Consider the following 130,850-nt stretch of genomic DNA (forward strand, 5'->3'; position numbering starts at 1 on the left):
TTATTATTATTTATAATCTTCATATTTTTGTGAAGTGTAGCCGCGGGGATCATTCAGAACCGCACTTGAATAAAAAGGTCAAGTGTGAATCTGTTTTAAAGTAAGTATATTTCTTTTGAGAGCTCTGTTTAGTATATTACTGTGAGAAATACTTATTGAATAAAGAATTTTATTATTCGGAGAAATGGAAAAGAATGGAAAATCTATACTTCTTCTTATATATAAAAATGAATCGCAAAATGTGTTGGTAAGCGCATAACTCGAGAACGGCTGAACCGATTTCGATAATTCTTTTTTTATTATATTCCTTGAAGTACGAGGATGGTTCTTATGTAGAGAAAACGTAAATATGTACCACGGGCGAAGCCGGGGCGGACCGCTAGTAATATTATAAAGCTGAAGTTTGTTTGTTTGTTTGAACGCGCTAATCTCAAGAACGAAAAATGTGAAAAATTCTTTCATTTTTAAATAAACCATTTATCGAGGAGCTATATTTCATCATTCTAAGACTAACAGGAGCGGAGCAATGCGAGTAAAACCGCAGGTCACAGCTAGTGTAAGCTTTTGGTTTTCAGTTCAAAATTCAAGAGTTACCTATTCCATCTGGTTTTACTTGTGTGTGTAACTTGTAGAGTATTTTTTTTTAACTGCATCTACTTGATTTTCATAAGCACTACGTAACTACGTGTTTTCAACACAATTTTCATTAAAATTTATATCTTAACCACACCCCGGACACTCCATACAAAATTATCGTTTTGACAGTCACACTCCTGTCACACTGTAGAGACTGCAAATGTGTGTGTTAACTGTTAACGCTTTATGGTTGGCACATTTTTGACTAGCGTAAAAAAAAAATTCGCGTTTTTCTGATGAAATACATCCGTAAACAGCACAATATCTAACCATTTTCTATACGAAAAACGATAATCACAAATCCAAAATAATAAAATTACTTTAAGTCAATTTGATTAATGTTGTCAATCTTAGTTGCGTATCGTCCCTGTAGAAAAATATGGACCATTTTTAGACTGATCGTGCGGGATGAGGTAAGTGTTTAATTTTGGCGGGAGGTGGAGAGTGTCTATTCTGTAGCGTTTAGCTACTATTATGTATTCTGTGTCTTAACTACTCACACAGTTTTGAAGCTCCAACCCCTTTCTAAACATGTTTGTAACCACTCCAGAGAAATCATCAATTATAACACTAAATACAGCGCTAATAATTTATATTATGCTGCAGTTAAATAGATAATATTATTTTATAAAATAATATTCATTTTCACTTTTGTTATTTTAATCCTGCTATAAACTTTATACGTCGTTAAACCGTTCCAACGTCAAAGGAAATTACGGGACAAACAGACGGAAATTTAAACGGTTCTATTTTACTTTTATGTGAAATAAACATGTGTTTATTTATTACGTCGAATGGTTGTGAAATGTCAGCCATTTTTCTTTGACTGAATGTTTGAAAGGTCGATAAATGAAACAGTTTGGCTTAGTGATACCATTTTTATTAATAACTAGCGGTCCGCCCCGGCTTCACCCGTGGTACATGTTTACGTTTTCTCTACATAAGAACCATCCTTGTACTTCAAGGAATATAATAAAAAAAGAATTATCGAAATCGGTTCAGCCGTTCTCGAGTTATGCGCTTACCAACACATTTTGCGATTCATTTTTATATATAAGAATAAGACTAGAGTCCGCCCCAACTTCGTCCGTGGTGTATATAATAGGCTTATACAGGGATCACGTTCCTTTCAAAAGGTGAACGATTATCGATATCGATCCAGTAGATTCTAAGATTAGCGTGTTCAAAGAAACAAACAAATTATTATAGAAACAAATAAACTCTTTGTCATGTAAGATTTCACAAAAAGATAATTTACCTACAAATACTCTACCAAAAAATAGTATTCTCTTTTTAAAATTTATTAATAATACCTACGGAACTCTAAAGCAATAATCCGAACTGCGCAATATGCATTGTTTCCCATTGTCTGCCGGAAGCTTGTCGACTGATTAACTATCAACTCGCTGCATTGTCTCGCTTATTGTTCAGCAGTTCGAGGGCTGTTACAATCTGTTCATTGATTTTTATTATGTTATTATTGTTTCTATAGCATTGGCTATTTGTTATGTGTATTTAATTGATAGTACTGATGTAATAAAGTCGAAAATTATTGTTTGTTTTAAAGCGTTCAGAACTTTGTATGAATTTGGCAATGCAATTCGATAGTTGCAATACTAAAAAGGGTATTTTGTTATTATGAATACATTAAAAATTGCTATAAAATGTTGATTAGGTAATTCAAAGCGTCTATATTATTATATACTATCTATATCTATACTAATATTATAAAGCTGAAGAGTTTGTTTGTTTGTTTGAACGCGCTAATCTCAAGAACTACTAGTCCGATTTGAAAACTTCTTTCGATGTTGGATAGCCTATTTATCGAGGAAGGCTATAGGCTAAGTATATAATATCATCACGCTAAGACCAACAGGAGCGGAGCACTGCGGGTGAAACCACGGAGCGCAGCTAGTTCTATAATAAACATGCAACGTCTCTACATAATGGATAAAAGCTATATAGCCTCGTTTTCTGATCCATTTATCTATTCCATAAAGCGTATACTATAGCTATAGCATATTCTAACATAACTTAACCTAAGCTAAACGAAGAGACGCACCAACCTTACTTTTCATATCATTTCCTTGTACCCCTGTAAATCCTTTGTAGCAAACAAAATATGTCTCAATTAATGTCACGAAAACGCGCTGTTACTCGCTATAAAAGGACTCGTAACTTTAAAACGACCGGTTAGGGAAACGACGGGAATAAAAATATATTTCATTCAAAAGCACATGGTATTTCATTTAGACCCGACGACGTGTGTTTGAAGCGTCTTGTTATGGTTGTAAAAGGTCAATTTTTTCTACCTATATAATAATATATGTAGTTGTATATGTTAGTTATAGGCAAAAAATATTATATAATACTGAGGTGCCAATAAATAATAGGACGAATGTTATTATTGCTCTATTGTTCGCAAGCGTTGGCCTAACATACTCATACAATTTTTTATTTTATATTACCTATTTCGTCCCCTAACATAGTAATATATTTACAAATACTATGACCATCTTCAATCTACGATAAAATACTTTAAAATCAACACATACTTATAGCCGTTTTTATAAAACTGTAACATATACCTCTATTACGCTCTATACCTTTGGCATTATAAGTACCTATTAGCAAGGATATTGTTCACGTATTATACTATATTATAAACAGACAAACAGACGTGATATAATATTAGTTAATCTAACAGTAATTCATTGTAACTAACATGACATATCTAGTTCAGGTGCGCTACAGATGTGGGGAACTTAAAGGTCTTATAAATTATCTAACGTCGACCCTAATATAGTTTTAGTATTATAATGTCTACCTGTGATTTGTTATCAACTACTTCGTTAAGCTTTTGTGTAGAAGCATGGTACATTGCTATATCTTTAATGACGAAGATAACGTCATGTAAATGAAAAGTAAAAAAATTATAAAACACGCTCAAACTCTTGAAATTATTGTAATGTCACCGATCCTTGAAAAGTATACAATTTTTGAATTAAATCTGTCTTTAAAGTGGGTCAAAATCAATCTATGTACACAGTTAACACACGTGTACAGGTAAAACAAGGGTAAAACGAATAAAAATAACTGTTACTTAATATGTATGAAGTTGGTATGAAGCAACGTCTTAATGATGTGTTGAAGCAATTAATAATATATTTATGAATGAATGAATAAATATAAACTATTTTTCTTATATGTTCATGTACTAGGTATATTATAATATGGTGTCGCTGAAAATCAACTCTACAGTGAAAGGCTATGCTTTTAGTGTAAAATACTGAGCGGCAATCCTTTTAGCATGTAGGTTGTTAAGTAGATTAGTTAGTACATAAATTGTTAATGTATAATATTGCCTATTTGCTGATAGAGTTTTATTATTATACAAACATATCAAAAAGGGTCCATCACCTGATGCAATATTTACGGAACATTACAAACGAGGTCACTTACAGAAAGGTCGATAGGGTCGAAATTTCCTTGTTTCCATTATTATTAATAACTCAGTTCCCTTTTTCATATAATTCCACACTTCCGTATAGTGTAGGAACTGATATATATTTACAATGATCAAATAATTATAAAAATAGTATTTTCCTGTAAGGTTGGCTGGCTGGACGCCAAAGTCTTCATTATTTTGTCATACATTACTTTGGCAAAATAAGTTAAACAATTAATCTTCTTCTTCTTCTTATATATAAAAATGAATCGCAAAATGTTTTGGTAAGCGCATAACTCGAGAACGGCTGAACCGATTTCGATAATTCTTTTTTTATTATATTCCTTGAAGTACGAGGATGGTTCTTATGTAGAGAAAACGTAAATGTGTACCACGGGCGAAGCCGGGGCGGACCGCTAGTTTTAAATAAATACAAGCTGTATACTCAAATAAGCATTAAAGTAAGTATGTTTCTTGACAAAGGAAGATATAGCACAAAACTGTTGATGTGTCCATTTTTTTTCAGCTCTAGGTGTCGTAAATATTCTTATCACATATCGTGAAATAAAAACATCTGACATGCACTGTTGTTACAAAATCGAACTAATGAAGTATATAAGTACATTCTGGTACACCTATGTAATATCTTACTCGTACCTTCTGCGGACGTAGCATAGCTTTTGGAAAAGAACTCCTTTCTGGTAGGAAACTGAAAATTGTACATGGATGAATTAATAAACTACCACATCCACAAGCAGATATATTACAGCTTTCCTTCAATAAAGTCTTGACAAATAAATAACTACCATTAAAAAAATAACCCAAAGGTAAAAAAAATTCGTAAGCATCTACGAAATTATTTATTTCAATGATTCATGATTCGTATGTAAAATAACAAATGGGAGTCGTAAATTAAATGAATGGCTCTTGGACCAATAATCATACTGAGTTGAGATATTCGCTTAATGTAATTATTATTGATTTCGTATAAGGGTGCTTACACACTACACTGAATAGTAGCTTGGTTTGGAAATAAATTAATCTATTTTTAATTTTTTATGATAAAAGCGTTTCACACGCGTATGGAACGTGGTTGGGAGTAATAAAAGAAAGAAAAACTATTGGTATCGCCATTTGTAAAGTATGGAGAAATATCGCTACTAATATGATTGTTTTTCGATTGGCGAGATGAACTTCACCAATTTGAAAATGACTGGTTCTCATTAGGACAAGACCGCGATTCGTGGAAGCGACTTGGAGAGGCCTTTGCTCAGCATTGGGACACGACAGACTGATATATTAATAATAATAATAATTGCATTAATATCTTAATGGAAAAGATATATACAGGGTGTCCCACTGTTGGTATACTAAGCTCAAAGGAGGTCATAGTTTTGCATACGCTGAGTACGTAAAAAATACTTAAAAAATTCCAGACGCATTTTTTTTTCAAATAGATGAATTCTTAAAACTCTATGTGTACACCCATAACAAGCAACCCGCCCATTTTTGCCACTAGCACGTGAGCTATCGTTTAAGATTATGTTTTCATAGACAAAATGCTCACATTAGAGAAGCGGTATATGACGGCTGCGCGAAGCTAGAGAAGAAAACATGGATTTTCAGGAAAAAATTATCAAAAAAATTTTAACGTCATTTTGTTGTTTATGTATTTTTTACGTGATCAGTGTATGCAAAACTACAAGTTACTTCGCGCTTAGTATACCAATAGCGGGACACCCTGTATATAAAGATATCTATATCCATACTAATATTATAAATGCGAAAGTAACTCTGTCTGTCTGTCTGTTACTCAATCACGCCATAACTACTGAACCAATTTGCATGAAATTTGTTAAAGAGATATTTTGATATCCGAGAAAGGACATAGGCCACTTTTTATTGCGAAATATGTACAATAATATTATGTAGTAGTTAATAATATCAAATCTTTTTTATTTCTTACTTTTCCGTTTTTGAAGTCGGTTGTTTTTAACGCAGTTATTTATATTTAATACTTTTTAGTGTATTTTTCAACACGAATCAAACGAGCCCAAACTCGATAAAGTTGAGTCAATATATTACTGAATTCCTATGGCCACCTTCCGATTCCATCATCAAATCAGCTTCATGTCATGATAATATTTCATCGCTATCAAATTTACATACGTATACAAAATTTCAGCTCAATCGGTTACCGGGAAGTGAATCAAAGTTACTCGCTACATATCCACTAAGTCATCGAGTACAGACAAAAATGCTCATAAAATAAAAACTACTGGGCCTATCCGAAAAAACATACGGTGTACGGTGCACATACATAAAAAAAAAAAATATACCGGCCGAATTGATAACCGCATAAAATCGCATGGAGACCTTAATTTTCATTAAAGGCTCTAATCGCACGGAAAGCTAAATTTTCACAAAAAAGCTCTAATCGCACGGAGAGCTTAATTTTCACAAAAAACTCTCATCGCACGGAGAGCTTAATTTTCACAAAAAGCTTTAATCGCACGGAAAGCTTAATTATCACAAAAAGCTCTAATCGCACGGAGAGCTTAATTTTCGCAAAAAGCTCTAATCGCACGGAAAGCTTAATTTTCACAAAAAGCTCTAATCGCACGGAAAGCTTTATATTCACAAAAAGCTCTATTCACACGGAAAGCTTAATTTTCACAAAAAAGCTCTAATCGCATGGAGAGCTTAATTTTCACAAAAAGCTCTAATCACACGGATAGCTTAATTTTCACAAGAAGCTCTAATCGCACAGAAAGCTTAATATTCACTAAAAACTAATCGCATGGAGAGCTTAATTTTCATTCAAGGCTCTAATCGCACGTCGGAGCTTAATTTTCACAAAAAGCTCTAATCGCACGGAGAGCTTAATTTTCACAAAAAGCTCTAATCGCATGGAGAGCTTAATTTTCACAAAAAGCTCATATCGCACGGAAAGCTTAATTTTCACAAAAAGCTCTAATCGCATTTCACAAAAAACTCATCGCACGGAGAGCTTAATTTTCACAAAAAGCTCTAATCGCACGGAGAGCTTAATTTTCACAAAAAACTCATCGCATGGAGAGCTTTATTTTCACAAAAAACTCTCATCGCACGGAGAGCTTAATTTTTCTCATTAAGCTCTAATCGCACGGAAAGCTTAATTTTCACAAAAAGCTCTAATCGCACGGAGAGCTTAATTTTCACAAAAAGCTCTAATCGCACGGTGAGCTTAATTTTCACAAAAAGCTCTTATCGCACGGAGAGCTTAATTTTCACAAAAAGCTCTAATCGCATGGAGAGCTTAATTTTCACAAAAAGCTCTAATCGCACGGAGAGCTTAATTTTCACAAAAAGCTCTAATCGCACGGAGAGCTTAATTTTCAAAAAAAACTCATAGCACGGAGAGCTTAATTTTCACAAAAAGCTCTCATCGCACGGAGAGCTTAATTTTCACAAAAAACTTATCACACGGAAAGCTTAATTTTCACAAAAGCTCTAATCGCACGGAGAGCTTAATTTTCTCAAAAAGCTCTAATCGAATGGAGAGCTTAATTTTCACAAAAAGCTCTAATCGCACGGAGGCTTAATTTTCAAAAAAGCTATAATCGCACGGAGAGCTTAATTTTCATTAAAAGCTCTAATCGAAGGGAAAGCTTAATTTTCACAAAAAGCTTATCGCACGGAGAGCTTAATATTCACAAAAATCTCTAATCGCACGCAGAGCTTAATTTTCATTAAAGGCTCTAATCGCACGGAGAGCTTAATTTTTATAAAAAGCTCTTATCGCACGGAAAGCTTAATATTCACTCATAAAAATAACTGCGTTAAAAACAACCGACTTCAAAAACGGAAAAGTAAGAAATAAAAAAGATTCGACATTATTATTTACTACATATTATTTATATGTGCTATTTATTAAAAAGGTTTGATGTCGGTGCACGGGCTTAATACTAAGTGCTTAATGTTCGGCACCAACTTCAAACCTATTTAATAAATAGCACATCCATACTAATATTATAAATGCGAAAGTATCTCTGTCTGTCTGTTACTCAATCACGCCTTAACTACTGAACCAATTTGCATGAAATTTGGTAGGTATAGAGATATTTTGATACCCGAGAAAGGACATAGGCCACTTTTTATTGCGAAATATGTACCACGGGCGAAGCCGGGGCGGACCGCTAGTATTATATAAAACTCAAAGGTGACTGATATAGTGATCTATCAACGCACAGTCCAAACCACTGGACGTATCAGGCTGAAATTTGGCATGCAGGTAGATGTTACGACGTAGGCATCCGCTAAGAAAGGATTTCCCGAAATTCTTGCGGGAACGGGGAAAAATGGGGATGCACGTACAAAGTCGTAGGCGGAAGCTAGTATTTCATATAATATAATATAATAAAACTAACGTTAATATAAAATAATATAACCAAAAAAAAACTAAATTTACATTACAATTTGATCTATTTAACAGTTACAATCTAACAAACAAACATACATAGTTGTATTCATTTATTAGTTTTCATTTAGATCCACCATTTAAACACAAAACACAACTATCAGAAAATCTTACAGCTACTTCAGTAATTTGGCTCACAGCCTTGTTAGTTAGCGGTTTACCACGAGGTCCTTAGTTAAATCGTCAGTGGACAGTTATTATAGAAGCCTGCATTTGGCAGAACAGCCTTTACTGATCCTCTTGTTACTAGAGAAATAATAATAATATACAATCCTTTATTTTATACTTAGTTCACAATTTGTATTGCTACGTAAATATTTACAAAGAAAGAACAAAACTTATACAATACAATACTTGTTACTGTAAACTGTATAGAACAAAACGAAAAATGATACAAGGTAAATAAACAAGTATAGGAGGCGGTCTTGTCGCTCGAAAGCGATCTCTTCCAGACAAAGCGAAGGAAAGCTGCAAAGAAAGAAAGTAAGTGGTGCACAAAATAAAATAATTTTAGGAATTATAAATAGATTTTAAATGCAATTTATTCATTATATTATTTACGACGTTTCGAACACTTTACAACGTGATCACGGGAACACTAAGACGAAGACTAATACGTACAAAGTATTACATATAAACTCTATACAACAAATAAACAAAAATAAACGTGACTTCACTTTCAATGTATATAACAATAAATTCGGTGTGTAAGTCAGCCATCAATTATGATGTAGGTTGTTATCTACCCGCGTCGTAAGCATTTAAACCTCAGTGCACATTAGTTCGCGATATTACATTACCGACCGGTCTAACGAGGGTCCGGCCGACTGTTACACCGTTGCGTAACGTTTGCAAATTCAAACGTTACAGGTTCCTTTGTTGCGAAGGTTTAAAATATAGGACGATATAAATATATAGCTCTATAATCCATCTTAATCTCGTTAATCTTTTAACTTTCAAGTACATATTTAAATATGTATGGCTTAAACTAGTGCAAACCTATGTAATCAACTTTTCTTCTTTTCAAAGTGTTTAACAATCGTCGCACATCATCACTGCTTCATGGTTTGAAAGACAGTTGCTACAGAGAATGACAAATACCTGTAGTTACGGTGTGACTGGTAGCCTAATTACATGTCCGAACAACATTTCCATAATTCTAGCTTAGAGCCTCCCTAAATGATAACACGTGGCACGTGACGCTGACTCCGTGACTTTGAAACTCGAGTCCTATAGGACTGTCCACATGATACACCTTACTTACATTATTAATGCGAAACTTTGCTTAAATGAGTTATATTATACTAGCGTTGCTGCTGACAAAAACCACTGAACTGATTTTGATGATTCTTGGTAGCACTGTAGCTTATGTATGTGTTAAGCTCTAGAGATATTTTCGTTTTAGTTAGAAGTTTTTCCGCGGGCTTTACCGCGCGGTACAGTTAGTAAAACTATAATTTTGTATTTTTACAATTACTTGAACTTTTCCCATTTCATTTTTTTCTAAAAGTAAGTTAATTGTGATTAGGTATATAAAAAAAGATTAATCATATATTTTGACGATCTACGTGAAAAAAGATTTCCCTAAACATCTTTGAACCTACGTGTAGAAGGAAAGGTAGGAGAAAGGTAGGCTCTGCAATATTACCTGCTTCCACAACAGTTCTCTCATTATCTGCATCATCTTCACTATCATCATCAGTATAAATCCGAGATTTTATCGAAATCGTTTCATCCGTTTCTAAACACATTTTCTTATTAAAAGGAAAATATTCTAAAAATAGAGCTTTACATAATATATGCTAATATGAAACACCACAGGTACTACAGTTATCAAAAATATAAAGGTTTTATGTAAAAAAATGTTCCGCGCATTAAGTTAATTCAGATGATTAAAATCTTGCGACTTCCGAGCCGAGACTCGTTGGAAACTGGGTCATTCCATGTGTATTAGAGCTGCTACGTTATCGCAAATCACTGTGAAATAACAGTTATTTCGCTGGCTATTTAAATGTGATAGAAATGTTATATACAAGTTATCTGAAGGAAGAAAGACTCAAAAATCCAACCAATCAAAAACGTGTGTCTCTTTCTCTTACTCTCATTCCAGTAAGTATTGTAAAGTAGCGTCAAAAGAGAAACATTTATATTCAATTTATGGACGTTTTCGTTAACAAATTTCACACCAAGCCTTTGAAAAATTCTGTTCACTTATCACAAATAATATTTGCATATTAAAAGTAACAGTGATATTTCACAGCGTTATTCCCCCCATCACTAGCTGCTACACATGTTAGAATATTTCTATTACGAAATTCAGCACGTAGTTTTCTTTTGACTTTGCGTTGTTTCATTTTAACTGGGATTCTAAAGGATTTAATCAAAACTACTTTTTTATTTCTATGTTCTGTGATATCCCGTATGAAAGGTGTTTTTTAAATATACGAATACGTAATATATTGCGATGGACTTTCACAGTAACAGTATTAAAGATGGTTGTCGATGTTAGTAAAGTAACGAAGACTTAGATAATAAAACTAATTGATATAGACGATTTTATATTATAAATTTATTTATAGTTATTATACACTAGATTTCCGCCCGCGGTTTAGAGCGCGTTTTCAAAGAAAAACCCGCATAGTTCCCGTTCCCGTGGGATTTCCAGGATAAAACCTATCCTGTGTGTTAATCTAAATTACCCTTTATATGTGTGCTAATTTCATTTTAATCGGTTCAGTAGTATTTGCGTGAAAGAGTAACAAACTCACACATACACATCCGTACAAATTTTCGCATTTATAATATTAGTAGTATAAGTAGGAAAGGATAGGATGTATATTGTATTAAGATACTAAAAATAAAATTATCATTTAAACATACTGATACCTTATAATGGCTTTAGGATGCTTTTCCACCAATAATGTGCGAGGAATGTGTTGTAAAGAACCAATCATATTGCTTCACTAGCTCTGCCGCGTGGTTTCACCCGCATTGCTCCGCTCCTGTTGGTCTTAGCGTGATGATATATAGCCTATAACCTTCCTCGATAAATGGGCTATCTAACACCGAAAGAATTTTTCAAATCGGACCAGTAGTTCCTGAGATTAGCGCGTTCAGACAAAAAACAAACTCTTCAGCTTTATAATATTAGTATAGATTTACTTTGAAGCGGTTAGGGTTTCAAGCGATATGATTGGTTATTTACAAACACATCCCTCGCAACACATCCTCGCACATTATTGATAGAAAAGCACACTTATGGTGGCTTTGATGTCAAAAATTATACATAATATGATGAATATGTACACTAAAAAAACCTTGCGCAACCGGATAAAAACATCCGTGATTCAAGGACTGAAACCCCATTAAATCTGTTATCCTTAATATTCATTGTTACGCCATTATTTATTTATTATTCATAAATTCTCTTTCAGGATTCAAAGCTATCAATTTTTTATATAAAAGCCCAAAAAGGAGTGTAATGGTTTCAGGGATTAAGAATTGTTGAGTTCTCAATATTCTTTATGTACAATTATTCTAAACTAGCTTTCCACCCGCGGCTTCGCTCGCGTTTTAAAAAAGCCTGTGGGCTTTCCGGAATAAAAATTATGTGTTATTCTGGGTTTTCAGCTACCTACATACCAAATTTCATTATAATCGGTTCAGTAACATTTGCCTGAAAGAGTAACAAACATCCATACATACTTACAAACTTTCGAGTTTATAATTGTATTTCTAAAAGATACATTTCTATAGGAAATAAAATAAATAATTATCTATAGGGAACAATAAAACGACCAAAAATTTATTAATATCTCATTTATTTCACATCTGTTTACAAAATAAATTGAAACACGATCTATTCTAATCAAGAAAATATTTACATGTCCCTATATTACATTCTCTTGCTAAAACTATCCCTGGCTAATAATTCTGAGGTATTTTATTTTGAGTATATAATTTATATATTTTTCCTGCGCTATTTACATTTCCACACATATTTATTTATTTATATACAATACACAATAATATGGGATTATAATTTCTTTAATTATAAAATGAGTAATTAAATGTAATATTTTATTAGCAAATACATTCATAAAAATCTTAAATACTACTGTTTATACAAAATTTCTACACTACTCTATATAATTAACTCAAATAATTGTACTAAGAAATAAAAAACCGATGTATGTACGAATAATGCCTCTTTTCAAACTGCAATAATCTTATGTAATAATAGACTTGTGCGTGTGATAGCTTGGTTTTTGTTTTGCCTGTCTTTACGTGTGCATGAGTATGTTTGCGTGTGTGTGTATGTGTCTGCGTGTGCGTTTTATATCAATATGTGTGTGTGTGATGAAATATGGAGGTAGCCTTCTTTAGAAACTCCCCAATTTGTAGACAGAAAAAATATTCAGAAATGCATTAAATTAATCACAAGCTTTTTAATCAACCAAAATATTATGTTATATGTTTTATATTCACCAACTCTGTCAATTTTTTTGTGTTGTGTTTGTGTTATTGTGTCGACGATCTAGGGTTAAGATGAGAAGAAATTGTTTCAACAGGCACCTCTGAATTCAAGAGAACATAGGAAGTTTTTTATGTACCTAATGATATATACTAATAGAACAACATTTTCTACTGAACGAAAAAAACTGTAAAATACAAATTAAAATCTATTTACTAAACTACTCGTTTCATAAGAAGTAGCGTATACACATCCGTATGTACATAGTATTTAGAAATATTATCTTTTTAATTACATTTATTATATTTTCTATATTAATCTTGATAATTACACAAGGCAATCTAATCCTAAAGTTTTGGATTCACGAAAAACATTTATACACATTTTTATAAATAGAAAGATATGATTTTCTTCTAAGACTAGTATCCTAAAGCTAAATATTAAGTTTCTTATTGGTAGGAAAAATCTCTGTAACAAATATAAGAAATATCGTGTGAATATTTTATACATAAAATATATACGTATTGTAAAACTTTTCACATTATATCATTCATAGTAAACTACAATAGACTAATATAAAGGTTACACAAACAAGATAATAACTCAAATTCTTTTGCAATACAATAACAAATAATACGAACAATCACGACCGCTTTTTAATTCTACAGACAGTATATAAAGAAAAAACACATTAATTTGCGTTTTGTCTCTACACTTCCGTTTTCATTATAACAATTATTAAAAAGTAACAAACTGTAACAATCATACAATCTTAAAAGTCATGTCCTCCGATATCTTTTAGAAAGAAAATTATCAACATCATGAGTGAGAATTTTTACTCCTATAATACTAAAGGTAGTTCATAATACTTATAATATTATGATGTAAATAAGTATATTATATACTTACATCGCTATGTTTTTTAAAATTATAGGGCTATTAACCACTTTATTAAGCGGATTAAGCTTTTAAATGCTTCCCCACAATACTAGTTATTATTCTGTGCCACAAGTAACATTTAAATATATAATATAACTAGCGGTCCGCCCCGGCTTCGCCCGTGGTACATATGAAAAATAGATGTTGGCCGATTCTCAGACTTACCCGATATGCACAGAAAATTTCATGAGAATCGGTCCACCCGTTTCGGAGGAGTATGCAGACTAACATTGTGACACGAGAATTTTATATATAAGCTAGTAATTTAATACTGATACTTATCTTAAAACTATAACATTTAATTTAATTATATTCTTTCTATACTTGACTATAATTATTAACTAGGTACACAATTTTAATATAATACACACTAAAATCGATTATTTTATGATACTTAACCCATTTATACTTAAATATACATAATGATTTGATTGTCCTTTATATTGACATAGTGATGAATTGATTTTGATATTACCTTTCTAGATGATAGGTTCTGATTCATTATAATTGATTAACCCTATATGAAAGGTCGAAAAATATTAGATATCTACAAAATACACACAAATACCCAGTTCAATAATTATACATTATATACTCGGAATAATATATTAATTTTTATAAATATATTTTCATGATATTTTAGTTAATAAATCTTTCAATTGACTAACACTTATTTGCATAATATACGATTTGGAATGAAGCACTATAATCAGATATATTATATCTAATACTTTAGTACATTTTAAATATATGATTAAAAATACGAAAGATCAGAAGACATAACATAATATGTTTTACCTTCTTAAAAAAAACTTACTTTCCTCGATCTCTCACATTTTTAACTATAAATTCATTTGAAAACGTCTATTCAAGGTAAAATGTCATACACACAATGTATTTTTCCCTCAAAATCTATTCTGTATTTTTCAAACAATTCACAATACTTTATACTTGACAAATTAATATACTCATACACGCTCCAACCATTTCAAGTGAATAGAACTATACATATAAAACAGAAATCGCATTGTTTGTCCGTTAAAAACCTTTCATATGCATACAACGCAAATAGACAATGGTTTTTGAAATGGAATATTAATATAGAGCAAATGTATTTTAACAAGCCGCTACACCTGGAATCGTTCCCCTTTTTATTATTTACTTCATTAGGTTACTAATCTTAACAAAATTAAACTATGTATTTTGTAAGCGATATCTATATATATTCTGATAGATACATTGACAAAATATTTTTTCAATTATTTCAGAAAAATATACAAACTTCTTAGCAACTGTCTTTACTAATATTTGTTAAATATATGTTTTTTTCATTTTAATAAGCAAAATATTCATGCAAAAAACTATTGGACAGATAAGCTTCAAGCGTTAACTTCAACTTGCGAAGTATAAGCCTATAAAGGCTTGAATCATAATACTTTAATGCCTTATCATAATAGATTAAAAAATATTCTCCACGCATGAGTAGAATATGAGGAAGTGTATGTCATAATTAATAATAATAATTAAGCTCTGGATAAATATATATTTCACATTTCAAACAACTAGGTAAGCCAAGCTTGTACTACAGAAGACTATCTAATATTATAAGCTGAAGAGTTTGTTTGTTTGTTTGAACGCACTAATCTCAGGAACTACTTGGTCCGATTTGAAAAATTATTTCTGTGTTAGATAGCCCATTTATCGAGGAAGCTTATAGGAAGCTTATATCATCACGCCAAGACCAACAGAAGCCACGCGGGTGAAACCGTCGAGCGCAGGTACTTAGTAACTTATAAACATACTAATAGATAAAATTTTCACAATTGCAGTATTATGGTCTAACATCTAGCATTGTATAATCCGAGTCAATTTTAAAGAAATATTATTTTGTAGAACATTCACTTATTTTAATTAAAATATCAGGCCATAGTTACCCTTTGTAAAAGAACTATATACATACATGTTTCATATAGCTTTTTACGAAAATCTTTGGTTTCAGTTTGGTCTGTAATCTTTGGTCTAGATTTATAAGCAATATATAATAAAATAAATACTTTCTGTGCGCTGCAGCCAAGTCTTAAGTAATTGGAATGAAGCAGGAATGATATTACATACAATTTATTATAATTAGCAGTTCTATAGATAAAGATATATAATATGAATATATAATAAATTTGCCTTTAAATCTTGCTTGTTCTTTCTTCTCCATTTACCTGCAACAGAAAATATAAATGATTAAACATTGAAATAAAATTTAAATTCAAATCTTAATTTATGATTAAGATTAAACGAAATTATTTATTTAAGCTCCCTTTTGTTTAAGAAACAAAGAAGTATAATAAGTTTATACTATTTCATCTAGCCTTGCAAATTCGTATAAACATAAAGCCCTATTTTGCTATCTAATTAAATGTACTTATCTAATCTAATCTACTTTATTACAAACTCAAACATTTATTTATTCAATTATATTTCTTCTAGAAGCACTTTTGAATCGTCATTACATATTTTTAACATTTACCACCGATTCGGAAAGTATCTATGAAGAAGAACCGGCAACAATTATACAATCTCATAAATCTCAAAATATAACGAATAATATCATCAATATCAAACATCATTCCATCATACCAAACTACCAATTCATCAAAATCCCTTTATTATATGAAAGATAATTAAATACGGCAAGTCACATTCCATAGCGCCGCGAAGGCTCGTACGGAATCCCTCATAAAGCCTCCGTGGCTGTCAAATGTGCCTCCAACTGCCTGCCTTGGCGTGAATGGGACCGACGTTGTTCAGATTTTATAGTTGTGGTAGCCTTTAATTAAGTTGTATTATATGAACTTATGTTTGGTTTCAAGCACGTTTCAAGTTAAAGTTAATTAGATATTTCAAGCAATGATATATGGATATAATATTTATAACTTTGCGTTTGAGACATCGTGCCTTTATTTTCCGATGTACTATTTTAGTTTTATGTATTTTGGTTATTTAATTAGGCTGTATATTGATCTTTATAGATAAGTTAAGTTATAACTGTACTTTTGGTAAAAGTATTTGTTTTACAGACGAACTATTTTTATATCTTAACGAAGTTTTATAAAAGTCAAGGTAATCATAAAGTAGGCTTCAGGTATTCCACTAAAAACGCTAAAAGAATATATAAATATAATACCAGTCATTACTCATTATATATAAGTGCTTCATAAATTTTCTTAATTCTACTTGTAAAAGCTTTTAATATTGATGAAATTATAACAACAAAAAAGATGATAATGCTATAATATATAAAACTCGATAATGTTTTTTATTATAATTGTATTAGAAGATAAGTAATTGAACCGAAAATTCACTTAAAATTACTGTTGTAATTAATAAAAAGTAAAGTTTCTTTTTTTTTCGTATACCTAAGAAAAAAATTCACGTCACATCTCACTACAAAATCCATCAAGACCTTTTATATAGCTTATGTAAGCTATATATAGAGGAAACATACATTGATTCAGACATACATAAAAACATAGTGAATGTGACATTCAAGAAAACATAGGCCTCCTTGGGGTAAAAACGTTCTTAGAAATAAAAGCCATAATAATTAATACACCACAAAAACCATGAATACAGTCTACGCGAGACGTAGGCACTGTAGCACCGCAGCACTCTACGAAAATGTCAAACGTAGGCGCGTAGCAATCTCGTAGCGTGAATACTACAAAAATAGCTTTCACTGAGAGAAATATAATATGCTTTGAATACTATGTATTAAAAGAAGTCTTATTACTTTTGTGTAATGTACGTATTGAAATGTTTAAAGATTTTTTTTCGTAATATTTCAGTATATGAAAATTCAAGAATGTTTTAATTTTGAATATTTTTTTTTAAATATAATATGGCAGACCCAAGTAATAGACAAGGTCAGTAACCAATACACCATTATCCAAAAACTAATCACATTTTCATTTATCAGACAATAGTCATATTTCACGTCACACCAAAGTTACTTTAATCAAAAAAACAATTACCCGAGACATTATCGTCATTAAAAAATAATCTGACACACGAAATGGTCTCTTATTACTAAGTGATAAAGTTGAATATCGTATAGTATAAGTGAATAAAATCGGGTAAGCTTAGCGACTTGACGGTCTCTTTTTGTCAGCTATACGTATAATGGGAATTCGATTTATTCAGATATTGGGAATGCTATTATAATTGTTACTGAGTCGAGAAGTTGATACAAACGTCTATGATGAATACTTTTATTAGAACATGGTATTTGTGGTATTCTTTTGAAAAGAAGATTGTCGACAAAATATAGTAGTTTTTTTATTGATATTTATTAATACATGTGAAATATATGTTTATGGCACTTTTAGCATATTTCATGAAGATTGACTCAAAAAATTCATGATTCATTTATTCATTTGATTGGTAATATTACAGAGACGTGGTAAAATACGTTTCATTGAGTGCAAAAATATCAATAACACAGTTACAATCTGTACTTATCAAATTTTAACCTATACAATACTAATACTATAAACGCGATAGTTTTTGAATGTATGTTTGTTACTCTTTCACGCGAAAACGATTGAACTGTCGCTTTATTATTCGTCTGTAGGTATAACTGCGCGACACAGTTAAGGTAAAGTACATACAATACAGTGAAAGTAAAACAATTTCACGACCGAAGTTGTGAATAATTTATATCTAGTAAAAATATATTGCTAAAATAAGATAAAACTTTTTCATAGTACATTAATGTAAATTTGGCATAAAGGGAGAGGTTGACGGACATTTTTCAACCTTTTTACGCTTGTAAAAAGAAGTGCAAATAATATAACAAGCCATGTTTTATTTGCATAAAGGAATATGTTTTTTTCAATTAATTTAAATAATGAGTCAATTGAAATTTAAATGTAAAACCTTTAAAGAGAAATATTAATGAATTACGAAGGTACCCTTTTATAATAGTAATTTATAATGACTGCGATTATGAGAGATACAATTTACTAATGAATATAACATTATACAAATATAACTCTTCTTCCTAAATATGTTTTTATTCTCCAACACTGAGAGGCTAAAAAACTGCAATAAAAAGAAAGAAAGAAACCATTTATTCCAACACACACAACACACAAAAAATGAACAGAAATTCTTTATATTGTATCCTGTCTTATAAGAATACATTTTTTTGAAGTTAAACTTCTTTGGGACGTTGTGAGTAAAATTTCAAGGTCGCGTCATGGCAAAACCGTCACGTCATGGCGATGATATCTTTGAATCTCGCTAAAGAAGTTTCACAAACCGACACGTCATGGCAATGATATCTTTGAATCTGGCTAAAGAAGTTTCACTTCTGATACGTGTGCTCGGCACATACGCTCTTTTTTCATATTAAGGTAGATATTTGAAAATTTAATAAACTTGCATTTACAATTGTTTTTTTACTTAACACAAAACAGTGTCAAACACAGTAACTTAATCCCAAAAGAAACAACTTGGTTCTTTCCTTCATATATTCGTCCCTTGCCTAAAATCGTGAATATTCCCCGACTCAGCTTTATAAAGCTTTGTTTATTGAGTTTTTCCATTTCCCTTCACTGAATAATACATTCTTTATGAAGTATTCGAGACTGGATACAATGATCGATTGTTTTGTTTCGCATTTTATTAAAAGATGGCGTTTAACGTCTTGTTAAATTATATTGATAACGAGCGGTCCGTCCCGGCTTCGCTCGTGGTACATATTTCGCAATAAAAGATAGCCTATGTTCTTTCTCAGGGTCTAAAGATTGTCTGTGGCAAATTACATCAAAATCGGTCCAGTAGTTCATGCGTGAAAACCATACATACATACATAATTACAAACCTTTCCTCTTTATAATATTAGTATAGATAGATAATTAATGTACTAACATAGGTATTAAGAAATTACTAACAAGTGGACCTATGATGTTCTGATAATAAATGAATTTAAATTTTGAAAGTCAGTTAAGAGAGGGTAGATATCAAGCAAAATTACCAATCTACTATTAGATGATACGTGTAATATTCAAGACCAAATCTAGAAATCATTAAAGGTTAAAAAAAGTTAGACTGAAATATTAAGGATACTCATTTAGCTTTTTTAAACTATGCATAGATATAATATGCAATAACTCAGGCCCCGGAATCACAGACACAATAGAAATTATCTATTGTGTCGTGGACCGATCGGGCCGTTCGGGGCTCAATGGGTTAAAAACTTAATTTTATTCATGTTAGCAATTATTACAAAAATCCGTATTAAATCTGTATCCTATCGAACTTTACTTTAAATAGCTTAACTTTCAAAGACAATTTCGTCCACAAACACGGGTTTACCAAAGCAAATAATCTCAATATTAATAGCTTGGAAAATATCAATTAATTATTATTCATTTATCTTGACATCGCGAAACAATTTGAATTCCATTACCTAGAGGGGTCGGTATAACATTTTATTAGATGCGAATCGAGTTACGTGATATCCCAACAATGAAAGAGATTTTCAGGTGAAATATATATTTTATACAAAACATTACTTAAAAAAAGTTTACTTATGTTAAAGTTGTGAATAATTTTATAACCTGAAGTGATTCGGTTCACTCAAAAATTACTCCAATTATTTAGAAAGAAACCATTTATTCCAACACACACAAAACACATATAAAATAGCATTGTAAATTTTAAATAATATGTAATAGAAGACATAAATATATATTGTGTGGTTGCATGCGCTAAAAAAGGAAGCCACTCAGGATGTCTGAATTTAGTAACGTAAGATAACATTTGCCGGGTCACCTAGTTATTTAAAAAATCATGACTTATATTAATAAAAAGTTTACATTCAAAGCAGATAGAAATTAGTTGAAAGTTGAAGTTTTACAATTAAATGGCTCAAGGGACATCGTTAATAAAAATAATTGTCGCTTGCGGCTTTAAATATGAATTCTAATAAATATTTCGAGCGTAGGTACTTGACTGCGGTAATATTTAATATCGTGAAGTATTTTATTTTTATTCTGGATTTTTTTAATATACCGGTAGTGAAGACCTGTGTCCGTTTTGAGGTATAGGGCAGATATTATACTTCGCATCTGTTTTATGAGCCAAATAATATTAGTCAATATTCTTTACCGTCATACTGCTACTTTTTATTATAGTCCAGTAATATTTTAGGCCTCTGTAGTTTATTTGATTGGTTTCATCTCAGACCACATCTCTTACCAGCAGGTGAGATCATAGCTAAGCGCTTCCTTATTTTTCATAAAAAAGGCGCTAAAAGAAACTAACTGCTACGAATTAAAAAAAGACGTGTGGCACTCGGGGACTGCCGCGGTAAAGCTATTGCATGCTATGCCTTCAAGCCACACCTCCGCGCCCGTCGGAGTGGGGAGCGTGAGGTTTTTCGTTACGCAATTTCTGGATTCGGTCCCCGCGCTCAAGTCCCGCGATAGAAGCTATGCAATAGCTTAAAAATCTTTCATGCTTTAAAGCTTCCTGAGTGACATAGGCTATATTTTTTGTTTTCATTTTAGGCTCTAGTTCCATCCGATCAAATTTATAATTTACAATTTCAACAGTAAGGTTTTCACGAAAAAATACCAGTGAAATCATGAAAAAAGGTCGCGTTGAAAATACGTCCAGTTCGGTCCGCCGGGACAGCTCATCCATTGTGTATGAATTTTTAAAACGAATAAAAATATGTGGAGTTAATTAAACAATATGTGAACAAAAATAAAAACATGTGAACTAAGTTTTAAATGCTTTTGTTTTATTTTTGAAGTGGAACTTCTTTATCGGTGTTGGAAAAAAATTTAGTGTAACATTTTTTCGTTACGCGTGACATTTTTCCGTTACGCGCCATCTTTTTCATATCCCTAGCACGCGTGATTCGACGTATTTCTGTAAAGTTGCATATGGTAAATTATTTTTTGAAAAATAAGGTCATAAAGAAGTTTTACTTCTTACGTGTGTACACTAGTACAAACACACATTTTTTGATTGATTTATGGGACCCTATTAAAATAAAAATATATTTAGAAGTAAACATTTTAATGTTGAAGGATCAATAAAAATATTATTTCCTAAGATCGAGTAGTTATAAAAATAATGGTTAAATAATAATAATCTTTATTGACAGAATAATACAGGTAGATAGAAAAAAAGGTTAAGAATTAACCCATGTCGACAGTATAAACTAATGAATAAAATTGATTTTATAGGCTTATGAATTTGTATTATAAATCCAGTCGCGAAGCACATATGAGGCTAAACGATTTATTCAACTAATTTATATGGCTTAATTTTCATAGAAACTTGAATAATTAATCTAATATTCGTAGTTAGAAATTAGAATAAATGAAAAAGCTAGGTTTGAAATTTAAACGTAGTTAAAATGCGAGCGTAGGTTTTAAATTTTTTTAACAGTCATCAAAAAAACTAAGAATCATAAAAATCTGTTCATCAGTTTAAGAAAAAGTGGTGGAATTCCTTTTATAAATAATTAAGATACCTACTTTTATAATAAATAAATACCTATTTTTACTTACTAGATTGTTAATTAGCAAAGGATCAAAACAAACATAATTTATTTAATTTTTTCATCCGCATATTCATATTTCATGCCTTTTACACAGCGATGTGTATAGAGTTTTCTGTCCTTTGTAAATAATTGAAACTTTTTGTTATCATGCGTAGAAGCTAAATCCCTTGCTAAAACCTTTCGGTACAGTGGATGACATTTCGGACTTTAATTGAGAGATAAGGGGTTAAATATTCAGTAGGTGCTAGTAGTTCCCACAATGGATTATTTTTAACAAACTATCAATTAATTGCTTGTTCACGAGAAGTCACATTTAATTTTAATTCATTTATGTTTTGTGTTTCATCAAGAATAATTGTATTTTTTGTTAAAGTAAAAGAAAACAATTATTGCACCCTTGTAGTTTGCCGTTTTTTGTCACACAATTTTACTATTATCGGTGTGCCTTGTAATTGGCGTTTTTACATGTAATTAGTATAATTTATCTTATCAACAGCTGTAAGGTACCTTTTATGAATAAAATAAATAAATAAATAAATAAATAATTATACAGTTTATTAATTTTATTAATGACACATTCTCTTACATCTATTTTGTTCAAAACAATTTCATTTCTTACATGAAAATCAGATTGAGATGATGCATATTACATTAATTAGTTTATCCTAAATGATGAACAGCCACGACAAACAATTCCAAACGCTTTCATATAACATACATTTTCACAAATTAAAACGATAAACGATTTTAAAATTAAAATTATTAAAATTTTAAACGATACCAAACACTCAACTACCAAACAACTAACTACCGTAACTACAGAACTCACTAAGTATCAAACACGATATCCTCAGGTCTGGAGAAGGTCGCCTGCCGCAGCACGTCAGCAGATGTCGACTTGATGCAGTGGTTGTGCAGGTCAGACGTGTTGGAGTGGTGCTGTTCCCGGCGTTGCATGTGCGCACAGTACCGCCGGCCTATGTTGCCGCACATTGATCTGGGAAAGGAACATTATTAGCACCTTAATTATTAAAAGGGACATTAACTTCACCTGGAATTTTATTGTTGGGTTGCCTGGAAGAGATGGTTTGTATTTTATTTCATTTTATTTCTTTCATTTGGTTATTTAGTTCATATTTAAATGATATTTGTCCGGGTTTTTGTTCATTCAATTCATTCTAAATACGAACGCACATTACTTACTTACTGGAGTGGCGCAGGGACCCAAAGTGAGTCTTGGCCTCCGACAATAAGAGCCTCCATTTTACTCTATCCTGCGGCATCTCTTGCCAGTTCTCGATTTGGAGGGTGCGCAGGTCTTTGGCGATTTCGTCTTTCCAGCGGTACCACATTATTATTTTAAATTCCAACCATACCAATTCACAGCACACATACCATCTTAAAACTATTAACTCAATCCACCTGCAGCATGAATCCAAAGTCTTGCGAAACGCAGCTCTGAAGTCCCTGTTAAAGTACGCATAGATGAGCGGATTCAGGGCCGAGTTGAAGTATCCCACCCAGAACACGGCCGCGACCACTGGAGGGGGGGAGTGGCACGCTTCCCCACAGAGAGCTGTTATTATGTACCTGTACAAGAAAAAATAAGATGAAAGTTATGTTTTAGATATAGGTAATAACGTTAACATTTTGTTAAATTTTTCTTTCACAAAAGGTTGTACATAACGTTAAATTATTATAATTTTTTAACCTCAACTTCTCATTAATAAAGGTTGCGTGAAATTGGCAATTTTAAAGTTCGTTTCGAGATTTTCTTGAATTAGTTACTTAATATTTAAATATAATATAATTTTTAAAAACGGTTTTAAAATTATATTTCTACGATTTCAAACTGTATATTGTACTATATTATTTTTGTCGACCTGAAAGTTTAATTACGCCTGGAAAACCAGAGCAGGCGGCTGCTAATTAATATTACACTGCTGCTATTATTATTGATCTTCAAAAATAAATATTATCTAAATACCCTTAAAATGACATTTATCACGATCAGACGATGACTAGATAGACTTACAAGAGATATTCAAGAGCTAGACTTTATAAAACCTAGATTTAAAGATACTGCAAATGTGTCAAGCGATAACCTTCATGCTTGACCTTATAGCACTCGATAGATGATCGTCACGAAATATCTCGACATAGATTTACATAGATTAATCTAGTTTTAATATATTATTTCATTACTTCACAGTTAAAAACTAATTTATAAACGAAGGTTTCATCAAATTGCTATGTTTAAAAAAATACGTATTGAAAGGTGTTGAATAAATAAATTATGTTTGTACACACAATTATTCAATACTAGCTATGCCCCGCGGTTTTACCCGCATTGCTCCACTCCTATTGGTCTTAGCATGATGTTATATAGCCTTCCTCTATAAATGGGCTATCTAACACCGAATATAATTTTTCAAATCGAACCAGTAGTTCCTGAGATTAGCGCGTTCAAACAAACAAATAAATAATCTCTTCAGTTTTATAATATTAGTATAGATAGATTTAAAAAGAAACTAAAGATAAATAACACAGAAGAATTATAGGAAGAAAACCGACATATAATACTTAAAATTTTAACAGTGACGGCCCAAACATCGAAAGCCCAAAAACCAAAAATCAAAAATAAGAAACTGTATTTCTTATCAATATCCTCCGAAACTTGACCGATTTTAATGAAATGTGCATCTTCAGCTGGATTAGGATTATTAATTTTTCTCATTACGCCATTTAAATAAATAAGGGAGATATAATTGGAGACAATTTTGTGTAAGATATGAATATTTACAATTTGTGTCCACCTAATTTAAATTCATTTATTTTTGCTACATAATATTATAAAACAAAGCCGCATCTGTATGTCTGTTTTTTCGCATAGCAGCAATGATATTATATATATTTTATGGTCAAAACCCTTTACCAGTCAGACCTTATTGACCTGTAAAATTAGTCATATTGACTGATTTTATCTGACAAAATGTTAAAAGCAATGTTAAATAGTTGTAACATATACATTGCAAACTATAATCCAACCACAAGAATAAAGCCGTGGTTAATTTCAATTTAGTAACTTACCACAAGAAAAACGGTAACCAACACGCCAGAAACGCCGACATGATGATGCCCAGGGTCCTAGCCGCCTTCCTCTCTCGCTTCATCTTGTTGGCCATCGGCTGCATCTGGATACTCTGGCGTTCCCTCATCACCTCCCCCACGGATATCCCGTTGATCTGCAGGTGCTTGTCCAGGAGGAGAGCTGCTACTTTACTCCTGGAAATAATTTTCGAGTCAAAACTGTTTTTTTTGAAGTGAAATCACTGAAAATTTAGTGTAACATTTTTTCGTTACGCGTGACATTTTTCCGTTACGCGCCATCTTTTTCTTATCCTTACCACGCGTGATTCGACGTATTTCTGTAAAGTTGCATATAGTAAATTATTTTTTTTTAAATAAGGTCATAAAGAAGTTTCACGTCTTTCGTGTGTACACTAATACACGCACAAATTTTTTTCTGTAACTTTTACAAGTGTTTATGAATATTCAGAATTCGTATGAATCTTATTATGCTCATTCGATGAGTATGGGAGAGACTTTTTTTGTGAGATATGAATATTTGTCATTTTAGAATTGTTATTTATAGATGTAATTACATTTCTATGTTTAGAATCTACCTTTTTAATATCATTTTCATTTGATTCTACAAAAATTTAATTCAACCTTGTCATACAATCTGGGTATCACATATTACAATGAAACAAACAGTTGAAAAATCTTTAACATAGCTGTAAATTGGGGTTTCGAAACATCTTGACTGATTTATAAATAAAAAAAAAATGTATGCGTGTACTAGAGTACACACGTAAGAAGTGAAACTTCTTTATGACCTTAAAAATGTCACGAGTATGGCGTAACGCAAAAATATCACGCGTACGGCGTAACGCAAAAATGTCACGCGTACGGCGTAACGTAACGCAAAAATGTTACACTAAATTTTTGTCCAACCCCGATAAAGAAGTTTCACTTCAAAAAATTAGAAGTATTCGGTAGTTCTGAGAATATGTTATTTTTTTTAAACCCAATTGATAACGTTGTATTAAAAAAACGTTTGCTGAGTCAGTTAGTATCTAATAATATAACATTTACACTAATCTTGTCTTGATAAACTAAATAAAAGCGTAAACTAAGCATAGAAAATGTATCAAATGATGCGATGTTGAAATTTTAATATACCTTATTCGAGTATACACGCGTAAATCGTTTCATAAGAAATATGTATATTGTATATAAGGAAGTTCCTTTTCCTTTTTCCTCATTCTTACAAACGTTATAACGTATTTATATTGATTTTATATCGCTTTATTATGTACTCAAATACCTGGGAAATGATTCAGATTTGTTTGGAAAACCGTAGAGAAAAAATAAGAGCTATTCATTTATAAATTTATAAAAAACAAGTTATTCATTTTCTGAGTTCTGGTAGCTCTATTGTTCTTAAATAAAATTTATACATTCTATCCTATCTTGTCCTATCCTTCCTATCGTATCCTATCCTATACTAGATCCTATCCTATAATAATATTATAAATGCGAAAGTTTGTGAGGATGGATGTATGTGTATGTGTATGTATGTTTGTTACTCTTTCACGCAAATACTATTGAACCGATTACAATGAAATTTATCACACATATAGAGGGTAACAAAAACCGGGAAATCCCATGGTAACGGGAACTGTGCGGGTTTTTCTTTGAAAACGCGGGCGAAGCCGCGGACGGAAAGCTAGTTCTCATAATAAATTTAAGAGAATATGATGACAAAAATATTGCCTATTCAATTGAAATATCGTTATTAAGTTTTAAAGAACCTTCGTATAAACGAATTAGTCAATGAAGCGTGATATAAAAATTTGATAGATTATTTTTCCGACCCAAATATCGACCAATAGAATTGCACCATTCGACGTCACGTGGTACAACCTACATGGTATTATACTGATAATTTTTTGATAATTTTCTCTGGTCGTTGACGTCAAACTGACAGGTTCAATTCAATTGTGAAATTATTGGCCGACATTTGGGACGGAAAAATAATCTCCCGAATACCACACGAGCTTCAAAATTATCTGGCATTTCCCTCAAGGTTCCCTGCAAACAAATAAAGTCGTCAAGTTTTTCAGGAAAAATCACTCGCGCTTCGCGCTCGTGATTTTTTACCCTTAACTAAAAACTTGACTCCTTCATTTGTTTTCAACGAACCTATCGGAAAATACCCGATAATTTTGAAGCTCTTGTGGTATTATAAGTGATTAATAGTAAATTCTTTCACAAAATGACCGTAAATACCCAATTAAGTGCGAATTATTTACGCACGGTTAAGTTTGTAAATTTGCCAATAAAGAACCCTTGTAAAGAAGTCTAGACATTTTAGTAGTGTGAGTATATTGCATTATTTATAAAAAAATGTGTGCGTGTACCTACTAGTGTGCACACGTAAGAAGTGAAACTTACTATATTATGACCTTATTTTTCAAAAAATAATTTACTATAAGCAACTTTAAAGAAATACGTCAAACGCGTGGTAGGGATAAGAAAAAGATGGCGCGTAACGGAAAAAATGTCACGCGTAACGAAAAAAAGTTACACTAAATTTTTTTCCAACCCCGATAAAGAAGTTTCACTTCAAATACCATCGTGCATGATGTTTAACATAACATTAAGTTTTAATATATACTACCTACCTGATATCTAATTACGCAATGTAACTACCATCACCTCAGCCCCCCTATGCAAGTGGCTTTCTGTTAGCGTAGCGTTCAATAGAATAGACAACGAATGTATGAGATTGACGTAAGCTGTAGAAACGTTTATCTACAGCTTACGTCAATCTCATACATTCGTAGTCTATTCTATTGAACGCTACGCTAACAGAAAGCCACTTGCATAGGGGGGCAGATAATAGCAGAAATACGATATTATGTGTACCACTGCGTTAAAATCTATTCTGTTATTTAAAAAGTCTTACATCAAAACATATGGATTTATATTTATTAATTTAAATAGTCTACAAAGTCTCTTTAAAACATTTCATATCAAATAATAATAGCATAAAAGGTCAAAACAAAATTAACCTAACACACGTGTAAACTAACAAACAACTGCTTTAACAGTTATATATACAAGACTCCCAAAAGACTTAACATTAAGACGTTAACTCAAAAGTTCGAATCCTGTAGTTACGTGAATCGAAAACATGGAAATTGGGAGGAAAATCTGAATGTGAATAGTCAATCGGGTCGTATTGAATTAAATTGATGCGACAACCTTGTTCCAATATACAGGGTGTCCCACCGTTGGTATTCTAAGCTCAATGGAGGTTATAGTTTTGCATACGCTGAGTACGTAAAAATACTAATAAAATTCCAGATGCATTATTTCAAATAGATGAATTCTGAAAACTCTTTGTGTACTCTTCTAACAAGCAAAGCTAGAGAAGAAAACATGAATTTTATGGAAAAATTAAAAAAAAATTGGCGTACTTTTTCTGTTTAAGCATTTTTTACGTGATCAGTGTACGCAAGTCTCGAAGTCCCTTCGCGCTTAGTATACCGATAGTGGGACACCCTGTAGATACCTTGTTCCAGAATGGATACCTTTTATTTGATCGTAATTGAGCATGCTTTCTTGGAAATGCATGCATCTCACCGATTTAGTTGTAAATTGTACTGTTCGATATAAAACGGTAATTTTATAGTAGCTTTTCGCCCGAAGCTTTGCCCGCGTATTCAAAATTAAACGCGTTTAGTTCCCGTTCCTTTGTGTTAATCTAAGTTACCCTCTATATGTGTGTCAAATTTCAAGAAAATCGATTCAGTAGTTTTCGCGTGAAGGAGTAACAAACAATCATACAAAAATTCGCATTTATAATATGAGTATAATTTATGTACGATTAATTGAAATACTTGATCCACAATTTTTTTCGATTTGAGAGCGTTTCTTAACAAAGGTTAGTTCATAATTAATCTTTAGTCCTACTGTTATAGTGACGGTAGTTAATTTGGGTAGTTGGAAATTGGTAAAAAAGTTTTATAATATTACTAGCGGTCAGAGGCGGCTCGCCCTAAGGAGCGCTGGTGCAGTGAACTCCCATAAATAATTATAATAAAATCATACTCCTTAATTTAATTATTAACATTAATTATTACTATTTAAAATCAATCGTAATCTTTAAAACTACTGTTAATACTGTGGTTAATACCAATGAATATATCCATCATTCCATCATCCCATACACCTGTATAATACCTACTGTATTATGTAACGCGCGAAGCGGTGCGCTCACGATTGCGCTCCAATGAAAAAAGATTTAGTACATTTCCTAATACGAAATCCAATAGGAGTGAAAGAGAGGGTTTTGCCAGAGCCCTGCGCGTGAAACAAAAGATTTTCTATGGAAAAGTAGCAAAATTCGGTGCGCCGCACCCGCAAACGTTGCCGGTTCGTTTTTACCGCCCGGCAGGACAGCGATTGCGACGTTGCCAGTTGCTACGTCTATAATATAAACAAACACTCGACTCTCGAGTCAACTTCAATGCACGCGCGCGATTCATGCAATTTTCTAATTAAAATTATAAAATACGTGTTGAAATAGCCTGTACTTATCAGTATTACTTGTGAGTGTTAAAATGAACAATAATTATAATGTGGCGTTCATTAAAAAGTGTGATAAAACGTTACAAATTCGGCTTGAATGTAAAGCTAAGGGACCGCCACGGCCTGAACTTGATCTTACGCAAAAATGTACGACAAAAACGAAAACATATACGCGTGTGTTTAAATCTGAACAATATGTAAAAAAAACCGTGGTTGTGTGGTTGTGATGAAAGCAACAACAGATATTTACGAATGTCTTGTCGCTTTAAGTTATAGATATTTTTGCACACCAAAAAGAAAGACGTATGTAGGTATTTCCTTTATAAGTAATTTTTTTGATAAATGTACTGCTTTACACCATGTATTTTCAGTGTTTTATTTCAAGTGAACACCCATAAAATTTTGTCACGAGCCGCCTCTGCTAGCGGTCCGCCCCGGCTTCGCCCGTGGTACATATGAAAAATAGATGTTGGCCGATTCTCAGACTTACCCGATATGCACAGAAAATTTCATGAGAATCGGTCCACCCGTTTCGGAGGAGTATGCAGACTAACATTGTGACACGAGAATTTTATATATAAAGAAGAAGATATAGTAATATATTTTCTGCAGACATACTAATTAAGCTTTACAAATGTTTTCAATGGTTTCTTAATAGTGAAAGCTTCTGCTTCCGAAGTAAGCCGTAGTAATTAGTGTCTTTGATGAAGTAGTGTGTATGTGTGTGTACTTTGTTCGAACGAGATAGTCAGGTGGGAAAATCGAATCGAATTTATGTATTAGATAGTATGTTTTCAAAATATCGTTACTATTTATATGAATAGGCGAAAGTAACTCGTCTCTTAGTATGTCTGTCTCCGACGTGAAAACGCCTAAAACGATGAACCGATTTGGATGAAATTTGGCATAAAGATAGTGTGAGACATGACAAAGGATATATGAAAGGTCGCGTAAATGCTATTGGGAACGGTAACTATGCGGGTTCTCCTTTGACTACACAGATGGAAAGCTAGTTATAGGCTATTTAGCATCACACTACTTATATGAATTTTATTTATTTACTATATGTAGGTACTGAACCTAATATTAGAGCTAAGCTACAATTAAGTAAATCTATATTTGTAAGTATACAGCAATTTACAGAAACAGCTAGGTTACTAACTAACCTACATTAATTCATCCATATTTTACAATATCAGCTCTCAAGCCTCGTTATAAACTCGAATCGAGCATTTAAAACGAAACTGCTAGAAGTCACGAGAACTATTTCCACGAACAGAAGCGACATTTTCCCGGTAAAGCTGAAAGCGGGGTAATTCACTTAAATGCATGTTTCACTTTGATCCAAGATTCGCTGGTACTTGTTAACGTCCTGTTTAATGTTTGTAATTAAATGTAACTAACTATGTATTGAGGTCATTTTATTTGTGTTAATTACAAATAAAGTACATAAAACAAGTGATTTAAAGAAGGAAGCCAAGGGAACTTTGAATTATGTTGTTATTTAACAATTAAAAGCAATTCTAAATTATTTTTTGTTGAATAAATAAATGCTTTTGGGTTTTATATTTGAGTTCACACTAATAAAATTGTAACGCGGCCTCCAAATGCTATGCCCAAGCAACATAATAAGTTATTCTTCATATTTTATCAACCTACAAGAAAAAGTTTAGTTACGTAATACCTCGAATATTAAATTGAAATATCAATTTTAAATTATACGTCTAACTTTTATGAATATTTAAACTAATAAACCATTGTACAGCAAAATGAAATATGAATAAAGTTTGGACACGATGTAATTTGTTATATTATGTATGACAGTAAGCTTTAATAAGTCCAAAAAGAAAACATTATTAAAGAGCCTTTATATTCTGAAAAATCGATAAAAAGCATAAAAACCGTGCTTTAAACATTTTGTCACTCATTGTTTTGGCATTTAAATTCAATTATAACTATTTTTTAAATACTTAAGAAATTTAGAATTCATTAAATCGATTGTGAGATTAGATTTGAAATTAAAAAAAACATTTATATTTTATCCTACTACAATCTAAGATTGAATCGAATTCAATTTTTCAATAAGATAAATGTGTAACGGGATTGATAGATTAGACTTCGAAAATGTCTTCTCTCTAGTAATATTCGTCGCCTTTTTTATTTAATTTGATCTTACAGTCATGTAGGGTATCAACTTTCATCCCTGTAATTGACCGTCGGTTTTTATTAGTCTCCAAAGGTCAGGTTTAGGACCTTTTAGTCTAGAAGGATCGAATATAATGATACATTTATTTGGAACATTAAGAAATGTTAAATGCTGATGATATACATATAGATGATACACTATTTAATTAAATATTGTATTAAAAACCTAAATTTAGACGCCACAAGGTTTTATTTATCTTGGCGCGAATAACGCAAGAATTTTTAAACAGTCGTTAAGTTTTCTCAATTTTTCTTTGCTCGTTATAACAAACACGAACCTGCAAAAATATTGGCAAAATCGGTCCAGCAGTTCATGCCTGATGGTGTGAGCAAGGAAAATAGGAATTAATTTGATAAAATAATATATTTAAATGTATTACTAACCTGTACAACATCCTCTCTTGCCTATCCGCCTCCACATATATCCTATAGTACATGAACAGCATGATCACTCCAGGGATCCAGAAGCTGACACTGCTCGATATCACAGCGTATATCCTGTTCACGGTAAAGCTGCACACCTTCGGGTGTTTTTTCCTAAAGTCCAAATGCTCCACTGTTGTGTACCAGCCCATGAATATTGGCAGAAAGGAAACTAAAGCTGGACTACACCAGACCACTGCTAACATCACTCCCAATCGGCCAGTCGTCATAATCAATGGATAGTCTAGTGGCTGAACAATCGCGTAATATCTATCCACGCTTATACAGCACAAGTGTAAGATGGACGCAGAAGAAAAATACACGTCCAACGAGTTCCAGACATCACACATGAAGTACCCAAAGAGCCATTCCCCGTTTGTAATTTCGACGCTAAAGTTGAAGCACATGGCCCAGATCGCCACAAGCATATCAGCCAGAGCCAAAGAGACAACGAAGTAATTTGTGATCACTCGTAACTTCCTGTGTCTCATCACTGAAACTATGACCAGGAGGTTGCCGAATATCGCAGCTGTTATGATAAAGAGCATGATGATACATTTCAAGACGGCGAGGAAGACGAAGAACGCTTCGTCTTCAAATTGGTTGCTGTAGATGATGTCATTGGTTGTCTCGTTTATCTCCAGGGAGTGGTTCACGTAGCTGTCCGTGAGATACATCGAAGTGGATAGCTCTCTGAAGTCCAACGTGAAATTCTGGTTGTTCAGCACGATGTCGACGTCCAATCTCATGGTTTCACATTTTGTCGCGGGTTTAAGTTATATTGAGCTCTTTTGTTCGCGAGAAGGGTTCGGTCGAACATTGATTTTGCTCCAAACGACGGCCCATTGTAACCCTCTTGTTACCTGCGAAAGAAAACTTTATTTAGAGATTTCTTTTGTACGTGCTTACTTACACGGGACTCGTGTTTTTTACGCACGAAGTGTTCGCCGTTTAGCGAATGTTTTTTCAAGCTCAATTGGCGAGTTATAAGATCTTATTTACCGGCGTTTAGTGAGGTGTTTTCTTTCAATAACAATGTTTTAACTGAAATTGTAAGGGCAGTAATCTTGACACTATAAATAAAAGAGTTTGAGAATACGTTTTATTTAGAATTAGATGCGTATGGCTAAATGATTATTATTTAAGCAGGATTAAATTATTTTGAAGGTTCTTCAAATAATACGCATACCTAATACTTGAAGAATGTACTTGTTTGTTTTAAAACTCCAAATATTTGTTGAAAAAGAAACGCCAAGTAAATGAAAAGTTTGGATCGTAAAAAGTTTGAAAACCTCGGATCCTTAAGTGCTAACATCTGTGTCTGAGTTTTATTAATCATTATTATTTATTACGACCCATTATAATAGCATGTCATCCACCCCCGCCCTTAAAGTACATTCTTATATTATAAGTTGTTCATATAAGTTATGCAAAAATATGTCTAGATATTATAATAAATTCAATAGATTGTAGATATAAAACACAAAAACCAAAATTTTATTTATTTCTTAATATTCGCATGTGCCTTCTCGCATATTGAGTAATCAAATAACAACAACATTTTAAATACATGCGTAGAAAGAAATTTAATTTATAAATGATAAACATGATTTATCCATAACAGAAAAAATATTACACCACAAAATAAAAATACTACACCGTTATCGCTTCATTTCTTTAGATCACATTGCAATTCAATAAATATACAAAACTGAATAAAAATATATGATTAAAATTATTCATTCATTCGTAAAACCTCGAAATAAAACCCAACTCGCTGACAAGATATTCAAAACACTTGAAAGTTTTGTTCAGAAACTTCATAACGATGTGGAAAGAACTTCAAGAGGAAAATATTATTTCAATGATATTTCTAAAAAAATTGTTGATAAAGAGTCTAGGGTTCGATTTCCATGTGAAACGGGTTTCTTTTCATAATTTGATTTTTATTCCTCATGGAATATGGCGACGATTTTGAAGTTTCACTTCTGACATGTATGCTCGGCACACACGCAATTTTTTTTTTCATTTTAAGTTACTTGTTTTTATTACTCGTCAACATGCATAATATATGTAAAAAAATATTTCTTGACTGAGCGAGCATAATATATTGCAATACGACCAGAACTAATTTAACTATTTTATTGTCACTGTGAAATAATAATATGTATCTACTGTTACTAATGGATGTTATCTATTACCCTTGCAAACATACACATATTATTATATTCTCTTTACAATATGAGAGTACACGTGTAAGAAGATATTATTTACCCTTACTTCTGTTTCCTTTACTCTTTATCAAATAACTTGAAAATAAAACAGAACACTGATTAATCAAGATTTTATATTTATAGATTTAATGAGTGTAATAATTAATCTTTTAATAGATTTTAATGAAGCAAGGGCGAAACAACATTGTATCAATTTGACATTAATTCCACCTACACAAAATACATTGTTATAAATTTAGCTACAAAAATAAGAACCCACTCTATTTATAAATACATACATTCAACAAAATACTATCTAAAATGACAAAGCATTCTGTGCGTTCATGATAATATAATAAACTCAAAAAGTAGGTACTGATCCGATTTTGAATTTGTTTCTATCACCATCTCATATCTGGATTATTCTTCTTTGGCATAGAACTATTTACATATATTTTTGAAAATTTTAGGCTAGGTTTTCACCTACAGCTTGGGTGTTACATTTTTACTCTATTTACGTGTAAATAGATTAATCTAAGATTTGTGTTATCTTATAAAGTGTTGTTATTTGTTACCTATTCATAACTAGACATTTGAAAATTTAAGCATGATTTTTTTTTCAAAAATTTTGGTAGAGATTTGCTAGAGCTCAAATATGAAGATAAACTTAAATAATATAATCTGGAATACGAGTAAAGCCAATGAAAATACTAATGTATCAAACTATTCGTTTAACAATAATAAATAATTTAATTAGCGCCTAATGTGCGACCCATCTCTGTCAGAATTAAATTGGTAGTGAGTCTCTAGAGAGCTAACGTGGTGGTTATATCAGGCTATTGCCCTGAGGTACGCCTTAACCGACATTAAAAAAGGAGGGGTGATAAATGGTAGTAACATTTTTTGTAGGTGAATGGATGTATAAATTAATGTATGAATATAATATTTTTTACTTTTTCACGTAAAAACAACTGGTCTGTTGACAAACCTCCTTTTTAATAAAGTAAGATTACAAAAAAAAAACAACTGGATGGATTTTAATGAAACTTTACAGGGATATAGTTTATAGAATACGCAGAAATACTTAATTTTTTATTTTTACCTACAATATTTATTGAAATACTCTATCCAACATAATTTTTATAAATAACTCTATTCATCTTAATTTATTTACTTAATTTCACTGCAAGTTACAAAAAAAAATTGCACAGAATTCACTTAACAAAGTTTTTACATAGAATTTACACTATTATCTCTTTAATTTTTCAATTTAATTTTAGATTCAATATCATATTCATTAACAGAGCTAGGTCAAGTACAATATTTTACATTTTCAGCGAAAAACATTATAATAAAAATCGTTTAACATCATTCTCAAGATATTTCGACAACGCCGTATTTTTCGGGTTATAATATGTAAATTTCGTAAATTTGCATTTTATACGGCAGAATGCATTTTTTAATATTTCATCTTTTCCTTAATAACGGCTTCAAGCTTGTTAGAATATTTTAAAACTGATATAAGTACTAGTTTAAGCACTACCAAATAGGTACTGATAGTATTTCTTAAAAAAAATAGAATGTTTTTTTAACTAATCCAAAAACCTTCAGACGTTGCGATCAACAAATATAATACTTGAAAACAAACTTTAAAGCTACCTTAAAACTTTAATAAACGTATAGAAATATAATAAAACTAGTGGTCCGACCCGGCTTCGCCCGTGGTACATATTTCGCAATAAAAGGTAGCCTATGTCCTTTCTCGGGTATCAAAATATCTCAATACCAAATTTCATGCAAATTGGTTCAGTAGTTTAGGCGTGATTGAGTAACAGACAGACAGAGTTACTTTCGCATTTATAATATTAGTATGGATTTTGATATCACGTAATACATTAATTATCCGCTTCGCTATTTTAATATCAATTAATTATGAAAATACACAAAGCACTCCAAAAATAACTTTTCAATGGCGGTTTCACAAAATGTTTGAGGGGAAGCAAATTTGCACAATGTTTTGATTTCATCGACCCTATCGAGGTTGACGATAATATTATGTTAATTTTAGTGTTTTCCCAAGTTTACGGGATGAGGAGGTTTTAAGCACGGTATATAATATTAAATAATTCATGTATGTTGAATATATTATCTAAATATAAGGAAAACTGACTGAAAGAATGACTACAAATTAGATAATATCGTTCAAAACCAAAGTTCGAAATAAATGCAATAGTAACTAACTGTAATATTTAAATTGTATTCATGCTTGTTATTTCTATATTTATTTGTATCCTCAAGTAGACTGTTTGTGACTGAATGTGTATTTTTTTATAAGAATTTAAATTTTTAGTGGAAACTTTGCTGATATATACGTATGGTTTTTATCTCTTGTTTATATGATATATTGTATTGTTTGTTTCCCAAATATAAATAAATAAATAAAAATAAAATATATTATGTCGTTTAAAACACACTGTAGAGCGGCCGTGCACGGGCTGCTGCAGAGCAGTCAACGACCGACCGCTCGAGCAGTCCGTGTACGTTGATCAGCCGTTAACTGCTCGAGCTGCCCGTGTACGGCCGCTCTAACTCGTAAAATTATTGTATTGTCACCGATCTTTGATAAGTGTAAAAAGTTTGCGAAAATCGAAATTGAGTCTAAAGGAGACCATGTGTGAAGTTAATAATATAAGCGTGTATTTTTAACAATGCATGATTCACATTTACCATTTTGGAAAATTCATCATCTGAAAGTGAAAAAGGATGGCCAAGTAAGTGTATTTTTCTTTGATGCCATGTAGGTATACATAATTCTTCACTTATTCTTTATTTAATCAATATTAAATCGAACACGAGAAGATTAAATTTAATTTACGCGAACGAAATTGGTCTTAAAGCTAGTACACAATAATGTAAAGTTATTTGATTGACATAAAATTAACGAACCAAACTCCGTGGCTATGTACTTAATGAGAATATTATATATCTATCACGGTTAATATGGATCTCAAACAATGAAGAGGTCGCAGTCAAATGTAAGTAATTACTCGATCAATATAACTTCAGGTGAACTGGAATACCACACGTTTAGACAATTTGGGATAAACGAATTGAATTTAACGCTCAAAAGTACCATTTATTTTAATACTAGCTGCTCCTCGCGGTTCACCCGCGTGGCTCCGCTCCTGTTGGTCTTAGCGTAATAATATATAGCCTGTGGCCTTCCTCGATAAATGGGCTATCTAATACCGTAAGAAATTTTCAAATCGGACCAGAGATTAGCGCGGTTAAACAAACACACAAACTCTTCAGCTTTATAATATTAGTATAGATAAGCACATGTTCCTAAATGGTTAGTGTTAAATATGATTTTATTCACATAGGTCGAATTTTGCTTGATTGAGGGATAAACTCTTGCACTCGCACCAGATTTTAGTAATGGTTTTATTGAGAATCAAGTAATTAGTAAGTTCACACAGTGTTTTAGTTTTAGTTTTTTTGTATATTAGATTAGAATGTCTGTGAATAGAATGAAATCAATCAATCAACAGACAAAAAGGTCATGCTATATTTAGACTTAGACGTGTAATTATTCCCACGTGGGAAACTAGCACTCTGATAATACAAAGTACTAGAACTATAATGTTAATGGTTTGGCAGTTGATATTAAATCATTGAGAGGGATAATAGCTATTTATTCACTTGAACTGAATACATAAAATAACAGAACGTGACGAAATATTGCTCTTTATATTGGAAAAAAATGTGTGCGTGTACTAGTGTACACACATAAGAAGTGAAACTTCTTTATGACCTTCTTTTTCAAAAAATAATTTACTATATGCAACTTTACAGAAATACGTCGAATCACGCGTGGAAGGGATAAGAAAATGATGGCGCGTAACGGAAAAATGTCACGTGTAACGAAAAAATGTTACACTAAATTTTTTTCCAACCCCGATAAAGAAGTTTCGCTTCAAAAACTAAAATTTTTATTACATACCTTCTTACATATTATCATAAACACTACAACTAAAAAATGTAACAATCAAACACCTAACAAAATATTATGTAAGATTTTATTACAATTCTTTAAAAATAAGAAATCACGGTCACTGTAGCACCCTCGTTCCAATTTGAACATCTGTGGTACGGATTACTCCCAAACTTCGGCTGACGGTTAAGCGTATATTTGTGTATAAACCAGATGGGTTAAACAACTAGCTGCCCGCGGAATCGTCTGTAAGTTAAGGGTAAATGTAAGATGATTTTGAGATTTTTTTTTCAATAAAAATCTACTCGATTCATTTGATATTTAGTTTTATACCATTCATATGCTTTATAAATGAGAATTTTAAAGAATAGGAGGTCAAGCGTCGCGGTCGCCCCGGCAAGGCCGTGGGTTCGAATCCGGCCTCCGTGATCGATTTTTTTCATTTTTTCAATTTAAAAATTCTGTTAGTCAGCTAAATTTTTTCGAGTATCATAGTCTGTTTTTTTATTATTTATAACTACTACTACCCGCTCCTGTTGGTCTTACCGTGATGATATTATATAGCCTATAGCTTTGCTCAATATCTAACACTGAAAGAATTTTTCAAATCGGACCAGTAGTTCCTGAGATTAGCTCGTTTAAACAAACAAACTCTTCAGCTTTATAATATTAGTATAGATAAGTTCTATAATTACCAGCGGCTAGTGTAATAGAAGTATGAATGAATGAATGAATGAATGAAAATTCTTTATTGCTTATAAATAAATACAAATGCAGAAGTAGAGCGATTTATAGTTTTCCTTTCTCCACTGAGCTATATTTATGAGCACTGTAAATATATTTGTATATGTAAAGCTCCCTCATGTTTTTGAATCAACCTGTTGATGAGTTGCCTTCAACATTGCGTAAACGGCTATGAAAAATAACGTATATTATTATATTATCTGTGTCTATACTAATATCACACTAATATTATAAAGCTGAAGAGTATGTTTGTTTCCTTGAACACGCTAATCTCAGGAACCACGGATCTGATTTGAAAAAATATTTCACTGTTAAACAGTCCATTTATCGAGGAAGGCTTATATATCGTTTCTCTAAGACCAATAGGAGTGGACTGTGGAGCAATACGAGTAAAACCGCGGGGAACAGCTAGTAATATATTGAATATAGATAACGCATGTTGGAATTTTCTCGCTCGAGAAGCGTCAACATTTAAATAAAGTTTCCAGCAACATTGCTGATCAACTGTTGCTCATCAATGTTTGCCACAAGGAAAGAGAAAATAATTTTCTAGTGCATGAGGTATGGTCTCCAAGTGATCTAAGAGCCGGTGGGAATCGACCTTCACCAATCTTATAACCAGATGAGACATAGATATTATTTATCAAATATTATTTATGAACAAATTAATATGCCTATGATAGGCAAGTGTAACAGAAAGTGCTATGTTCGCAGTTATAATATTATATCTTTGGTACACTCTATAACGTAAATGCCTTGATGGATTTTATATTTTTTTGAAATTGTTTCTATAACATGGCGAATATCAAATGCGTACTTTAATTATGTATCCTATTAAAGATAAAAAAGTTACTATATAGTCTATAATAAACCAGAAAAAGTAACAAATTACGACATTAAAAAGCTTTTCACGAGATCTCCAAGTACCACTTCAATTAATAAGAAATACTCGTATTTATCAATGTCACTTGACTTAATGTACCTACGCGTTATTTTCAAAGGTTATTTCTGAAATAGAACATCCTTAGTGCAATGGTTAATTCTTACAAATAAAAACGCTAAGATTCGAGACTGGGTTAGGGCCGGCGCCCACTGCCGGCACGGCACGGCATGGCACGGCAGAGCATCCCGCGGCGTGCAATGGCATCCCGCGGCATGCCGTGGCATCCTGCTAAAAGCCCCACTAATGCTGCATAAGTTTCAACCTTATTTCAACTAGCTAGCAATCATAATTCCTCGACCCCAAAGCAAGACACGTCATGCCGCCGCATCCTGCGGCGTGCCGCGTCATGCTGCAGCATCCTGCGATACGTCGCGGCATCGTGGCATCGAAATAAAGTAACTTGAATTCTAAACTGATTGAAATAAGATTCAAGATAACTTCATTAGTAATAAAATCCTCTGCCCTGCCATGCCACGCCGTGCCGGCAGTGGGCGCCGGCCCAAGGTTCTAAAACGCAATAAATTTGCAATTTTGATAACCTATCTGTAGACTAAATACTTACTACTCAATGACTATTTACGCCCTTTGAGAGTAACATTTCAAGGTCGCGTCATGGCAATACCGTCACGTCTTGGAGTAAGGCGACGATTTTGGTATCTAAGTTTTACTTCTGACACGTGTGATCGGCATACACGTTCTTTTTATACTTGTAAAAATATGTTACACGAAAAAAGTTTCCTAAGTTTGAATATCAATCGTGGTCTGTTTCTGCGTATTCACGAATGGAATATCCAAATATTATTGTGAAATATTAAAAACTTTTCCCCATATCATCTTCTAATGGAACCATATCAGACACCACATTACGGTAATCAAAACAAAGTCAGGAATACATTTTGAAAGTTGCGAGTATAAATCATTGTGGAGCGAAATAATATTACCTGAAGAAATACGAAAGTAAATGGGTTTTCCATCACGGCACATCACAACTTGTGAGATTATTTGATTTGTTAAAGTGGAAAGGTCAGACGATATTTATATTTGAGGCGTTACGGTGAGACCGTAGGTAATTTATGGTATGTATTACAGAACATAATAATGCTCTACATTGTATTTTCTTGTTTAATTTTAATGAAATCTATACTAATATTATAAAGCTGAAGAGTTTGTTTGTTTGTTTGAACGCGCTAATCTCGAGAACTACTGGTCCGATTTGAAAAATTCTTTCGGCGTTAGATAGCTCATTTATCGAGGAAGGCTATAGGCTATATATCATCACCGTACGACCAACAGGAGTGGAGCCACGGGGGTGAAACCGCGCGGAGCAGCTATACAAGATAAACATACTCTTACAATGGACTTTCAGAAAATTCTTTATTGTACACCATATAGGACAATTTAAAACACATAATAACTTATTTAACAATGTACCTACAGAGCATTCTGTAAATCTTTTTAATTTGAGCTTTCTAAAATTTTAATTATCTAGATTGAATTAGATATGAAACTAGACATTCATTAAAACAGTACAGTAAACAATAAACATACTCAAAGCATAAATACTTGTTGATCGTTCACTCTAAAGTAATATATTGATTTTCCTGAAATTTCGGTAGATTATATTATGGAGAATAACATGTACGTGGCCTTGTTTAGTAGATTTTACATGTGTTGTGGCTTACATAATATGAGATGTGTACGACGTACATGGTGCGTACAATTTTGTGAAATAAATAGAGCAATGTATTTTTTATTGAATTTGTTTGACCGATTTTTATGTGATGTGAAGTTGAACTATTATACGTTGTAGGTATTGTTTTTGTTAATATCGTGGCTACTATATTGATAACCTAGTATATTACATTACCTATGTTGATTACAAACTAGAATGTAAGTTTAATAAGTAATTTTATGTTTAAATCTCTAATTATATTCTATAGAGCGTCCATTGTCCTTGCTTAGTGTCTGTTAAGGGAAAAAGTTTGTTACTATGTTCATGTGCTTTGTCCAATCATTTATTATGGTAAATCAAATAATTTATTATGGATTCTTTTGGTACATTTTATACGTTCATCGATTACTAAATACTATCCCGACCTCCTTCCGGGTTGACCCGGAATCAATACAAGAAGCTTTCCATTGAAAATAATTTTAGCGGAGAGACGGAACAAGCTTGTGTTTAAACAAATTAATGAGGATCAAAACTAGATAATGATTTCAAACTTCCACAAGGACATTTTGTCTCGAACAACACAAAATGTCACACCAATGAGATAAAAACGAGTTCCGAAGTTATAACGAAGCAGATAAGGCTGTTTACGTTTAAGAAAATAACTTTGGGACGGGAATTATTTACTCCCAGAATACGACAAAGGCCTGAATTATTGCGAACCATTTATTTGTTTGATATAACTTTCGTGCCTTTGTCCATAGAGGTAAATGATTAACGAAAATATAAAATTATGATCTTTTTTCATGTTAGGTAACGTATGATTACATACCTACATGGTATCATGGAAAAATCAAGGAAAAATTGTACCGAGTTCGTATTCTAGAGCTTTCACATAATAATATTATAATTACTTTCATATAAAATATACTTAGGTAAGTATTTTCGTAGAAAATTTGTCGTATGTCTCAACGAAATACAAACTGTAAGACTCGCTGTGCTTCATGGTTTTATCCGCGTGGCTCCACTCCTGTTGGTCTTAGCGTGATCATATATAGCTTATAGTTTTCCTCGATAAATGGGCTATCTAACACCGAAAGAATTTTTGAAATCGGACCAGTAGTTCTTGAGATTAGCGCGTTCAAACAAACAAACTATTCAGCTTTATAATATTAGTATAGATTAAAACCCGTTTGGTTCCAATAAATTCATAATATTTCCACCGTTTCTACTATTTATTTTTATTCAAGGTATTCCTTTGAACAACAATAGCAAATAGCTGCTATTAAAAATTCTCTTAACTACAACTTTAATTATCTTCAAGCAAAATTATTTTTTCAGCCAACAAGAAGGTTTATAGAAAGTGAATTTTAAAAAGAAAAAGAACCATAATTGCTCGTCTCAAAGTAGAAAATCGTTTAAAAATGCATTTCCCAACCATCTTAGTATAAAAAGTATCCTTGCCACTGTGTTATAAAAGATTCAGCAGTTTGTAAAAACTGAAATTGTATTATTTATTTTATAGATAAATAAGACTTGAACACGAAATAATGACCTTCTTTCTACATTTACATAATGTGTTACTTTAGAGATGTGCAATTTCAGTATTCCTTGTTTTCTTTCTTCTATTGAGTCATTTTAAACATTATATTTATTTTTTTCATGAAGATACGAAACATGTGCTGATAATTGATATTAAAATAATCTAAACTCAAAGCTTTGCAAAAGCAAAGATTGACTGACTGACAAAGTGATCTATCAACGCACAGCCCAAACCACTGGACGGATCGGGCTGTTTAGAATGTAGATGTTAGACGTAGGCATACGCAAAGTGATCAGTTCTACCCCCATGGGGATAAAATCAGGGGTGAAGGTTTTTACCATGAAAATTTGTCTTTTCCACGCAAGCCAAGCTGCGGGATACAGCTAGTATAGTTTATAATCCGAAAGAAATAACACAGTATACATAAGCAAAAACAGATATTAAAAAACTCATTGAAGAGATACCTTCAAATAGAAAGCAAAGAAAACATTTTAACCAAATGCATAAACAACAGAAGCACTATAAACTGACTAAATTGAATTGCCTTTAAAACGGGAAGTGTCTTATCCACTAGGAGACATCTTAAAGCTGACATCATTTCTCTTAGAATAAATACGGGCAGTTAACAGTCCATTATATGAAGACTAATGGTTAGTATTTTAAAGTCACTGTGATCTGTGACAATTATTGTTGGAGACAGACTTTTCAAGTTTTAAACGCGATTTATAAGAATTAATGGTACGGAAAATGTCGGAAAACAGACGTTATAAGTATTCCGTAGTTGATGATAATTCATGTTTTACATTTAAAAGTAAAGCATTGCTAATTGTTTATATTTTGTGTAATGACAAGTATCTTTATTATATTTTGTGTATCCAAGTTAATTATCATATTATATATAGTAAACTTTTCTTTAAGTTTTTAGCTTAATAATTTAAAAAGGCAATATATACCTACACCATTTCTTCATCAGTAGTTAAGTATTCTAGAATACACCTACATTTAGACATATACTTATTAGAATAAGACAAAGATAAAAACATGTTGCTGTTTTCACTGAAAAATTGATGAATATTTTGCCTGATTGCGATACAAGCAGTAATCGTTCGTTAAAATAAAAAGTTCAAATTTTAATTACGGCACTATCCTAGTACATAGACATAAAATATTATTTTTTTAACTGCACAAACTCTCTACTTAACTGTATGAATTTATTAATTACGAGTTCTTTATTCTATATTCATTCACACTGAATTATAACTAGCTAACTAAAGTTATAATCGTCAGTAATCAATTTTAATAATCGTCAAAGGCAAATAATACCATTTTATGCGCGCGCTGCTGCGCTTCGCAGTTTCACCCGCATGGCTCCGCTCCTCTTGGTCTTAGCGTAATGATATAATATAACCTATGGCCTTCCTCGATAAATGGGCTATCTAACACCGAAAGAATTTTTCAAATCGGACCAGTAGTTCTTGAGATTAGCGCGTTCAAACAAAGAAAAAACTCTTCAGCTTTATAATATTACTAGTGGTCCGCCCCGGCTTCGCCCGTGGTACCTACATATTTAAACTATCCTATCTCTCAAGTTGGATCGAACTGCACATGGTGTGCGAATTTTATTATAATCGGTTAAGTGGTTTAGGAGTCTATTGAGGACAAACATTGTGACACGAGATTTATATATATTAAGATAGTATAGATAGAACATCAAATATGTACATCCCACATATAATTATATCAAAAGCAACAGAAATACGTTATTTGATAGTTTATGAATGTATAATTAAGTGCTTGACACATTTCAATCGGAATTAACATTAAATATATGGTAATAGGTAAACCAACTAAATAATAATGTATGGATGGTAAATGGATTTGAAGTGTGACGATGTCTGTTTCTATTTCGTGGTATAATCTTCTTTATATATAAAAATGAATCGCAAAATGTGTTGGTAAGCGCATAACTCGAGAACGGCTGAACCGATTTCGATAATTATTTTTTTATTATATTCCTTGAAGTACGAGGATGGTTCTTATGTAGAGAAAACGTAAACATGTACCACGGGCGAAGCCGGGGCGGACCGCTAGTCTTATATATAAAAATGAATCGCAAAATGTGTTGGTAAGCGCATAACTCGAGAACGGCTGAACCGATTTCGATAATTCTTTTTTTATTATATTCCTTGAAGAACGAGGCTGGTTCTTATGTAGAGAAAACGTAAACATGTACCACGGGCGAAGCCGGGGCGGACCGCTAGTAGTAAATAATTTTAATTGGAGGTATTCAAGAGCTTGGAATAATGTTTATTTTAGATTTAATCTTATTAATTGTGATTGTATCATAAGATAGAGTACTGATTCGTTGCAATTAATCAAATCAAATGCAGTCATTTGATTAATAACATATCAGCTGTATTCATTCAGAGAATCCGTATTATAGGATCGGGAAATAGGTACCTAGAATTATAATAAGAAAGGTCATTTTTTATTCGTAATTAGTAATAAACACAGTAAAAAGTACGAAAAGTATTTTGTCTATGTCTTTCTGCTACAGTTCTAGAATCAATCACCAATATTCAAACAACTTTATTAATAATTCGTTTAAAAAAAATCACTTTCATAAATAATACTTTCTTCACGCCTCTTCTCTGTAGTATCTGCCTTCTTAAACCTTAAATTATAATTTCTTTGCATTGTTACATCTCTAAAATAAATCTAGTTGTATATTTGAGTTTCACCCACAAACAATAGTGTCCTTTTAATATAGAAGTAGCTCTTTTGTATAATAACTCGTAAAAGTACTCCTCTATTTACAAAGCTGTATTTCGACACCCACATAAGTTGACACATAAATAAATGATTGTAGAGTTATAGAGTCACCTTCTTAGCGAGTTATAAATGGATTGTTTCTGAGCTCGGAAATTGAATGTTTGGTTTTAATATAAGGATCTGGCTTATTGTATAAGATTGCGAAAGAAATCATAAGACATAATCTGTATTTTTGTGTGTTATGCGGCCAAGTAGCTACATGTTTTTTATTTTTTTTATTTAGACATAGTTTCTTAATGGAATATTCGACGTTCCTTTTAATTCAGAACTTTTTTGATCAGATGCTTTCTCATATTATAAAATTAGCTTGTTAATATTATTAATGCATATATTCTTAGAGTACACAACAATTATTTTCAATATCGCTCTGTAATGAAAGCTGAAACAAAATCTGCAGTCATATATCTTAAATTTATTTTATTCAATATACCTACTCAACTGATAATATTTTTTCAACTATTAAAACAGTTATAAATAGGTGCAGTAATTACGAAGGTCCAAACAACAACAATAAACCCACACTCTATTAAATTTGCAATATTTATTAAAACATTTTAATATATAAATAACTTTAATTCTGCCGAAAATAAAGCCTTCACAAACAACGCACCTGACTGCACTCGCCCGCCACTTCAAGGGTTAACTAGGTCGATTATAAATATCTACCTTCATATATATTGCTGAAAATATTAGACATCTTTATTTTAGAAGAGATTATTTAAACATTATGCCTGAGAAAATAGATTCACGAGTATTTAAGCATGTTATTACTTATCACTACATAAGTGGTATGTTATAACAAAGTCACTGTAGCTGTCTATGCGTCTCTATGTATGCTTAAATGTTTAAAACGACGCAACGGATTTTGATGTGGTTTTTCTGTAATAGAGTGTTTCTTAAAGATTTTTGTATATGATTTGTTTCAACAAAGCGGTTGTAATATCGCGTGGAAATCTACATATTAATTGATATCTACTTGAAAAATGTTTTCTTATATTCTAAGTAATATAAATTTTTGGAAAAATTAAAATACTACTTAGGTACAATTTTAATTCTTGCACAAAATTATACATGAGTTTTTAAAAAAATTGTGCAAATTGAGAAGAAAACATTTTTGCATACTTATAGATTATACAGAGATGGATCATTTTTTTTAATCTTCTTATATATAAAAATGAATCGCAAAATGTGTTGGTAAGCGCATAACTCGAGAACGGGTGGACCGATTTCAATAATTCTTTTTTTATTATATTCCTTGAAGTACCAGGATGGTTCTTATGTAGAGAAAACATAAATATGTACCACGGGCGAAGCCGGGGCGGACCGCTAGTAATACATAAAAAATATTACGAACTGCCAAGTATTTGTCACACTGCACACACACACTGCTTATTGCTTATGGTCAATATCGACCCTTGACATTATAAATAACAAGATCTATACCATATCTATACACATCAACAAGCCATCAGATAAACCGCGTAAAACCTCATGAAATTTGATTGTCCCGACTTAAAACGACCCTCCTTCATCCAGTTCATTGAATAAGATCTCCAATCGGATAGAAATCCGTCTTAATGAGTTTTAGATTATTTTATATATTATTCCCGTTTTCAGTTGATCGCGAAATATCGAAGCTTTGATCGTTTAGGTTCAAAGTTTTCATGGTATTGATTTTAGTAAGCATTTTTGATTAAATGCTTCTTGAATCAAATCAAATATATTTTTTTTGTTATCAGATCGTAATTATTGTAAGACTATTTTTGTTTTAATGTAGCAAAATAAGCCTTGAGAACTATTTTTAGGAACAATGCTCTATATTGTCTACTAGCTATGCTCCGCGGTTTTACCCGCAATGCTCCGCTCCTGTTGGTCTTAGCGAGATGATATACAGCATTCCTCGATAAATAGGCCACCATAATAGTTTCCGAGATTAGCGCGCTCAAATAAACAAACAAACAAACTCTTCAGCTTTATAATATTAGTATAGATGTGTGTCGGCAGATGTAGGTGTCTGTTACAAACAAAACTAATGAGCATTTTTGGTCATGCACATGCCAATTTTATCAATACATTGATTTACCTACTTTATACATCAACCAAAATGTAATAAAAGTCGGTTAAGTGATTTTAGAGGTGTTTGTTAAAAAAAAACTGTTAGACGACAGTTTTGCTACAGACATAATTATACGTATTTAGATTAAATTACTTTTTAAGTGATTCAAATATGAATAGGCATCATCTAAAGATATTTCTTTAAAATTTTACTTCAAAACACTGATAAATTGGCTTTAATTAAAACAAGAAGAATCTTCGTAACTCAATTATGGAACCGTTTCAAAAATTTATTCGCTTCGGTCATCATGAAAACTTTCTCTTATAATCTGCAAAAGAAATGGTTAATTTACATTGTTCTTTTGTTTATAAATGCCACGTTTTATGTCTATGAATTATTATATTTTTTTAATATCTATGAATTATTTTACTTTTTTAAGTTTTTTGGGAGTTCCTTCCACGATGATATTATAACATATAGGTACACATATATACATCTATATACAGTTAGAGGTATCAAACTCCAAGAAACAGTTAGAGGTATCAAACTCTAATCTCTCTCTCAACATATAGGTACATGTATATACAGTTAGAGGTATCGAACTCTACTCTCTCTCTCAACATATAGGTACATGTATATACAGCTAGAGCCTAGAGGTATCAAACTCTACTCTCTCTCTCTCAACATATAGGTACATGTATATACAGTTAGAGGTATCGAACTCTACTCTCTCTCTCAACATATAGGTACATGTATATACAGCTAGAGCCTAGAGGTATCAAACTCTACTCTCTCTCTCAGCATAATATAGGTACATGTATATACAGTTAGAGGTATCGAACTCTACTCTCTCTCTCAACATATAGGTACATGTATATACAGCTAGAGCCTAGAGGTATCAAACTCTACTCTCTCTCTCAACATAATATAGGTACATGTATATACAGTTAGAGGTATCGAACTCTACTCTCTCTCTCAACATATAGGTACATGTATATACAGCTAGAGCCTAGAGGTATCAAACTCTACTCTCTCTCTCTCAACATAATATAGGTACATGTATATACAGTTAGAGGTATCGAACTCTACTCTCTCTCTCAACATATAGGTACATGTATATACAGCTAGAGCCTAGAGGTATCAAACTCTACTCTCTCTCTCAACATAATATAGGTACATGTATATACAGTTAGAGGTATCAAACTCTAAGCCAGGTTTTATGTTAATGCGTCCTACATCAGCCAAAAAGATTACATAAAAGGTGAATGAACAACAGGGAATTAACATAATATTTTTAACAAACAAGCTCATTGTTCTTTTGTTCACAAGGCTATTGGCTATTACAATAAAAGAAGTGAGGAATCGTCGTGATCGATAGATGGAAAAATTTGACATAATGTGACATCTACCAATATTATGTACTTGGTCAAGGGTGGAAGATTATAACATTTACCCATATAGCAAACAAAATAACCTCATTATGATAATGGATGGAACATTACCGCTCTATACCGCTTTTAACACAAAATAACATATTTCATAACAAGTAACTAAAACATTGTAACCTAAATTTACTTGCATGTCGAACTCACGTAAAGTTTAAACTCAACAGTCTATTATTTGTGCGGTTCCAACTTATAGGTGTCGTGTTTAAAACTTTTCTCGTATAAACGCATACACTGCTAATAGCTTAGTTTGAGGATGTTAGAATATTTTATATTTTAGTTAAAAACTATTTTATTTGGACGATATTCCAAGAATTTTCATTCCAGGTGACAATTTTCTGGTAATAGTTAGTATTCAAGAGCAGAGGCGGCTCGTGACAAAATTGTATGGGTGTTCACTTGAAATAAAACAACGAAAATACAATAGCGTTAGCAGGATAATTTATTACAAAAAAATGAGCACCACATTATAAATCCATACTAATATTATAAATGCGAAAGTAACTCTGTCTGTCTGTTACTCAATCACGCCTAAACTACCTGCACCAATTTGCATGAAATTTGGTATGGAGATATTTTGATACCCGAGAAAGGACATAGGCTACCTTTTCTTGCGAAATATGTATCACGGGCGAAGCCGGGGCGGACCTCTAGTAATATCTGAATATTGTCTTCAATAAAAATGATGATGATGATATTGTTCATGAAATTAATAATAATTCCATAATTCCAGGGCCCTGGTGAAAGCGCCCAACGACCGGGTGAGTTTATACGTTCGTTAGCTATGCAGATACTGAGCCATTCTGCGCACGCGCGGCCTGTGGATAGAGACTAGAGAGCATAGCGTACGGGATGTGGGTGGGAATAGGTGGGTGGTTGGTAGTACTTTAATCAGTCGTAAAAATTTCCAATTTTAGGAAGATTAGAAAAATGATTTTAACAATAGTTTCGGAAATTTTGATTGACAGAAAAATTACGATAAGTCATGAAAAATTTTTATAAGTCAGGAAAATTTCCATGTCAGGAAAATTTCAATAAGCTGGAAATTTTCCATAAGAAAGGAAAATTTCTATACGCCAGGAAAATTTCTATAAACAAGGAAAATTTCTATACGTCCGGAAAAATTATAAAGATAAGGAAAATTTGTATAAGTCAGGAAAATGTTTATAAAGCAGGAAAATTTCCATATGTCGGGAAAATTTCTATAAGCTGGTAAATTCCCATAAGAAAGGAAAATTTCTATACGCCAGGAAAATTTCTATAAACAAGGAAAATTTCTATATGTCAGGAAAATTTATATAGATAAGGAAAATTTGTGTAAGTCAGGAAAATGTTTATAAGGCAGGAAAATTTCCATATGTCGGGAAAATTTCTATAAGCTGGTAAATTCCCATAAGAAAGGAAAATTTCTATACGCCAGGAAAATTTCTATAAACAAGGAAAATTTCTATACGTCAGGAAAATTTATATAGATAAGGAAAATTTGTTTAAGTCAGGAAAATTTATATAGATAAGGAAAATTTATATAAATCAGGAAAATGTTCATAAGGCAGGAAAATTTCTATACGTCAGGAAAATTTCTATACGCCAGGAAAATTTCGATAAGACAGGAAAAAATTTTTACGCCAGGAAAAATCCATAAGTCGGGAAAATTACGATAAATCAGGAAAAATTTTAGAAGTCAGGAAAATTTCCATATGTCGGGAAAATTTCTATAAGCTGGTAAATTTAGATAAGAAAGGAAAATTTCTATTAACAAGGAAAATTTCTATACGTCAGGAAAATTTATATAGATAAGGAAAATTTGTATAAGTCAGGAAAATGTTTATTAGCCAGGAAAATTTATATACGTGAGGAAAATTTCTATACGCCAGGAAAATTTATATACGTCTGGAAAATTTCTATACGCCAGGAAAAATTCCATAAGTTGGGAAAATTTCTATAAGAATGGAAAATTTCCATAAGAAAGGAAAATTTCTATACGCCAGGAAAATTTCTATAAACAAGGAAAATTTCTATACGTCAGGAAAATTTCTATACGGCGGGAAAATTTATATAAGCCAGCAAAATTTCTATAAGTCCGGAAATTTTCTATACGTCAGGAAAATTTCTATACGCCAGGAAAAATTCCATAAGTTGAGAAAATTTCTATAAGAAAGGAAAATTTCCATAAGAAAGGAAAGTTTCTATACGCCAGGAAAATTTCTATAAACAAGGAAAATTTCTATACGTCAGGAAAATTTATATAGATAAGAAAAATTTGTATAAGTCAGGAAAATGTTTATTAGCCAGGAAAATTTCTATACGTGAGGAAAATTTCTATACGCCAGGAAAAATCCATAAGCCAGCAAAATTTCTATAAGCCAGAAAAATGTCAATACGTTAGGAAAATTTGTATAAGTCAGGAAAAATTATATACGCCAGGAAAATTTCTTTACGTCAGGAAAAATTCTATAAGCCAGGAAAATTTCTATACGTGAGGAAAATTTCGCTTTGCAACAAAAATTTCTATAAGTCTTTTATCGATATTAGTATTGGAGTTTTTTACGATAGATTTTAAATAATGAGCAGGTATAACTTTATTATAATTTTTTATGGGAGTTCACTGCACCAGAGCTCCTGAGGACGAGCCGCCTCTGTTCAAGAGATAATAAATTGTTTGTTAATAGAATAACTTTTATGTAAGAGTTATACAAATGTTCTATTATTATGTAAATTCTGCAGCAAATATTTTTATTCTTAATTTTTATGCTGATCTTGATTCTAGCTGTAGATATATTGTAACGAATGAATATTATAAAAAATGTAATTATTAAAAATAAGAAGCCACATGGACGCCACAGATCTACACAAAAGTACAAGGATATTATGAAGTCATTTGAATAACCACAGATACAAAATTAACAACACAATTAAGTACCATTCCATTTCATTTAAAAATAAATATAACGTTGATAAATTGCTCGCAAATTAAAACAATAAATGACTTCTATGATTGCCCATCTTTAGCGGCCCTTAATTTCAAAATGGCGGACATTAATCAGCTGACTTATTTCTGACGTTAGTAATTTTTGTTTCGAAGTTTATAACTCAATCTATTTGAGCATTTCCCAGGGGATTGTTTTTTGTTTCTCCATTGGGTTTTTGCGACTTCATTATGATAAAATTTCTTGACCATTTCGAAGACTGTTTTAAGGGTTCGATGGACAAATGTTATTTGATTATAGCTCTTATTTCCTAATGTAGAGGGTCTTGATTCTGTATTTTCGTAAAGCACTTACCACGATGAAACATACATACATTCAACATTATTATATTATGTATTGTAATAAGGAAACAAAAATATGTGTAATCGCAGTTTGTGGAGGGAAAACTATAAACAATTGATATTATAGTAAAAAACGACTCTATTCTCAATATATTAATTAAACCATTGTTTTAAAAGTGTGGTTTTGGATAACTTGTTTGTTACTTCTAATAATTCAATAATTTAATAAAAAACAAACAATTTACATTTACAGATAAAATATTGTGTTTCGCTCCACATTAAACATGTCCAAATCGTAATTTTCTAAAGAAACGCGTCAAGAGAGTTACCTGCTGTCAAAAGTTTTTGTAAATCACATTTGCACGTGACTTGCTTCCTTATTTTGATTGTTGAATTTTGGCACATGGTTTATTGATTATTTCCGAACGAAAACTTACTTAGTTTATTGAATAAAAAAATACGTTTTCTCCTATTTTGCCTATGAATTGCTCCCGCTCTACAATGTAAAATATGTATTAGTCTATGTCACTTCACAACATGAAAATTATATAGTTTTTAATGTTGAAAATACATACGTACATTATTTCTAACAAACAAATAGATTATATCTTTTTGAGCTAGAAATTCAATCATTACACAGTAGTATCTATAAAACAAAGTCACTTTATCTGTCTCTATATAGCTATATTTAATGTGTACATGCTTAAAGTATTAAAACAATGCAATGGATTTTGATGCGGTTTTTTAAATCGATAGAGTGATTAAAGAGGAAGGTTTTAGTATATAAATTATTGGGTTATAGACAAAGCGGGCGAAGCCGTAGGCGGAAAGCTAGTCAGATATAAATTAGGCAATATTCTTAAAAAGGACAGAAATTATACGTTTTCTTGGCTAATATTTATACAGAGTATAAAGGCTATAGACAGAGGCGTGTAATCCTTTCAGCAAATTGTAACATCTGCGCCTAAATTAGTATTTGTAGACGGGTGACGCATTCTGTACTAAGTTGTTTATTTTATAAATTATAAGGTTTTATCCTAATGAAAAAAACGAAATAAAGGATAGAGTACACATTTAATTGTAGAAGTGTAAACTAGGATTATACAATCTATTTTTATCTAATCTATGGTGGTGTACCTAAATTAAAAAAAAACCTCAAAGATATAGGTACCTATTACTTAAATCTCAATCATTCTTCCAAAGGTTCGATTCCCACCCAGTGCTCACATTTGTGTGATGAACATAGATGTTTGCTCTGTATCTGGGTGTTAATTATCTATATAAGTATTTATTTAAAATTATAATATATGTATGTTTATCCATCTGGTTTCCATAACACAAGCGAAAGCTTAATATATGAAATATTTTTTCTATTGGTCCTGAAATTCTCAATTTAATCAAAATCAGTCCAGCGGTTTATAGTTAACGTTCAGCAAGCAGTTCTACGTATGTAAAATATTAGTAGGGATTGCAATACGATATTTCATTCGATAATTCATTAAAATCCACTCGACTCCACTTGATTGGATTAACTTCATCGACTATTAGTTTATCCGTGTTATTTAAATTGACCCATATTCGAATATATTCAATTAGTACATTAATATTATAATTATGCAACATAGAGCAGTGGTGGCTCAGTGGTGAGACCTCGGACTTCGAATCGTTAAGTCCGGGGTTCGAGACCGGGCGAGCGCGCAGGAAATAAATTGATTTTTCAATTTATCTGCGCATGTTGTAACATCACCACTGCTCGAACGGTGAAGGAAAACATCGTGAGGAAACCGACATGTCGAAGAATCAAAAGTTCGACGATATGTGCCATCCGCCAACCCGCACTTGGCCAGCGTGGTGGATTATGTCCTGTACCCTCATAGGAGGCCCGTGTCCCAGCAGTGGGAACATATATGGGCTGATGATGATGATGATGATGATATGCAACATAAAATAAAATACAACTAGACTCTACATTACCGTATTCCATTGCTTAAATGAATGAAAACTTCGTAAATAAATTCTTAGTAAATTAAAAAGTACATAATGTTATATTATGTGTATGTTATCACTTCTTATTAGGCGAATATAACACAGAAACCTAAATGACCAAGAACCAAACAAAAAACGTCATATGAATCTTGTGGAATCTTGGTCAGTGCAGTAGAAGATTCCAGTTTTTGCAGTGGAACAAAATTTGAGATATTCAATGCAAATCATAATTTGAATTTATATTTAAGAAAGTTTTATGTTTAAGTTTTATGCATATAATATTATACTAGCTGTGCTTTGCGGCTTTACCTGCATTTCTCCGTTCCTACTGGTGATGATATACCGATAGCGTGATGAATGATGATATAGCTTATAGCCTTACAATAAATGGGCTATCTAACATTGAAAGTTTTTCAAATCGGACCAGTAGATATACCTTAAAGTACGAGGATGGTTCTTATGGATATAAAACGTAAACATGTACCACAGGCGAAGTCGGGGTGGACCGCTAGTACATAGTTTATATAATATGTATTCCTAACATTGATTTGACCATAAATGCGGAAGCGAAGCATTAGTTTGATTGGCAAACCTCAGCCCAGTGTGATGCAATTGCACTCGTTTAATCATTTTACTGGCTTTTATTATTAAAGCAATCTACTAATATCATTAATGTGCCTGTATGTTTGTTTCGTACATAAAACGGTTGGTCGAAAAGAAGTATAGTAAGAAGTTACATTATATAAATAACTAGCTATCCTTAAAACTTCATGTATACTATCTATACTAATATTATAAAGAGGAAAGGTTTGTATGTATGTATGTATGTGTGGTTTTCACGCATAAACTACTGGACCGATTTTGATGAAATTTGGCACAGATAATCTTTGGACCCTGAGAAAGAACATAGGCTACCTTTTATTGCGAAATATGTACCACGGGCGAAGCCGGGGCGGACCGCTAGTTTACAATAAACCAAGTTTAGTAATAAACTGCAAGTTAGCTCGTAAAACAATAATAAACACGTGGCCAGCCCCCGTATAATATATCTTACGCTATGCGTACTCAAAACCGTTTTCCTGAACATCTTAAGCAACGTTTTGCCGGTATACGTGTTGTGAAACTCATTATTATTTTAATCAGCGGTTGCCCAGCTCCCGAGTCCCGTTTTATTAAGGATTTGCAGGGAAATTGAAATAAACCCTGCGCGTACACAAAAGGGTCTGAAATTGATGATTAGAGTAAAAAATTGGGTAAGATAGCGCTGTTTTTGTGGAGTTATGTGGTAACATTTTTGTAATGGTAGAGGAGAAATATTCATGTGGCGGATTTGAATGGAATATTTAGTTTTATAGAATAGTAAAGACGACATCATCACTACATAGTATAAAACAAAGTCGCTTTCTCTGTCCCTATGTCCCTATTTCCCTATGTCCCTTTGTATGCTTAAATCTTTAAAACTACGCAACGGATTTTGATGGGGTATATAATTTATTAGGTTTTAGACAAAGCGGGTGAAGCCGCGGGCGGTAAGCTAGTATTCAATAAATCATGATGTTTGTGTAAATACAAAGAGATAAAGCAGTTTGATGTATAAATAGCATGAGCATAAATGAAATTATTATATTTTTAATTAGGAATACTTTACATACTGCTTCTGAAAGCAGCTTTGAAATCAAATAGAGGTTTTTCGTTTCCAAAATTAAAAAAATACAAATTAAACCTCATTTTAATTTACTGAAAAAACTACGATAGAAGGAGTTGCTCATAATTATAATTTATTTAGAATTTCCTAAATTACTTATAAAATAATATTCCCTCGTTCCAGTTACTAAAATTATTTTTAGGTAACGTTAATTCCTTGTTAACAACATAATAAATGAACTCACTTACGTAATAAATAGCACAGTTTGAACCGCACTGCTCACAAACATAATAACATTAGAGCAAGCTGGTCTAGACTCCAGACTTGATCATTTAATGCTAACACTAAGTGTTAGACAGGCTTTAAATTGTACAGAAGAATTGCTAGTGGATTAAGTGTAGGTAGTTTGTTAGAAACAGAAGAATAAGTTGATGGGGTTCGTTTATTAGAAAGTTTTCTGTATAAATAAAATTGTTAGTAGATTGTATTTAGTTTAGTGGTAGATACCACAGATAGCAAAATACTTTGGGATCACTTGATAAATACCAATCAAACCATGTACAAAGCAGCTGGTTTGTGCATGATTTGATTAAATTTTCAAAAATGTGAAGTGTGAAGGAGATTTCTAAATAGGTTTAGAGACAATTTATAGCAAGAATTTTGCAATTAATTTCTAAAATTCTAAAATAATGTATTAAATTTATATACCTAAACCAAAAATCCTTGCCTATAATTTATATAATATATATATCATCACATGGATATTGAGTATTTCTTATGGGTCCTTCTTTAATTTCGTATAATATGTATATGTGTAGTTATATATATGAATGTATATATGTATGTATATATATGTATTTATGTAATAAGTTATTATATTATGTATATAAGTTATTATGTATTTATTTATATATTTATTATTTACGTAATAATTATTTATAGATTTTGTTTAATTTTAAGCAAAATGTACCCAATTGTAATTGCACCTTCACCATAAAATTATGTTATCCTTATGGTTTTGCGGGTTGTCTGGCAGAAATCGCTTACAGCGATAAGACCGCCCTCTGTACATGTTTTTAACTTTTATCGCTCTTCTGTTGTAATCCTGTATGTGTGTGCAATAAAGAATTTTTCATTCATTCATTCATTCATTCATTCATTCATTCATTCATTCATTCATTCATTCATTCATTCATTCATTCATTCATTCATTCATTCATTCATTCAAAAAAGGGGAGTAATTTACCATTGTAATAATACATATTATCTATCTGAATGGCTGAACTAAATATTGGATTTTTTATTTTAGATAGGATGGCAAAGGTTTGTTGTCGCTTGCGTATTTTAATGTTCCCGCCATTTATCACTATGATACATATTAATAGATTTTGTTGTCTTTCTATCATGATGCATTATAATAAAAATGTCGAATATCTATTTAAATGTAGGATAATCCTATTATTTATACCAATTCATCGAAATATTATGGAATGCCCTTTGATCTTTAAAGATATTAAATTAAAGAATCAATCAAAAGCGTATGTAATATTAATTCTCAGTCCAATATCGATAAAAACGGTTCAAAATCCGATCTAATACTTTTAGCACACACTCATACATGAAGATTGTAATAAAGTTTATTAGAATATAATCCTTGTTACAAATAATCTTTTCTATGTGAAATGGAGCCTGTATCAATCCTATCCTACTAATATTATACATGCGAAAGTTTGTGAGGATGTGTGTGTGTTTGTTACTCTTTCACGCAAATACAACTCAACCGATTACAATGAAATTTAGCACACACATAGAGGGTAACTTGACTAGGATAGGTTTTATCCCGGAAACCCCACGGGAACGGGAACTATGCGGGTTTTTCTTACAAAACGCGGGCGCAGCCACGGGTGGAAAGCTAGTAGGTATATCATATTTATAAAATTGTTCTGTGATAAACTTTCGTTTTTTAGAGAGAGCTTGGTATTTGAAATTAAACTTTTAATATTGATATTGGAAGATAATTGTTTTATACACTTATGAAAAGGGAGGTTATTGGTATTTTAATGAATTTTATATTGCTACTAGCGGTCCGCCCCGGCTTCGCCCGTGGTACATATGAAAAATAGATGTTGGCCGATTCTCAGACTTACCCGATATGCACAGAAAATTTCATGAGAATCGGTACACCCGTTTCGGAGGAGTATGCAGACTAACATTGTGACACGAGAATTTTATATATAAGATATTGTTTTTTTGTTTAATTTTGTTGCTGGGTGATCTTGTTTGGAGGGCTAGACGGAGGTTTTTGGTATTCTAAATTCAGTTTAAATCAATATTAATATATTGTATTATCATGGTTGATTTGTGTATATATCATTAGTTCATTAACCCCTAACAAAGCTGTTTAGAGAGGGGAAGGGGGTTCGATATTTGAAATCTGTGTTTGAAATGAAGATAAAATCAATATTATTGCTTATATGACAAGACGTCAAACAAATTCTTTTGTTTCTTTAAGGGCTTATTTGACAATACTTGGTTAAAAATTATTCGTCAAATAAACTACAATTTCAAAAATGTACTCTAATTGCCCGTATTTGATAGTTTACAGGTGACATTTAATATTATTGTGTAATACTTTATTGGACATTTAAGTTTTAACCAAGGATTGAAAAATCGACCCTAAATTAACTAAATTAATTTTTATCTATTAACGTAAATGGGTGTAATGTGAATAAAAAAGTTATAAATGTTTTATCGGCTCTACAAAATGCATTAACTATTATTAAGTCCAATTACAGGTCCAACAAGTCAAATGGAGTCGATAAATAAGGTCCCAGCTTGACCCGGAGCGTTGGAAGAAGGGTTGACCCCGGGCAGGTGTCCTGGTGATTGATAAATACTCTAAGAGTCTACGGTAAGGAAATTTCAAATAATAAATCTGAAAGTTTTTTTATCTGTCCACTATACAGGTAGAAACAATTCTATGAAATGAAATGGAAAGAATAAAACTCGCGGAGGCTTTGGAATATATCAGGTAGGTAGTGACGGTAATATAAAATATTATGTAGGTAAAAATAAGATTATGCTTCAAAGTTCAAACTATGGTATAAAGCGTAGTTTTCATATACTTAAATATATGAAAACTAGGTACGTTTATATATTAGTTTGACTTGTGTGTTTGAATTTATATAACTGACTCTTTAAATTCAATGATTGTACCTACACTTATCAAGGATAAGGTGATAATACAATAATTTCATGAGTTTATCTTACTATAGGTACCTGATCAACAAAAAAATATACCGGCCGAATTGATAACCTCCTCATTTTTTTGAAGTCGGTTAAAAAAGTCCTCTATTAAGTAGTTTATTTTTCATTCGTTATTTTTAACTGATTTATTGATTACCCATTTATTAGTAATGATGTTAGGAACCACTTTGTGAACAGGCTGGCTGGTTTCAACGCCGTCGGCCATGGCCAACCATACTCCATAGCCGTCACGGGCTCTTACTCTAAAATGTTTATTTTTTTTGCAATTTAATCCGAACGTGGGATGCCTTTGAATCCCTACTATCCCTACTTATATTATAAATGCGAAAGTAACTCTGTCTGTCTGTCTGTCTGTTACGATTTCCCGCTTAAACCTCTCAACCGATTTTGATGAAATTTGAAACAGACAATCTTTAGACCCTGAGAAAGAACATAGGCTACTTTTTATTGCGAAATACGTACCACGGGCGAAGCCGGGGCGGACCGCTAGTTATATATAAATGCTAAGTTATACGATAAAGCTATTCTTGTATTTGTTTTGCATATTGATTGTCTAGAAATAAACACAGTATAAAGTTCGGTGCAGTGCTGAATTAAATTGAAGAATTCCAATAAATTTCTTTAATATTACTTCAACTATTTTAGCGTGAAAATTATAAGATACTAAATGTTATCTTCGTTTATAGGTTACTAAATACACTTTACTCTACTGCTAAATACACTTTAGTAAACATATTACTAAATATTTTATATGTTTAAAAAAACTTTTATTTCTCCACCGAACCCGTATTTTACGTAAAACAGCACTCAAGTTTCATTCATTTTCAAACCAAAATATCACAGATAATAAATATCAATTAACAACATAAAACAATTGAATCAGTCAAATTATCGCATATATAAAACCTGATGACCGTAACTTTTCGGACCACGGTTGAATTGAATTGTCATTTCATTTAATTAGTATCACTTTGACCGCAAACGATATTGGTTGTTTAATTAGCGGTTATATTGTATTAAAAGTATTCTTTATGAGGTCTCGTTTGCTACTTTGATTGAAAAAACTTTAATACACAATCGTTTCTAAACTTAATATTTGTATCTTGAGTGTAAACGATTTAGTTTTAAGCTATTGCATAGCTTCTATCGCGGGCCTTGAGCGCGGGGACCGAATCGAGAAATTCCGTAACAAAAAACCTCACGCTCCCCCACTCCGACGGGCTCGGAGGTGTGGCTTGAAGGCATACCATGCAATAGCTTTACCGCGGCAGTCCTCGAGTGCCACACGTCTTTTTTTTTGTTTGTCAATACCTGTTGAAATAAAAGCAAAAATATTTTTGCAACATATCTTGTTAATCTCTATCTAGTCTATGATACTGGCTGAATAGATAATGCAATAATTATTTATTAACTATAGAGTTCATTTAGAAGCTCTATGGAATGGACAAAAAATGTACCACCGATTCAGAAAGGACTTCTTACCGAGAACAGCCGGCTAGAAACTCGATAATAATGCTCTTGAAATTATATCATTTTACAAAATTTGCTTTAAACCCAATGAATAGTTGGAAAAATTCCCTTGCAATCAGCCACTCTATAATATTATATGTATTGATTTCATGGGAAAAAGAAGTACAACTTTCATAGTTTATTTGTTTAAATTGGTTTCACGTATCAAAGGAAATATTTTACTGCACTGCGCTCGAAACGTTGGGAAACAAAAGTTTACCTTTACAAAAATAGTTTTAGAATTGAATTTATAAAATATTCACGGGAATAACAATAACGAAAATCTAGTCTATATTTTTTTCTAAAACCTATCACATGTGTGTATGTGTGTGTATATGGAACAAGGTTCACATACACACACGTAAATTAATAACACAATTAAAAATTAATTAATGTAAAAAAAAAATATTTGAAGTGACAGGTAAATTGGTTTCACAAATGAGCGCGCCAAAAAAATAAAACGTTCTAATTTTGAATTTGCGCGGGAGAAGAAATAATATATAATGTTTAATTAAAAACAATGTTGTCTTTATCTAACCCGGGAATTTTCATAAAACGAATTAAAATGACTAGAACTTGTATTTCTTATTTAATGTGTTAATATTATGTTTTAATTATCTTCAATTATTAAAACACAATCTCACAGATAAAATGTATGTAAGTGTTAAAACTAATCTCTTTTTTTTATAAAAGGAAACGTAAATATCTAACACAACTTCTTATACGTAATTAAGGTATTATTTAAGTAAATAAAGATTATTCCTTATCTCTGTTATCAGTATTGTAATTCATATAATTATCTTTGTTAGCAGGAAAACCGGAAAATGTGACTGTGAATGCGTAATGTAAGATAAATCATAATTTATAATTGTTGGAAGATTTTCTGCGTCGGAAAGTATAGAAAATACTTTTTATATTATTACGGCCTTATTAATAAAAAGTTAAACAATTAATAAATTTCTACTATTTTCTACCATAGCTGTGTCCTGCTCTTGCTCACATAAAAGATGCATTATGCGTTCATCTGTTTCACTGATCGATTTTCTTTAGGGACAAGTAGGTGATCAGCCTTATCTTATGTGTCCTGCCAGACCGAGACATTATTTTTCTTCGTCTCCACCGGGAATCGAACCCAGGATCTCTCGGTTTTACGGTGACGCGTCAACTACTGTACCAAGGAGGCGGTCTATACAGGCGGTTTTATATTAGGAAACTAACTTAGAGCGTTGGTTTAATGCTCTAAGTTAGGAAAGGATAAAATCTGACTTCAAAAAGATGTGAACAAATAGAATGTGTTAGTTGTGCATTTGCAGTTATGAATCAACCTCGATTTTTTATGTTTGGTTATTTTTCATGTCTTCTTGAATATTCAAAATTAAAATAGATTTAGCGCGTTTAAAGTAAGTACCTACATAATTATTTAATTTCTAATCTATACTTATTATTATAAAGCTGAAGAGTTTGTTTGTTTGTTTGAACGCGTCAATTTCCGGAACTACTGTTCCAATTTGAAAAATTCTTTCGGTGTTAGATAGCCCATTTATCGAGTAAGGCTATAGCCCTATAGGCTATATGTATATCGCCACGCTAAGACCAACAGGAGTAGAGCACTGCGAGTAAAACCGCAGAGCACATATCTATATATATAATATATATATATTATAAAAATGTAACCCGTTTTCCTTGGTCACGGCATGACGCGTGAACGGCTGGACCGATTTCGATAATTATTTTTTTATCATATTCCTTGAAGTACGAGGATGGTTCTTATGGAGAGAAAACGTAAACATGTACCACGGGTGAAGCCGGGGCAGACCGCTAGTATATATAATAATTTGTTAACTAAAGCAATATGTATGTAATATAGACTATAGTGTACGATGTTCGTAAACATTTTGACAGCAGAACGCGTTGACTCCGACCAAGAAAATGTGTTTAGTGTAAGGCCGGTTATACGTGAGTGAATGCTACTACTTTAATACTAGGCGCTCTACCTCGGCTTCACCCGTGATATATAGTATACCTATAGTACTCAGAAATAACGTATATATTCTATGGTTAAGGAATTTTTTAAACCGGTCAAGTAATTTCTTAGATTAGCGCAAAAAAGCTTATACTTATTTTGTATTTCATTTTTATCGGAAAACAATTTGATAAACTAGGCCAGTCTCGATAATTGTTCTGACCTAATTTAAGGTTCTAACAAAAAATGAACAACTATTTTAGAACAACAAGTTCGGTTAATGGATCTAAAATATTTTTAAAGCTTGTTACTTTGTAGTTTTTACCATTGTATGTGTGATAAATCAAACGCAAAACAATCAAAGTTAATTTATATAATCATTGTGCCGAAAATATATATTGTTGAATTAAAAATATCAAATACATTATCCGTTCATTGTTATCAATGGATTTATATCCAACTAGCTGTGCCGCGCGGTTTCTCCCGCATTGCTCCGTTCCTGTTAGTCTTAGCGTGATGATAATATAATAGTCTATAGCCTTCTTCGATAAATGGGCTATTAAACACCGAAATAATTTTTCAAATCGGACCAGTAGTTCCTGAGATTAGCGCGTTCAAACAAACAAACAAACTCTTCAGCTTTATAATATTAGTTTAACAGAATTATTATTAAAACAAAAGATCAAATATCTCAAATAACATATGTACCTACTATGCGCTCTTTGACGGCTGCGGTTCGTTAAATGTGGTTACATAATACATGTATCAACCATTATTTTATAGCAATTTAAAATATTTCACAGTAAGTAATATGGATAAAACATTAATTTTAAATTGTACTATTTTATGGATTTTATTTGTATGCTGTTGTTACTTAAATGAGAGACTACTTAAATTAAAAACCAAGTAAAACAGAAATTATTTTAAGTTGTACAGTTTTTAATTTATGAACATTTTATATTAAAGAGAATAAGTAAGTCAGTTGTTTTTTACATAGAGATTGATCCATTTGACTTAATGTTAATTTTCGTGATAGAGGGTGCTATTTAAGTTTTTTACGTGGTCCAAGTTTAAAAACAAACTCGTAAAAGTTTGCATAATTTTAATAGTGATGCATCTATCACTTCGTGTGTACTCACCCTAAACAGCACAGCAGTTAAACGGTAATGGGTTTCCCGTGTATCCAATCAGCTGAACTGCCGCCGTGGAAATTACAGCTTTTTAGGTACATGCTGTATGTAGCTTGTAATTATACGATTAGGAACGGTTGATTTATCATAGCAGGGTAGTGACCTAGGTTAATAATTTTGAAATAGTATTTTCTTTTGATGAAGTTAAAAACTTTAACGGATATTAAACGCGATTTATTCGTGAGTCGGGGAGACTGTCTCTCCGTGACCACAATGAACGCAAAAATTATTACACGTTAATATGAGTAATTCAATTATTGTAAAAAAAAATGTTTTTGTATTTATCAGTGTTTAAAAGAACTTTTAGGTTTTAAAAAAGGTTTGTATGAAGGAAAACTTTACATGTCGGTACTTTGTTATTTATTTGAAACGAAAGCTTTTAGAAGCTTTTACCGGAACATAGCCTTCATTTTAAGAATTGACGTTTGTTTGTGTGTATGTTTATACATTTGTTTTGAGTTTACCTCATGGTAAACTCACTGGTTTATATTGAAAATTAACATTAAACATAACCGATTTTTTTTTTCAAAAATGGGATTAATTAGCAGGCGAAGTTGCATAGGTCAGCTAGTATTAATTATTATTTTAGGTGTTCAATAAAACTATGGGACTAAAAATAAATTCTTCATTGTATTTTTAAACTTTTATTTATAATGAAAACAATATTGAAAAAGCATTACCTATTTTTATTTCACTAAAAGCTAAAACCCACCCCATTTATATTCCTTTTAAAAGACGTGTGATTATACTAAGAACTATAGTGCCAGAGCGTGTAATATTAGAATAATATATTCTCCTATACTAAAGATATAATATGTAAGAGTAAGGATGCTTTTCCAGCAATAATGTGAGAGGATGTGTAGCCTATGATATATTATAATAAATTGTTTGAACCTTTAGACTTAGCATATTATTTATCGACGACGTTATTTTTTAGTCCATACCCAAGCTTTGCCTAATAAAGAACAATGTTTGGAATTTATTAATTTAAATGAAACATGGACATATTTATGAAAGTGGCATAAAAAGACATCAGAAAACTCATTTAATATAATGAGGAAAATTCATGATGCGCTTCAAAATTCACCAGCTCAGCGAATACATAATAAAGAACAGATAAAAAATGACCTATTATTATATAGAACAAGCTCTTTCTTACAGACAAAATGAACAGAATGACATTAAAATATCGAATTATCTTATAAATGCGAAAGAAAGAATGCGTGTGGCTCAGCTTCTGTTGGTCTTAGCGTGATGATATATAGCCTATAGCCTTCCTCGAAAAATAGGCTATCCAACACGAAAGAATTGTTCAAATCGGACCAGCCCCCCTAGTCAAGTGGCTTTCTGTTACCGTAGCGTTCAAAAGAATAGACTACGAATGTATGAGATTGACGTAACCTGTAGATACGTTTATCTACAGCCTACGTCAATCTCATACATTCGTAGTCTATTCTATTGAACGCTACGCTAACAGAAAGCCACTTGACAAGGGGGGCTGTAGTTCTTGAGATTAGCGCGTTCAAACAATCAAACAAACAAACTCTTCAGCTTTATAATATAGTATAGATGTAAACTACTGTACACTGCTACTCATAGAAATCTAAATAACAATGCTGCTACTATATAATTATAGAGTTGAAATAGAATCGAATGAATATTTTAGACAGGTATCGTTCGATTGAAAAATTCATGTCATAAGGAACACTCTAGGTACAATGATAAATGACCTTAGTATAGTTACATATAGATAATATGTATGTTTGCACTAGCGCCATGATGGATGACCATCCACTAGCCTTGTTGAATACTGTAAGTGAGAGAAATAGTCGGATTATGCAAGGAAACTCGAGTGCTTTCCGAAGTCATTTGAAATCGATTGTAGAGATTTTTTACTTAAGATTGAAAAGATACTGTATTTGAGAATAGGAAGTACTTATATAAGTGCTTCTAAAAGAAGTCTAATAAAATAAATAAATGTTTGAGTTTGAGTAAGACCCAGTATAAATCGCTTTGAAGAGGCCTACATTTTAAAGTAATTTATTACTTAGATTTGTTTAAAGTTCGTTGCTAGAATTTTAATGCATCACGTGGGTAGAAGGGTTATAAATCGAGGGATAAACATGGATGCTGTTTTAACAACCCTCTTCTACATGTATTATGTAGACGATTATATAATTCGCGGTTAAAGGAAAAGCCCGATAAAAATCTATGTCCTTTCTCAGGTCTCAAACTATCGTTGTACGAAGTTTTATTAAAATCGGTTAAACAGTTAGAGCGTGAAGAAGAGACATACAGATACATTTACTTCCGGATTTATATTATTAAAAATTTATGTATTGCCGGCTTTATTCGGATTGACCCAAAATAAAAAATAGTTTATGTAAATCGATAAATAAAGATATACATTGCTTTCCGCGGGGCACAGCTAGTATTATATAAAACTATCTATAGAGTAGGTACGTAAGTAAAGCAAATATCTCGATATGTATAAGATTAAAATCTATATTTAACATACCAAAAATGTTACCTGTCTCAAAAAATAGCCTATAAATAAAATACAAAAGAGACCAGACGAGAAAAACTTTACTCACATGATCTCGGATTAACATCTCAACAAGACATAAAGAGTATTGTAACAAAAAGGTACATCTTAATCTTTTTCTTACAAAATATATAATATATATCTTCGTCTTTATATGACACAATCCCATCCTATTTCTATTTAATATTATATGCGAAAGTTTGTGAGGATGGATGTATGTGTATGAATGTTTGTTACTCTTTCACGCAAATACTACTGAACCGATTACAATGAAATTTAGCACATACATAGAGAGTAACATGGATTAACATATAAGATTTATCCCGGAAATCCCACGGGAACGGGAACTATGCGGGTCTTTCTTTGAAAACGCGAGCGAAGCCGCGGGTGAAAAGCTAGTGACACAATATTTCATACAGATAAAATTATGACGAATATCTGGGTTAAAAAATTATCTTGTGTAATTACCAAATCTCTTCGGAAAAAGAATTTTTACGAGCGGAAAATTTACAAGGGTAATTTAATTTAGGCACAGGATTAACAATGTACAATACTGATATTTCATGAGCGCACGTACTAAAAAACTTTGCATACAAACTCGAAAAAATTTCCAGTACTTGAATCGTAAAATTTTAATGGATCGTTACATTAGAAGTGCTGGTAAGACACTTGTTTGCTTTTAAAAATATGCTATAAAACAAAAAAAACAACATTAACGTGTGTGTTATGTTCATATAATTCAAAATAACAATTCTTATTACCTAGTACTAGGTTACTAATCTATGTAATTCTAGAATGCAATGAATATGAATAAAATAAAACTTAAGACGTGAAAGTCGACACAGCTGTTTTCCCACGAAGAAAATCTTCAGATTTATAAATTGCATATAAATTTGAAACGAGCGATGTACCTATATTAAAAGTCCTACCTACAGGTGAATTAAGAATCTCTTGTGAAAGCGTAATTAAATTCGATATTAATTATAATTTCTTACCTATTAAAATACCACAAACAAACAAGTATTGGATTTTAGAGATGAGACTTCATAGACGTTTTTATAACATGGCTAAACTTAACAATATACAGGGTGTCCCGCTATTGGTATACTAAGCGCGAAGGGACTTGTAGTTTTGCATACACTGATCACGAAAAAAATACAAAAAAAATTACATCAAAAATTGTTTGCTTAATTTTTCCTGAAAATCCATGTTTTCTTCTCTAGCTTCGCGCAGCCTGTTATTGGTGTACACATAAGAGTTTTAAGAATTCATCTATTTGAAAAAAAACTGCGTTCGGAATTTAATAAGTATTTTTTACGTACTCAGCGTATGCAAAACTATAACCTTCTTTGAGCTTAGTATACCAAAAGTGGGACAGCCTGTATATCAAAACATATAATAATTATGTTTTATGTTTAAAAACATCGGGTTAATACAAGTAAAAACTTATTAGAACTTAATAAAAACAATTCATTAAACCCTCAAGTAAATATAATAAAACCGAAATAATGTATAAATTTAATTAATTATTAACCGACCGTTAACTAAACAAAAAGGCCTCTTAATTAAGGCGGGTTGCGATTTATCGTGAGGTACAGGGAAATAAATAACTAACATATTATGTGTTGTGAATAAACAAGCAATTTACGGGAATTATACTGTTTTATCTGCTATTATAAATCTTGAAACCGTTTAAGCATGCTTACATTGTGATGGTTCCGTATGCGATATCTCGTTAACATTTTTATTAAAATATGTCTAAAATGTGCAATAACTCGGTGTATCTCATTATTTTATTATAAACTAGCGACCCGCCCCGGCTTCGCACGGGTGCAATGCTGATACTAAATACCTACTATACAGAAAAATTGTGAACGTTGTATAGGTATAAAAATATAGCGGCCCGCTCCGGCCTCCAGCATCGCACGGGTATAAAATACATAGCCGAGCGGCCGCAAACGCTACGTCCTGCAATTTTTAAATCTGTAATATCTTCGAAAATATTCACTTAAATCATACGGTGTAAAGGGCCATATAGATCTATATTAAATGAACAATGTATCCATGGTATTTAATTGGTTAAGGATTAATGCTGTATTGGTTAAAATCGCTTCGAAAATTAGCCATTATTTGTCGTAAAAAGTAAATGACAAAAAAAAAGTTATTGTGGGTTATCCATAAGAGATAGACATATACCATCGCGGACTTTTCTGTAGACCTTTTCAATGTGTATAATACTTAGTACATTATTTTGATAAAACTCGTAGGGTTCAGCCTGCGTTTGCAATGTAAGCGGAATAAATGTAATTTTTTACGACATCACATTAGAAACCTCAAAAATAACAGTACTTCTCCACTACTTAATGGATCTTATTATACATATAAACCTTCCTCTTGAATCACTCTATCTATTAAAAAAAACCGCATCAAAATCCGTTGCGTAGTTTCAAAGATTTAAGCGTACAAAGGGACATAGGGACATAGGGACATAGGGACAGGGAAAGCGACTTTGTTTTATACTATGTAGTGACTAGCAGTCTGCCCTGGCTTCGCCCGAGGTACATGCGTTTTCTCTCCATAAGAACCAACCTCGTACTTCAAGAAATATTATAAAAAAAGAATTAACGAAATCGGTTCAGCCGTTCTCGAGTTTTGTGCTCTACACATTTAGCGATTCATTTTTTTTATATACATACTGTAACACAATGTATGCAAGTTGACCGCACTCACAACTAGATGGCGCCAGCTGTCGTATCACGATATTTAGATCTCGCTATCGTTTATCTCACTAAGAATAGTGACCTTCGGCCGCATACAAATATTTGTCGTTCCGTCCCGTTCGGTTCCGTTCCGGTTAGGGCCTGGATACACGCACGCTATACGCTTTCACCTTTGTTGAGACGTTTTAGTGTCAAGTACCCAGATATTCCCGTTGCTATTACAGTGAACTTCCACCCCTGTTGGGATTCACCTTGATAGCACGGCGCGCATCACAATTGTCAATAGTCTGTAGTTACGTTTACTCAATAAATACTGTAGTATCAATCTGCATTCTCTGTCACCCTTCACCCCCTCCCCTTACAACTGGCGCCCTGACGTGAGGCCTGTCGACGTGACGTCACCGTGCTACGACGTGCTACGAGATCTGTAGAGCATCTACGAGACAACGTTCGCCTGCGCTACGACGCCTACGAAAGACGACCTACATTATTAATTAATGAGTGGAAGAGGGTTTGAGATAACAAAATCATCCAAACTTAACCAACCTACTTACGTCACACGCTCCGGACGGCTTACAACGGTTAAAGTACAGAAAAAATCTGTGAAGATGTTATCTCCAGAACAATTTCAGCAGCTTTTGGAAAGGATTCCCGGCGCGCAGCCTGGTAGAAAAGGGTCTTTTACAAATTGCAATTACCATTATGATGGCGTAAAGGATGCCGAAGTAGTTGAAGCCTTCCTGTCTGCTATAAATATTTTTAAGCGTTCCGCTGATATGGGTGACAAGACTGCTCTGGACGAACTCCCCTTGCTGCTTAAGGGTGAAGCAGGAGTCTGGTGGTTAGGAGTAAAGGAGGATGTGACTTCGTGGTCAGACTTTGAAACCCGCCTGCGCGAAAACTTCGCGCCAACTCGTGAGCCTTATCTGCTGTACTCCGACATAATGCAAGAGAAACAGCTCTCAGGAGTACTGACTGAGGATTTTGTACGACGCAAGCGACTGCTCTTTTCTCAATTACCTAGTCCAGGCCATCCAGAAACTCAGCAGTTAGATATGATTTATCATTTGCTACGCCTTGATATTCGTGAAAAGATTCCTCGAGCTGACGTCAGGAACTTCAACCAGCTTTTAAAGGCGGCTCAAGCGGTTGAACATGTCCTTGAGGAGAAAGTCGGTGTTTCTCGTTCAAATGAAGTTAAGCCTACTGAACACAAGTTAGATGCCCGACTAGTCCCCACACGTAAAATGAAATGCAGATTCTGCAAGAATTTTGGCCATTCTACAGAGAACTGTAAGAAGTTAAGTGCCCGAAGGGACAGGGATAATGTACCGCAAAAAGGTACGAAAACTGAAGCTAAAGAAGCAGTTACCCAGTTCCCTTCACCATCGACACCCAAATTCAGTTGTTACGGCTGTGGTGCTCCTGGAGTAGTGCGAAGCAACTGTCCGACGTGCCACGCCAGTAAAACTCAGCGCCCCGACCTGAATGTTGGTTTCTGCGCCATATCTACTTCCGCTGACACCAGGGATCGGCCAGTAGTATATGTCGACATTGATGGAATTACCGGTGCTGTCTTTCTTGATAGCTGTGCCAAATCCAGTATAGCGTCCTACGCGTTGTATTGCGAGCTCAGAAGGAAAGGATATGTGTTCAAGGAGTTAGGAGTCGGAATAACGTTGGCTGATGGTGTCCATAAACGACAAAACGTTTTAGTAACACAGGCTCCAATAAAAATTAACGATCGCACAATCCTCACAACCCTGTTGGTTTTACCTGAGTCGCGTAGGAATAAAACCCTACTTGGAGTTGGATTTATACAAGATGCTCACATTGTGATGAACTTGCCGCAGTGCACATGGCACTTTCTTGAAGATCCATCACAAGAATTTGAACTCTACCCAGAGAGTTTTGTCAAGTTTGGGAACGTCGAGCTTGCAACAGTCACATCTGACGACATCTCCTTGTCGCCCTCGTTACCTGAAGAAAGTAACACCGAAGACTGTATGCCACGCCCTTATGGTCCTTTGATAAAGGTAGCCATTCCGACGCCTCCTCCCAGGAAGAGACGCTTTGATGAGTCCCCTGGCGGATCTTCCGCATTTTTAGATGCACTCTACGAAGATGCAATGACTAGTCTCAAGAGTTATGATGAGGACTGCGAGTTAAGTGAATTTGAGAGTAATCTCTTCCCTAACACCTCATCTATAATCGATCGAAGTCAGAGATATTAATCAGTCATCTATAATCAATCGATGTCAAAGACATTAAAATTTACCTTAACAAGCTTCTTGACATATTTACGCCTAATAGTAGGCCCGTCAAAAACTTGAAGCACTTATTAAGTTTTGTACGAATGTGTTCATGGTACAGAAGGTTCATTCCTGCTTTCGCTAAGATTGCCGAACCACTTACTCGTCTGACCAAGAAAATGCCTGTTGGCAATGGAAACCGAATCGTACCGTATACAATTAAAACTGACGCTAGTAGCTACGCTTTGGGTGCAGTTTTGGTGCAGGGGGAGAGTGAAACTGAACACTCCTTTGGATTAGCAAGCACCGATTCCAATACACCTGTTGGTGTGTATCATGCCTCGGCTTTAACGAGATATCGTTCTGAAGATGCCGTAGTGCCAGAACCCACTAAGAAGCAAACCACAGACGCTAAAGTTATAACGACCAAGGCTTCTAGAATCGTCAATAAAAGCTACATTCCTGTTCCTGTCCTACTCGTCGGGTCGACTTCATGGACAGAGGGGGAGAATCTGTAACACAATGTACGCAAGTTAACCGAACTCACAACTAGATGGCACCAGCTGTCGTATCACGATATTTAGATCTCGCTATCGTTTATCTCACTAAGAATAGTAACCTTCGGCCGCATACAAATATTTGTCGTTCCGTTCCGTCCGGTTAGGGCCTGGATACACGCACGCTATACGCTTTCACCTTTGTTGAGACGTCTTAGTGTCAAGTACCCAGATATTCCCGTTGCTATTACAGTGAACTTCCACCCCTGTTGGGATTCACCTTGATAGCACGGCGCGCATCACAGTCACAATTGTCAGTACTCTGTAGTATAATACGTTCACTCAATAAATACTGTAGTATCAATCTGCATTCTCTGTCACCCTTCACCCCTTCCCCCTTACAATACATTATTAATAGGTGGTTATATTTATAAAGATAACTTAATAATATATCAACCCTACCTCTAACTCGATAATTCTAATATTAGTGAATATATTATGAAGAAAAACCGATGTAACTAAGGACGTATGTAATGACAGTTATAAAAAATCGTTATTATCTTATATATAAAATTCTCGTGTCACAATGTTAGTCTGCATACTCCTCCGAAACGGGTGGACCGATTCTCATGAAATTTTCTGTGCATATCGGGTAAGTCTGAGAATAGGCCAACATCTATTTTTCATATGTACCGCGGGCGAATCCGGGGCGGACCGCTAGTTTCGTTATAAAAATAGTCACCGATAGAAAACCCCTAAATGGTGAATTGACAATTCAAAAGCGCTTTGAAAAGAAATCTATTTGAATTTACAAATATTTGATTTGAGTTTATTCATTCTTGTTTGTCCCCAAACCGTTCGGTTTCAATTCTGAAGGCTCGGGATTTTACGTGACTAGAAAATTGATATTATATGCAATCATATTTTCATTGTAGTAAAACGTTATATATATGTCATATTCTTTACAAATAGGACTCGTAGTATGGTAATTGTTTAAAACTATTCACATACGTTTTTCAACTCAGACATTTATCACTGTTAGAATCTATACTTATCTAGGTATACTAATATATTACAAAGCTGAAGTGTTTGTTTGAACGCGCTAATCTCAAGAACTACTTGTCCGATTTGAAAAATTCTTTCGGTCTTAGATAGCCCATTTATCAAGGAAGGCTATAGGTTATATATTATCACGTTAAGAGAAACAGGAGCGGAGCAATTCGGATAAAACTGCGGGGCGTAGCTAGTATATTATAAAAAGCTATAAATGATTGTATAAATAGGTTGTTCTATTAAAATGTAACCGTTAGCAAATTTGTAGAAAGCTTAGTGCGTTTCTTATAAATAGAGTATTCTGTGAAAATGAGCCTTTTAAAACGTAGTATAAAGATAATAAGAGATATTTGTATGCTCTACCAGATAGAGTTATTATTGACTCTTTAAACTATCGAACCCAGGATCTATTAATTATTTATTCTCACCACTGAACCAGATAATATTTGTAACTGATTATCTATAAAGTCAAATAAGAGATCTGTCTGTGCTCTACCATATAGAGATATTATTGACTCTATCAACAATCGAACCCATCATGTATTAATTATTTATTCTCACCACTGAACCAGATAATATTTGTAACTGATAATCTATAAAGTCAAATAAGAGATTGTCATATACTCTACCAGATAGAGTCTATCAACGATCGAACCCAGGATCTATCAATTATTTATTCCTACCGCTCTACCAGATAGGACTTTTATAATTAATAAAAAAAACTGTGGCTTCGTTCGACACCCACGCGTGATGCGTCTGTCTTGATTACTTTCCTAACTAGTGGAACGGTATTTTTATATATTCTTTTCTAGAACAGGCTTTTTATAGAATAGCAAACAAAGGAGCAGGTGAGCCATATTAAGTGATAATATATCTCGGATAAGCACTAGTAACACTGGTGGTACGGACATAAAATGTATTTCCTTGAAAGCTCTTTTGTCTAAGGTTTCACCGTATATAGAAATAAGTTACGTGTGTATCGTCAACACACATACGAAATGGCTTACAATACAGTTGCTAATGTAACCTATAATTAATAATTAAATCAAAAAGCTTTTGTCATGTGTAGGCGTATGCGCGCTATGTTTTTACTACCGGTATGGGTTACCTCAATGATTTTCAAAAGTTGATCGTGGTATGTATCTCATGTAATGTGGTAAAACCTTGTTAAGTATAAATGGATTTTTAATTAGATAAGGTTTCAAGTACATTTTCATGTAAAATGCTATAGCTGTAGTCGATGAGAATAATTGACTTTGAATTGACAGAAACACAGATAGTAATAATATGAATAGAAGCTGAAAAATAAATATTTTTAATGAAATACCCGATATACTTCTGAATATAAGTAATTACTATCCTCTTGGAGGGTTTTTTTCGTCAAATAGCTTGGAAACCTATCAAATATAAAAATAAAAACAGAACATTATACAGTATACACATATTAAATATCGCATCCAACTGTTGAAATAAGTCGTTTCATTAAAAGTCTAGGCTTTTGATTCAATTGCGCTATATACAATAGGTTTATATAATTTCGAAGTAGACTATTAATAAAAAAAAAACTATTCAGTTTTAAAATTGATATATTTAGCTCCAGTAAAAGTCCCACTAGTAAGCAACAAGTAAGCATTTGATATCTATATACCTATATATAAAAATGAAACCCGTTTTCCTTGGTCACGGCATCACGCGTGAACGGGTGTACCGATTTCGGTAATTCTTTTTTTATTATATTCCTTGAAGTACGAGGTTCTTATGGAGAGAATATAAGAAATAATATACCACGGGCGAAGCCGGGCGGAACGCTAGTAATATATAAAGCCTGATCTATTGCCCTCTGTCGAACTTGAATGGATACGATTACAATAGACGAGATCTTATTTATAGTCAATCTATTATTAAGTTTGAGAGATTTTGAGTATTAATAAATTTTAGCCACGATAACTGTAAACTTTGTATTTTTGATTTCATATTATCAATGAAAATATTTTTACTTTCTATTACTATTACTTATTATTACTAATAATAATATTATAAAAACTCTATAATAATATATTATAGGTAGAATTTTTAATATTTAAATAGGTAAATACATTTTTTATTGCCTATCTGTTGAATGGTAACGGATTTTTGCACATGACTTATTTATGTATTAAATATTGGACTAGGTTTAATTCAATCAAAATTAAATGTATATTATATACTATCTAAGAATTAGAATTAATCTAATTTTAATCTTTAAAAAATATAATTTATAATTATTAAAATAAATACAACCTGTGAATACAACTTACCACATTTTTAAACTAGCAATAAAAAAAATACGTAAAAATCCAAAGAGTTCGCACACAAAAAAAAATAAAGCACTCAAACTTCGCACTGTCAAAGCACAGATTATTCGCGTAACTGACAGGTATTTTGCCGCCAACACACGTGCGACAGCGATCAGCGCTCGGCGGGACTGCGCCATCTTGAGCGCAGGTTCGCGAGCTTCCATCGTGCAAGGGATTTTGATGTTTTTTAGTTAGCATGCTAATTGCATGGGCGCCTGAAAGCTGTACTTTTTTGTATTTTGGTATAGGGCATGCAATACTATTGAAGGCCTTTTTTTTGTAAAATATAGTCTGTTGAATTGAATACATAGATGCGATGTATCTAGTTAGAGAGATTTTAGCTACTAAATGCTTTTTAAAACATGACATGCAAATTGCATCAATTGTAATGATATGTTTTTTTTTATAAATGAATTTCAAATAAATATATTTGAAACAGGTAGATAGTTTAATGTAGATAGATTGAATTGTTGGGATATACCTATGTTAGTTGAATTTTGAGATTTACTCATGTAAATTGCGCTCTACATTACAAAATGTATTGAGTATTAATGGTTTTTCTATTGATGAATTTTAAATTTATTATAACATGGATTGAATTGATTGCAATGCAGTTGAATTTTGGCGCGCTTAAGTACTTTTTTAGTTAGAGGGCAGGCTAATTAGTGTGCGAAAGGCCGAACTTTATTTGACTGGATTTATTTCAAATTTTTGTTAGATTTTTGAGAATTTAAATTTTTCTAGCCTGGAAGGTAGAGCTTTAGTCGATTAAGTAAATGTATTAGAATTAAATTTATTTTTATAATCAATTGCTTGTTTTAAATAATTGCACTGTAGTCGAATTTTAAGATTAATTATAAATGTTTTTAAATTACAATACAAAATGCAGCTATACAGACTGCTGGAGTCTTTAATGTAATGTACATAGAGCATCCAATTTGGAATATTTACGCTGTAGAGTAAAATTTAATTAGTCTCTGTTAAATTGACTCTACCTATTTATCCGGGTGGGTTGAAGTTGAACTTAAAATTATTTAGATTACTCTTTCTTATTTATTAGTTTCATATGGATTTTAAACATTTAGTTGTATTTTTTATATAAATCCAATGTTCAATTTATTTTCGATTTCTTTATATATATGCGCCATTTCGAATCGGTGGTAGTTTAAAAAAAATGACCATCGATAAATTCTTGTAACAGTCAAGTGAATGAAACATGATTTTGCGTTAATTTTCTACTATACAACACGAATTTTCTGAAGGCTGAGTTGCTCTACTGATTTTACTGTTACGACGCTACGATTTGCTACGACGTAGACATGTTCTTGTTTGTGCTACGGAACCAAAACACAAGAGATTATGTTTTATGTGCCTATATACTTGATTAATTGTTCTACATATGTATATTAGAAATGATCTATAAATTAAATTCTACACTATGCGTCTAAAATACGAAATTATTTACAATATTAATTGGGTTTATATCTTCGTATACGTCAAGATTAGCGGGTAATGAGATGTAGAATGTAGATACCTATTTCCCATATATACGTATATCCTTCATAGATATTATAAGCGTCACTACTTTTTAATTATGAAGAATTGAAATATTTATCAACTGGACAGAAAATAGAAAACACTACACTCACTATAAGATGAATTTACATTCGACCATCTAAAATTTTCCGCCCCCAAAAAAACAGCTCAACACAGTTCATTTTCATCACAATTCACAAGCTAGTAAAACCTTCAATAAAATAAACTTATATTAAGTCACCTGTATGCAATATACCTTTAAAACCAATATTGTTCAGTATCCCATAGCCAGCGTGTTAACGATCGATGGCCCATGCATTATTAATTCTGACCGTTTCGATGCTATTTTAAGCTGAACCAATTTGACAGCGGATCAGCTTGCAACGTGTTAATTGGTAGGATTTTGATTGTAGCAAAGATCATATTGGTAAGTACTTATAAATATAATTAAGAACTTTTTTAACATGAATGTTTTTTGTGTTCAATTTCGCTTTATTGTTACCTGATAGTTGTTTATTCATAATCTTTTTATTCTTTTCTTTTGTATCAAATGTGTGTTACTTTTTTAGCTATTGCATAGCTTCTATCGCGGGCCTTGAGCGCGGGGACCGAATCCAGAAATTCCGTAACGAAAAAAACCTCACGCTCCCCACTCCGACGGGCACGGAGGTGTCGCTTGAAGGCATGCTATGTAATAAATAGCTTTACCGCGGCAGTCCCCGAGTGCCACACGTCTTTTTTTATTCTTTTCTTTTGTATCAAATGTGTGTTACGTATTGATAATACTAATTAGCTTTTTATGACTTGATTTTTTGCACTTTTGAAACCAGTTTTTAATCCTGTATTACTAGAAAATAGATAGCACTAAAAATAGAAGGACGACACTACATTCTACAAGAAACTTCTAATATATTTTTTTTAATTCGTAAGATTCGTAGCGAACATGCTTCCTAGCGTTTAAGATACAACAGTTTTTCTTTAGAGATTTTTTTCATTCAATGTCAATTTTATCAAAACTGTTCGCGATTGTTTTTTTTTTTCATATTACCTACTAGCGATGCAGCCCTCATAGGAGGCCCGTGTCCCAGCAGTGGGAATGTATATGGGCTGATGATGATAATGATTACCTACTAGTATAAAATGAAATGAATGAAAATAATTGATTAGATAGTGCATGTATAAACATTATAATAAACTATAATATTCTCTACGCTCGGTTAATCAAAATTCATATGAATGCAATATGATCAGAATTCCTAGTAATTCGATTTGATAAAATGTACTATAACTAGGACATAACATTGTGCACGTTTCGTATTTTAATATTCCGAGATATGAGTAATATTACTCAATAATGTATCTATTCACATACTGATAACCTCTAGGGAAATTGCATTTTATTGTATGGGCTTGCCTATTTATGTTCACGAGTACGTGGGCTGCATTTTATGAAATATGTATTCATTGATATGGATATTTCTGGAGTTATATGAAATTTGAAGAGGATTCAGGTATTTTTAAAACTACAATACAGAATAGGTTGTGGGTATATCATGGTAGGTAATAAATTTCAGGTATTTAATAAATTTCAGGTATTTATAAAACTGATATATGATATATACATTAAAAGGTCGAAAGGTAAGGAGATAAGTATGTATCAATTGTCGTAAAGGCTTTCTCGGGTATAGCAAACAGGAAAAGCGTTAAATTTTTCTTATAGGCAGTGTTAAATTGTATAATAAATGAATTATAGATAACTAGCTTTCCACCCGCAGCTTCGCCCGCGCAGTCAAAGAAAAACCCGCATAGTTCCCGTTCCCGTGGGATTTCCGGGATAAAACCTATCCTATTTCCCGGGATAAAAAGTAGCCTATGTCCTTTCTCGGATATCAAAATATCTCTATACCAAATTTCATGCAAATTGGTTCAGTAGTTAAGGCGTGATTGAGTAACAGACAGACAGACAGAGTTACTTTCGCATTATTTTATAATATTAGTATGGATTATAATTTTTTACACGTAAAATCATAGTTAAAAAATATTCCTACCTGTTAAAAATCAAAATCAAAAGAGCTTTTTAGATATATCTAATAGGAACAACTTTTACATTGCAGATTAAAGTAGACGACTTTATGTTGTGTTGATAAAAGAGCTAGATTTATACAGACAAAGCCGCGGCCATAAAGCTAGTTAGATAAACACATTGTGCAGTTGTATTGTTTACGCTGCAGTCGCTTATCTTTTACTAGAAAACAATCAATAATTTTACACCGCATTATGTCATATTGCAACAGAAAGACATCATTACCAAAATAATTATTATTGTCCAACTTTAAAAATATCTCATACTTATTAGTTAATTTCAAGTATTAAAACTATTATTGCTATCCTCTAGATACATAATATACCTATACCTACAGGATAACCCAGTAATGGGGAAATTTACTGAATTGTTTCAAATTGCTAACGTACCTCTGAATGTTGTGTTCTGTACTGTGGAAAATTGTGGAAACTGTAAAAAATTTACATGTGTGTTTCAATAAATAAATAAATGTGAATGTTCTTAATGATTAAATTCATTTTGCGCGAGTTTTAGGTATACATTTTGAAATTAAAGATTTTTACGGATTTTAAACGCGATTTATTCATTACTAGCGGTCCGCCCCGGCTTCGCCCGTGGTGGTACATATTTCGCAATAAAAGGTAGCCTATGTTCTTTCTCAGGGTCTAAAGATTATCTGTGCCAAATTTCATCAAAATCGGTCCAGTAGTTTATGCGTGAAAACCATACATACATACAAACCTTTCCTCTTTATAATATTAGTATATGTAGATACTATTATCCCCACGGCACGCTGTCAAGTGTGCGAAACGTCAGGGTATATTTTGGACCTCTACCATACAAAACAACTCATATACACTTGTTAAATCGTATCCTTTTAAATAATGCTATTATTTTAGAACCAAAACTAAAACAAATTGTCACAGCTAATTGGCATACGAAGCCACGTCACATCACTAGTTCATAGTAATCTAATTTGTTGGTGTCTACAAACTTTGGATGACGTAAAGCGTCCCCAGGGAACACTAACACAGAAAGGATGGGATACTGTCGAAATTAAAATGTCCCCTGTCCTTGTGGCCGCCTCCTTGGTACAGTGGTTGACGCGTGAGCGTAGAACCGAGGTGTACTGGGTTCGACTCCCTGTGGAGACGAAGAAAAAAAAATGTCTCGGTCTGGCAGGACACAGATCGCCGATCACCTACTTGTCCTTAAAGAAAAATCGATCAGTGAACCAGATGTATGCATGATGCATCTGCCCCTTACCCCACTAGGGGACAAGGGACTCCACTGTCCTTGTGGGGTATGGGATGCATTTAATATATTATTACGTTAGTAGGTCATTAGAAAGTCAATAGAGACAGTTTTGAACGGAACAGCAATAATGTAGCTTGTAAAATAAGCTTATAAAATATGTAGGTTAAGTAGGTAGGTTTTAAAACTATATTTTTTAGACAACATTTTTAACTTATCTTTGCAATATTTATGTATATCCATCCTACCTAAATACGTATATTTTGAAGTGAAACTACTTTAGACGCCTTGAAAGTAAAATTTCAAGGTCGCGTCATGGCAATACCGTCACGTCATGAAGAAAGGCGACGATATTGGTATCTTTGAATCTTGCCAAAGAAATTTCACTTCTGACACGTGTGCTCGGCACACACGCTCTTTTTTTACTAAGCTTTCCATATATAACAACTACACACATCACTCAAATAAAACAAATCCTTATTCCTTACACTTTATTTTAAGAATAATCTAAAATAAATAAATAAAAAAGCCTTTTATTTCCTTAATAAAATATTATGTTTTACATTCAAGTGTTCTTAATATTAGTTGATTTATACAATGACAATGACTTTAAGAATAATCTATCAAAAACTATTTCTAACAAATAAACTGTAAAAATAATAAAAAGCTTCAAACAAGTTTCGTCTGGCTACTATTGTATTCACAAGGTACTACTGTATTATTTCTGCCAGACGTCAGACGGTTAAATAACGGAAATAAAACCGTCAAGTTTCCTGTTGTTTCAGAAAATTAGACTTTGGAAGTTATTTGGTTTCTATGCTAATGTTGTGAATTAAATAAACAATTGTGTTGGGTTGTAACTTATATTTTTTGCTACTCACGTGAATTTGCTGTGAAATTGAATTAATTTTTGACAAATAATACGGTTACCTCTTATCTAAAAAAATGCACTGTATGAAGATTCAAGTTATATTTCTCCTGCTCATAAATATACTTATCTACTTAATCAATTTAAGGTTATGAATTGCTTTTTGCTATAATAATATTTTACTGATAATATAATATCCTTATTCTAAACTTAACACTAAGAGCCTGATTTTAAATTAATGTGATTCCTATTAAATAGACTTTTCGCCATTGCTCTGGGTTCAATGACCCATGTCTATTGATCCGCATTATAAACTGCCTGTCTGCAAAATTTTCATCCAAAGCCGTTCACCCTTTTCAAAGAAATATGCTGATTGTCTGAAATTCATCTCTCTTTGCGCGATTTAACGATAAAAATACAATTTTTCATATTGAAACTACTAGAAATTTTAACATAATCTATATCATAATATTATAAAGCTGAAGAGTTTGTTTGTTTGTTTGAACGCGCTAATCTCAAGAACTACTTGAAAAATTATTTCGGTGTTAGATAGCCTATTTATCGAGGAAGGCTATAAGACCTATAAGCCTATAGCCATTAATATAAATGTTACTGATCCTTGATACCACACTGTACAAAGTTGAATTAAATCTGCTTTAAAGTGGTCAAAATCGAGTATAAAAGAGTCGGTTATGTAACCATACAAACATACAGGTGAAGCTAATAAAAACGTGTTAAAAATACATCTTATCCTACTAATATTATAAACGCGAAAGTTTGTGAGGATATGTGTGTGTATTTGTTACTCTTTCACGCAAATACTACTGAACCGATTACAATGAAATTTAGCACACATATATAGAGGGTAACTTGGATTAACAAATACGATAGGTTTTATCCCGGAAATCCCACGGGAACGGGGACTATGCGGATTTTTCTTTGAAAATGCGGGCGAAGCCGCGGGCGGAAATCTAGTGGCGAATTACAAACTACGCAGTAGAACGAGTAATATAAATAAATTACACGCGAGGAAAATATACTCATTACAAAATATACTCAAAGCATCGTTAGGTTATATTTTCCTTTTATAAAGTTATAGAGCGGATTATATACAATATTCCATGACCTAGTTATTCTTTATTTTGCATCTTGTTAAGTTATTTTTATAACTTACTGCGAAATAAGTCTTGGCTAATTGTAAATGGTAGGTGTACTAAGTACTAATTACATGATTATAAATTTATAACTAACTAGAGGTCCGCCCCGTCTTCGCCTGTGGTACATATTTAGCAATAAAAGGTAGCCTATGTCCTTTCTCGGGTATCAAAATATCTCTATACCAAATTTCATGCAAATTGGTTCAGTAGTTTAGGCGTGATTGAGTAACAGACAGACAGACAGAGTTACTTTCGGATTTATAATATTAGTATGGATAAGCTAATACATATGTATAAATTATCCTGTGAAATTTCGATTAATGATATAATTTAGATATTTATTATATACACACAATCTATAGAACACATACATTTTCACCAAGGACATGGAATTAAAAGAATACACTAAATATTAATCGATTGAATGAAATCCATACTAATACATATTTATTATAAATCGTAGAGTACATACGAGCGTTTAAAAGAACTATCTGGAAGTAATTACTTTATTAATAATAAATAAAATAGGTAAATATTTCAGGACAATTTTCACACACGGCACGATCTGATCCCATACTAAGCTTTCGCTTGTGTTATGGAAACCAGATGGCTGATAAACATATAGATAATAAACACCCAGACACAGAGCAAACATCTATGTTCATCACACAAATATTTGCCCCGGGTGGGAATCGAACCCACGACCTCTGGCCTGGAAGGCAGGGCCACTACCAATCAAGCCAACCGGTCAGTCGATCAGTCGGTCAGCCGGTATTAAAAAAAATTAAACATATATTTTCTGTTAAGTTATGAGTATAGACTATAATAATTATAATTATATTACACAACGACTAAAATGGAAATGAAATCCTTTTGAGAGCAGACGATGGGAGGTGCCTATTAATTGTTAAGATAATATTTCGCATAATTATATGGCAAATACAGTTCATACTTTGAAAATATCCGTCGAATTTAGATCCGAAATTCCTTTAATATTTCATGGCACATTCCTAACGTTATTAGGTATCTTATATAATAATACAGTGAAGACGAAATGACAAAGGATACTAAATGATTATAAATAACTAAATTGTATTTAAAACAGTACTCATAATCACTATCACTTACATAGTATAAAACAAAGTCACTTCTCGCCGTCTGTCTGTCTCTATATTGTATGCTGAGATCTTTCAAACTACGCAACGAATTTTGATGCGGTTTCTTTTAATATAAAGCGTATTTTCATATTATAAAATATGAATAGAAACTATTTCAAATCAAAAGATCCATCTTGCAACCCCGTTCCGTCAAATGATTATTGACAATGATGAATACGGAACTCTATTATTTGTTGTTTTAAATATAGCTCGAAGTTGGATCGTAAATAAGTTGAAAAATGTCCAAGTTTTTATAAATGCGCACTTTTTGTCAGACGCTTAAATCGTAAGTAATATTTTACTGTTCGTACCAATGGTCTGGGAGTCGATGACACTAGGCAAAAACTCTTATACGGTCTCCTAACTTGAAGATCCATTATCATAAATTTACTTAATAATTTAGTAATTTAAATACTACGATAAATTAAACTGCATATTTAATTATAAATTATGCAGATGTTTCTCTAGTAGAACATTGCAATGCTATTTCTACTTCTATTGCTACAATATAAGTAGAAATCTGAATACTATCTCATTCACGCTGGAACAAATACGTGTACACATCTGATATTTCATTCATATTTAAAGAAAATGTGATACTGATAATCAATAAGGTAAAAAAATATATTGTTTACATCAACTACCAAGCATTTATAACTTTACCTTATGTTAAAATATAAGACTGGCCGGTTGGCTTGGTTGGTAGTGACCCTGCCTTCGAAGCGACTGGTCGTAGGTTCGAGTCCCATCCGGGGCAAATATTTGTGTGATGAACATAGATATTTGCTCTGTGTCTGGGTGTTAATTATCTATATAAGTATTTATTTAAAATTATATATATATGTATGTTTATCAGCCATCTGGTTTCCATAACACAAGCGACAGCTTAGTATGTGTATGCGCCGCCGCTAGTACGTAGCTTTACTGTTTTAGTAGTATACTCTTTGTGTTTTAGTAACGAAATAAACGTTATCAAGATCAGACGTGCGTTTTACTAAACCCAGTTTTACCAAGCAAAAGTGAACCTTATTGCCATAACATATGGTCCTTCGAGCCGGATATAATTAATGATAATTACATCGAGAAACCGGTTTCTACGGAAGGATTCTAATGAGTGACAAGTTACAGATTGTTGTTATTTACTTTACACGTTTATTCGTTACTCGTACAATATTGATAAAAGACTAAACATGAGTGGTGTCGAGCAGTTACTCGCCTTATTGGAGGATACGGCTTTATTATTACAAAAGGCGCAAACTAATTTAAAAAAGTGTCCAAAACAACGACTGACGAAGGGGTACGTGGAAGCCCGCTTACAAAGTATTGAGGAGTATTGGAACACTTTTAAAGAGGCTCACAATAGTTTAGTGAGAACAGTGCCTAAAGATAAGAAATGTGAAATATCATATTTTGTGAACGAAGATTTTTTTGTATTTGAAGATCTTTATTTATGCATCAAAGCCGATTTAAAAGATCTTTTAATAAACGCTAATAAGAGTCCCGCCTATGGAACAAGTTTGGAAGTTGCAAATAACGCGAACGAGCAGTTAAAGCTGCCTAAAATATTGCTACCGACGTTTTCGGGTTCATATGAAGATTGGCCCTCGTATAGAGATATGTTTCAGTCATTGGTGCATAATAACTCCGCGCTTGGGGATGTACAAAAATTATATTATTTAAAGAGTAGCTTAACTGGTGAAGCTGAAAATATATTAAAACATGTTCAAATAACACAAGCTAATTATGAGCAATCATGGAATTTATTAAATAAACGATTTGGAAATAAAAAAATGATGGTTAATTCAATATTAAAAAGATTATTTAATCAAAAGAAAATGAGCTCACAAAATTATAAATTAATAAAAAACTTACTGGACACTACCACAGAGTGCCTTAATAGTTTAAAAAACATAAACATAATCACAGACTCTTGGGATCCTTTAATTATATTTCTGGTTGTACAGAAATTGGACCCAGAGTCTCATAAGGATTGGGAAGAGTATGTCCAGACTGATACAGACAATTTACCAAGTTGGGAACAATTACAACAGTTTTTACAATTAAAATTTCGTACTTTGGAGTTATTAACGCCATCCACATCTAAAGAAAGGTCATTCCATATAGCGACGCCCGCAGTGCAATTTAAACCCTGTCCAAAATGTCAACTAGAACATGCTTTATGTCACTGTAAAGAATTTATATCACTTACACCACAACAAAAGAATGAGTTTGTTCGTTCCAATAATATTTGCTTTAATTGTTTGTGCAGTGGGCATATGGTGAGCAAATGTCGTTTGCGGGTTTCTTGTAAGGTATGTCAACGGCGTCATCATTCTTTGTTGCATCAGTCAATGGCCGTGGTCAAACCCAGCAACATAGAATCGCACTTTAATCAGGTGGAGGATGAGATAGACGAAGAACAGCAGGAGCAACACTTGGAGGAACAGGTTAACACTATCTCTTCTTTCGTAGCAACTAAACAAGGTTCTGCTCTGCTAGCTACCGCTCTTGTCCCTGTTACAGATGGCGCCGGGAGAGTAACTGTACTCCGCACGCTAATAGACCAAGGCTCACAAGCGAACTTTATAAGCGAACGAGCTGCTCAACTGCTTAAAGTTAAACGTAAACCATTGGCTATAGATGTAAGTATTACGGGAATAGGATCTACACAAACTAAGGTAAAACACACGGTGGGATTAGAGCTTTTATCAAGATATGACGACAATTTCCAACTGTTTATTGATGCATATGTCATTTCTACTACTCGTTTAACAAATGTGTTACCATCCAAACATTTGATAGACAGTGAAAATTCATGGTCACATCTTCAAGGTCTCGTATTAGCCGACCCTACATACAATATACCTGGACGGATTGATATGCTGCTGGGCGTAACCACATATGCACAAATAATCAAAGAACCTTTGATCAAGGGTCCTCCTGGTTCACCATGCGCCCAAGAAACAAGCTTGGGATGGATATTATTCGGTTCCGTGTTAGACAATACGGAAATTAAGTCTAATAATGAAATGCTAGTTATGCACCATCGTATAGACATGGATGAAATGTTGCAAAGGTTGTGGGAGCTGGATCCTGAAACAAACAAAAAATTAAGCATAGAAGAAGAAACATGTGAACGAACATATAAAGATACATATACAAGAACAGCGGAAGGAAGATATGTTGTAAAATTACCTGTAAGACATGAACCCCCACGAGCAACACAAGGCGATACCCGTGATATTTCAATTCTCAGATTTAAACAATTAGAATCCAAATTTGTCAAATCCCCGGATTTAAAGAGAGAGTATATAAATGTGATTAATGAATATATAAAGTTAAACCACATGGAAGAAGTTCCAGAAAGCGAAATTAATAACCCATCTATTTACTTACCGCATCATGCAGTTATTAGAGAAGCAAGTGATACCACCAAGGTTAGAGTAGTTTTCAACGCGTCTGCAACAGGCAAAAATAATATATCGCTCAATGATGACTTACTTGTTGGTCCACTGCTGCAAGAAGATATGAGGTCCTTGATTATGAGATGGCGACTTCGGAAAATTGCCTTTGTCGCAGACATAGAAAAAATGTATAGGCAAATATTAATCACAACAGAAGACGCTGATTATCAAAGAATTGTATGGAGGAATAGCATTGATGAGCCTATAAAGGATTATCGTTTATTGACAGTTACTTTCGGCACAGCATCGGCACCTTATCTTGCTGTAAAAACTCTTCACCAAATTGCTAACGATGAAGGAGGAGGCTATCCTGCGGCTGCTAATGTAATAAAAAATGATTTTTTTATGGATGATTTACTATCCGGTCAGGATACGGTAGAGGAGGCTACAAAAATAGCGAAACAAATTTCAAATATACTAAGAAGAGGAGGAATGAAATTACAGAAATGGTCATCAAATAATAAGGATTTTTTGAAAAACTTTTCTTCCGGTGAACTAAGCTCTCGCCTGAGTATAGATTTTAAGTTTGAAGGAACAGTAAAGACGTTAGGGCTATCGTGGAATGTGGTCGATGATACTTTACATTATTATGCTGACTTACCTGCGTCACCGGCAACCATAACCAAAAGAACCATACTCTCGGAAATTCAACGCTTGTTTGATCCTCTCGGTTGGTTAACTCCGGTACTCCTGCCTGCAAAAATAATTATTCAAAAATTGTGGTTGATGAGAATTTCTTGGGATGAAGAAGTAGTACCTGAAATAAAAGAAGATTGGTTAAAGATTAAAGAAAGTTTAAGAAATATAAAAGATATAAAAATAAATAGATGGTTATACAGTCATACTCAAAATATGTCTGATGTTACAGTGCATGGATTTTGTGATGCTTCTTCCAAGGCATATGGCGCAGTAGCTTACCTGAGAGTCAAAGTAGAAAATAATTCATATGTTACAGGCATCATAGCTGCGAAGAGTCGCGTTGCACCGGTGAAACCTGCATCCCTGCCCCGTTTAGAACTATGTGGTGCAGTTTTACTTGCCAAATTATTAAAACAAATAAGTGACGCTACACACATACCAACCGATCGGATATATGGTTGGACAGATTCAACCGTAGTTTTATCCTGGCTTCAGGGAGATCTTTCTCGATGGCAAACCTTTGTACGGAATCGGGTTGCAACTATCTTAGAAACTATAGGAAATAAATGGTACCACGTACCTTCTGTAGAAAATCCTGCCGATGTTGCTTCACGTGGAATGTTATTACCTGAACTTAAAAATTGTAAATTATGGTGGGAAGGTCCAAAATGGCTACGAGATGAACAGCTTTCTTTGAACAATTTAGTTTACGACACCAACCTAGAAAAAAGAAAAAAGATTATAGCAAATACAAAAATAGTAGATGAGGCACATTGGTCAAATAAATTTAAAAATTTTAATAACTTATATGAATTACTGAGAGCAATAGTCTATTGCACGCGGTTTCTAAATGTAAGGAAAATTAAAGAAGTTAAGGCTATAACTACAAATGAGCTACACGACAGTTTAAACAAATGTGTAAGATTAGACCAAAGGGAAACTTTTACAGAAGAAATAGAAGATTTAAAACAAAAGAAAGAAATAAAAGGCAACAGTTGTATTAAAAATCTTAATCCTTACCTGGACGCTGAAAATATTCTCAGGGTGGGCGGCAGACTCAGGCATGCCCATCTTGTAGAAACGGAGAAACATCCCATGATTTTAAGCAATAAGAGCTGTTTAACTACTTTAATAATAGCTGATGCACACAAAAAGACGCTACACGGTGGTACACAATTGACTATAAATTATATAAGAAGCCGTTTTTGGATTATTAAAATTAAATCACTTGTTTCATCATATATAAATAAATGTTTTGTATGTGCTAGACTTAAAGCAAAACCCAGATTACAAATTATGGGAGACTTACCTGAGGTGAGAGTGACTCCGTCACGGCCATTTTTACACTCCGGCGTAGATTTCGCTGGTCCACTGCAAATTTTAACTTCAAGGGGTAGAGGGTCCAAAACCAATAAGGCATACATCTGCATATTTGTATGTATGTCTACCAAAGCAGTTCATTTGGAATTAGTTGGGGATTTAAGCACTGATTCTTTCTTAGGCGCGTTAAAACGTTTTGTAGCTCGAAGGGGAAGATGTAGCCACATTTGGAGCGATCAAGGCACTAATTTTGTAGGTGCCAACAAGGAATTGTTGGAGCTGTTCCAACAAGCTAATTTACAAATACCAGGCCATCTACCGGGTACTTTAGCAGAAGATGGCATACAATGGCACTTCAATCCACCTTACAGTCCAAATTTTGGAGGCTTATGGGAAGCGGGGGTGAAATCCATCAAATATCACTTAAGAAGAATTTTAGATAAGCATCTGACTTTCGAAGAGATGACAACATTGCTGTGCCAGATAGAAGCATGCTTAAATTCCAGACCATTGTGTCCAATCGACAATACAGATACCGATAATTTGAATATTCTTACACCTGGTCACTTTCTCATCGGTGAAGCCCCAATCAATATACCCGAACCAGATTTGAGAGACATAAACCTTAACAGACTTTCACGATGGCAGTATGCACAAAGGTTACTACAAGACTTTTGGAAGAGATGGCAAACAGAATATTTGTCACGTCTACAGCAACGACCCAAATGGCTAAAACGACAAGATGAATTCAAAGTGGGAGATGTGGTCCTGGTCGTGGAAGAACATTTACCTCCTGGTAAATGGGCTTTGGGTCGTATTCTAGAAAAACATTCGGGAGCGGACGGGATATGTCGTGTGTATTCTTTAAAATGCCGTGGAAAAGTAATGAAGCGATCAATTTCCAAATTATGCCCATTACCTATAAATAATGACTTGGATCTTTAAATATTAGTTGCCATATTTATTTAAATTATGTAAAAAAAATGTTAAATTACATAATTAATCTAAATGTACAATGTTTAGATAATAACAGTGACTGATTATATTGATTTGTATAACTTCATTATAGAATAATTTTGTTTTTGTTTATTTGAAGAATGCATGTTTAAGTTAGATTCGATAGTATATTATGTAATGCAAAAAGTTTAACGCAAATGTTAATTAAGATAAAACCTACTTAGTTACCTATAGGTTTTGGTGGGCGGTATGTATGCGCCGCCGCTAGTACGTAGCTTTACTGTTTTAGTAGTATACTCTTTGTGTTTTAGTAACGAAATAAACGTTATCAAGATCAGACGTGCGTTTTACTAAACCCAGTTTTACCAAGCAAAAGTGAACCTTATTGCCTTAACAGTATGGGATCAGATTGTGCCGTGTAAGAAAATGCCCCTGAAATATTTATTTATTTTAATCCCTTTGTGTAATAAATAAAAGAAACCCTGAACATCAACCTCACACTTTTCAGGCTAAAATTCTGTAAATGCCCAACACCAGAATATCCCGTGGAGTTGCCACAGACCACCTGCCGATCTCCCGTAGACCAGCTCGGCTTCAGGTTTAAATGCTGCTGGTGTATACCATTGAAGCCAGCTACTATTATTATTGGTATAATTTTGTTGGTAAGTTTGTCAAATTTTTGAGGATTAGCCTTAGCCATTAAGTTAAATGCCGCGTAAATATGTGGCCACGTAAGTAATTCCTTGCGTAGTTTTTCTTGAAATAAATCTATTGCTGATCAGATTTCTGTAAAAATTCATAGAAAAGGAAGATATGGAGATTACGCTAGCATTTAAGATATGTGTATATTTAGTAAGATTTAAGCGGGAAAGCTGTCCTCATATCATTCGTGTCTCTTTAGTTTAATAGGAAGAAATCACAGAAATATAATATAGTTCTGTGGAAGAAATGCATGCAAGCATTTAGCATCCCTGCACAGATTATTTTGCATAAATTACTTATTAAATATCTGGGAATCAGTCCTAAAAAAATCGGAAATATCTTTAAAATATCGACTGTCCTTACAAACAAATAAGTGAAAAAGCACTTTTACTATTTATTTGTTCGTTTCAGATGTTTGCATTCGTACAATTAACAGCTGTAGACAAAACAATAGCAAATATATTTCCAAAGAAAGATGGTGATATATTCTACTATAGCAAATTAATATATCTATGCTTTGCCACTGGATTTTTATTTGCGTGTGGAATATTGCTTTTAGGTGTAAGTCTGGTAAGTGCTAAAAATATAAATAAGAGACAAAAACAAATACCAAACACATTGAAATATCTTAGTTCCTTCATCATTTCAAAGAGAGAAATATAAAAAAATATAATGAGTAGGTACCTATAAGACCTTGACAAAAAGACTTAAAAAAAACCATTAAATAAAATCAATAACTGAAACAGGTGCGACCAAGATACTTTTCCTCGCGACGAACCGATGTTTCTGATTATTGAATAAAATACAGGATCGGAAAGAATTGTATTAAATCTCTTTTTTTTATTCAATTAAGACAAATCCTGTGAATTATACTTAAACATATTTGGAGCAATCTAACAATATTAAAATATATAATAACCTTTGACGCAATTGGCCAAATAAGTTTTTCCTCAAAAATATCAGCCAATATCAACAACCATACATATTGAGGCTATATAAATTGGATATTTGCTCTCAATGATTAATTAATGTTTTAATGATTCTCTTCAAAACTGACACTAATTGGTACACTTCAGTATCTCTTGACCTTTCCGCGGTTGAGTATTCTTTTGAACTTCGATTTTCGATGGCTTAAGTTTGTTCGTGTGGTGAATTAAAATGTATTGTTTTGGTTTGATATGATTTATTTGTATAAAAATAAATCGGTAAATATAGGTATGAGTACTAGCTTCTGCCCACGACTTGGTACGTGCATTCCCACTTTTCCCCGTTCCCGCAAGAATTTCGGGAAATCCTTTCTTAGCGGATGCCTACGTCCTAACATCTACCTGCATACCAAATTTCAGCCCGATACGTCCAGTGGTTTGGGCTGTGCGTTGATAGATCACTATATCAGTCACCTTTGAGTTTTATATGTATAGATATAGATAAAGGTGTGTATATAACTTTTGTGTTTGTAATTGTTGTAAAAATTCAATTAGTAGAGGCTAGTGGTCGATATTTAAATGTTATGATTGATAATACATTACTATAATTTGTGCATTTTGTTTTATTCTCATAGATTAGGAAATCCGGTAATTTTTGTAAAAGAAGTTATCATAAGTACCATGGACTAATAGAATATATTTAGATTCTATTCTATTCTATTCTATTCTATTCTTTAGATTCTATTAGTCCATGATAAGTACCTAATTGAAATAATATTGAGTAGTTTCAAATTAAACATAATAATGTATGGCCTTTTCCACAAAATTTCTAAATGGCGTATCGAGGTTAAAGTTTTCAACGCAGAATAACACAATATGGCACGTGTCGACATTCGTGATTATTGTCTAATGTATTACGTATCCAAATTATAGGAAAATTTAACACACGCAGTGTGATTAGCACACATTATTATTAAGGAGAGAATTTAATTACGAGATATATCTTGAATTTGATATTTTCGGTTTTATTGCATTCAAATGATTTATAAATATAAATTTATAGAAAAATTCGATCACGATGCGGGACTTGAACCCGCATCCTTTCACGCCAATCCGGGGCGGACGCTTGACCAACTCAGCCACTCGTGACCCGCCAGAGCGATCGAATTTATTCTATTCTTTCGGTTTTATGTGTCTTAAGATATATTTTATCATGTCGGTTAAGATATATCTTCATTTTTTGCAGTCAAACTACAAGCTAGTGCACATATTTATATGGTACGCGTTCCTATACAACATTATTCACGCGGTGTTGACCGCTACTGCATTTGCGATGCACACGATGCGGGCAGGCAACGCCACGGGCAAGCATGTGTTAAGATTCGCGATGGGTATGGGTTGGAATTGCTGTAAGTATACATAAAGACATCAGTTACATTTTTTCATATTAAAAACATGATTGATAAACAGTATTATTGAAGAATCGTCTTATTTCCTACTCTTTTATAATTAACTTTTAATTGTATTCATATCTACTTCAAGGTATGATTTTTCACTTACTATGTTCCCTTGTAGTCCTTTTCCTATTGATAATTATCATTCATCTCAAATAATGATAATTATTTCTAAGGCTTCAGCTTCCTACTCCTAATCTTAAGCGCGTCGCACACGGTGAAGATACTACATATAATATTTTATCTTAAGATACGGTAATATTTTATATTATAGTATATTATTTTATATCATAGACCCGAAATTTTGTGGGTCATTTGTAACAGGATGGCGGTTCTACAGGGGTCTTAACTCTTAGTACGCAATGACAAAAAGAAAAATGATGGTCAGAACGCTGATACCGGATACCTTAAGATACTGTAATAGAAAATATTACAGTATCTTAAGATAAAATATTATAGTATCTTCACCGTGTGTGACGCGCTTTATGAATCCCAAACACTATTCGTATCTACTTAATAAAAATTAGAGTGAGATTAGGAATAGACGAACCTCCTAATTTAACTTTAGTATACCTACATATTTACATAATAAACAACATCTCTCTACTTATATTTCAGTCTCATATCAGAGTTTAAAATAAATTCATTTTCCTTTTGCAGTGGTGTTCTACTTCCTAATGATAGTGAACAGCTACAAGATGCTAATATGGCCGCTTTAAACGTGTTTAAATGCGTAAATATACAGAAATAAATACATCCGAAGTTTGTCTTTACATTTTAAAGTAGTTTGGGGACTAACACACATCTATTCGGGTATATTTTTATTTTTAACTGCGAAATAAAAAAGTTTAAAGTGATGATTCACTTTAGTGATCAATAAAGTTTTCATCTATACTAGCTGAAGAGTTTGTTTGTTTGAACGCGCTAATCTCAGGAGCTACAGATCCGAATTGAAAAATTATTTCGGTGTTAGATAGCCCATTTATTGAGGAAGGCCACTGGGATCGGGAGTTGCCATTTGAAAAAAAGAAGAAGAAGAAGAGGAAGGCTATAGGCTATATATCAGCACTCTAAAACAAATAGGAGCGGAGCAATGCGGGTAAAACCGCGAGGCACAGCTAGTTTAACATAAACTTTGTAAACTAGTAACTACATAATATATACTATGCATAGTTATGCAAATATTCTACCGTTGGTAATTTATGGCAAATACTTACATTCGACGCTGTATTATCTCAAGTTACATCTATATAACATAGCTTCACTCTTCAAAATGAATAATTTCACACAGATTAATATAAATATAGACAGCATAATATAATACAAGGACTGGAATAAATATCGATAGGCTGGACATCGAACCCAAATTAATATCTCAAGTAGTGGCCATTAACGGAGTCAACGGTTAAGGGCCAGGGGACAACAGTGATGGATGTGATCAGTCCCTCGTTTACAAGGTTTATAGCACCGTACATCGGGGGACTGACGGGGAAACTTCGTTTGGAGCTAGCAAGATTGTGTGGGCGTGGATGTGGTAATTAATGTTTATTTTATTTAGGTAGTAGTTTAGATATTTGTGTTTTGTTATAGAATGAAACATATAGTTAATATGTATGAGCGTGGGAACATGTTTAAATTGTAGGCCAGTATTATCTTATATATAAAATTCTCGTGTCACAATGTTAGTCTGCATACTCCTCCGAAACGATTTTCTGTGCATATCGGGTAAGTCTGAGAATCGGCCAACATCTGTTTTTCATATGTACCACGGGCGAAGCCGGGGCGGACCGCTAGTAATTTATAAGATTACTAATTATTAATAATAATTTATTTATTATTAATTATTATTAATAATTTATTATCTTCAAAATGAGTATCATCTTACTTTGGTAGATTCTGAAGTGTTTATTTATAAACCTATTCAATATTAATTCTATAAAATTGTACAGCCCGCTGGTAGGTACCTACATGATGAAGTTTTTAAAAATATATTATATATTTTTCCATGAACTAGCTGCTAGCGCACGCGGTTTCATTCTTATGGTTATCTCTAAACCAGATTTATTTATTTATTTGATACACCAATAATGACTCAATTACAATTCACATATGTACATTAATATTATTTCATAGTTTGAATTTTGTTTGATTGAATAACAAATACCACACAGACATTCTTATTTTTCCTGTTTAATAATAAAGACTACCGCATCCATATTTCCCACTTACAAAGACGAGGCACGCCCGTCGGCAAGCATATATCGCATTAGATGTTCGCAGAGTTAACGCAATTAATTATACGACCTCCCTACCTCGCCGAATTCTTGACAATTTTACCGCTAATTCTAAATTTAGTAACACTGAGGAACCCTGTTTATTATGAATATTGCATTCGTATGATAAAGAGGAAATTAATATTTCAACGATACTGTGTATGTTTAGACTTGAGCAAAAAAAGAACAGAATTAAAAGCTGTATTTGTCGAAAAAAACGAAAGTAGAGCTTATTATGAGATTCATTATTTTTGCATCTTTTTATTGAAGTATTCATTTAAAACAAGTGGAACTACTGAAGTGGTTGTAAGTTAATAATTTAAAAAAATTCTATAGATCTATAAAAAAAGTTTTGTGTCTTTTTTTATGTATAGGTCGGCAAACGAGCTTGCGCGTCATCGTATACAGAAAGCTGAGATGATTGGCGCCGCCCATGAACAACCACAGACTGGAGTACTGTGGTTGCGTTGCCGGCCTTTGAGGGAGGAGTACCTATGCTCTCTTCTTAAAGTATTCTAAGTCATAGACCTTAGGATATGCCGAATTTGGAAGGTCGTTCCACAGTGGAGTAGTGCGCGGTAGGAAGTTACTACTAAAACGCACGGTGGAAGAACGCCAAGTATCGTATCAATATATAGTATCAAGTATCAAGATGATGTGGGTGAAATTTGAGCTTGTGGCGTGTGGTTCGGTGATGAAATTCGGCGGCTGGTATTGTACCGAACAGCTCAAAACAGCTCTTTTTCGAAACAAAAACAAATCCTAATTCGTAACAACGAAATGCAATAATAACTTGAATTATTCAATAAAGGCTTAGGGCGAGTTCGGATTTGTCGCAAACTTTTGGGTGAAATTATGAAAAAAACTTCGTGTTTTTATTGTAATTTAGGCAAATTGTTACATACAAATTTCGGAAAAGAGATAGCGCAATGTATAGAAAGAAAGAAAGAAAGAAAATAAATTTATTGCAAAAAACACAGCCAACAACATAACAAAATTTAACTTAAGATTAGCAAACGGATACAGCCTCAGCAAAATGCTGCACAAAAACAGCGCTGATTTTCAGGCTGCACCGGCGGTTGAGGTCCGTCTTAATATTAAAAAAAATAAATTAAGCGTATCTACTTAAAATAAATACATAATGAAGTATATTAATATTAATAATAAATAAATATAATAAATATATGCATATATAATTTATGTTAGGGCAGAATATATTATATGTCATAAATATATATATATATATATATATATATATATACATATACAATAATACATATACATCGCAGGAAAGTCAAAAAAGTACATTGAATACCGTTCTCATAGGCCATAGGTATATCATCACCCCAAGATCAATAGAAAGGAAGCTATTGGGTTACGGCGCGCCAGTCTTCGATTTGCTTTTGTAACAGGATGTCTTTTAATTTTCTTTTGAATGTCAAGAAGGATATATCCTGTTTCAATTTTAGAGGTGGCGGTAAGTCATTCCAGATTTTGGACGCGGCGTACTTAAAGCTACCTTTAAAGCCTGAGGTGTTATGCTTCGGTATCACCAACTGACTGGAATTCTTACTACGCGTATTGAGAGCGTGATAGTCGTCTATCCACGTAAGTTTAGCGTAGAGGTATGCTGGTCGTCTTGCTTTTATCAGTCGAAACGCGAGTGCCGCTAGATGCAGTGTCCTTCTTTCTTTCATCTTAACAATTTTTTTGTCGTTTAGATACGGTGTGATGTGTGCTCGCCGGGGTATTTTGAAACAGAAACGAGCGCATGCATTTTGTACTCGTTGAATGGCTCGTTCTGTTTTCCCGTAAAGGCGTGGACCGTACACAACGTCACAGTTATTGAAGAGTGAAAGAATTAAGGACTCGGTAAGTAAAATTCGCACTTCTTCTGACAGATGCTCCCTGAAGCCATACAGAACCTTAAGCCTATAAAAAGCATTTCTAATCAATCCATCAACATGTTCCTGATACCTTAGTTGGGAATCTAATAAAATACCTAAATTCCTCGATACATCTGCCCTACCCACTGCATTATTGTCAAGGACGATATGGATATTATTCATAAGTATTTGTTGGCATTGTTGCTTAGTTCCGAGTACCATGTATTTTGATTTAGCGGGATTCAAGACTAAGGAATTCTTCTTCGCCCAGGAGGAAATAAGTTGCAGATCTTGATTTACCTGATCTATAGTTGGTTGAACATTTTTAGGATCCACATCGTAATATATTTGTGTATCGTCAGCGTAGAGGTGCACCCTGCCATATTTAACTTCTTCAACAAGATCTATTGTGTAAATAATAAATAAGAGAGGACTTAGTATCGAACCCTGCGGACATCCGCGGTTTACCTCCTTTATTTCCGACTGTTTTATTTGGCCCTGCGAATCAATACTGACGTATTGTTTTCGGTTAGATAGATAAGAAGTAAACCAGTTGCACGCTTCTTCGTTTACACCATAGTGCATAAGTTTCGCAATCAACAGGTCGACATCTATACAGTCAAAGGCACGAGTGAAGTCGAGTAATATTAAGAAGCTGCCCCTTCCCTTATCACTATTTGACAGTATGTCGTCGGTAACATGAGCCAAGGCCGTTGCAGTCCCATGCCCTCGCCGAAAGCCAGATTGAACCTCGGGAAGAATACATTCATCCTCCATAAACTTGGTAAGTTGCCTACAGACTACCCTTTCTAATACCTTCGACAGAACGGGGAGTATACTGATAGCTCGAAGATCACTGTAGTCACTTACCGTAGGCTTTTTAGGCAGTGGTTTAATTTTTGCTAGTTTCCAGGTGTCTGGAAACTTCTGTTCTACGAGTGAGGCGTTTACAATTGAAGCGATTATAGGTAATGTTACCGGTAGTGTCATTTTAATCATAGCAGATGTTATTGCGTCATGTCCTGCAGCATTTGTATCAATATCTAAAATAATTTTATTTACTTGTTCCGCTGTGCAAGGCTGAATTCTAAAGGTGGCATCACTATGTCGAGAGTGTTTAAAATGATTGATATAGTCAAAGTCTTTTCCGTTTTGACTTGGGATCCGCGTAAAGAAGTCTACAATTTTATCTGGGTCGCTCACATGATTCGGCAGCAGGTAAGAATTTGAATCGCCTTTCACCGCAATCTGTTTTAGATATTTCCACAAAAATTTCGGTTTTTTATAATTTCCGTTGATGCATTGAGAAAAAAATGCTGACTTTTCTCGATCTATCGCAGTATTTACCGTATTTCTCAAATCTTTGTAGTATCTGTAGTGTATTCCTAATTTAGTGCGACGCGCTTTTGCCAGAGCCTCATTACGGAGATTTATCATGGCTTTAACTGTCTCTGTAATCCAGGGTCTAGGCGATACGTTAGCTATTATTTTCTTAAGAGGCGCGTACTTATTAAATAGCGTAACAATGAGACTGTTGAAGTTGTTCACCATTTCGTCGACATTTGTTGCGTATTGGACGGTGTTCCACGGAAGAGTTCTTAGGTCTTTGTCAAACTCTTCCTGGTTAATTCTGTTCAACAGCCTTGCATATCTGTACTGGGGTTGAGGTTTTAATTTTTTTATTGAAAACTCAGTTATAACCAGTGCATGATCACTTAGCGAAGGGTTGTGAATGACATTTAAACTTCTACATAACTCCGGGGCATCAGTTATCACTAGATCGAGAAGCGTCTCTGATGTACTCGTAACTCGCGTAGCTTCCTTCACCAGTTGATGTAGGCTCTGCTGTGCGAGCACTGCGAGCAGCTCCGTGGCCTTGCCGTTATCCGGCTTCAACAGATCAACATTGAAATCGGTAAGTACAAAAGTATGCCTACAGTGCCCAAACGTACTTATGGACTCGCTGAGCGCATCAATAGCCATCCCCAAACTTACCGTCTCTGGCCTGTATGCTGTACCCACTGCAATGCGTCCCACTTTTGGTAAGATAAGCTCCAACCACATTTGTTCAAGCACAGAAGAGGGGTGAGGGCGTACGCGGACTCGCAATCCTTCACGGATATAAAATCCCACTCCACCTCCTCGGGTTCCGTGTGTTCGAGGGGTATGCTTAAACTGATAACCAGGTAGTGTTGGCACATATTTTTCCGCACCTTCCCTAGTCCAGGTTTCGTTCAGGGCTAAAATATCTGGTGAGTACTTAAGAACACTAGCGTGCAGTTCATCGGAGCCGGTATACAGAGATCTAACATTGAGGAGACCAAGAATCAAATTATTGAGTGGAAATCTATAGGTAACCTTGTAGTAAAGAAATCCATATAAATAATAATACATATATAAAGCGTAAAGATAAGGACTCGATTCTGTTAAATAAAATACTGCTACTAAAACTTTAAAAGGGATATATAATATAATATTAGACTTTACATCGTAAAACAACACTATTTCAGGAAAGGGGATTACTGAAATAAATTTTATATGTAATAATAGCTTATAATTATAAAAATATACATATAAAATAAATACATGAATGTATAAATATTTTTGGCAGTTGTAACAATCACTCATCCTTAATACAAAAAGTACGGATTTACACTTGTCCTCTAACACGACTATAATATTATTTTGCCCATAACAAGATGATCTGACATAACTATAGCATATTGCAGGTAGATTTATACATGACAGCGAATAGCAATCCGAATATTTATGAATTATGTTAAACATAGCATAGTTGCATAGTTTGGTGAACAAATTAAATAGCAAAAGTTGAGCATATTTGATTGAATTATAACACACATTAATATACAAGGTTATAGCATTGCCATTGTTTGAATTCACAATATTATGTTTTGTACAAGCAACAAAAGTTTTTCTTATGGTTATATAAAAATAAACTTTAAATTCTAAATCATGAATGGGCATATAGAAAAACATTATCTCAAAACCAAGGAAAACCATTATTAAATTTAACAATACTTCTTGAAGTGAATGGAAATAAAATAAAATAATAGAACAATTCATTACACATTGAACCGACTTAATATTATTGTTTATGGTTAAGTTTTCAGCGAGAACGATTAATGAAATTATATACGTTAAGATAACATAAAGACATGTTTTTCCTTTAAATAACAATATAATTAAAAAAATATATGAAAAAATAAAAATCGAACAATTAATTACACATTGAGCTGACTTAGTGTTATTGTTTATGATTAAGTTTAGAGTGAAAAAATTTGATGAAATTATAGTATACGTAAAGATATAAGATGTTTTATCTAATTTTAGAAAACAGAAAAAAATTATCGTTATGTATTTGATAATAAAGTGATAAAAACTACAATTTTGTGGCAGAACCTTATGCACAGAGAAGTTAAACACTGTTATATATATTGTTTTTAATTCTTTATTTTGCGAAAAACCTGTATAATGTCCTCCTCTGTTCGAATACGTTTGGCCGTGGACTCTGCCCTTTCACGGGCATAAATACGCCCGTCTCTCGTCCAGACGTAACGCCAATTGAGTCTGTTGCCTTCCTCGCGGGCTTTACGGAACAGCAGCCTGTTTACACGCGTGAGCCTCTCGTTGACATAAAATCGAGTGGGAGGGCCAGGTAAGTCTAGCCCTGCTGTGTCTGCGCCTCTGCGGACTCTGGCAGCCTGGAGGAGTTTATCCCGGATAGACCGCCGTGCAAGTCTTATCGTCACGGTGCGAGCGTTAGGTTTTGTTCCGCTTTGGCTCGGTGAGATGCGTTGTGGACCCACTCTCTGAGCACTGACAATATCCCTCTCATCAATATTGACACCTAATTTATTGGCCAAAAGCGTAAATAAGTGTGTAAGATTTTCACTTCCATGCTCTGGTAGTCCATTAATTTCTAAATCGGTATGGAGTAGTTCCTGTTCCCTATCATTCAGATCTTTTTTCAGTTGTGTAACCATATTTGTCAGCTCCTCATTCGAATTACTACCAAGGAATTGCTGCTCCAATACAGCCACTTTACCTTCGACTCCATCCAGCCGGTTGCTCAAAGATTCTACTGTATTAAAAAGTTTATCCATACTGTTGGTTAAGACTGCTATTTCCCTGCGCATTTCACCCATTTCTGTGACCATATCATGCCGAAATTTTTTAATTTCATCTAATATATTTATATCTGATACAGAAACGGACGCCGGCGGCGGTGTGCTGTAAACGTTAACCGTCGCGGCTGTATTTTTCCGGCATGTAGGACACAACCAGTCCTGCGTGATTGTTTTGGTTTTTGGGATCTTAACGCATACTTTATCAAAGAAGCAAGCGCAACCCGAACATTTAACGCCATCTGTTTCTGAGACAAATTTTCCACACGATGTACACTTCATAGTTATTATTTTATTTCTCAAGTAATCTAAGAGATGTCGCTGTTATAAAATTATATTAGATTTATTTGAATAGCAGAAAGTTCAGTTTATATTATTTGTAAAGTTATCTTTATATTATACTCTGATCGAACCATTCACACACTATAAAATATATTATTCACTTTTGATTGAATATGTATTCTTTGTTCATTCGTTATTATAAATGTAGGTAGTAAGATATAACACTTTAGCAAAGTTAATGTTTATCTATCACAACAGATGTTAGTCAGTGACGATTATATGCACAAAAGCTTCAAGGAATGATAGCACAACTTTTTAACACGTATTCACCATTTATATACTTCATTTAATATTTTATATTTACAAATTTCAATACCGCGTTGTTACTGTGTGACAGACGAACCGTCAATCTAGATATTAAATTGAACTTGTTTAGGTACTTATTTACTAATTTTATGTACTCAGATAATAAAAAACTAGGATTCTGCAGCTTGCTAATATCAGCTTTAAAATACTTATAAATACAAAATTTTATATAGTTAAGTAGCTAAGTAGATATACACATAACTTGTTGGCTGTACAAAATAACGAGTAAACTCAAAAAGTGCTCTATCAATTTCGAACTTTCGTGTACAGTAGAGAGCCTCTACGGTACACGAAAGTACCTTTTTTATCGAAGTAATGCTATTTTTATAATCGACCCGGGCGAAGTCGGGGCAAATGGCTAGTATATCACGTATATTTTTTTTTTTATATTTCAAGAGCCATTGAAAAAACGACCTCCCGAGTTTTTTTCGCCATTTCCCTCATAGAAATTCCACTCCATTGTTGAAGGTGGGCATAATACCATATCTCATCCCACTTTGGGATACGCACAAACACTTGGAATCTCAATGTGGACATTTATTTGCGAGAAAGATTATTTAGAAGCAAATAACTCGGGCAGAATATCGTTTTTGTGTTATTTTTCGAGCAAGCAAATAGATATTGTACGATATATATTAAATTGAAGTTACAGTATAATTTTAACACGCTTATTAGCTTCACGTGGATGTTTATATGTAAACGACTCCTCTAGCTCGTTTTTGACCTAGGTATTTTAAAGTTTAAACGGACAAATTTTATGTCTAACTTTGTACACGTATCAAAGATCGGTGACAATGCAATAATTTCATGAGTTTAAGCGTTAGTTTAGTTGTTTTTTTTAACTAGATATGTAGATATTTATTACTATAATTTTATCATCAATCTATGGAACTTTTAAAAGTTACTTCATAAGAGAAGACAAAGCAAGGCAAGCGGCTAAAATATAAAGTCACCCATGTTTTGTCTAAATTAAGGTATGTATCACAATATCAGAATAGCAAGAAGCGACACCACTGCTATTTCTACTACCTAATTGTAAATTTTACAACTAAAATAATAACACAAGTTGACTATCAATCCCTTTTGTTTGATTAATAATTATGCATTTAATTAAACAAAACAGCAGATCAAAGCTAGAAACTCGGAACAACTTTTTTTTTAATTAAAGGAAATTTCTTACAAGCCTTACAAGTAAAACCTTTTTTGTCAGCAGCAACCCTAGCTCGAAACAAATGATTGTTGTAAAATTTACATCAGAAGGAAAATGGCTACGAAGCGTCACTTTGAAGAAAAAATGGCGGATTTTGTTCATATAATAGTCGCGACTTCCGAAGTCGTTTTCTCTAATGCTTGGCTTTTTGAAGAAAATCTCTGTACAAAGCATTGAGATAATATTAATATGGAGTCGATACCGCCTACACCACTTATGTTCCACTCAACATACGTCATGTGGCGTAACTGCACTCAGTCGCTTGCTCGCTCATTGGCGCGAACGTCACGCTCATTTTTTATTTGTTTTAAAGTGAAACGCATCAAATATGCCTACGTGTGTGTTACGATATTGCACAAATAATACAAATAATACGGAAAAGTGCAAAGGAATAACTTTTCAATCAGTAAGTAATTAGATAATAATTTTTAAAACTTAGTTAGAACAAAATTTTTGGCGGGCGACATTTTGCGTCATTTGTCATAGATTAAAAATTTAAGATATGACATTGGGCATGAAATAAGTGTTGTTAGTAATATTTGCTGGCGTATATTTTTCTAGTATAAAATAATAATTTTACATATTTAGAAAAGCATAGACTGGTTGTTAATTGAAAAAAGGTGAAATCATGAAATATGAAAATCAATTACTTAATCACCAATTTTTTTTTTGTTAATTGATTTTAATCAATTTTAATTGATATTGTATAAGCTACTGACTTGAACGTATAATTGAATTATTATTTATTTATCTGCACTAATATTATAAAGAGGAAAAATTTTGTTTGTTTGTTTGATTGTAATAAATAGGCTCATAAACTATTGGACCGATTTTGATGAAATTGGCACAGACAATCTTTAGACCCTGAGAAAAAACATAGGCTACTTTTTATTGCAAAATATGTACCACGGGCGAAGCCGGGGCGGACCGCTAGTTCAGAGATTAATATTTTTTCTATTCAAGGTTTCCATGTCTGGGTCGTGAAGAAAGGGAAAAATGGGTAAAATTTGTCCAAAACAACCGCAGTGAAGAAACCTGGTTACCATCCGATAGAACTAGCATCTGTTCATTGCATTTTCGCGATGAGGATAAATATACCACAAAAGCGGGAAGGCGTATTCTAAAGAAGTCTGCTGTTCCTTGTATTGATGTTAGTAATAATAATAAAATTTTACGGATTTGTATAACAAATAAAATATTATTTTAGCCATCACTAACATTATTATTATTATATTTATTTTAGCCGAAGGTGTGCTACAATAGTACTGGAACAATACAAGCAATTTCTGAGCCGGGAACATGTTCTGAGGATGATGAACTAAATATAAATAAACACAATTTTTACACGGCTTTTATTTTTTTTCTAAAAAAGGCTCAATTTGTAAGGAATGAAACTTCCCATAGCCCATATTGAACCTCCTCATCCTATATTATATGCCAGATATTGTTAGCCCCGCGTAGTAAAGTCAGTTTATATCTGAAATAAATATTAAGTAAGTACAAAGAAAATTTCAAGTCAACGTGCATGAAAGGAGTGGCACCCAATAAAATAGACAGAAAGAAACAAAGACGTCGCCTCTATAGCGGTGAGTCAGTGACATCGCATAATCTATGACTGTTTAGCCGTCATTCGCGCGCCCCGCGCCGCCATCCATCTTGGCGCACAGATTTTGTTCGTGGTGTCTGCTCCATTATTAATATTAACTCAATGGTACAAAGCCTCTCTTTGTATACTGATTATTTTATTAAATGTACGTAAAGAAAGTACCGGATGAAACTTGTAACTAGTAATGGATGTTTAAATCGATTCAATTACCTCATTCAATTATTTATTTATCTTTCTGATCTTTTTGTCAATCACATACCTGATAAAGCCTGATAACACAATTTTTTTTCGAATTATGATACCTAATACATATAAGTAATGTGTTTATTAATGTACCTATAATACATAAATATTTCAGAAATAAAAACTACATACTTAGTTCATACTACAAATACCTAAATATATGTACCTACTTGTTTTATATCCAGGCTTTCATAGACATTAAAAATCAACAAAATTCCGCCTTTCTATTTAATTAAGCGTAGCAAAGGCTCTACGATATTGGCGAAAAATGGCCGAATAAATATTTTTCATTACACAGTAAATAACAAATTGAAAGCGTAATCTGATTTACAAAGGAAATGAAAAAATAACAAACGATAGCGCACGCTTTTAATAAATTCGTCGGAGTTTATACAAACTCGTTAAAATCAGTGGTTTTAATAAAATTGGATTTAGCTGTCACCAGATATTATTTTAAAATAAATCAGTGTACCTACTTACTTTCTAATTCTGTGTTTATATATTAATTAGTTTGTTTACATAGCTTTACTTCTAACTGTATAAATTATAAATAGGTAGATGATAATGAAGGCATTTCTAGATAAAAAATTTCTAGATAAGATTTCTAGACAAAGACAGATATTAGGTATATTATCTATACTAATATTATAAAGAGGAAAGGTTATAAACTACTGGACCGATTTTGATGAAATTTGGCACAGATAATCTTTAGATCCTGAGGAAGAACATAGGCTACCTTTTATTGCGAAATATGTACCACGGGCGAAGCCGGGGCGGGCCGCTAGTATATTTATAAATTTAATTTTTAAATGCAAAAGGCGTGTAAACGCTAAAAAGACGCGCTTTTTTCAATTATTTTGTGTTTACGTTATTCCTTTCTCTGCTTGAGTAGTAAAGTATTTATTCTTCTGTTTCTTTTCATAACAAAGCATAACTTCTTTTGGAACTAAGATGGATAACAATGAATATCAATTATCATAATATTAGGTATATTATTTACGAAAAATTAGCTTACATAACCCCGTCCGACATCGGTTCCTAACTATAAAAGGCAATTATTCATGTACTAAAATATCTTCAATAATGATGTTACTGAATGAGGTTCCTCACTTATTATACCTTGTAATATTAAAAGGAACGTCATTCATCAGTCGTCTTTACTTGCCTAGGTAACCAGCTAACGAAGCAAGCGGTGTGACCTATTTATATTTTATACGTTTTATACATATACCTACATATTATATAATATACCTTTGCGTATCTTATGAGAAAATGTCAACCAATTATATAATATTCGTTGAATTATAAGATGCTAGTTTTCAAAGGGTAAAAAATTGGAGGTTTTAAATTCGACTGTTTTTTATGACTTTTGATTGGGTGAACCTCTTTTTTAGAGTATAAGTATTCTTTGGGGTGAACCTTGATAACCTTTTTTTAAGATTGTGCCTTAGGGGTGAACCGATTTGATTTTTTTCTATGAAGCTAATGTTTTTTGGTTGAAAGTTGAGTTTGAGTTTGGCTTTTAATAAAATGAAAACTCCTTCCTATTCCTATATTTTTTATTCATACGAAATGTACGTTTTGTCAATTTTTGATAGAAAGTTGAAAGCAAAACATAAATGTTAAAATATTATTTACAAAATAAAGAGAACGTACAATATCTTATTCGATCTAATTTGAAAGCTGGTTCCCTATTTTTTGCAAGTTTAGGAATCGTAAGTTTATGATACTTAATTTATGATTTTATGATTTTGTGTGGTTCTTTATATAATAAAAAAATACAGTTTTTATCAATCCAAAATAGTCTATACTTGTTGATTCTATATCTATTCTATAGATTCAATTATACTTTATTTTATCTATATATACAGTATTTATTAAATATTATATTTATCGTCGCCTAGTACCCACAACACAAGCCTTAATTGAGCTTACTGTGGGACTAGGTCGATTTGTGTAATAATGTCCTAACTATAATATTTATTTATTTATTTATTTTAAATGAAGTAACTGTAACTGAACTGTAGCTCATAATACGCTATGCCCCGCGGATTCACTCGCGTACAAAACACGGGCAAAAATTCTCTAATTCTTGTTAGGTTGATTTTATTGCAAATTACATCCAAATCGGTGCTGTGCTTTAGCTGTGAAAGCATAACAGACAGGTCTACGAATAAAAAATTTATACACGGCACAATTTTTATGGGAATTGGAAATTAATAATTTTCAATTTAACTAAGTACCTACCTACCTATTTCAGTGGTTCATTTTGTTGTACCTACGACGTATTCAGTATTGTAGACTGTAGTGTTCCCTCCACGTACCGCGTTGACACAATATATATTGCATTTACATCAAACGAGCACAGACCTAGAGCTAGAGCATTCTTTTGTGGTCTTTTAGTATAAACGAAAACTCGTATTCAGTGTTGTTCTGTATTATAACATTGCATATATTATGTAATCTTTTCGAAAGCACTAAGATCAACGAAATAATGCTCTACGCCTGTTTACACAAAATTAATTTGACATAACGAGAAGGTGTCCCTTCGTCCAGCATACTCACCATGGAATCCTGATATTTCATGAATGTCAAAAAACTGTTCTGAAATAGTGCTAAATAGTGCCCAAAGGAAAAAAATAGTGCTCTTGTACTTGCGAAGTTATAGCCATAGTTCGATGAGTATGCTGGACGAAGGTTTCGCCCAGCATACTCACCTCCGTCCGGAGAATCTGTATACGCTTCAAACATAATTCATACTTCAAAAAATAGTTCCCAAATAGTGCCAAACGGTGCCCAAAAAGAAAAAACAGTGCTCGAATAACTTCGGAGTTATAGGCTTCGTTCAGTGAGTATGCTGGGCGTAGGTTCTACGCCCAGCATACTCACCTCAGTGCGCGAATATCGAACGAGCTATAGGTATAATTTACGTCTCAAAAAATTGTGCTTGAAATAGTGCCCAATATCAGTCCAATTTTTGCTTGACTTTTGACTTAGAAAACCATTAAATTTTAATGTAAACTTCTACATACTAACGTAAAATGGGGTACAGTCGTCGACACATGTTTTTGGACAAAAATATTAAACTTTCTAATTGTAGACTTCATGTTATTGGAAATAATTATGGTATTTTCTCACATGTCAAAAACTTTCGATTAAATGCATTATTATATATTTTATAAATAATAATAAATGAATGAAACTTTAAGCGTTAATGAAGTCTATTACTTCATTGCATTGTGTGTTTGTCTGAATAAAAACAGTCATTTGCAGCGAATAAAATTAATATCTTGAAAAATTGTAAAAAGGAAATTATACAGTTTCCTTTTTACAATTACATATATAAATTATACAGTTTTACAGTGCAATTAATGAATGAGTGTAAAATCAATTTAGTTAAATGCCACTATTATAAATTGAAATATACTTACTGATTTGGGTGCAGCTCCTATATTGATTACGTACTAGATTCACAATTTTATATAGGTAAATAATGACATCACCAACACATTGTTTGGTTTTGCAACCCACTATGTAGTCAAACTCAAAAGCCGGCGTTATTATAATGATGTGCGACGAAGTAAACAAACAAAGAAACTGAGAAGCGCTTGTTCGTTTCGATTGCTTTGTGACACAAAATGGACCCTTATCACCTTCAAAATACAGATCAGTCTTGTCTAATAATCGTAAGATGTTAGGGCAGCGCCATCTAGTATTTAAACATAAACATATTCATTTACGTCGCGGGCGCCGCGCGTCGTAAGCCCCATAGGTACCTATTGACCGTACTTGCATCCATTACTGCCACACTATATTGAACTTTATCACATGAGGAATACAGGTCAATTCCGTAAACGTTGTGGTACCGTCCTTGATCCGGAAAATGATTATTTTGAATAATTTTGTCAGTTGTAATGCATTAATAACAGCAACTTTATTTTTCATGCATGATTTACTTCATTTGATATCTTAATCCTTCAAGCGCCGTGATCTAGACAAAATATATAAAATCATTGTTCCTAGCTACCGGGGTCCCATGCGACGCGCGAAGGCTTAATCATATTATTATAAAGTATTATTAAAATAATGTGTAATTAATAATATTGCGATTCTAAAGTAAATACTCCCTTACATAGACAATTAATAATTTACACAAGACAAAAATTGTTAGAAAGAAAGTTAATAATATTGTATTCGACTGTACTCAATGTAATGTATGTAGAAGTTTACAATCAAATTTAATGGTTTTCTAGGTCAAAAGTCAAGCAAAAATTGGACTGATATTGGGCACTATTTCAAGCACAATTTTTTGAGACGTAAATTGTACCTATAGCTCGTTCGATATTCGCGCACTGAGGTGAGTATGCTGGGCGTAGAACCTACGCCCAGCATACTCACTGAACGAAGCCTGTAACTCCGAAGTTATTCGAGCACTGTTTTTTCTTTTTGGGCACCGTTTGGCACTATTTGGGAACTATTTTTTGAAGTATGAATTATGTTTGAAGCGTATACAGATTCTCCGGACGGAGGTGAGTATGCTGGGCGAAACCTTCGTCCAGCATACTCATCGAACTATGGCTATAACTTCGCAAGTACAAGAGCACTATTTTTTTCCTTTGGGCACTATTTAGCACTATTTCAGAACAGTTTTTTGACATTCATGAAATATCAGGATTCCATGGTGAGTATGCTGGACGAAGGGACACACGAGAAGGTGGTTACAGTGAGATCGAATAGACTGTGCGGTTCTACTATTATCTGTTAAATTCATTTTTATCTATACTTAATATTATAAAGCTGAAGAGTTTGTTTGTTTGAACGCGCTAATCACAGGAACTACTGGTCCGATTTGAAAAATTCTTTGGGTGTTAGATAGCCCATTTATCGAGGAAGGCAGTAAGCTATATATTATAATATCACCACGCTAACGCTAAGAGCGTATACGCACTATGCGGGTAGCCGCATTGCGGGTAGCCGTCCGGCTGACCGCAAGCACAATTATGTACGTAATATTCATTTCTATGCGCACTGTGCGGTCTGCGGTAGCCGCATCGCAGTGCGCATAGAAATGAATATTACGTACATAATTGTGCTTGCGGTCAGCCGGACGGCTACCCGCAATGCGGCTACCCGCATAGTGCGTATACGCTCTAAGACCAACAGGAGCGGAACAATGTGGGTGAAACCGCGGAGCACAGCCAGGCTAATATACAAAAGTTGAACCTGTGGTTGAACGTTGAACATAAATAAGTACCTACCTACCTGAATGAATTTTATAGCTGAATTTAGTTTTTGTTTTTAACGAGCTAATCTCACGAATTATTACTGTTTCAACTTTTATTGGAGAACTATTTTTATTGGATAGATAGTTCATGTAGGATGTATAAGAAGCTTTTAAAGCTAGATTATAGGAGCATAATATAAACATTAAAATATATGGTAAAAAAATATTTTTTTAGCAGACGAAGTTGCATGGGTCGTATAACGTATTACATGGGTCATATTTTTACTTTATACTAACCATAGCTGCAAAATTGGAAATATCGACCCTAAATTTGATGAATAACAACGGGTCACCATGAAATTTGACTTTGATTGCAAAGCATTAAATTTCGTAGTTTAGGTCGTAATTAGACGGAAAAAAAATATATGGCATGAAAAACTTTGCTTTTGTGCTTAGAAGACTAATTGAAGGAAATTTTAAAAAATCTCGGATTTTAATTTTTGATTGAAAATAAAACTATTGAAATAAAAATGTTTATTATTTTTATTAAGTTTTACTATCAAATTAGCTTACAGAAAAGTGGAAAATAACTTAAAAGTGCACACTTTTGCTTTTTCTTTTATGTTCATAGCTACTTTCTCTCAATAAACCCCAAATATAGTCGCCCATCATGTTTTCATTGTATTGGCCTTGATAGCGTTGTTCAAAATTCATGATGTCCTGATGGAAACGTTCTCCTTGCTCTTCGGAATAGGCTCCCATATTGTTTTTAAATTTATCCAAATGAGCATGCAGCATATGTACTTTTAATGACATCCTGCAGCCCATGGCCTTAATATTTGTAATTGGAATTTGCCTTACCTTCCAAACACCATTTACAATATCTACAAGCAACATGTGGAGCCCATGGCTTATCTTGATTCCGTACAGGACAGTCCAAATATGCTTCATAGGCTTCACAGAGAACGTGAGATGTCTTTAGTTCATATTTCACGTCTCGAACTTTAATAAATTCACCACATATAAAACAAAATGCATCAGCATCGTATTTGCACTTTCGTGACAACATTTTAAGTTATTCTGGGCTTGTAAATAATACCTGATGGTTGTTTATTGTTTACCACTCGGGTGCCATCTAGCGGCACAGTGTAAACGTTAATATCCCACTCTCACCGCACGGTCTTTTTAAAAATATTAAAATCAATTAAAATTTATGAAAAAATTGAAAAATTAGTATTATTATTATAACTATCACAAAAGCAAACTTTATACCGAAAAAAGGTATTTTCTTTTCGTTTTTGTGCATAACTAACTGGAAAATAATAGTATAAACTTTAGGACAAAGAACGAAAATTTTTTTGTCGAGTCGTGTAATCTAAACCAATATTACTTATTAAAGCTGAAGAGTTTGTTTGTTTGTACCGCGCTAATCTCAGGAACGACTGATCCGATTTAAAAATATATTTGGGTGTTACATAGCCTATTTATCGAGGAAGACTATAGGCTATATATTATTATCACGCTTAGACCAACAGGATTGGAGCACTGCGGGTGTAACCGCGGGGCACAGCTAGTTAATTATAAACTTAATTTCAGGTATGTTGGTGTGCAGATAAATATCTAGATAGGAGATACCGGACCGCGATAATATTGAAGTATCCCATCTTGGTATACATGTATAAAGTTGTGTTTTTACTGTATTCTGTTTGTTTATTCATATTGTGTATTGAGATTTTGAAATAAAATTATGATAATAACATATTTTTTTTATTTAACTGTCCCAGACACCTTGTTATATCAGCGGTTTCAATAAATAGCCTAGTCTCTTTATTAAAACGCGCCGTTTTACTATTCCTAAATGATACGCCATTTTTATATTCAATCGTATGGCTGGATATCAGTCAAATAGTTAAACGACGTTATTTCACTAATACCTTTACCTATCTGTGTATCTCTTATTTATAATATCAGAGTTAAAAAGGTATACGGTATTTATATACCGTAGGCTTCTTTAGTAAGGAATGTGTAGCGAATAAAATTGTGAAGCAAGGAATGTTTTTGTAAATAGCCAATAGTATCGCTTCAAACTTCAAACATGAAGCTATATGATTGGATTTCACAAACACATCCACGTAAATTATTTTACTCTCACTCGTTTTTAAGAAATAAAACACCAAAATATATACAAGTTTTATTCATCCAGCCAGCTGCTATAAAACTAAATATTTACATAAAATATAATTCATGATACTTTTACATTTCTCCATTGTAATGGACCCGAAATAAGTCAACTTTGGGCGATTTTCTTAAATACTAAAAGGTTTATACGTCCTTTATGATTTTAATTGTACGTACTTAAATATTAGAGTAGTTAAGGGGTAAATACAGAAAAAATGATTAAAGTACTATTTAAAAAAAAATTCGAGTTAAAATGGCAGTATATTAGAATTAGGGATGTAACGATACCGATACCGATACCGATACCGATATATCGGCCGATATAATCGGCAAGCCAATATATCGGTATAGGTATATTAAGAAGAGCTGGAACGTCAACACATTTACACATTGCACATGTTAGGCCGGGAGATACTGACACAAAATTTCGGGTCATTTGTAACAGGATGGCGGTCTAGAGGGGTCTTAGTACGCAATGACAAAAAGAAAAATGATGGTCAGAACGCTGGTACCGGCGGACTAGTCGCGTGGGCGTTAGTCACACTCGTCGGATAAATAGCGAAAGTCCAACGATTTGTAACACAAAAATTTTAGAATTTACCGATAGCCCTTAAAAAAGATGTAGGCGGTAGTGTCATGCCATACAGTTACGATGTGACTTACAGTCCGCCATACCGACGTGAATGCGTTGATTTAAAAAAAACAATTCAACCATTTGTACCGGGCTCACTTTTGCACAGGTAACCATCGTCGTGCAGCCATTTACTAAAATCGCCATGCCATACTTTTCGGACGATTCCAAATGGTCGACATACCGCGGAAAATCTGCAAATTTTTGAATTTTTTTTTCTCGCCAAACGATTTGTACCACCCTACATTTTTTTTTCAACAACTCCTGAATGATTATAAATAGAAGTGTGATAATGCCATACCTGTGGGAGGTGGCGAATGTGTATAAGATTTTTTTCTTATTGTAAGATTTTATTCGTAGTTTGAACGATTTGTAGCAGTATGGCACTAATTTTTCCCTCTATTAAAAGTATGGCAAATATAATAATGGTCACGTTGCATCATATACTTCCAAAAATGCCGTACTGGTACAAATCGCCAATTCTTTTCATTTTTTTTTACGTCTTGGCTTAAGTCTTACAATCATTCGCCCCATGTTTGCAATCTGCGATATTTTTTTCTAGGTAGAATTGTATACAAACAAACAGAATATAATGATCCCATACTGTAAAAAAATATTTTACGTATTGTACAGTCGTATTTTTGAAACGTGACGAATAAATTAATTTTCAAGTATGGCAGCACTTTTTCCCCCTACTAGAAGTATGGCAAATATAATAATGGTCACATTTTATCAAATACTCTCCAAAAATCCAAATGCAATACTGGTACAAATTGTTTGGCGAAAAAAAATTTTTATTGCAGATTTTCGGCGGTATGGTGGCCATTTGGAATCGTCCGAAAAGTATGGCATGGTGATTTTCGTAAATGTCTGCACGATGATGATTACCTGTGCAAAAGTTAGCCTGGTACAAATGTTTGAATTGTTTTTTTTTTAATCAACGCATCGCGTCGGTATGGGGGGCTGTAAGTTACACCGGAAAAGTATGGCATGACACTACCGCCTACATCTTTTCTATGGGCTATCGGTGAATTCTAAAATTTTTGTGTTACAAATCGTTTGACTTTCGCTATTTATCCGACGAGTTCGACTAACGCCCACGCGACTAGTCCGCCGGTACCAGCGTTCTGAGTTCTGACCATCATTTTTCTTTTAGTCATTGCGTAATAAGACCTCTGTAGAACCGCCATTCTGTTACAAATGACCCGAAATTTTGTGTCAGTATCTCCCGGCCTATGTATGTGTCATATTTTGCAATTGTTTATAAATACAGGGTGATGTAATTGGTGTAGTACGAATATCTAAAAATCTATGAAGAATTTTGTGATACAGTAAATGGAAGAATTATAGACTATTTTACAGTATTTAATAAAATCATTTAATTTTTTGTTCATTTTCATTAGAAATGTCAATTTTTCTCACCAAGGTGGAAATTTGGATGATAAGGATCTTGTTAGAAAAATATAAATTTTGACTAAAATCGGCATTTTTTTTTTCAAAAATCAAATTACTAATTAATAATCAGAGTTATCACATTATTAAAAAAAATAAGCCAAACTATACACAATTTTTACCTACTTGATGCAATCCTCAAAGATCATGGACATAGTGTATTGCGCCTTCCCCCATACCATCCAGAACTCAACCCAATAGAGTTACTATGGGGCATAATTAAAGGGAAAGTAGCATCACAAAATGTGAACTTTAACTTGAAAACTGTGGAAGAATTATTTAGAAAGGAAGCAAATGCTATTAGTCTGGATATGTTTAGTGACGTTTGGAGAAAGACGCGAGAACATGAGGAAAAATATATTCAATTAGAACCAAAAGTAGATAATAATTACACTGACTCTGAAATTCCGACAACGAAACATCGAGTTCTTCGAGCGATGAAAGTTACAGTGAAGTAGAAATTACGATTATGATTAAATAGATTCTTCTTCTTCTCTATAGATACTGCTTTCTGAATTGGTGGTAATTGTTAAAACTGTTAAACTGTTATGAGTTATGACGATTCAAAAGTGCTTCTAGAAGAAGTCTAATTGTATAAATGTTTGAGTTTGAGTTTAAAACCAATAGTGTGAAAATTATACAATAAACATGTAACACATATTTGTTAGCGCGTATTGGTAGGTATTACGTACTTACTACAAATATAATATTTCTTAGATATCTTTACTCGACCAAAGTCAGGAATTTAATTATTATTTGATAATTGAATGATTATTAATACTTTTATCCAATTGATTATTATTAGAATAAATAATTAACTTCATCAATTGATTTACTTTTAAATTATAATTTTACAGGTAAATTATGAGAGCTTTCATAAGTAATTATATTTGCATATAATATATATATCTACAACGCACCCATTTTACAATTCAAGTCTAAAATGAAACTAGAGTCGCATTTATTTTTGAACATACTGTAAGTGAAATTGCATAAGTGTGAGTACTGTGAACATGCCAGCTTTCCCTAATTTACCTATATCGCCGATTATAAAACAACCGATACCGATATCAAACAATTCAAAAAAACGCGCCCAATGAACGATGCGGGAGGCCGCCCGCGCGTGCGCACTTTGTTTTTTGAAAAAACTCTACCAATAGTAAACTTTTATTGGGAACTGATTGTATGTGTATAACTTAAAGTTTAACTGACTGCAAAATAATAATACTAAAATAAATGGGTTTCTTGTTTTTTTGATTTGGCATTGTTATTTAAAAGAATACTATTTACAGTGTTAAATGTTGGTAACTTTTATGCATAATTCACTATTTATTTTTCTACCAAGCCATCGATAACGGTATCGGTATCGCCGATATTTTATTACAAATATCGGTATCGGTATCGTATCGGCAAAATCATGTATCGTTACATCCCTAATTAGAATTATCATATTTTGGCAATGATATAAAGAATTTAAGGCTGGTTGCAGAGCTTCCCCGACCATCAGTGCGTACGTCAGTCGAGCTTGTCTATACTAATATTATAAAGAGGAAAGGTTTGTAATTATGTATGTATGTATGGTTTTCACGCATTTAAAACTACTGGACCGATTTTAAAAATTCTTTCACCATTAGAAAGCTGCATCTTCACTGAGCAACATAGGCTAGGTTTTATCCAGGAAATCTTACGGGAACGGGAACTATGCGGGATTTTCTTTGAAAGCGCGGGCGAAGCCGCAGGCGGAAAGCTAGTCATATAATATATGGAAATACGAGTGCGTATGGTCGGTCTAGCTATGAACGGTTTTACGAATTTCCATACATATTTTACAATTTGGAAGCGAGATTGAAATACAATATGTGCTAATAAAAAAGAGCAGAGCACACGTGTCAGAAGTGAAACTTCTTTGGGATACAAAGATACCAAAATTGTCGTAACTCCATGACGTGACGGTAATGCCATGCCGCAACGAAGCCTAAAGAAGTTTCACTTCAAAAACCATTATACTCTTTATTATATTCAAATATTTGCTATTTCTCATAATAATTCTATTTCACTTATGTTTTTCGCATGACTAGTCAATTTTAGGCACAATTTAACATTATTTTTTCTTAGATTAAAAAAAAGTTTTTGTTACTGCTAGTCTGTTAGTGGGTATTTTTTTAGTTACATGTTAAAATAGGTATATTCGTCAGCTTAAAACAGATATGAAACAGTTTTTCAAAGACAAGAAAGGAAAGAAAAGAAATATTACGAATCCTTAGTTATTATATAAATTGCACAACTGGGTATTTGATTAACATATTACTTTAATAAAATATAACCTCCTCCTTTTTTTGAAGTCGGTTAATAAACAGAAGTATTCACAATTCATAAACACAATGATTCAACACTGCTTAGAACACAAACATGCATTATATAACTTCTATTTTTAAAGTTTTTAACGTCTAAGTTCCATTTTCGAATCGTTAATTCGAAATTCAAAAGTAGCTCAAGAACACAATGAGGCACTTAATAACTTCATCCATTCATGATAGTTCGATTATTCCAAATTCAAATCACATTCGAAATTCAATTCTCGAGACACAGAGGCACTTAATAATTTCCGTTCTATTTATAAAAGTTCGCGCAAGTTCCATATTTAAATCACATCACATTCGATATTCAAATGCACAACACAGGCACTTTTTGTAGAACAGTTCCATTTTGAAATCACGTTCGAAAATTCGAAATTTAAACTTGCAATTGATTTCTTGCGTTTCGAAGATTCCAAATTTGAATTCTCTCAATCGACGTCATAATTCTTGTGTTCATGTTTGGCTTTCTTCGTTGTTGGTGAAGTTACATCACTTATATCATCATTTAGTCTTTTTCTTTTAAACGAATTGACACTATCTATGCTATTTAATCTACAACTACCCTCAGAGTCACTAGATATACCGTTTGTCGCACTTTTTATTATTAAAAGATCTTTTTCTATCTCTGTAAGTTCTCTATTTTTCGGTTTTCCCCGTTTCGTTTTATTTTGGCTTGTCGTGGGCGATAGTTCTATCCGCGGTTCGGGTTTCCGCTTTTTGTATGTCCGTTTCGCCGCCTTTTTCTTTGCTTGAGATTCATCCTGTAAAAATATCAATAGTTGTAAATAAATGATTTATTTAATAATAATCTAACTAGCTTTCCGCCCGCGGCGTCGTCCGCTTTGAAGAAAACCTAATAAATCATATACTAAAACACTCTATCTATTAAAAAAAAACCGCATCAAATCCGTTGCGTAGTTTTAAAGATCTATATATGGGGACATAGGGACAGAGAAAGCAACTTTGTTTTATACTATGTAGTGATAAAAACAGTTATTGCATCTCAATAAAAAAATTACATGGCTGATTTAAGATTGAACTATACTTTTGCATGTTAGTGAACTTAGCAGATCATTTTTAGCAGATAAAAAAAAATGTGAGTTCTTATCGCGTGCAGTTGAGTTCTACAGTTCCTGATACTTTTTAGAAATAGTTCTGGCGATTTACCTTAACAAACGACATTTGAAAAAACCCGACCTGGACCCGGCTCAACGTGATGCTAAGACGTAATGCTACGACGTGATGCTACGGCGTGATGCTACGGCGTAATGCTACGGCATGTGTTACGGCGTGATGCTACGACGTGATGCTACGGCGTGATGCTACGGCGTAATGCTACGGCATGTGTTACGGCGTGATGCTACGGCGTGATGCTACGGCGTGATGCTACGGTGTGATGCTACGGTGCGATGCTACGGCATGATGCTACGGCGTGATGCTACGGCATGATGCTACGGCGTGATGCTACGGCGTGATGCTACGGCGTGATGCTACGGCGTAATGCTACGGCGCGAAGCTACGGCATGATGCTACGGCATGATGCTACGGCATCATGCTACGGCATGATGCTACGGCATGAGGCTACGGCATGATGCTACGGCATGATACTACGGCGTGATGCTACGGCATGGTGCTACGGCATGATGCTACGGCATGGTGCTAAGGCATGATGCTACGGCATGGTGCTACGGCGTGATGAAATATGACATAAATAAATTTTCTAGTGTTTCATTTTACGCGAGTATTTCTAAAAAGTATCAAGAACTGTAGAACTCAACTGCATGCGATAAGAACTCACATTTTTTTTTTGATCTGCTAAAAATGATCTGCTACAGGAAGTTGGCAGATCATTTTTTCAAATGTCGTTTTGTAAGGTAAAAACGCCAGAACTATTGCTAAAAAGTATCAGGCACTGTAGAACTCAACTGCACGCGATAAGAACTCACATTTTTTTTTTTTTGATCTGCTAAAAATGATCTGCTAAGTTCACTAACATTACTTTTGCCATAATCTTGCACAATATTTTTTTATAAAAAAAAATTAAATCGAAAATAAATTCTTACAGACCTCTGGCATTTCTCTATGGTTACGAAATATTATTTTATTACTATTGTTAAATAAATCTATCAAGATACGAACCTGTTTAGGCTTAGCCCCCATGAAACCAGAACACCGTTTGGTGCCGCACATACATCTTTTTTTCTCAATCCCCGCACTTTCGAGATTATAGTTGAACGTTAATTCGCTATTCTGTAAAAGAGATAATTTTTATATTACATTAAAAGTGTCAGTCATTTTGTCATCTATCTGGCATCTGTATCTGCTCGTGAAAATTTCATTAAAATTAGCACGTAATTGGCCGTTATAAACCAACATTTCAATTACAGCTGTTCTACAATAGATACCGAACTTATCACTAAATATGTGATAATTTAATTAAATTAACTTTCTTTTACATAAAAGTTCTCTGTGCAACTCAATCTAATCTTCTTATATATAAAAATGAATCGCAAAATGTGTTGGTAAGCGCATAACTCGAGAACGGCTGAACCGATTTAGATAATTATTTTTTTATTATATTCCTTGAAGTACGAGGATGGTTGTTATGTAGAGAAAACGTAAGTACATGTACCACGGGCGAAGCCGGGGCGGACCGCTAGTTTTGTAATAGAAGTAAATACATTATAATTACAAATGTTAGATGCATGCAAAGAGGGTTTATTTCCACATTAAACACAGGTAAATTCTTAAAAATTATATTAATATACTAGCTTTGCCCCGCGGTTTTACCCGCATTGCTCAGCTCCCGTTGGTCTTAGCCTGATGAGATCGAGTATATATCGAGAAAGGCTATTCTTTGAGCTAATGGGCTATCTAACACCGAAATAATTATTCAAATCGGACCAGTAGTTCCCGATATTAACGTGTTCAAACAAACAAACAAAGTCTTCAGCTTTATAATATTAGTATAGGTTGTAATAAATAAACAATACTCACAGCCGGTATATCATACAAAGCAAATAATCCAACTCTCACATCGCCGAGTACAGTCCACTTTTGTGTTTCGCAATTTGGATCGCACGAATGATTCATAAACCTGAAATTATATTAACAATTAATATTAAATACAATATTTATTAATAAACATATTATTTTCCATCAGTATACTGCATTTTCGTACAATTAAAAATTAAAATCAAAAATTGTCCAAAGCAGAACTCTGCCTACTTATTATGCAGAGTTTTCTAATGCTCATTGCATATACATACAATAGATAATTCAATAGACTTTGATCAGTACTACAACGGAATAAGGTGTTAATTTCAACGAATGTTTTATACAATACTGCTGTATCGTACAAAAATAAATATGTAATGTAATCGTATAAAAATATAATATGTTAAAAATAAATCAAATTGCTAATTTAGGTAGTTTGGTGAACCTATACGAAAACCTAACCTAGGCGACAATGCGGTGACCGCTTTTTGCTTGCCATATATTTTTTTTTTTAATTTATAATAATAAGATGTATATCTTAATCAATGCAATAGTACTAAAAAAATCATCAAAAAACATACAGGGTGTACCAAAAAGTAGTGATGAACGGAAGCTGAGAGGTAGAGGACCTAGAGGGCTATCCGAATCACCCCCATGTATGTTATGCGATTTTTCGTATTTTCGGAGTTATGACGATTTTTTCAATTTTTCACCTATCGCCGAGTACGATGATATTTTCACTCATGCTGACGTCAATGATTGCGGAAGATGCTTGATTTTTTTTGTGTGCTAAGCTGAAAGATAGGCCAATTCAGTATGGTAACATTTACTATCGTAAGATCTTTGAATGGAATAAAAAAAAGAATTAAATGGAAAGAAAGATAAAATTACCCAGTATGTTCACCACTTCAAGGGCCCGTAAAAAAACAAAATCACATAAAAAAAGTTTTCCGTTTGACTTTTAAAAACTTGCTCTATCTATCAGATAGCTACGCTGAAAATTTCATTTTATTATTCAGAAGGCTTCAATCGAAAAATTTAAATCTAAATGTGGTAAGTGCAAAAATTGAATTAACATGATGATCATTAAAACCAATAAATAGGTGTTTAATTACCAGAAATTTTTAAAATAACCCCGCTGTTGCTCAATGCAAGTGCGACATCACCGTAAAAAGTTGTCTTTTAAATGTCTGAATGCCCTTTTATCATTTTTAATGGTTTCTTCTGCTACTATGAATTTCCGGGTTATTTCGTCCAAATTGTGGCAGTCTCTCGTCTTTGTAGTATCCCCACGGAAAAAAATCAATAGGGTTTATGTCCGGGGACCGCGCAGGCCAGGCTAAAGGGCAAAGATACCCTGAAAGATGGATTGGTCGTTGCAGCCTGCGCATGCGCCGGTGACGCCTGCCTTAAAGCCTGGCCTCCACGGTCCCTCGACCTAAACCCCATTGATTTGTTTCAATGGGAATATTAAAAAGACCTCGGCTACATGAGAGAATGCCACAATTTGGACGAAATAACCCGGAAATTCATAGTAGCAGAAGAATCCATTAAAAATGATAAAAGGGCATTCAGGCATTTAAAAGACAACTTTTTACGGTGATGTCGCACTTGCATTGAGCAACAGCGGGGTTATTTTAAAAATTTCTGGTAATTAAACACCTATTTATTGGTTTTAATGATCATCATGTTAATTCAATTTTTGCACTTACCACATTTAGATTTAAATTTTTCGATTGAAGCCTTCTGAATAATAAAATGAAATTTTCAGGGTAGCTATCTGATAGATAGAACAAGTTTTTAAAAGTCAAACGGAAAACTTTTTTTATGTGATTTTATTTTTTTACGGGCCCTTGAAGTGGTGAACATACTGGTAGTCCAGGAGGAATCGGCGCATGAGTACCGAAAACTATTCCACCTCAATTTTTTTACGTGATCCTCTTCAAATTGCCCTACTGATGATATAAATGCATGTTGCCATGGGGCAACCCGGTGCCATATTGTTTAAACCGAAATTGTTTAAACAATTGCAAGGAATTGTTATTTTTCAACCGGACAAATTTTTTTTATATTTTTTATCGAAATACCAATAAAAAAGGTCCAATTACTTTTCACGATAAAGTTAATATTTTCAAAGATATGAATTTTTTAAGGTTTGAAAAATCTCAAATTTGGGTACTTTCGACCCATGAAAAATATATTTAAAAAAAAAATAATATATAAGTAATATTTTTTTTTCAATTCTCTATACAATAGTTAATAATATTGTTAATAGAGATTTAAGAAAATTTCATTGTTTATATCTGTTTTTTAATTGTTAACTTCGCGCGCTCACAAATAATATAAGTTGCATACTTCTATGTGGTTGTGATTCAGAAGACTGTAAGAATATAATATATAAAAATAATATTGATAATAAATAAATACTTATTTTTAAATCTTGTTTTATTATTTCATACTTCTCCATCTATAACTTTCGTTTGAAGAAGTTATTCAATGTAATTAATAAGGTAAAAGACCTAGTTATTGACACTTTAAATTTTATTTTAGTTAAAAAAAAAACAAATCAATTCTAATAAATTAATAAATATAATTTTTGAATTAAAAATTTTAAGATCTTTGGTTTTTTGAGAACATTTCATTCTTTTAATTAAAATCAAATTGCGAGTGTCAAACAACTAGGCCAGTGTCAATAACTGGGTCTTTTACCTTACTTGCTGTTTCAATAACAAAAAAGTAATATAAACTGACAAAAAAGTAATTTTAATTACATGTTTCAATTTATGCTTAAATAACTTTAAAAAAATTGATTTCAGAAAAAAATATATAAGAAACAAATTGTAGACAATTTAATTATTAATAAGATTGCTCTCTTTAGAAATCTTGATAAAGTTGATAGTTTTTAAGATAAATGATAAATAATGATTCAAGACACAGAGAGGCCGATGCAGCGCATGAGTAAGAGAGAGACGGCGATACTTAAAGGTAAGCGGCGCGTACTTGTGAGCGCGCGAAGTTAACAATTAAAAAACAGATATAAACAATGAAATTTTCTTAAATCTCTATTAACAATATTATTAACTATTGTATAGAGAATTGAAAAAAAAATATTACTTATATATTATTTTTTTTTTAAATATATTTTTCATGGGTCGAAAGTACCCAAATTTGAGATTTTTCAAACCTTAAAAAATTCATATCTTTGAAAATATTAACTTTATCGTGAAAAGTAATTGGACCTTTTTTATTGGTATTTCGATAAAAAATATAAAAAAAATTTGTCCGGTTGAAAAATAACAATTCCTTGCAATTGTTTAAACAATTTCGGTTTAAACAATATGGCACCGGGTTGCCCCATGGCAACATGCATTTATATCATCAGTAGGGCAATTTGAAGAGGATCACGTAAAAAAATTGAGGTGGAATAGTTTTCGGTACTCATGCGCCGATTCCTCCTGGACTATGGGTAATTTTATCTTTCTTGCCATTTAATTCTTTTTTTTATTCCATTCAAAGATCTAACGATAGTAAATGTTACCATACTGAATTGGCCTATCTTTCAGCTTAGCACACAAAAAAAATCAAGCATCTTCCGCAATCATTGACATCAGCATGAGTGAAAATATCATCGTACTCGGCGATAGGTGAAAAATTGAAAAAATCGTCATAACTCCGAAAATACGAAAAATCGCATAACATACATGGGGGTGATTCGGATAGCCCTCTAGGTCCTCTACCTCTCAGCTTCCGTTCATCACTACTTTTTGGTACACCCTGTATAATTACCTAGCCAAATTCCCCTTAGGACCCGCGTCAATCATTCTCTCTTTGTCCAGAGTGAGAAAGTAATAGTTCTCATCTCTAACTTCGTGCATCCTTTTCATTCTGCGTTGAAACTCTTCTTCATCTATTAATTCTCCTACGTACTCTATCACAAATTGACCTGGAAGAGAGTTGTGATTTAACGGGTTTATAACAGGATTTCAATTTTGATTTTGACAGGTTTAAAACAGGATTTTAAATTTTACTCTTGATATTGACAGGTTTAAAACAGGATTTTAAATTTTACTCTTGATATTGACAGGTTTAAAACAGGATTTTAAAAGGAAATGACGGTTATAGTAACAAATTTAAAGGAATTGTTGGTAAAAATGGTTATGTATGGTTGGTAAATGCAAGTAACAGTTTAAAAGTTAGATTAATAGTGGATAATTTTAAAACACAATTTTTGCAAAAAATAAAAAAATAAGATAACATGGAGATGGACGTATGAAATTAAATTTTGGTAATTAGCCGCTTGGCCTGACTTTGTTCATGTTCATATATGTATGTACGCTATACACATTTCGGTATGACTATTATTCAATTATCTTTTTGGATTTATGTTTTTCATTCCAATTAAATAAACAATCATCATCACCATTATGTTTTTGACGTGACAACGTCTTATAATTCGATAGCGCCGGCTGCACGCATGAAAAAACATGACTCATGAGGCGTTACCTCGCTCTGAGGCGTTCCGTAAGGCTTGAAGTGCAAGCGAGAGCGCGGAACGAACGAATAAGAAGCACAATCGGACTACTATAGTCAGTAAACCGACTTTTACAGACAACCAATTTTTTTTGTAACATGAAATTTCATTAAAATAGATTTATTGTACTGCATGTTATTAAATACCCTTTAACACTACACTTTACATTTACACATTACACATTACACTTTCACTTAACACTTAACACTTTGCTCACCAGCCTTAATATCCTCTAACGTGCGAAGTCCCCAGCCCCTCGCGTGTGTCCTGTAGGGCTCCATGCGAGGGTACTCGCGTTTTTCAAAGGCCCTATTATTGCAGCGGTCACCCGCCCTACATGTTGGACCACATTCCGTTAGCAGCATCCTGCAATTTATTAATTAAAAAAAATAAAAAAGAGGAAAATTTGTAAAAGTATTGATTATAAGGCGATATATCGAACCCGCGTGACATCGAATAGCTTCTCTCTTGATTTTATGTTTAAGATAGTAAGCATTTTAACAGTACACATAAAACTTTAAATAAAATACTTTTTAAACTTATTATTTTGAATAGTATCTTAGCAGTTATAATTTTTACATCCGAATTCATATGAATGAAAACTGCTTTCAATGATTTTCGAAAATTTATTTGACACACCTGGGAATTGAACCAAGAAAAATGTGTCACAATTATAAAATTAAATTACTTACTATTGAATACAATTAAATTACATCCTGTACTTTTATCGCATCAATCATTAGGTTCTGTTTAAGGATGATATTTATACTAACTTTAAATCTTACATGGTAATGCAGTATGACATTTTGGTATTATCGTCTAGGGATTATTTAATAAATCAAATAATAAAACATACCTATTAAGACAATGTGAGTAAGGTCCACATGGCTGGCTCAGATTGGGGTCACATTCGCATGCGGTCAGCGAGCCCTCCTCATCGTTCCGTCTATTTGCCAGGGACCCTAGCGGCCTGTTGACCTTTAGCTTTACATAATGTGGGGGGAGGAGGGATGATGCTATGTCTGAGTCACCCTCGTTGGAGGGGGGTGAGTCTGGAAATAGAAATTAATTATAAGCAGATAAATTTATTTATTTATTTGTCTTTGGGAATAAATAAATAAATAAATTTATCATTGCTAAAATATTGCATTATTGAATTAAATTGCTAAAATATTGCATTATTCAATTTTGAAGGCTACAACAAAACAATTTTTATGCTTTATATTTCTGGAAAATAAATAACTATTTGATTCATTCTGTTTAAAATCTAAATAGCTTTATAATAACAGTTAAAATATGTAATGTGGGGGGAGCAGGGATGATGCTATGTCTGAGTCACCCTCGTTGGAGGGGGGTGAGTCTGGAAATGGGAGAAATTTTCTATACTAATATTATAAAGAGGAAAGGTATGTATGTATGGTTTTCACGCATAAACTACTGGACCGATTTTGATGATATTGGGAACAGATAATCTTTAGACCCTGAGAAAGAACATAGGCTACCTTTTATTGCGAATTATGTACCACGGACGAAGCCGGGGCGGACCGCTAGTAAACAGATATATTGCTAAAATATTGCATTATTGAATTTTGAATACAACAAAACAATAATTTTGATGTTGATAAAACTATAAAATAATTTTTATATTTCTGTAAAATAACTATTTGATTCATTCTGTTTAAAATCTAAATAGCTTTATAATAACAGTTAAAATATTTTTGAAGTGAAACTTCTTTATTGGGGTTGGAAAAAAATTTAGTGTAACATTTTTTCGTTACGCGTGACATTTTTCCGTTACGCACCATTTTTTTCTTATTCCTACCTCGCGTGATTCGACGTATTTCTGTATAGTTGCATATAGTAAATTATTTTTTGAAAATTAAGGTCATAAAGGAGTTTCACTTCTTATGTGTGTACACTAGTACACGCACACATTTTTTTATATTTTTATACCAAATTGATTACTCTTTAGTGCCAAAGGGAGTTCCTTTCAAATCTATTATTACAGTAGTAATTTATTAGCAATATATTATTTTTGGTATATAAAAGTTATTTTTCCCACAATCCAATCCAAAACAGATATAATAACAACAAAAAAAACTTACTCTTTATAATTTCATACGCTCGTTGTGCGTGTTCGACCGCCATCGCGAACGCGGCGTCTATCTTTGAGTTCTTACTTGATATTTTGCCTGTATCACCTGTGAAATAAAATTATTTATTTATATTTATATGATATTATAAGTAAAAACGTATCTATAGCTCTCCAGATGTGGCACGTCAAAATGTGGCTAATTAGCTACATTCTACATCAGATGTCTCTTTCTCGCTCACGATAGTTGAATCATGCCATTTCACTTTGACGTATACTCATGTGTAGTGTGCTGTTTTTTATTTTTTATTTCGATTCGAAGAATAATAGCAATGACTACATGACCAATTTTGTTTACAAATAAATAATAAGAAATATAATGTTTTCATCATATTCATTTTTCTTGTTCACATTATCTACTATTCACAAACTTAATTCATATATTATTATAATATACACGCAAAACTTTACGAAATCGAAATTTGTATGACTTCAAAAATTTTTCTCAAAATTTTCATTAAAAAAGCCCTTAAAAACTTACCCTCTTGAAACGGGAACACCCTGCCTCTATTCACCCAGTAGTGATCATACTGGCCAAAGAATCGAACCACAAATTCGCCTGAATAATGTTTTACGGCCATAATATTTTCTGGAATTTCTGATGGATGCAGGATCAGGCCTGGCCACCACCTGTAAGAAAAGATAGATAAATTAAACTCAGAAAAGTAAGATAGAAAGTCAGCTCTCTAATAAACAGGTACTATTTAAAAAGCGCCTAGGAAGATTACTAGATAGGAAAACATTTTCTCATTAGTTTCAAGAAACTTAGTTAAAACTTGACGGACTTCAACTTTTACGCTTTTTTCTGTTAAAATCTAAATTTACATTGACACAATTTATTATAATAAGTTTGTAATTTTGCAGGGGAAAAAATAGGAAAAAATAACCTTGAAAATATCAAAACCACCCTAAACTTTTTAAATTCATTAAATAAATAATAAATAAAATCTTTAGTTGAATTCATACATTAATAGTAGTAAATTGCAAATACGTATTACTTTATTAGTTTTTACACTACAAAAGTGAAAGATGATAATATTTTGTACAAACTTACCTATAATGACCCAATTTGACCCACACCATTTCGCCATATAAAGGCAAGCAACCAGTCTCACAATCTTCACACATATAGCCTCCTGGAAGTTAATTTATTAATATTAATTAATTAAAATAATAAATTTTCTTTTAGTGTGTTCTCTATTAAATAAATAACTATCGATTTTCTTACCGGTTCTCGCCCTTAGAAACAATTTACTGTAATAGGCATTTGTAAAAGAACAATACATATTATCAAAAAAAAAATAGTTTATTTTTCACATACAAACAAAGAACTCAAAATTCAGAAATCCATACTAATATTATAAATGCGAAAGTAACTCTGTCTGTCTGTTTGTTTCTCAATCACGCCTAAACTACTGAACCAATTTGCATGAAATTTGGTATGGAGATATTTTGATACCCGAGAAAGGACATAGGCTATCTTTTATTGCGAAATATGTACCACGGGCGAAGCCGGGGCGGACCGCTAGTAAATTATAAAATACGTACCCTCAGGAGGCTTAATATTAAGGCACTCAGCATGGAACGAAGTGGGGCAATATTCGCAGCAAATTAGTGAACCTCCTAACGCACATATGAAACACCATCCTGTATTCACATGACAGGGAACTTTGCCAGGCCTGAAAAATACATTTATTAATTTTTCAATTATTTATTCATGTTATAGCAGTATATAATAGATAGAGGATTAAAAAAGTTATTCCCAAAAAAAAATTTCATCAATATATATCTAACTGTGATTGAAGAAAATGTTAAAAAAATGAATTTTAAATAATAGTTTTTACTATTTATATTAGCGCGTATGTTATGCTTATTACTTTCATGAAAAAACGCCAATTTAGATGAAATTTTGAACATAAAAAGAATGGTCTATAATACATAGGACTATTTTAATCCTGTTTTCGTTAGTTACACGTGAAAACGAACTACTTAATTAATTAACAGTAAATAACTTACCTATGCTCATAATGCCTTGGACAAATAATGTGCGAACCGGTCAAAATCTGCGTTCCAGCTGGCAAACACTTCGTAAATGTATGGTATGTAGCTGGACACCGAACACACTTTGCTAATTTATCCCCACAGAACCTCGTCTTACATCCCCTGGGGTCATCACACACACATGTATGACACACATGACGAGGACAAGATAAGGCTTCCGAATAATCATTCTGTTTCTTGCTGTTCCGAGACGGTTCTCCAGAATTAAATTGTGTCTGCGGCCAATGTTCCAAACATTCTAAGTGATAGTATTGATTGCAATGCGCTACTTGGCATTTTTGTCTCTTTTCGACCTTCTGTTTCGGAGATACGTCACTCTTACATACAAAACAGACAGGTGTGGTGTGCTGTTCGCAGTTTTTACACTTGAAATCGTCGTAATTCGACACTTCGGTTTTCTTCTTACGAGGTATGATGTCCACAACTTTACATTTACCGACGTCTGTGTCGCTCCAATTTAGTTCTTCATCGCTTGAGTTAGAGTCGTATTTTGTTTCTGGGTTTTCGATCATTTCTTTCAATTTAGCTGATAATTTCTTTTCGAATTCATCCGCGTTCGGTATTGTATGCGAATCAAGCTCGTAATCTAGCATTTCTTCAGAATTATTGTGATCTTGCGATTTATCGTCACTGTGGTCGTCGTTAGAATCATCTATTCCTTTGGGTTTTCTGCCTCGATTCTTCCGTTTTTTCTTTCTACCTCTAATAGGTTGGGGCGATTCAATTATTTCGACAACTTTCTTGACACAATCCACGTGGAACATGCCACAACAGCCTTTGCACTTAACTAGATTTCCAGTTCTTTCACATATTTCACACACTTTTTCCCTGATTAAACCTTTAAACAAATTTGGCTTGGGCTCAGTCAACTGTCTAAAATATTCTTCGACTTCGTCAAATTGGTCTACTTCTTCATATAAGATATCTTCAGTAACGAAATTGTCTTCAGTCTTTTTGTGTACATCTCCATTTACTTCCATTGAACTAGAAGGTGCATTAATTTCTTCTGATTTTATGTTAGTTTTAGGTTTTGTCTTAAAAATTTCAAACAATTCAATTTGATCTTCGTAATCTGAGAAGTCCTCTTTGTAAAACTGCCTCTCTGTCCTTCTCTTAGATTTTTCTTTTGGGATAATTTCTTCAGTTGTAGTCGTCGATGTACTAGAACTGAAAGTAGTATAATCTTTTTCTTTCTTCTTACGTACTCTTTTTACAGGCGCGGGTTCTTGATTCAGACCTTTCACTAAATTAGCTTGGTCAATATCATCT

At 33.0% G+C, this 130,850-nt stretch overlaps 3 protein-coding genes and 1 long non-coding RNA gene across 6 annotated transcripts in view; 2 read left to right on the top strand and 2 right to left on the bottom strand.

Moving 5' to 3' along the window:
- Positions 1–15,798: 15,798 nt before the first annotated feature.
- LOC149477831 (octopamine receptor beta-1R-like) lies at positions 15,799–76,595 on the bottom strand. Of its 2 annotated transcripts, XM_089709781.1 has the most exons (6): positions 76,453–76,595; positions 32,783–33,684; positions 25,622–25,816; positions 23,954–24,121; positions 23,361–23,528; positions 15,799–16,169 (listed from the first exon to the last, which is right to left on the bottom strand). In XM_089709781.1, coding segments are annotated over exons 2-6 (1,320 nt in total). In that variant the 5' UTR covers positions 33,571–33,684; positions 76,453–76,595; the 3' UTR covers positions 15,799–16,168. The 2 variants fall into 2 exon arrangements, with proteins under 2 accessions (XP_089565907.1, XP_089565908.1); XM_089709782.1 differs by lacking the exon at positions 15,799–16,169 and having other exon boundaries at positions 23,360–23,528.
- An 8,830-nt stretch (positions 76,596–85,425) lies between these two features.
- Positions 85,426–94,765, top strand: LOC149477832 (uncharacterized). Its single transcript, XM_089709628.1, has 6 exons — positions 85,426–89,796; positions 90,130–90,805; positions 91,414–91,567; positions 92,019–92,177; positions 93,780–93,942; positions 94,648–94,765. The coding sequence occupies exons 1-6, from the start codon at positions 85,716–85,718 to the stop codon at positions 94,704–94,706; spliced, it is 5,292 nt and encodes a 1,763-aa protein (XP_089565754.1). The 5' UTR covers positions 85,426–85,715; the 3' UTR covers positions 94,707–94,765.
- A 9,542-nt stretch (positions 94,766–104,307) lies between these two features.
- LOC149477833 (uncharacterized) lies at positions 104,308–105,489 on the top strand. Its single transcript, XR_016317487.1, has 2 exons — positions 104,308–104,555; positions 105,113–105,489. It is a non-coding gene; the product is annotated as an uncharacterized LOC149477833 (long non-coding RNA).
- Positions 105,490–116,774: 11,285 nt separating this feature from the next.
- The window catches only part of LOC149477834 (uncharacterized), a 19,998-nt gene continuing 5,922 nt past the window's right edge, over positions 116,775–130,850 (bottom strand). For both annotated transcript variants that reach the window (XM_089709711.1, XM_089709712.1), the window contains exons 4-14: positions 129,537–130,850; positions 129,069–129,199; positions 128,575–128,656; positions 128,002–128,150; positions 127,474–127,569; positions 126,225–126,420; positions 125,586–125,734; positions 124,624–124,780; positions 120,838–120,937; positions 119,980–120,090; positions 116,775–118,601 (exon numbers count right to left, since the gene is read on the bottom strand). The exon at positions 129,537–130,850 is cut by the window's right edge and continues 2,894 nt beyond it. In XM_089709711.1, the coding sequence (XP_089565837.1) occupies positions 118,269–118,601; positions 119,980–120,090; positions 120,838–120,937; positions 124,624–124,780; positions 125,586–125,734; positions 126,225–126,420; positions 127,474–127,569; positions 128,002–128,150; positions 128,575–128,656; positions 129,069–129,199; positions 129,537–130,850 (2,818 nt within the window). In that variant the 3' untranslated portion in view covers positions 116,775–118,268. The remainder of the gene's footprint in view (positions 118,602–119,979; positions 120,091–120,837; positions 120,938–124,623; positions 124,781–125,585; positions 125,735–126,224; positions 126,421–127,473; positions 127,570–128,001; positions 128,151–128,574; positions 128,657–129,068; positions 129,200–129,536) is intronic.

Source organism: Colias philodice, chromosome 23 (assembly GCF_061535455.1).
Source record: "Colias philodice isolate Cphi_HAF_F1 chromosome 23, ilColPhil1 Martin Lab GWU primary, whole genome shotgun sequence".
In the NCBI taxonomy this organism is placed as follows: domain Eukaryota; kingdom Metazoa; phylum Arthropoda; class Insecta; order Lepidoptera; family Pieridae; genus Colias; species Colias philodice.

Coding starts and splice junctions, on each gene's coding strand:
- LOC149477831 (XM_089709781.1), bottom strand. CDS start 33,570: ATGAGATTGGACGTCGACATCGTGCTGAACAACCAGAATTTCACGTTG. Junction 25,817..32,782: donor CAAGAGAGGATGTTGTACAG/GTTAGTAATACA, acceptor AATTATTTCCAG/GAGTAAAGTAGCAGCTCTCC. Junction 23,529..23,953: donor ACTTTGGATTCATGCTGCAG/GTGGATTGAGTT, acceptor TTCCTTTCCCAG/ATCAATGTGCGGCAACATAG.
- LOC149477832 (XM_089709628.1), top strand. CDS start 85,716: ATGAGTGGTGTCGAGCAGTTACTCGCCTTATTGGAGGATACGGCTTTA. Junction 90,806..91,413: donor GCGGACGGGATATGTCGTGT/GTATTCTTTAAA, acceptor CACACTTTTCAG/GCTAAAATTCTGTAAATGCC. Junction 93,943..94,647: donor GGGTATGGGTTGGAATTGCT/GTAAGTATACAT, acceptor TTCCTTTTGCAG/TGGTGTTCTACTTCCTAATG.